General features: G+C 63.1%; 2 protein-coding genes across 6 annotated transcripts; one reads left to right on the top strand and one right to left on the bottom strand.

Moving 5' to 3' along the window:
* The first annotated feature begins 20,380 nt into the window (after positions 1-20,380).
* On the top strand, positions 20,381-48,558 carry NKD2 (NKD inhibitor of Wnt signaling pathway 2). The gene is made up of 9 exons (XM_087868012.1): positions 20,381-20,525; positions 20,844-20,923; positions 43,533-43,593; positions 44,665-44,792; positions 45,189-45,284; positions 45,742-45,889; positions 46,094-46,178; positions 46,808-46,935; positions 47,187-48,558. The coding sequence occupies exons 1-9, from the start codon at positions 20,381-20,383 to the stop codon at positions 47,750-47,752; spliced, it is 1,437 nt and encodes a 478-aa protein (XP_087724138.1). The 3' UTR covers positions 47,753-48,558.
* Positions 48,559-53,762: 5,204 nt separating this feature from the next.
* SLC12A7 (solute carrier family 12 member 7) lies at positions 53,763-125,448 on the bottom strand. Of its 5 annotated transcripts, none has more exons than XM_045808007.2 (24): positions 125,182-125,447; positions 78,953-79,047; positions 78,483-78,608; positions 76,411-76,557; positions 75,240-75,294; positions 74,008-74,138; positions 73,061-73,302; positions 72,085-72,296; positions 71,601-71,768; positions 70,974-71,072; positions 70,403-70,460; positions 69,821-69,995; positions 68,274-68,392; positions 67,975-68,073; positions 67,429-67,548; positions 66,808-66,912; positions 66,219-66,387; positions 63,702-63,897; positions 63,221-63,390; positions 63,008-63,139; positions 61,090-61,197; positions 59,840-60,018; positions 56,617-56,750; positions 53,763-55,531 (listed from the first exon to the last, which is right to left on the bottom strand). In XM_045808007.2, exons 1-24 carry the CDS (start codon positions 125,369-125,371, stop codon positions 55,440-55,442), a joined length of 3,321 nt encoding a protein of 1,106 aa, XP_045663963.2. In that variant the 5' UTR covers positions 125,372-125,447; the 3' UTR covers positions 53,763-55,439. The 5 variants fall into 5 exon arrangements, with proteins under 5 accessions (XP_045663963.2, XP_045663964.2, XP_045663965.2 ...); XM_045808008.2 differs by lacking the exon at positions 125,182-125,447 and adding an exon at positions 95,534-95,896; XM_045808009.2 differs by lacking the exon at positions 125,182-125,447 and adding an exon at positions 88,963-89,225.
* Between the last annotated feature and the right edge of the window lie 13,548 nt (positions 125,449-138,996).

The following is a 138,996-nucleotide window of genomic DNA, read 5'->3' as shown; positions in this document are numbered from 1 at the left end:
TTCCCTGGGTAGGGGTGGGGCTCAGACACCCACCCTCACCTGTGCTCCTGCCTGACACAGAGCCAGCGCCTGATGCACCCCCAAGAGATGCCACGTCCTGGTCCCTAGACCTGTGATCAGCCACATGAGAGCATGTGGCCCTGGAGTGGAGTCTCAGGGTGGCTGGCGTCACCAAAGGGGTCCTTGGAGGTGGGGGGGGGACAGTCAGAGTCATGCAGCACAGGCCGGCTCTGAGACAGGGCGGGCACACCCCCAGCGGCCAGGGGTCCTGAGAAGCTAGGAAAGGCACGGAATGTCCCTGGCAGCCCCCAGAAGGTCCAGTCCTGTGCACACCCAGGCTGAGCCCAGTCAGACACCGCGGACACGTGGCCTCCAGGGCTGGGAGGCACAGTAGCCATGGGAAGCTCACCCCCAGGATACAAAAGGCCCACAGTTCCTGAGGGTTCCTTCCACAGAGAGGGCCTGGAGAGGAAGGGGGCTGGAGTGTGACGGCTATTCTTCAATCAGGACCAGGTCCCTCTCCCCAGATGTGGCATTTTCCCTAGAAGGCTGGGGTCTTGGTCTGTAGAGACAGCCTAGCCCACCCCCCGAGGGGCCAGAAGCAAGTGGTTCTCACTAATGACCCACCGTGGTCAACCCTTTATACCTCTCCTTACGTGGCCCTGAATTTCACACATGTCCACTCGGCGGTATTTTGTTGTCACCATGGGCAAGGGGCTGTGCCAGCCACTGTGGGAAGCTGTCCCTCGGGCCTGCCCCACTCAGACCAGACACCCTATACCTCCCAGCTTGGCCTGCTCACCATGTGACTCTGCCAGCACGTGTGTGTGCATGTGTGGGTTAGTGTGTGCATGCGTGTGCACGTGTGTGCATGTGTGCTGTATGAGCATGTGTGCCTCTGTGCATGCACCGTGCTGTGCGTGCTGTGCGTGCACGTGTGTGCACGTGTGTGGGTGCATTGTGTGTATGCACATGTGAGGGCACGTGTGCATGTGTGAGAGTGTGTGCGCACACGTGTGGGCTTACGTGCTGAGCCCACCTGGAATCTGCTCCTGGCCACACTGTTTCTAGAACCCCCAGGTCTGCCTGCTCCTCCTGGTCTCCTGCAGCCTGCAGGAGGAGCTGGACAACAGACCGATGACATTTCCCATGAGAGGGGTGAGGAGCTGGAAAAGCAGGGTGGGCGCGTGCCCGGTGACTGTGGGCCCATGTTACATCGCGGGGAGGGAGCATCCGGTGCAAGGGGCCTTGGGGCAGCTGGTCCACAGACTGGGGACAGCACAGCTCAGTGGGGGTGCAGGGAGAGACCCAAGAAGCGGGCTGAGCTCTGTAAGCAGAAGACACAGAACCCAAGGGTTTGGGAGGCCTGGTGGGGGCGGGATGTGCTGACGGGAGCAGGGGAGAAGGGGTGGGGTGGGCTGCGAGGAGGCCGGGGTCCTGGGGGCGGCAGAGGGGCAAGGGAGCCTGAGCTCAAACGCACAGTCCTACTCCCCGGGGTCCCACTGATTGCAGTGACCCAGGAGGCCTGCAGGGAGCTGGCACCACAGGCTGGGTGTTCCTCCTCAATAGGGCCTCCCCGAGGTCACTCTGCTCTTCACAAGGGACAGCTCCCTCCGGGTGAAACGGAGCATCTGCAGGGTCAGCATGAGGGCATGCAACCCTCCCGGCATCAGCGCGAGCTCCGTCCCACTGAGTGGCCAAGCTCCTGTCTGCAGACACGCCAGCCCCCCGCAGGCACTCAGCTTCCCTTCTATCAAATGTGGGGTCCCTGCACTGTGCAGGGGCCATCCTGCTATGTGCCCCACAACGACTGTAGCCTCTTCTTTCTCGCTCTTTCGGGGTTTTCAGATCTTTGCCTACAGTTTCCGAATGACGCCCACCACCTGCCCTCCCCTCTGCAGACCCGGATCCTGGAAACCGCCAGCCAGCCCTGCCTGGGGCTTCCTCCTCCCCTCATGTCTGTCCCCTCTCATCCCAGACACGGGCTCCGCCACATAGCCCTGCTCTGCCTCCACTCCCGGCCACAGTGTGTCTGCAGGAGCAGCTCCCCGCAACTTCTGGGCGAGGTTGGACGTTGAAAGAGAAGCGCCCCTTCCATGATCGCCAAATTAGGGGGTCTTTTCTAGTCTGGGAGTAGGTATCCCTAAAGCACCCAGCAGTGCTTCCCACAGGAAGCAGGACCCAGAACAAAAAAGAGATGCCCTTCCAGGCACCCTCCTGGACAGATGGGGCCACCCACCTGGCCAGGGCTCCCTGGGTCCTCTAGGGCCAGCGGGAGCCATTTGCAGCTCCTCCAAAGCCAGAGCCTCCCCGGGGACAGGAATGATGTGTAGCAGGACTTCCTTCCTCCTGCCACTCTCCCGGAGAAACTGCCTTTTCCCTGGAGGCTGGTAGGACTTCTCACACGATCTGGACCCCTCGTCCCTGTCTTCAGTGCCCTTCCAAGCCAAGCAGGACCCTTCTGTGCAAGGGCCTTGTCCTCGGGGTCAAGCTCCTGGGGGGGGGGGGAAGCATGTCCTCGGGGTCGGGCTCCCAGTGTCCCCTCCCCATTTGCCTGCTGTCCTCAAGCTCACCAGGCCTGAGGGAGGGTGAGGATAAAAGGGAGAAAGGGGAAATACTTCTTTTCCCTCGGCTTCTCCGGAGCGTGAGCCCTCCTGCTCTCAGGAAACACGGGTTTTCCAGCACGGCTTTCCCGGAGAAGTGACAGGTCCTGCGGCTGATCTATGAAACGCCCTTCGACAGCGAGCGTGCTGCTGTCAGCGCTGCCCCGGCAGAGACTCCGTCCTGGACCGCTGCCCCCTGTGTGCACCCACCCCCACGTGCGCTGCCCGCGGTGTCGAGCTCACGGGCCTCTCCTGCCAGGACCTCGTGAGTCAGCGTTCGGCGTGGACTTTGGGTTCTTGTTCCTTTAAGGCAGAATGAACCCAAACCACAGAGACGGTTCCCAAGGACCAGCGTGAGGGACACGGGGCAGCTCCAGAGGCACGCGGCTCTCCCTCTCGGGTTTCCGGATTTCCTCCGCCTCCAGGGGAGACGCCTGCCTGGAGCCGGCGGGTACCTAGAGCCAAAGGGAGCTGCTTCAGGGCTGGAGGCCAGCTAACCGGTCCTCTGAGAGCACGGAGAAGGACCCTGGCCCCAAATCCACTCGGAGCGCGTCCCGCCACCAAGTGCGCACGCGCTCGGCCATCTGCCTCTCCTGAAACGTGCGCGTGCCCCGTCTTGACAACGAGCACGTGCTTCCCGTAAAAACTTAACGTTCAGACCTGAAACAGGAAGAGTCCGCCATCCTCCTTCTAAGAAAGTCACTGCTGTGAACAATTTACTGTGCCAGGCGTGTGCAGAGAGGACTGCAGCGGAGCGTGTGGCTCTGCCGCCCCTGGACAGTGGGTCTCGGGCGTCCTCCCGTGGGCGTCTGCGCGGACCTGGACTGTTTCCAAGCTGTCCATCAGGTGGGCTGACACGCACACGCTCCCTTGGTGACAGGCGACTTCCAGTGATTTCGTCTGTTTGCAAGCAGGGCCCACCCCCCCACACTCTCACACAGGCACACACGTGCGCATGCTTGAACGCACGAGGGTGCCCTGGGAAAGTTCCCGTGAGCGGCACCCTGGCCCAGAGGGTCTGCATCTGTCAGCACTGAGCTCCGCCTCGCAAGGTGCCGCGCTCGGGCTCAAGCGAACACGGGAACAGACCTGCCTCCCGAGGACGGGTCACCGGCCCGAGGCCCTCCCTTCCTCACTACTGTGTCCAGCGCCAGCCCACGACTCAAGCCATCACTACACATACCAGCTCACGCTAGCTCCCCCCAGCCACTGATGGTCGCCAGAGCTGGGCTGAGGATGTGGGGCTTCCGGAAGGCCATCCGCCTCCCCGTCTCAGCCCTCTGTGAATGTGACGTCACGATTCCAGCCACCAGACATCAACGTTGCAAACAGAATCAGACTCCGTCCAGCCTCGGTCCCGAGTGGCGGGCTCCCGTGTCACCCCCACCACCAGGCTGATGTCCCAAGAGCCCCCAGGGCAGACTTGGCGGGTCTTTCCCAGCTCTGGCTGCACAGCAGGATCGGGGGCCCGGCTGGGCTCGTGAGTAGCCGGACCTCGAGGACCTGCCAGCGGGGGCAGCAGCTTGAGCGGACTTTGCCCTGAGTGTCACCTTGGCTCCCTCTGCACTGCAGGAAGGAGAGGACGGGTGCCACCGCGCCATGGCGTCCCGGCCATGCGGTGTGGTCCACGGAGGACTCTCCCAGTGGAGCCAGCCCTGCGGTCAGCCTTCCTCTCTGCTCTTTCTTTGCAAATTCTTCTCGGGAGGCACTTGAGCAGCACTTCCCAGAAACTGGTCCCCAGGCCAGTGCGAGCCCATAATGAAGTTCTCCTCGGTCCGTGGTCAACACGAGAAAAGTCGTGCCAGAGGAGTTTCTCGGCCAGGCCACAGCGAGTTCACGGAAAGGCTGTCCTTTTTCTGAGAAGCTTCTTCCCACTTTCCCCACGAAGAAGGGTGAGGGGCGACAGGACCTCTCACCCCCGAGGGCTGCCCCTGACAGAGTCCCCACATGTCCGGACACTCGGACAGTCCCCTCCCTTGTCCAGGCCATTCTGATGGCCACAAAGAGCCGCAGGCAGCATGAGGGCCCTGCCCCAGCCTTCCTTCCGGGACCATGGCCCCGTCCGGGCCTCCTGGTGTCCGGACCAGGGGATGCAGTGCTTGGAGTCGCATGTCCCTGGGGACCCCGTCCATCGCCCCAGACAGGAGAGGTGAGCACAGGAGAATGAAGTGCTATTGACAGTCAGCAGAGCCCCTAACCACACCCTTAAGCTCCTGACACGGGACAGGTGCCTCACGGAGATAAATCTGACTCATCCACGTTTCCACCGTGACATGACATGGACGCCCATCCGTGAAGCAGTACAACATTATCTTCTAACCTGGGTGCGAAAGGTCTGGGGCGGGGGGTCCCCTGAGATCCAAGCATCTCCCAGGCATCCAAAGTGCTCGAGTCATAGCATTTCCCTGAACAGAGGTTACAGACTGAAGGTGCCCCAGGTTCATACACGGAGCGACATGGTGACCAGGGGTGCTCCTCCCTGCTATTCGCTGACCCCACGGAGGTCACCACCCAAACAGGCCGGCCCTTCAAAGCCAAGAGCCCCATCTGCAGTGCTGTCCTCTGCAGGTTCAGCCCGCACTCGGAAAGGATGGAGGCCGCGGCCCAGGTCTGGGGGCAGGTGTGGCCTGGGGCAGGTGTGGCCTGGGGCAGGTGTGGCCTGGCCCTGGCGGTGGTGCCCGGCTGGAGGACATGAGGCGTGGAGGTGGGGCCAGAGGAGGGAAAGGCATGCTGGCCCTCGGCAGTACCCGTGCACTCCTGGGGCTCGGGCGTCTTCCGGCAGGTGGCTGGGGGTCAGCAGCATCCACACGGGCGCAGGGGCTCCTCTTCCGGAGGCCTCCCGATGTGGCCCAAGGATGGGCGTGCCCAGTGGCCAGGAAGCCTCACCCCGGGGCTGCTTCAGAGGGGCCGTGCTCTGGACGTCTCTGCTCACGCTGTGAGCTCCGAGGCGAAGCGGGGACTCCCCTCACGGTGATGCCTGATGCCAGAGCCTGCCACACAGGCGGGACAAGGCCGGTCTGGGCCAAGCTTGTGCGGGCCCACGATGTGAGCGCTGCCCCTGTGGTCTCCTCGGCCCCGGCCACCTCTCGGGGTGCCTGCCCCCCCAGTGTGGGCAAGGCACAGGGATGGACGATTGCACCCATCCCAAGGGAGCTGGCAGCATCCCACATCTGAATGGGCCCCGAGCCAGGATCCCTCCAGTGCGGCGGTGGGCAGGGACCCCCCACAGACCCACAGACTCAGAGTTCCGGGAACCCCGTGGGCCTCCCCGGGCAGCCAAGGTTGGGAAGACCCCAGTGAAAGCGTGGGCAGTGGTGTTGGGGGTCCTGCCCCATCACAGGCTACCTTCCCCTGCCCAGACCTCCCCGAGGCACCTTGTGTCTGTCCCAGGAACCCCCCTGCAGGAGGATCCCGGATCCGGGGTCCGGGCCTGCTGTATGGATGAAGGAAGTGACTTCAGACCCGGAGGTGAGCTGAGCAGCTATTAGCCGTGGGACCTGCACAGGGTGAGGCCCCGGCAGGAATCCCCAAGGGATGAGCACTGAGCACGTGTGGGGACCAGGTCAGAGCTCACCCTCGGCCCTGGGGGTCAGCCCTGGGATCAGCCGGGACAATGACCCTGTGCCAGCAAGAAGCACCTGGGTAGAGGTGGTGGCAAGGTCTCAAACCCACGGTGCTCTTTGGGTTTGGCTGATTTAAGTACTGGAGGCCGTACCAGCCCCACATCTCTGCAGGCTCTCCTTTCGCCAAACGGGAGGGGTGAGAGGCTAGAGAGACAGGTGGGTGAGGTCAGTGGGGTCAACAGTGCAGGGACTGGAGCCAGGATCCTGTGTGCACTGCCCCCAACCTAAGATGGGATCCCAAATTCTGAAATGTGTCTGCAAATAGCACAATAATGCACCAGAAAGCTAGAAGCTATGGGTTGTTGTTGAGGGGAGGAGGGGAGAGGTGGGGAAGGGAGAGGAGAGAGAGGAGGGGAAGGCAGGGGGAAAGGGAAAAGGAGGGAGGCGGAGAGAGAGTAGGGCGAGGGGAGGGAGGGGCAGGGGAGAAGGAGGGGCAAGAGGGGAGAGAAAGGAGGGAGAAGGGAGGGAGGTAGGAGGGGCAAGGGAAGGAGGGGGAGGGGAGGAAGGAAGAGGGGAGGAGAGGGAGCGGTAGGGAGGGGAGGAGGAAGAGAAAGGGAGGAGAGTAGAGAGGGAAGGGGAGGAGAAGGGAGGGGAGGAGGGAAGGGAGAGAAAGGGAGCAGGGGGGGGAAGGGGAGGAAAGAAGGGGAGGGGAGGGGGCGGGGAGGGGGGAAGGGGAGAGGCGGAAAAGCCTCAGGCAAGAAAACCTGAAAACCTGTCTCTGCCCAGGACCAGCTCCAGGGCTTGTCTTCCTTTAGGAGGGACGGGCTGCTCTGTGGACAGTCCAGGAAGCAGGCTCGGCTACTGAACGGGGGCGGGGGGGGGGGGCACTCGGGAAGGGAGGGGCTGGCAGTGACCCTTGTTCACAAGTCCTTAAGAATTTCAGGGCAGTGACAGCAGAGCCCGAGCAAGCACGGGGCCCAGGACCAGTGCAGAGGGCCAAGGACCCCAGAGAACACCAAGGGTGTCTATTCGCACACGCACGTACATGTGTGCCCTGAACATGTGTGTGTGTGAACACACGTGTCCATATGTGCCTGTGGACGCATGTGTGAATGCACGTGTGCATATCTGCCTTGGACCGTGTACGTGAATGTACGTGTGCACGGACACGCGTGTGTGCACACATGTGCTTGTTTAGGTAAGTGTGTGCATACACGTGTGTGTGCATACATGTTTGGGGGCATGGATGGAGGAGGGCCCTCCTGTACCCTCCTCTCTGCCTGGGTGACCTCCAAACCCCCAGACCTTTGGGGGACACAGTAAGAGCTGCCTACATGGGGCCTTCGGGACCGGACCCCTCTCCAGCCACCCAGGAGAGCCCACCATGCCGTTTGTTGAACACATGCAGGGCCCTGGCCAGCTGGTGGGCCTGGGGCGGACCCCGAGGCCCAGGGCCAGTGGTCGTCCTGCAGAAGCACAGGAAGAGGCCGCAGGAGCAGCAGCTTCCAAAGCCTGGGATGTGGCCACTCCTTCCCCTTGGCCGCTGGTCTGGCCCAGGGCAGAAACGGCCTCCTGCCAGGAGCTCCAGGGGCACCAGTGCTGACAGGACCCCACCACAGCCTGTCCCAGAAGGGACCCTGCCCCGCTGAGCTGTGGCCACCAGCCCAGGGTGTGTCCCGCTGGGCGGCCTCCCCACAGCCCCCTGGAGAGAAGTCAGAACCCACTCCCACTCCACGCCACTGGCCTCGGGGACTTTCAGCCCTGGAATCACGGAGCAGCTGCAGGCGCCAAGGAGGTCTCAGGGTGACCTGGGCCCACCCCGGGACAGAGGGGCCTCAGGAAATGCACAGAACACCCTTCCCTCCACACCTTCCCTGGATGGGGCTTTCCTGGAGCAGAGGCTCGGGGCCGCCTCTGCCCACCCCAGTTTCTCCTCCCTGCCGGCACACCCTGGTCCCCTCCATGCCAGCTCTGCCGCCAGAGCAAAGGGCCCGGCATGGCCTCCAGGAGAAGGTCTTTCTCCAGCCCTGGGGCCCCTAGCACGCACTCACCCGCCCCTGCAGGCACACATCCTCTGGGGGCTACAGACTGCTTCCTAGCCTGAGGTCCAGGCCTCGACTCCTCCTGCTGAGGCCGTGTGTGCAGGGCAGCTCTGCTGGCCTTCCGGGTGCCCCAGCAGGGCCAGTGGGCTTGGGGACACGGTGGGGCTGTCCACACCCAAACTGTAAAGCAGCCCACTCCATCGGGCAGAGACATTGCAAGAACCAGCACTGTTTAATTAAAGACGAAATGTTGAAATTCTGTAAATCAGGAAAAGCTTAAACCAACCTAAGAGGAAATGGAAAAAACATCCTTCATATGCGAAAAGCTCTTACCCATCAACAAGAACGACACCTCCATAGAAACAGAAACGTAACTGCAGACACTCGGCAGCGATGTCAGCCTTGAGCAGAGCCGAAGAAATAAGTACCGAAACAAAACAGGATTTCATTTCTCAGTTCACCCTGGTTTTGGAATGGGAGGGGCTGGCTTACGTGCTGCTGCTGGAGATGAAATGGCAGGAATAAGGCTCCTCACTGCTGTCTTGTTGGCTCTTACGGACACCAGGCCCTCAGCTGGAGGCAGCTTCCGAAGCCAGGTGACAAGGCCGTTCTGGGCAGAGGGCCGCGCTGACCCTGGCCCAGCCCGACTTTCCTACATCGGTGTGCCGGGGCACCGGGGGACACCCCGGGGTCGGAAGGAGGAGGCCGTGGGCCACGTCACGCTGATGCTCCCACAGAGCAGAGCAAGGGCAGCCAGGCTGAGCTCCCACACCAGAGAGGGCTCTGCTCTCCACACGCTGCTGGCTGAACCCGTGGGTGCCCGCCGGCTCCGGAGGCAAGACTTCCTCACCGTGAAGCTGCCGGGGCCTCTGCCGTGGGAGCTCAGCGGCCCCACGTGGTGGCAGTGGCAGCGTCCTTAGCACTTGACCACAGAGACCCAAGTCCAACCCAACGTGGCAAGACACAGAGGAGATCTTCATTTTACCTAGAGGACCCCACACAGAGGCCCCGGCCCGGGAAGGCTCCCCTCCCTGGTTGAGAGCCGTGTGCAGCCTCCCGAGGGTCGGGGGCCCAGTGTGGGGCACACCTCCTGCCCCGGTAGGGCCCCCAGGGGACTGCGCATGTGCCTCCGCGGTGAGGGGGACGGGTCCAGGCCCGCGGGTCCCGGGCGGACGCTGAGAGGCCCGTGGAGCAGCACAGCTCCAGCCCGGCCCCTGGCCCAGCCAGCACACGTGAACTCCGACGGCGCCTCGTTGCTACTTCAGCCCCTGGCGGGTGGCGGGTGGCGGGTGGCATGCCGGGGCCTGACTGACAGCGCCTTTGAACCCCGGCAGGCACACTCCTCTCCTCGCGGCCTACTCCATTTTCTTCATAAACACCGCGTAGTGTTCACCTACGTGGTAATGGTCTGACTCTGCGACACGTCTGCCCTTGGGCAGTGGGGCGGAGCCGGGGGCACGTGCAAACTCACACTGAATGTGTCCTCGGGCCCGGGGTCACGGACACCAGGCAGGGGCTCTCACGCTCGGGGCCACCCCGGACCCCGGTAGCCTCGTGTCTGAGCTCCTCAGCAGCAGGTCATGAGAAGGCTGGGGCTGGGGGCACGGGGAGCACTGTGACCCACAACTCGGATGCATCTGGGAATAATTCACTGAAGTCTGGAGCCAGTGTCCCTTGCTGAGAGCCAGTGGTCATGTGTGAGCATGTTTGCTGTTTACATTTTATGCCTTTCAGAGACAAACTGTGCTTTTTAAAGCACTCAAGAGCGGAATTTGACACCAGTGACCCAGTGTGCAAGGCTTTCCTCTCCCGCTGGTCACAAACGTTTCCGAGTATCCCACATTCGTTTTTGTGGGATCTTCCAGCGGCTATGCCAGCAGCAACACAGACAGGCCCGCTGGCTCCAGGCCGAGGCAAATCCTGTCCCCACGGTGACACGGAGCTCAGTGCCAAAGGATTCTTCCTGTAAACACAGTGAGCACCTAAGGTGACACTGGAGAGACAAGCCATGTGGGGACACAGCATCAATGGGGCCATGCCACCTCCCTGCATCTGGACAGGCCTAGCAACACTGTTCCCCTTGATGGCATGTCCACTCAAGGTCTTGGCACCCAGTTGTTAGACCACAGATCCCCTGATAGACACACAGACTTGAGCTCCGTCCCAAGGAAGGAGGGAAGCTCTCTGAGGTGTGAGCCCTTCCTCCTGCATCCCAGCTCAGGCAGCAAGGGCTCCCCCAGCCCTGCCTTGGCTCTGCCTCTTGTTCCAGGAAGGCCCCGTTCCTCTGAATCCTGGAGTGTTGGAGTGTCACTGCAGCCTTTCCCCCTGTGGAAAACCTCGGGCTGCTGGCTGTGGGCCTGAGTTGCAGGTGTGCTGCACCTGGGCCTGGTTCCCGAGGTGGGAGAACAGCAGTGTTTACAGCAGGGCGGCCAGGAGTGGCTGGGAGGAGCAGGACTTAGTGCTCTGTGGACGGACGGCGACACACTGTTCACCTGATGCCTGCAGGATGACCACTCTTGTGGCACAAAGCAGTGTGGACCCACTGCTAAGGGTCCCAAGCCTCAGCTGGGACAGCATGTGTGCCCGCAAGTGCCCGGCCAGGGTATGCTGGGGGAGCGCCATGGGGGGCAGCCAGGGTCACCTTGGGGCAATCCACCTGCTCCAAAGGGCATTTCCTGCCGGCCACCTGGCTGGGCACAGGAGGGAGAAGGACCCTGTGCAGGGTCTCCCTGGACAGCCAAGAGGGGGAGCTGCTCCATGGGCATCACCAAACTCAGCACCAGGTCCCAGCTCACCCAAGCTGGACAAGGGACCTTGGGTGACAGTGCCCACCTTGACCAAATCAACTCCCAGAAACTGGACAACTTGACCTTGCAAGGTTCCTGCTGGGGACGGCAGCCCGCAGCGACTACTGACGGGGCAGGTGGGCCCAGTGCAAGGACGGGCTGACCCTCTGCTCCTCCCAGCCAGAGCAGCCCCCAAGAAACGGCGAGCAGGGACTTCTCCTCGGGGAGGTCGGAGGTTTCCAAGCGCCAGCTTGGAGCAGGGCCCGGGACTCCCCTCGGAGACCTGGGGCTGCACGGACTTTTCCGTCCACCAGGCTGGGTCACCGCTGAGGATACTAGAAGCCCAGGGCGCCTCTCCGCCCAGAAGCTCTGCCAGAGCAGGAGGGTTGCTTGACATGCCCGGCGCCACGCCCTCCCATGCCACGCCCCGACGCCACGCCCACCTCCGCGCCACGCCCACCTTCTGGTCATGCCACGCCTGTCACGCCCCTGGGTGCCATGCCTCTCCGCAGTCTCGCCCCTTCCCTGCCCATCTCCCTGTGTCATCCTCGGTCACCTGGCGCTGCTAGCAGCTAATTTCCTGGGGACTTGTTGGCCTGCTGTCCAGAGCACCGGGGCTCAGGCACTGACCTGGTCCGCGGAGTCAGGAAGGGAGTACAGAGTGGGCTTCCCTGTATCCCAGCTCCCGGGGTGCTGTCCCACTGGAATGTGGAAATTGCCCTAATTTCCTCCAGCTCATCAAGGTTTCCTGGAAAACCTACCAAATGCCTGGTCAACACTCCTTCTCCAGGGCTAGGCTGGGTGTTCCCAGCGACCCTGGGTATCACTCCACAAGTTAGCAATTTTCGTGAATAACAAAGTATTTCCGGGTGCCTCACACACTGTGGATGTCTAGCACTCAGAGATTAAGACACCCTTCTCCCCAGGGACACCCCAAGGACTGGGAGAAAATGCGGGGTGGTGCTGGTGCTCCAGAGCCCTGAAGGACAAAGGTGCCAGGATTCAGATTAAATGCCAGAGGCAAACGGGCTCCCCATCAGTGGGTCCCAGGTGTGTCAAGATAAACATTCTCCTCTCTCCCAGCTAATAATCCCTAAACAAACACCTGGTCTCATCCTGGCTCCTCCCACATCTGGGAGGCACACAAACCCCGCCAAAGGGTTGGGGTAAAGAGGGGAAGGGGAGAAGGGAAGGGGAGGGAAGAGGGGGAGAGAGAGGAGGGGAGGGGAAGGAATGAGACCCAAGGGAAGGGGAGGGTTCCTGCCAGCTTCCATTCCTCCAGCCCGACCTCTGAGGGGCAGCATTTTGCCTCTGGGCTCCTGCTGGGCGACAGCACAGGGGGTCTTGAAGCCAGCACCCCTCCCAGGCTGAGCCAGATGTAATTGCTCTGCTCCTTTGCAAGAACCCCTTGTGGGATCAAAGAGCTGGTGGCCACAGGTCCCTCCCGGAGGGCTGGGAGGGCTTCCGTCCCCTGCTCTCTGCCCCTTCCCAGACCACGGGTGAGGGTGAGGGTCTTCTGTCCTTGCTCTGGGGAGCAGGCAGTAAGTCCTGTCTCCTTGACTCAGGTTCCGGGGAAGTGGATTATAGTCTTGGTTCTGTTTCCACGTGTTTGGGGAAAGGTTCAGTGTTGGCACGGACTCTTAAAGCCCTCAGATCCCGGAGCCTTCTTAACTGGGGGTTGCCACTGAGGTCAGAGGCCACACGGATGCTTTCTGGAGGCCATGGGTGGGAGGTACAGGTTGGGGTGTTGGTGTTGGGGGCAGAGCCACAGGGGTGACAGTGGAGTGCCCTTGGGCCCCCCACCCCATAGGACCCCCTCTGGCAGGTGGAGAATCTGGGTAGGGGCTTGCAGGGGTGAGCACTAGAGGAAGGAGCCGTCTGCACAGAAGGGACGAGTGGACACAGTGCGGATGTGTCGCCCACAACCTTCCTTCAGGGCTGGGGCTCGGTCAGCCTCTCCGCACAGCCTGGCTGCAGGGGCATGGCCCGTCACCCTCAGGGCCCCCACACCCCTTTCAGGGCACCCGGCCCCCAGCTCCCATCCTCGTGGGCTGCACGCTGTGGCCTGAGCTCAAGCTGGTGGTCCCCACACCTCGGCATGAAGGGATATGACACACCATCTGTCACACCCCCTGAGGCTTTCCCTTCCGTGCAGCTGGAAGGACTCCAGGTCAAGCCCTGACACGCGCCATGGGGCTCAACCTGCTCACGGCATGGCCCACTGCCAGAGACCCTGCCACCACCTTACCACCTTCATCACCATCACCCATTCCGGGCATCACCTGTGCCTCGTTGGGACGTGTCCCCTCTGTCCCTCCAGCACCACCCGCCAGGCCCTCATGCTGCTCCCTCCTCTAGAAACTTCGATGCTTCCACGTTACCCACCGTCACAAACCCAGAGTCTCCAGGCTCACAACAGCCTCCCGTGCATTTGTCTCAACTCTGTGCAGGCCACAGCCCCCTGCCCACCCTCAGCCCGTCATGTCCTGGACGGGAGGTCTCTTCCCAGATTGGGACTCTACGGCTGCCCCCAGCCCAGGCCCAGCCCTCCCCCCACCCCGAGGTCTTCTCTCGGCACCAGCCCAACACCACTTTCCTCCCCCGAGCTCCCCTCCAGGACAAGTGTTTGTGGGGCCCCCACTACACAGGTTGGTGCTCAGCCCTCCATGGGTCACCTCACTTAGTGCTTTTCCAGATGTTCTGGGGAGTTGCCGCCCCACCCCACCCCCTCGCAGCATATCCTGGGAGCTCCTGTCCCTGGGAAGATCCTGGCTCTTCCCAGCTGACCCACCCAGTAAACGTGTGCTGTTGGCTTGCTGGAACCCGGCCCCGCCAAGGCCGTGCCCACGTCCTCCATGGGAACACTGGGACCCAGGGCTGTCTCTCTGCAGGACTCCTGGGAGCCTCTGCCAGTTTAGCTTGGGACCCACTATGGGGTGTGAGCCAACGGAGCTGTGGCCCCTTGGCCCCTTGGGTTTCCAGCTGCTGAGTCTCCGTGTTCCGGAGGCACCACAGTCATCTGTGAAGGGGCCTTGAAGGAAAAGGGGCTAGTGGGGGGTTCGGGGCCATCCTCAGGGTACGGCCCCCTTTGTGGCTGGCGGTGGAAAGGAGGGGTGGAGCACTTGTTCACTGTGCATACTGCCCCCTCCGCGTCTCTGGGCACATCCCCACTGACTCGCTGCACACCATGTGGGGCCCCCGCGATAGGCCAGCGGCCGTGAAAGCAGACACCCACCAGCAGCACAGCTTGTTAAATCCGCACGGCTGGGGACATGGGGCTGCGCGAGCGCCAGGCCACACCGTGTGGCCGGCCACCTGCTCAGAGGGGCGGAGGCTTGTCTGACAAGCTCCTGGGATTCTGAGCCAGGCAGAGCAGCTGTGTCTCAGGTCACCCTGGCAGCCAGTGACTCCATGAGGAGGAGGGCACACAGCAGCTCAGAGGTCCGTTCTCGCGGCTGACGGGGAAGCAGACACAGCGTACCTTCCGTGTGCACTCTGGCCTCAGGGCAGGGTGGGAGGGAAGAGCTCTCAGCCGTGGTGGGGGTCCTGCAGCAGGATGAAGGAAGGCTTCCACAGAGAGAACCATCACAGCAACAGACACTGGCAGACGTGGCCGTCCGTGGGCTGTCATCCAGTGGCAGAACATTCTAGAAGGACCAGCCATCGACCAGCCTTTCCAGATTTGAACCTGCATCCATGACCTGGAGCTGACTCTTCACCCCCTCATGACGACCTGATTAAGACCAGGTTGAGAAAAGGGCCCGGTGTGCACGGGCTCCCCCCGCAGTGCTGTGTGCAGGAGACGGGGAAGGGGCGTGCACACTGCGTGGGAGGCCGGCTGCTCTGAGTGCAGAGGAGACGGGGCTACATCTGTGCCCTGAGGTCTCTGGGGCTCAGCTGCGGGCTGACCCCTCGTACTGCCCCACACCCCATGAGGGCCAGCAGGGCACGGGGGTCCTGTGGGAGGAGGACCACACCCACACGCACGAGGCCGGAGTGCGCTAGGCTCTGCCCCACAGGCGGTAAGGAGGAGGATGCCCAAAGTCTGTCTTAGGCGCCCGGCCCCTCCTCCCCCCACGAAGGGAACATTGAAATTCCACTTCCTGACTGGGGGCGGGGGAGAATGGCTGATGTGTCCCCCCAGGCCTTCCCAGTGTTGCTGCAGCTTTGAGACTAGCATCTCCTATCACCTGGCTGAGTGGCCCCCCGCGTGGCCACACACAAGGACGGGGAGGCCCACCAGACACAGGCGCCTCGGGATCTGTCGGAGGGGCCTCGCCAAGCCCTGGTGTGTGGGAACCTCCCTCAGGGACGTACCTCCCTACCCAAGAGCAGATCTCTCCCCGGCCCACCCACGGACAACACCACGGATCCTTCCGGAAGCAGCGCCAGCCTGCACGGGAAACGCTGACAGATGTGGAAGAGAAGACACCAGGTTTCCCAGGGATGGTCCATGTTGCCGCGAGGAGCTGCCCTCAGCTGGAGGACAACGTGCCACCCAGGCTGTCAGGGAGCCGCACAGCCATGCTGGTCACGTGGACGGCCACAGTCCTGGTCTCCCTTCCACCACAAGCCCGGTCTGTGGGCCGTGGCATGGCCGCGGCTAACTTGAAAGCGGGAGCAGGTCTCAGCCCACTGGCCTCAGCAGCCACCTGAGCTGTCCACAGCAGCTCGGTCACCTTGGGGCCTGGGCGCCATGCGGCAAGCCACACTCACAGCTTGGGGAGGGATCTGATCCACCCTCGCAGCACACCGGGCGGGGGCGGCGTCCCTCCACATCAGAGCCCCTGGCAGTGCGAAGAATGATGGTTCCTCACCCCCAGATGGACACCAGGGAAACACGACCTGGTCCCCGGAGCACATCCACGGCGCCGCGGCGTCCACACCTCCGGGACGCCCACACGCCTCCTTCACCGCTGCGCAGTCGGGCCTCGCTCTCCGAATCAGGCACGCGGGCTCCAGGGAGGTGCTTCTCCAGGCCGTTGCCATCTGTCCTGCGTCAAAGAGCACCCCGGGCCAAGGGCTTACCACTGCCTGCGTGTGCACCTTCTGACCCCGGGGACCCCGGGGCTCGCTCACCACCTCCACCCGCTCACACCTAAGTCTATTCTGATGGTGATTAAAAGAAAACAAACAGGAAAGCCCATCAAGTAACATATACAATTAGGCTGAGAATATCTTTGTAAAAGCATTTGGTGCACTGGGTGTGTGTTTTGTTTGTTTGGGGGGGTGGACCCCAGCACATAAACCTGCACAAGCCCAGTGCACAGGAATTTCTCCGAAACCGAAAAGCGACACCTCCTTCCCACCCACAGAGCAGAGCCAGCCTGGGGCTCTTGGGGGCGATTTCCCTGGAGAGGCGCAGAGTTACTAAGCATGTACGACTCACCTCTGAGGCCGGTGGGGGCCTGGGGATGCCTCTCTCCTGGGTGCATTTGGTTTCTATGATGGTGGTGGCCATCGTCCCGGTCAGTCCAGATGGCTCTCTTCTGCTAGCACGAGGGTGGGCACTGACCAGGTCGGCCAGCCGTGCTGCCCTGTCTTCCTGCCCCTCACACAGGCCGCGAGGGCTGGTGGTCTCGCTTCTTCCCTGTTGCTGGGTGTGGGTGGGGCTGCCAGGAGCTGCCGTGGCCATGTCTACACCCGCAGATGCCATCCAAGGGCATCTGGCTGAAAAGGCCCCAAATGTCCTGGTGGGTGAGTGGCCCACCTGGCCGCCTGTGGTCAGCCCACCTCTGCCCACCCTCGGCTCCAGCCTGTTTGGACCCCAGCGAGTCAGAGTGAGGTTTCTCGCAGTGGAGAACCCTCGGCACTAATTACCTTGAGGGGCTTTCTGGAACGGCCGGCTGGGCTCTGCCTGCCACCTGCGGCCGCACGGGCAGAAAATCCAACATCGAGGCCCAGAGACTTCAGAGGTGGGCGATCTACCGCGGGAGAGGCCGAAGGTCAAGGAAGTGAGTTGGATGAAATTAAAATTAAAACTGTGCTTCAGCGGACACCATCAGAAACTGAAAAGACAAGCCACAGAATGGGGACAATGTCTGCACCCACAACATGTAAGAACTTGTACAACCCCACGAGTAGGGCGAAGGATCTGGACAGGCCTCGCTCCAAGGAAGGTGAGCAAAGGCATGCGTGACATCATCAGCCGCCGCAGAAATGCAGACGCACAGGGTGGGAGATGCCCCGCCGCCACGCCACGCCAGTCCAGCATGGATGGGACCAAAAAGACAGACAGGAACAAGTGTGGGCCGGGTGCGGAGGCCGTGGGAGCCCCTGGGTGGCTGGCGGCACTCTGACGTGGCGCGTCCTCTGTGGAAAACACTCGGGCCCACCGCCAGGTGGCTCCTCACGAGGTTAAGCAGAGGGCTGCCACGGGACCCCACAACTACTGCCGGGTGCTACCCAGGAGGACCGAAAACCGTCCCACACGAGGGCTGTGCGTGAATGCCCACAGCAGCCCACAAGCGCCAAGAGCCCGCTGTCCCTCAGCAGAAGGATGGGTGTGCGGGTCCCCACAACGGAACGTGATTCAGGCTTAAGGAGGAACGACGTGCTGACCCGCGACACCCTATGGGGATGTGGGACATATCGGGCTGAGTGAAAGAAGTGGACAGACAGCCACACAGCATGTGGTTCTGTTCACACGAAATGTCCGGAACGCGGAGATCTGCGGAGACAGGAAGCAGGTGGTGAGTGGGGGATGGGGGATGAGCGCTAAGGGCATGGAGTTTCTTTATGAGGTGACGAGAACCTTCTCGAATTGACTGGCGATGGTGACGCGCATCTATGAAGATCCTGGAAATCCGTGAATTGTACTCTTTAAGTGGGCGAGGTGCAGGGTACGTGAACGATGTCTCTGTAAAGCTGCTGGAGGTGAAATGCAAAGCCTTCGCCGCGTAATCCAGGTCGATGTGGACCATGTGTGAAACTTCTGCTTTATGATCCTGCTCTCTGTGTGTGACAAAGCAGAAGTGATGACAGACGCTGGCCAGAGCAGGGCCCGGCCTCAGGGGTGGCCCCGGCCGCCCAGGGCCACCTTGGTGAGGAGGAGGAGGAGGGCAGTGGAGCGCAGCAGAAGGTGGACTGGTTCCGGGGGCACCCTCATTCCACCTGTCTTCCCAGGACACACACGCACCCTCCCGGCCCTTGACAAAGACCAAAGCCTCAGCCAGAAGGAATGAGACTCTGCAGTCCCCACCAGCACACCTGGGCGGGCATCCCCGCCATCCTGCCCGGGTGGGAGGGCGGGGTGCCTGGCTTCCAGGCGCCTGCGGGAGCGAGCCGTGGCTGAGCACAAAGGCATCATCACACGGCTCCATGCACGAGCGTATCTGCACAGGGCTTGCACGTCTGTCCTTGAGCTGCTGTCTGGTGATGGATACGAACACGTGCGTTTGGAAGGCGCTCGATGTCTAAGCTGCTGTTCTGCATGATACTATTATCGTCACAAACACGGGAACAGGACACGTGGAGCACAGAAGGTGACAATTCGGCCCACTCCAAGTTGGGGGTTAAAAGCTGTATGGGTTGATGGGAGGCCTAGGGGGGCTGGGAGAGCCTGGGAGGGCTGCCCAGAGGTGGAGGTGCCTGGGCCAGGGGCCTTACGGAAGGCACTCGTCTGCGGGCCCAGTGCTGGGGATGTCTGCAGCCGGCCTTCAGCTGGGCCCCTTCGGCATGGATGGGGGGAGTGGCCGGCAGCCAGGGTTGCCCACGGCACAGCGCACGTGGCCTGTGTTTGTGCCCTGTGTGCAGCGTGGGTCCTGGCTGACGGTTGGTGCAAGGGTCTGCTGGGGTCAGGAGCAGGACTCTTGTTCCTTCGCAGTGTGTCGCTGACCAGCTGTGCCCTTCGGGCTGCTGTGAACAGGGACAGTGCCCGCCCCTCGACGGCTGAGAAGTAGACAGTGATGCTTGGCTGGATGTCAGCTCATCAGTGTGTGCTGCCCCAGGGTGGTGGGGTAGGGAGGGTCCAGGCAGCGGTGGGGGCTGCAGAGGCGAGCCGGGGAGGCCCAGCCGCATTGAGGAGGTGGGCCAGGCCTGGGCAGGTGAGTGACCTTGGGCACAGCAGCCCATCTTCAAGGCTCGGAGCTGGGACTGGCCCATGGTGAGGATATTCGCAGAGATCAGAAATGTGGGAATGACCACGGGGTGACAGGTACCTGCTGAGCTAAAACTGCTGTGGGAGACACAGGAGCTTGGTGGGCAGGGAGCACCGAGGCCAAGTGAGGGGGAGTTGTGTGGGAGCAGCAAGCTGGGGTCCAGGGCAGAGCTGAGGAAGGATGGTTTTTCTGAAGGCAAGTAGAGAACAGGGGGAGGGGAGGGGTCCTCCCAGGGCGAGGGCTGCAGGGAAGGGCACAGACGGGGTGCTGAGGGCTGGGTGCTGAGGGAGGGGACAGCAGAGCAGCTGGACGATCCCGGGAAGGAAGCAGAGCAGAGGAAAGGTGTGCAGGTGGCCTCGTCCTTCACGAGGTGGAGCTCAGTACAGCGACTAGGCCGGGGGCACCATAGGACCAGCTGACGCCCTCCGCCATTGCCCAGAAGTCCCGCCGAGGCCAAACGATAGGGAGGGCAGGGTGTGTCCAGCCTGCGGTCTGATGCTGGTCCTTCCTCGTCCTTGATTAATGGAGGCAGAGTCTGGGGCTGGACCTCTGGGGAAGAAGCCAGCAGGTTCACAGGAGCCAGGACAGGACTGTGAGCTCGTGCTGCCTGGAGACCCGTCCTTGGCTGCCCTCTCCAAGGTTCCTCCCGGCAGACCTCCCGTGGTCTGGAATGCTCTCACAGCTCCCCCCCACCCCAGCCACCTTGCAGGTTGTTTCTGAAGCCCTGGCGGTGCCCCGGGGTCCTCTCCTGTGAAGGGAGGTGTTCTGGGCTCCTCTAGAATGGGGGATCCCGACCAGAGATGGCCTGATGGGTGGTCGGGAGCTGCCCCCAAAAGAGTCCACAAGGAACCGCAGGGCCACTGCAGTCCCTGCCCACCCTCACGGCGGCTTGTCCCAGGGCCTCGTGCTGGCAGGTGCCGTTCCGCCACGTCCCCATTTGGCAGCCCCCACCCCGCATCCCCGAGGGCTCCCGGGCGGCCTCGGGCCCGGGGCTGGTGCGGCAGGCGGGCGGGTCCACGGGCCCGGTGCGCTGCGGGCGGCGGCCGCGGGGGGCGCTGCGGGGGCCGCGCTTAAAGCCCGGGAGCGGGCGCGCGCGCTCAGAGGGAGTCGGACCGCCGCTGCCGCCGCCGTGGCGGAGCTCACCCGCGTCCCTGCCGCTGCGCCGGCGCGCCCAGCCTCCCGGTTCCCCCGACATGCGACCCCCGCGGACGCCCGGCCCCGGCGCCGGAGCCCCGACCCGCCCCTGAGCGCGGCGCCGGGTGCGCGGGCGCCGGGGCCCCCGGCGGCATGGGGAAGTGTCAGTCCAAGCACGGTGAGACGCGGGCGCGGCGGGCGGCGGGCGGGCGCGGCCACTCACTGTCCCCTCCCTCCCCCGCGCGCCCCGGCCGCGCCGCAGCCGCCGCAGCCCCCCAGCGGAGAGAGAGCCCCGAAGGTGAGCGCGCCGGGCGGCGGCCGGGGCGCGGGACTGCCACCGGCCAGGACCCCGAGCCCGGAGCCTGGCGCGCGTCCCGCCCTCGAGCCCGCGGGGTGTGGGGACGATGTCGCGGGGTCTCCGGGAGCGTGCGCGTCCCCCCACCTGGACCCCAGCCCAGCCCCGGGCCTGAGCCCTGAGCCCTGAGCCCGGGGCGCGCGGAGCCGGGGTGGGCGCGTCGGGCGGGCGGGATGCGGCTCAGGCAGCGCCTGGGGCTGACGGCGCGTCTCCTTCTTCCTCCGTGCCTCGTTTCCCGCGCGTCTGCTCGCGGGGCCGCAGGGGACAGCTTCGTGGTGTCCGCGTTCGCGAGTGGCCGCAAAGGCACGGAGGAGGCAGAGCGAAGCATGGGCAGCAAGCAGGTAGGCCTGTGGGCCAGGGAGGCGGGCGTCAGGGTCGTGACCCCTGGCGGGGTGGGCGAGAGGGCACGCCAGGGTGATGGCAGCTGGGCCGCAGCCTGTTCCTCCCCAGCCTCTCTCTCTGCACCTGGGCTCTTGTGCAGCAAGCCTCAGGCTCCCAGACTGGAGGCGTTGGAGGGGAGGGCATTGGCCATCCATGTGTGAGGGTCACTGGCTTCCAGTGTAGAGATGGCTGGGCTTTGAGGCCACCACGCCTCCCATCTGCGGGCTGGGTGATCACTGGCTTGCAGGCGGGCTCCAGATGGGACAGCCGAGGGGCCCAGGCTGCAGGTGCTGCGGTGTCTGGCTGAGGACCCCGGTGACCCTGAGAGTGGGTTTGAAAGGTGATGGGTCTAGAAGCAGAGAACAGCCCGGCCTGGGGTACCAGGGGGTCCTTACCCAGTTATCGGCATCCGTGTGAACTGGATCTGTGTGGATGGCTGAGACCCCTGCTCAGTCCTGCCAGCACCCCCCCCCCCGAAGCCCACCGCAGGCAGTGTCCCAGCTCACCGGGATGTCCACTCCCTTTTTAGAAGGACGTTTGTTCTGGCCGGTTGCTAAAGAGAAAGGCTAAGTGTGTCTGCAGACACTTGTGCAGCACCCTGAGAAGGGGTCCGTTATGCCCCAAAATGAACACATGGTAGAGTTACGGGTCCCGCTTTCTGGGAGTGACGTTTCCGTGCACACCCGGGAAGGTAAGAAGTACTTTTTAAGGCATTTTCTGGGTACCCTGTAGTAATGTTGGCTGGACGTGTGCTCCCGTGTGCGGGGGACCGGGGCAGGACGGGCCAGGGAGCAGCTCAGGTCCCTCTCTCCCTCTTTTCTGTTTCCTTTGCCAGAGAGAGGGGGCGTGTCGATAAGGGGATGGGGTTAAGGGCTCAGTTTCGTGTGTGACCAGTCATCTGCGTGTGCATTCACACGGTGCTCAGGCCTGGGGCCTTCCTCTGGGCATGTGGGCACGGGCCTGGCACTGTGCTCTCAGTCCTTGGCGGTGTCTGGGCGAGGGCGCTCACTTGATGAGAGCCTGGCGGTGACATTCGAGGCAGTGCCAGCCCCATAGGCCTGCGTCTGCAGCTGGGGCCGGAACGGTGTTTCAGGCTGACGGATGCCAGTCTCGGGACATTTTTGAGAGTCGGGTGGGGTGTGGCTTGGGTTGTTCCCTTTCTGTTTTGTCCCCTGCAACGGTCTGAATGTTTATGTTCCTCCAAAATTCTTATGTTGCAATCTCACCCCTTAGGTGATGGTGTGGGGAGGTGGGGGCTTTGGGAGGTGATCCGGGCATGAGGGCGGGGCGCCGATGGCAGGGTCGGTGCCCTTACAAGAGGCCTAGAGAGGTGGGTCCCTGTTCCGTCTGCCATGGAGGATGCTCAGGAACACCCATCTAAGAATCGGAAGGGGCCTCACAGACACAGAATCTGCCCTCACCTTGGTCTCGGGCTTCCAGCCTCCAGACTGTGAGATAGATAGCTGTGTCCCTAAGCCCCCCAGCCTGTGCCATCTGAGTAGCCCAAGCTGACGTGGAAGCAAGGTGCTTTTCACACCAAGGTGCAGAGGGAGCCCAGTCTCAGAGCACAGGATGCCCCTTTTGTTAAACGCATTTTCGCTGGAAGACAGCAGCATGACTTTACTGTATCTCCCACATTCGGCTGCGGGGCTGCGAGCCTCTGGCCAGGCACCAGGCTGGCGTTGACCTCCCAGCCTGGGTTCACCGCACTCTGGCATGGAGGCACACGGGTCCTTGCCACCGCCACGGCACGGAGCAACTCTGGGGCGGTTCTTGCCCAGCTCGAGCTCTGCCCCAACACCCCTGCTCCGGTTCTGCCCCAGGAAATTGCTCAGTTGGGGACACTGGGGGTTGGGTCGTACGTCCCTCCTGCTTCTGGCCAGGCGTCCTGTAGCCTTCTCTGTGCATGGGGTCCCAAGCTGTGTCCTTGGAGGCGGTGTCCAGCCTGGAAGTTGAGGCACAGCGGGGAGGGACACGGTCTGCTGTGTCTTCGTGCAGACGCTGGTGCCCTGTGCTGCCCAATGACCTCATGGAAATTAAGTGTGTGTCCACCTGCTGTACCTGTCCTCCTCTTCCCCCCAAACAAAGGAAATGAGGTTGGTTTTGGCAGCGATGCTGGCTCCTGGTGCCTGCTTGGCGCACGTCGGAAACACTGATCGATATTAGCATTTCCTAGGCAGGTGGGCTGCCTGCTTCGACGTCCAGAATGCCGATTCTGGGAAATGCTGCCGTTTCATCTTGGCAGGACCTGCATCACTTCCTTGCCAAGTGCCCCCAGGAGGGCCAGGGCTGTGCCAGGGGTAGTGTGGGATGCTGGCAGGTGCAGCACAGAGGATCTCGGAAGGGGAGTAACTGAGGTCGTGCATGCATGACAGTTATGAGGAATGAGGGCAGCAGAGTCTGCTTACAGGTGGTTGTGGTTACAGGTGGGGACGGGCAGTGGTCAGCAGGTGGGGACAGTGAGTGGTCAGCAGGGTCGTGGTTACAGGTGGGGACAGTCAGCGGTCAGCAGGGTCGTGGTCGGAGGTGGGGATGGCCAGCGGTCAGCAGGGTCGTGGTTGCCGGGGGGACAGCTCCGTCCCGGAAACGTGCCCTTCTCTCTGCACAGTTGCTCACCGCCTCCCTGCAGTCTGTAGTTTCTGTAATGCTCCCGGAGGTTGGCAGGAAAAGTTCAGAGGGCAGGAATCACCACTAACAATTAAAATTCTTTTGCAAATGAACAAATTTCCATGAAGTGAGCGAAACGGGGACAGTTCCACCTGACTCTGGAGCTCCGGAGCCCTAGAGGCAGCATTTTAATCGAGACTCCGCTGGAGTCGTGGCCAAGGCTGCTGCGTGGGACCCTTGAGACGGCCTCGAGGGATGTGGCTGTCGAGCCCCTAGGACTCTGCCCATCTCGAGCAGACCTCAGCCCCAAGGACACACATGCCGGTTCCACACGCATGTGTCCGTCTCTCCCCACCCCAGGACAGGCCGTCTGGCTCACGGCACACTTCATCTTAACCACAGGCATGCGTTCGTCTGAAACCTGGGGGCTCAGCTCTGTCCCTGTGGCACGGTGTGATGTCTTCCTGGTGAGCGCTCCCCGGAACCAGTCGCCAGGGCCTGGGACCCGGCAGGTCCCTGCCACAGGCTTCACCCTTCTCCCGCCCAGCAGCCAGTGAGCCGCCACTCACCTGCTCACCTGCTCACCACGGGGCCAGAGGCCATGGCAGCAGTGGGACTTGCATGTCTCCGTTAGTGGAGTGACTGTGGCTTCTTCTAGAAATTCCTGGGAAATTCTTCCCACACAGAGAGCTCGGTGTGGGGAGTAAACCGCGCACTGGACACACTTGAGAGGGACAGCATGTGTCCCGAGACTAGCGTGTGGATGCCATTGGGCCATTGCATGGGCCGTGGGCCTCGTGGAAGGAGCGGGGTGGCCTGTATGACTTTCAGTGGGACAGGTGACAGGGCTCCACAGGCTTGGGTCTTCCGTGACCTATGCCCTGGCGATGCTGTGACCTCCTGGAGACCTGGCCTGTATGGGGTGTCTGACATCAAGGCCAGGAGCCCTCTGCTTTCCTTTGCGTGCTCACCGTGTGCCTGGGCCTTGGGTTCTAGCACCGTGGCTGGGTCTTCAGACGTGGCCCTGCCGTGTGGCACGGCGGCGCAGATGTGCAGAGGCCCAGGGGCACCAACGGTAGTCATCCTGGGACCCAGGCTTCGCTGAGCACCAGGGAACGCCTCCCCAAGGTCGGGTGACATCAGCCCGTCACCCCTACCTGTGCTTCTGAAGTTGCAAATCCCCCCCAGGGCCACATTCTCCCTAAGGATGAGCCAGTGATCCCAGCCAGTCCACGTCTGAGGAGCCACTAGGACCCTGTGCAGGAGCTGGCAGCTCTGAGTGGCCTCTAGCGGTTCAGTGGCTGAAGTTTGCCCCATGTCCCGGCTTGGAAGTGTGGATGGATACAGTCTGCAGGCAGGACTCTTAAGGACAGGGAGCTCCACCAGGCCCACATAACCATCCCCTGGGTGGTGGGGTGGTCTGTGGCATGCAGCCAGCAGCATCAGACACTCTGGAGGGGCTGAGGGACACATGGAAGGGCCAGACACCGTGAATGCAGTGTCCACTCCCGCCAGGCACCTGTGCAGGGCAGTGGGGCTGTTGTGGGCCACTTGGCCGCTGGGGGGCAGTGTGTGTGCCCACTTCTCGTGTGCTCGACTGCGGGCATCCTTGTGCTGTGTGGCGAGGACTCTGGGGTGGATCAGGCGAGGCTGCAACCAGCACGCCAGCCTCGGGGCTGGGGCAGAGGACCCACCTGTGTTGGCCATGGCGGGGCTGTGGCAGGGCCATAGTGGGGCCGTGGTGGGGCCATGGCGGGACCTAGTGGGGCCTGGTGGGGCCGTGATGAGGCCTGGCGGGGCTGTGGCGGGGCCGTGGCAGGGTCATGGTGGGGCAGTGGTGGGGCCTGGCGGGGCTGTAGTGGGATCGTGGCGGGGCAGTGGCGGGGCCTGGCGGGACCATGGCGGGGCCGTGGCGGGGCCTGGCGGGGCCGTGGCGGGGCCAGAGGCTGCTCACCGGAGCCTCCCCCTGTGCCAGGACAGTGGTCATGACTGAGATGCTGGTCTCTGAAGAAGCTCCCAGGAAGCTGTTGGAGGCAGCGTGTGCAGCCCTCCACCCTGGGGACACTCGGGCGTGTGAAGCCTGTGTTCTCACACGGCGGCGGCTTTCGGGAGCCTGGAGCCCCCACGTCCACGGGCACGCTCGGGGCAGCTTCAGAGAAGCGCTGACACGGTCGGGACAGGTGCGTAAAAGCACCAAGCATCCGCGCTCTGGGAACACCGTCCCGGAGTCTCTTGCACACAGAGCGAAGGACCCGCCACTGCAGAGGCCTCTGTGGCCGCTGCCCATACAGCCACCTTGCTGCTCGTGAACCCGCGGCTTCTGGAGGCAGAGCAGGCCTGACGTCACCAGCCCCGTCACGGGCGTGGTGAGCCGCTGTGCGCTCGCGGGTGGGCATCCAAGTAGCCCCATCGCCTGTCGCTCCTTCATTCTGCCGGAGGCCCGCGGCTGGAAGAGCTCCGGGGGGGTTGCTGGTTAGAACCTCACTCTTCACAAACCAGCACCCGCCAGACCTCGTTGACTTTCACGGGGGCATAAGCCCAACACCAGAGCCTGCGTAAACTCCGGGTGTCGGGTCGGTGGGGACCTGCTGCCCTGCTGTTGGATGCAGCCGTGCTGGGGAGGCCGTGGGGCTGGCTGGGCCAGCGTCCCTGAGCCGGTGTCAGCCGGGGACAGGGTCTTGTGGGGCAAGCTGGGCCCAGAGAGGGGTCTGCTGCTAGGACACGCGGTTTCTTCCCTTGTGCTGTGGGGCGCCGAGCAGCTGGGCTTCCCACTCACGTGTCCGGCTGGGTCTGGCTGCCCTGTTCTTCTCAGGGAAGACCCCCTCGGCTCCTCCTGCCCCTCCACTCCCTCTCCTGTTCTTTTCTTCCCAGTGTTTGTGAGAGGTTGGCCGGCTGACCCTGACCATCTTGGGGTGCAGTGTCCTCTGGGTCTGAGGGGCCAGCCACCATTGTAGCATCCCCGGGTCCCCGGATGAAGTTTGGGACAGATCCTTCCCTGTCCCCACCAGGAGGGTTTGGGTGATTCTCCCTGAAGGAAGCTGGACCCTTGTATGCACACCAGGCCCCCATACGTTTGGCGGTACATCTTTCTGGAGTTGATCAATAGCTAAATAGTGTAAGCACATGCTGGGAATGCCATGGAATTAGGTATTTGAGGATAACCACACAGAGAGCAGCCTCCGGCTACCTGTGTTGCATGCACCGCATGGCCTACAACCACAGACATTTATTCCATCAAGACTCTAGAGGCCACAAGCCTGAATCAAGGCGTCCGCAGGGCTGTGCTCTCCCTGATGGCTCTGGAGGAGGCTGCTTCCCTGTCTCTTCCAGCCCCTGGGCTTGTGGCCGCACCTGCCCGATCTCGGCCTGGGTCTACACGAGGCCTCTTCCCGTGTCCGTGTGTCCGTCTCCTCCTCTTCTTACAAGGACACCAGCCACTGGTTAGGGTCTGCCCGAAGCCAGCACCACCCATTCTAACCGATCACACGTGCAAAGACCCCACTTCCAAATAAGGCCTCGTTCAAGCTTCCGGGGAGGTGTGGGATGTGGGAGGCACGATTCAGCCCGGTCCGCCCCCGGGACTTGCAGAGGCTGAAAGCCCTGTGCTCTGCATCGTGTGGCCTCAAGGGACGAAAGCTGCAAAGCTCTCCGTGGAGAATGGGGCGGCCTGCCCACCGACACGTCAGCGGAGGGCCTCGCTCTGAGGCCGCCCCAAGCACGTCCCCACCAAGCGACAGCTGGAGTAGCTTGAGTCCAGCGTCTGCCGATCCCAGAACGCACCTGCACGTCCGCACGCTCCGCTAGGGGAAGCTCGGTGCTGCTAAGCTGTGCGTGCAAACAAGCGCCGGAGTCAGGATGAGTTCTCCGCTGCAGGGAGCACAACGGCCGTGCTCCCCAAATCCCCATTTGGCTCCCCATCGTGGTTGGCCCCCATCTGGTCAGCTTTAGTGTTCTTCCGTGGCCAACCCGGGAGGGAGGATGGCTGGCAGGGGCCCCTCCCGGGGAGCCTGTTGGGGGCAGGATCGTGACACAGCAGCCTTGCTCCTGGAACAGCTGTGATGAGCTCAGGACCGGTTTCAGGGTACTGAGTTATCCAGCTTGACGGGAGAAGCCTCAGGAGTCCCCCGCAGACCGGGGCCACCCCTGCGCTGGGCAGATTCTGAAGGGCGCTGCTCGGCAGCCGTGCATCAAGGTCCCCACATACTCAGGAGGCCTTCTGCCCAGACCACCTGCAAGATGCACGCGCATCCACTTCTCCACGTTAGCGTCAGGCCCTCTGTCCCTTGCCTGTCCCACCCACACCCCCTTCCTCCGGAACCCCTCAACTCCGGCTCTTGATGCTGGGGCCAGAATCGGCCATTTCCACCCCCTTCCGCTGTGACCCACTCCCCACCCCCTCCCCTCCCCTCCCGTCAGACCTCCTCCACCCTCCTCCCCTGCCTTGGAGCTGAGGGGGCCTTTGGGACACAGGGCTGATGCCAGCACCTCCTCAGTGAAGGTCTGGGAGGCTACCCCCCTCACCTGCGTCTCACCTCTGAACCTGCTCAGTGGCACCCACTCTGTGTCTGCCTCCATCCTGGTCCTGCCCCAGGGCCTTTGCATGTGCTGCCCTCTGCCTGGAAGCCTGTCCCCACAGCTCAGCTCACTGCCTCCCCTCCTTCAGGTGTCTACTCACATGTCACCTCTCTGGAGGCCTTTAAGATCCCTGCCTGGACCTTTGGGTCCTCCCACTCCTTTCCCTCCCAGGTGCTGGGCTGGTGCTCCCCAGAGAGACCGTGCACCTTTGCAGACTATGTTCTGCCTAATTTGTGCAACTTGACCCAGGTGCACTTGTGCAGTGCCTGGCGTGTGGGGTTGCTCTGAGCCCGCCTTGTCAAATTTCCCTCGAGGTGGGAGCCATCCTTCCTTGCTCTGGACGCTGCGCCGTGTGTGACCATGACATGTTCGAGCAGAGCAGTGGCTTTTGTCAGGACCCTCGCTGGGGCTGTGTCTCTGCAGAGAAGCCTGGGGGAGACGGGATGCAGGGCCTCACAGGGACCCCACCCACGTCCCAGCAGCCTCCGGGGCCCCACTGACTCCTCTCAGACTGAGTCCCTTCCATCCCCCTTGCTGTGCTAGCTGGAGTTTGCTCAGGGCAAGAGGCAGCCCGTGGCAGCCGGAACAGGAAGGATCTGTTTTCCTTTCGTTCTGCATTGTCTTCCAAGGAAGACTAGTTTTGAGCTCCAAAATCAGAGAAGGGAGAAAGCACGGTGTGTTTTAACACAGAACTGAACCTGGAGATGACGTTCGCACAGCTGTCCGGCGTCTCCGAGGATGTGAATTCAGAGCGCGGCCAGGACCTAGCGACCCTCCCTGCCCTCCGTGCTCGGGATGGTGAGGCTGCCAGCCTTTGTGTCCCCGCACCCCTGCCGCCGTGGCAGGACCTCCCCAGGCTTCGGCCTTCCTGTAACCATGGGTCTCAGGTCCCATGTCTCTGTCCTTCTGGGACTTGGCCTCTTACAGAAGCTCAGGAACAGGGGAGGCCCGGTGCAGCTCTCTTTACCTTCTCTCTACCTCAGCCTGACTCTCCAGAAGGACCCCCTGAAGCAGCACACAGTCCTTCCTTCCCTGTCCTCCAGGGCCCGGGCAGCCTGGCCCTCCTCCTGGCACCTCCCCACCGTCCAGCACCCCGCAGAAGCTCCTCTCCTCACACTCTGGTCTGCAGCCCGCTGCCTGCAGCCTCCCTTGAAGGTGCCCCACCTCCACCTGCTCCCCACCTCCACACCTGCTCCCAGCCCCCCACCTGCTCCCCGCCCCCACCTGCTCCCAGCCTCCCACCTTCTCCCTTGTCCCTGAACCTGCTCCCCTGCCCCTCACCTGCTCCCCCACACCTGCTCCCCACCCGCTGCCAGCTCCCCACCTACTCCCTTGTCTCTGCACCTGCTCCCCGCCCCCCACCTGCTCCCTTGTCTCTGCACCTGCTCCCAGCCCCTCTCCCGCTCCCCCCCACACCTGCTCCCCACCCCAACCTGCTCCCCCATCCCTCATCTGCTCCCAGCCCCTGCACCTGTTCCCCGCCTGCTCCCAGCCCCCACCTGCGCCCCATCGCACACCTGCTCCCCACCTGCTGTGCAGACAGCCTTGGTGCCTGCAGTGCCTGGGGTAGGCCAGCCCAGGTGTCAAGGGTGGGTTGCAGGTAACACTGACCTCTCTCCAGACACAAGATGTCGGCCATAGGCTAATACATGGCACATTCCAGCACATTCTTCGCCTCCTGCAGGTGAAGTCAGGGTTTCACGCTCAGTGTTGGGGAGCAGGATCATGCCCGTAGTTCCATCTTGGACACCTGGCCTGTCTGACCAGCACCCTATCCCCAGTCCCATCCACTCCTCAGGGAACTCCTCCTCCCTTGGTAGCTACACCAGGCATCGGTGTCGGCCTCACGTGACCCAGCACCTGTCCCTCGGCCCACTGGTCTTGTCCACCAGGGTCATGCCATGACTAAACTCCTGAGCCGTCTCCCCAGCCCTGGACCCACACGCTCGTCTGCCCAGGACAACGGTCTGGCCACCCCGGCCTCCCTGCCACCCCCATCACTCAGCAGCTCCGCCAGCCCCTTGGACCATCCAAGGTCGAGAACCTCTTGGACTTGGCCAAGCCGTGCCCATTCCCACAAGTGCAGGCTTCTCACTGGGCCTCTGCCCCTTTGCTGCCCACATGGCCAGGTGAGTGCATCTCTCCACTTGGAACTGCCCTGCTCCCCCAGGAGTCCAAGTGTAGCCATTGACCCCCCCCCCCACCTGGCCTCCTGCCTCCCTGCTGTCCCACTCTGTGGGTTTCATGTATGGCTTCCGGCCTAGCCATGCCTGTGGATGTCAGCTGTCAAGGGGGCCTCTGGCTGCTCCCTGAGACCATCTCCCCCTGTCTGTTTCAAACCCCTGCCCTCCCACCTGCCCATTTAATCCATCTTCCCAATACCCAACTGGTTGTCATCCCCCCCCCCCCCCCCCCCGCCGCCCAGCCGCAGCTGGGTTTCTGAGGTTCCATGGGCCCTGCGTACCTCCCGGGGTCCCTGCCACCTCCCAGCCCACTCTGCGCTCACCAGGGCCCCCTCCTGGTGGGACGGGATCCTCCACCACTCATCCTGGGCTGCTCGACCCACTCCCTCTCTGCACTTGGCCGCAAGCCTCCGTGGGCAGAACCTTCCAGGCCCCTCCCGCTCTGCAGAGCCTTGCCCAGTGGAGGCACACAGGCGTGGAGTGACCCTCTTTGCTCTGGGGGGGACTCCAGGACTGGCCTTCATTTGCCCAGGAATCCTGAAGCCTGGTTTTCCAGAATCGGAATAGGGTTTCCAGAAACATCTTAATACAGCTACGCTTGTTTTGATAAATTCCCAGAAACGGGGTAAACTGCTGGAAGCCAACCCCACGAGAGTGCCAGACGAAAGCTGCTCTGCGGGGTGATATGTGCCAGCCACAGGCTTCCTGTGCGAGGTCCGGGGCGGGGGGCGGGATGTTAACGGCCCCCCTCGCTCCTTGCATAGGAGCGGCTGAAAGCTGTCTGTCTGCAGGCTAGGGCCTTGACTGGCCCAGGTCGGGCCCCAGCCAGCCTGTGTCCGTCTTTACCGTGTGCACGCACGCGCCGTTCCCGTGGAACGGCGGGGACCTCCCCTGGATGGCAGTGCTCCAGACGGCTACCGGAGGTCCCAGATCTGTCTCGTCCTGCTGCGGCGTGGCGAGGGCTGGGAGCATCGTTCTGCTCGCTGTCATGTGGGGACCACGGCAGCGACGGAAACCACAGGTGCCCCTGGCGAGGGCACGCGTGTCCCTCGTTAGGTTTCTGGACACTTTGGCAGCTGTGCGTGCGTCGGCATCATTGGCTCTTTGGCAATCCCGTTTGCTTGTTTGCAGGTGAAAACCTCTTTCCCTGGTGGGGGCTGGGGGTGAGCCTCTGCCACGAGGCCACCTGCAAGGCATTCAGGCCACACCACACTGCTCTGCTAGCCGGGCACGCTGGCCACGCCTGCTGGCGTAGAGTGCCTGTGGACCGGCAGGGCCTGGGCGGGCAGAGCGTGGGGCCGCCCTGTGGACGCCCTTCCTACTCTCCGCGGCCGTGGACCAGCCCTCCCGTGGGCACCTGGGGTCTCTTGTCCAGCACCTTCTGGCCCCTGCCTTGCCCAGCTTGCACGGCCCGTACCACAGTTGACTCGAAAAATCCAAACACTACGGAGCCAGGATGTGAGCCGCAGCTCAGGAGGAGGGTGGGGCCAGGCGCCTGCCTCCCGGGCATCCAGGGAGGGTGCCGTGCAGGTCCGGACAGCTGCCCTGCTGAGGGCACTGAGGTCAGCGTCAGTGTGCCGCGGCCAATAGCAGGCGACTCCCAGCCACGTGGCAGGTCAGACGTCAGGGCCTCCGGATGTGGAAGCCTCCTGGGGCTCACCTTCAGTGTGGCCAAGAGCTGGGGGCGTGGGGGCCGCCTCGCCCCAGCCCAAGGGAGCTCATGTGGCCGTTGCAAGACACCGTCCCATGAGCTGGAGGCCGGATGGCTGGGTGGGCCAGAGTCCCGCTGGCTCTCCCCGTGGCCCTGGCAAGTCACTGCATGGCTTGAGGCCTCAGTTTCCCCATCTGTAGTTGGGGGCACGGGCCTGGATGCCCTCCAGTAGAATGGGGCATGGTGTGTGTCCCCACTGCCCGCAGGGTCACTGCCGGCCACATCTGTTCTTGAAACACGGCTGATGCAACAGAAACGGATTTCTAATGTGGTTCCATTTTAATAAATTTACATTTAAATAGCCACATGTGGCTGTGGCTGCCACGTGGACAGCACGGCTCCATCGGAAGTGTAGCAAACCCCCGTGTGTCCTTCCTCTGCAGCTGGAGTTGGAGAAGGTGGTTTTCCTGTGTTTTAAGGAAACGTCAGCCAAATCGGTGCAGAGAGTGCGTCGCAGGGGTGTACGCGCCCCTCCTTGCCTCTGAGTGTGCTGAGGGCTTTGCTTTTTAAGTTGTCGGGAATCCTTGCAGATGCAAGAGGCATATGAGATCGCTCGCACTGGCGTTTCTTGTCTCTTGGTGAGGCGCGCAGCACGTAGTCAGAACCGTCGGGAGGATGCGCACCTTGCCTCCTGGAAGGAACGTGAACGGGAGTCCGGATGCACGGCTGTCCTCTCTCCCCAGCCAGCACCACGCTTTTTCGTGTTCAGCAAAGGGGAGAAGGCGATTTCCACGGCCTCATCCCGAGAGAAATCCATCTCACACTGCAAGTTAAAGCCATGGGGACCCTGGGCCGTGGTCCACGGTGGATCCCATGTGCAGGAACACGGAGGGAATCTGGATCAGTCAACATTTTGGTGTCAGAGCTCTTTCCACGTCCTCACATAAAAACGTCCCTTGTAGAGTTAGAAGTGCCTGAGCTTGTGGACGAGGAGGGAAGGCTGTGCACGGGTCTGCTGACCGGAGACACCCAGGTCCCGATGCCACAGGCATCAGTGCGGACGGCCGTGCATGCCTGGGAACTGGGCTGGCCAGAGGGGCTAATCTGGCCAAGATGGAGGGACCAGGTCTGCCCCCCTCAACCGCCTCACACAGCACGAAGTCTGGACCATGTATGTGACACCACGATGTTCAGACGATGATCCCTCAGAGGTCGAAGGCGGCTTAAAGTTCCCAGGCCACAGTATGGAAGGAGGGACACCTCTCAGGGTCTCGGGAGCCGCTGGAGAAGAGCGGCTGCCTAGAGAGTGGGGGCCAGGGCAGGGGTCCCCGCAGGTCCATGGTGGGGCTGATCTGCACACAGATGAGAAGTTGGGAAGGAGCCCCTAGAAACGCATAGACACCCCAACTCCTGGGGTCTAGAGAGGGTGGGCACTCCACTCCCATCGGCCTGCACGACGAGGCAGGGTCCTCGGAGGGCTTCACCTCAGGGGTGGGGCCGACTGCCTGGGCCAGAGCTGCCCCAGCCCTGCCCTAAAGAAGCATAAAAGCAGCCCCAGTCCAAAAAACCGCACACCACCACGAAATACAATGCTCTATATGACAAAATCCAGCCCCAACCACGGAAGATTGAAATGTCCAGCATACAAGCAAAATTATTCAGACATGAAAACAATTGAGAAATCGTGACCCATGACCTGAAGAAAATCTATCAAAACAGACTGAACCATGATGGAGAGGGTGGGAGTAGCCCTCAAAAACGTTAAAACCATGATTAGAAACACGCCGCACGTGTTTGGGAAGGAAGGAGAAGTCACAGGGAGGCGGGAAGTGCGAGAAGATGGAAGAAAACATAAATGCAAGTTCTAGACGTGAAAACACAGCTTCGGAAGTAGCAGGACATGATGGGTCTGCAGGCAGGTGGGCGCAGTGGGCAGAGGTTAGTGACCCCGGAGCCACGGCCCTGCAGGTGGCCCGGGACGGAGCCCAGAGAGGACGGACCTGACAGCGCCATGTGCGTGGGGCGCCAGAGGCCGAGGGACAGCGCCAGCACCTGTCGGCCCCTGAGAGGGTAGAAGACAGGGAGCCAACACGTATTTGAGGAAATAAAGCCCAAGTTTTCAAATCTGATAAAAACTCCACACCACAGACCCAAGACACTGCATGCATTCCGAGCAGATAAAGAAAACCACGTCAGGATGTGTGGGTGACAATCACGTTGCCGAAAGCAGTAATAAGGAGAAAAATCATAGGAGCCAGAGGAAAGAGATTGTTACATCTTGTGGCAGGAGAGCGGGGGGCAGGGAGCTGAAGCCTGCCCTGCAGCCCCTGCCTCGTCCGCTGACGGGACCGCGGACTGTTTGCCACAGTGGGCAGTCAGGAGGACTCCTCACAACGCTCGTCTCCCCTTCCCTGCGGAGGAAACCAAGGCACAGTGGGGCCAGGCGATTTGCCCAGAGCCACACTGCGTGGAGCCGTGCCGCCGGGACCCAGCCAGGTGGGTAGACCCCCAGAGCCTGAGCTCCAGCCAGCAGGCCCACCTGCCCTACAGTGCACCAGCCCTGCCCATGGGCTGGGGGAGGCAGCGGGCAATCGCATGAGCGCCTACGGGGCCGAGGGGGCACCGGGAAGCCAGGCAGGGTCAGGGGGGCCGTCCGGGTCAAAGGGCAGGGTGACCAGGCCTCCCTGCAGGATCCATCTGTCTTCACCCTGGGAGTCACCGGGCTCTGTCATCTTCCAAACGACCGGAGAGGCTGCAGGCGTGTGCGTCCTGCACTCAGCGCTCGGCCTGGGCACCGACAGTTTCCTTTCTGAGTCGAGATCCTTGCTTAAGGAAGATGCGTGCAGGTTTCCTCCAAGCGTGGGAGGGGCGGGAGGGTGCAGGAGGGGCACGGTCTGGCGGGGCGCCCGCTCCCCAGTGAGCTCAGGAGCGTCCAGCAGCAACCGCAGAGCCGTGTGGGGGTCGCACACCGCTGGTCCCGCATGGTGCTAAGAAGGTGCTTTCAAAGTCACCTATCCCAGGGTAGCTCAGTCCTCGGGGTCCTGGGGCTGTAACCAGAGCCGAGCCTTTCAACCTCTCCAGCCTGAATATCTCCACTTAGCGCATGTGCTGTGTGGTAACAAACGGAGCCTTCTAAATTAAGACAAACACCCCAAAAAACGAACTTAAAATGCATGGGTTCTTTTCCAAACTTTGGAATTAGTCTCCCTCTGAAATGGAAACATGAGGCTTTAATACAAATGAAAAGAGAAGCCTGGGGGGTTCCCGTGGGAGATTCAGAGGGAGGGGAGCTGGATTTAGGGTCTGCACCTGACACCTCGTCGGCACAGGATGGGTGGGGGGAGGCAACGGCCTGGGCGTTTGGGGGACGGGGGTCCTGTTTGTGTTCTGTGGCCGCTGTGGCCTCTGTGGCCAGTAAGCTCAGAGGACAGCAGCAGGGTCTGGAAGGTCAGTCACCCTTGGTTTTCCTTCTTCCGTGGAATCATGAATCATTAACTCTGAAGATCAAAACAGTAGCAGGCATGTTTGGGAGAAGAAAACCAAGTCTGCCCATGAGCTGCAGAAGGGTTCTCTAACATTTCATGCTGAACAGAAAACAGCTCCAGTGTGCTGAGGCCCGAAGTCACCGAAGACGTTTCTGGCATATTTATGGTCCCTTTTCAATTACCTGGGGGTAGAAACGTGTGCTGTGTGCACCCGCGTCTGCACGTGTGCATGCACCCACACCTGCATGTGTGCATGTGCTGTGTGCACCATGTCAGCATGTGTGCATGTGTACCTGCATCTGCACGTGTGCATTTGCTGTGTGCACGGTGTCTGCATGTGTGCGTGTGTGTGTGTACCTGCGTCTGCACGTGTGCATGTGCCGTGTGCACCGTGTCTGCATGTGTGCGTGTGCGTGTACCTGCGTCTGCACGTGGGCATGTGCCGTGTGCACCATATCTGCATGTGTGTGTGTGCTGTGTGCACCCACGCCTGCATGTGTGCATGTGCCGTGTGCACCCATGTCTGCACGTGTGCTGTGTGTATGGTGTGTGCACATGCATACCTGTGCCATGTGTGTGTGCAGACGGGATACAATCACACGTGTGTACTCTCACATGCATGTATCGTCTGTGCTGAAAACGTCACCGCTGCCCCCAGCCGCCTGCCGTCCTCCTGAATGAGGTCGGGGACTGGGAGGGGCGTGGACGTGGGCAACACGCATACAGCCTGGGGCTGGCCGTCTTGCAGCTTCTCTTCGTGACGTCGCTCCCTGCAGCTCACATGCACCACAATACCTGTCTGGGGGGCGGGGGCGTCCTGACACCCAGGTGCCTGCACCCGGCTTCTCGCTGACTGCGGTGAGGACGTCTTCCCTAACGTCTTAGGGGGAGGTATTCCTCCGGCAGCCGGCCTGGGTCTCCCCCCGGGGAGACACGCGTCACTAGTTCACGTTGATGGGCTTGGGTGGGCTGCTGGCCTGTCTACCACGCGGGTCCCGCGTGGGCGCTCCCGACCCCCGTGGTGCGGGTTTTCTGCCATTCCTGCTGCACAGTGGGCAGCCGTCCCCCAGCAAGGTCCACATGTGGGGTCCTTGGGGACTGTCTCAGGGGTCAGGGTGTTCTGGGGGGGAGTGGGTGCTGTTAATCTCCAGAGACCAGGGTAAGTGGGTGTGTAATACACTCCATATCTTCTCTTAATAACACAAGCGGAAGTATGGCAAAGCGCGTTGGGGAGAAGACAAGCGGAGGCAGTCCTTTTGCTGCCTGACCTCACCGGGGACGTAAGTTCCAGCAGAGCGCTGGCGTGTGAAGACACAGACGTGTTTATTTCAGGAGATCCTTTGATCCCCAAATTACTGCGTTTCTAGACATAAACTCCAAATTTGGTGATTATAAAGTCTGATTAAACAGTCCTAACCAAGAAGCACTGACGGACAAAATCCGGAAGGGCCCCTTGCGGAGCTCGAAGCCTTGTAATTTTGGAAGCAAGCACCGGAAACCGTCTACACTCCTGCGGGAAGCCTGCCTGCCTGCCTCCCCGGGGCAGCTGTGGTCTCGGGGTCCTTGATCCCGGGCCGCCGCCTCCGGAGCCCGGCAGCCCTGGGGCGGCCGCGCGGGGCCTGAGGGGCCCAGCACACATGTGTCAGAGCCATCAAGCCCGTCACACCGCGTGGTCACATCTGCAAGTGTTTAGCCGTGGAAAGAGCGCTGCTCACTTCAAAGCTGGCATGGCGATTCCAGATTCCAGACAGACGCGCTGGCAGGTCACCTCCGAGTCAAACTCCATCTGACGGCGGCCTCCTCCTCCATCGCGGGTGTTTCTGGTCAAAACAGACCCTGCAAGGAGTCCTACCTCGATGTCCTTAGACACTTGGGGGCAGACGCGTCCCCAGACCTCCAATCCGGTGGCCTTTGGAAACCGTGTGGATTCCTGGCAGGCAGGAGCGGGGCTTCTTCTCTTTGGAAGAGCCTTGGAAGCACTGGCCCCTGTAGTCCCTCCCTACACCCACAGCCCCCGCCCGCCCCCTTCCTGCCTCCTGCCCCGGCCCTGCGCTCTTGCCCCTTGACCCTGCCGGCCCTGGTGCTTGTCCTTACTCCTCTGGGGGACCCCGGCCTTGCTCTTTGCCTTTCCCCACAAGGTCCAGTTCTGCATTCTGACCCCAAACTCCCCACCTCTCACCCCACATCAGTCCCACCCCATGTCCTGCCCCCCAACAACCCGAGCAGGAGCCCAGACACTCCCCAGACTGCCCCAGAGTGGCCTTGGCCACCTGCAGCACAAGCCTGCCGGGGACCATGTAGGGGACCCCCATGCTGGGCCTCTCCTCTGCAGCCCACGGCCTCCTTTCTAAGACCTACAGGCCCTCACCTGCCCCGTCACTCCACCGTCTCCTGCCCGCGGCTCCCTGTGCCGGCCTCTACCCAACACGGGGCGCCCGGCACCCTGCACCCGGCACCCAGGGCTGCCACCGCTGGCAGGACCGGCCCCGGCAGAGCTTGTCCTGGGGGCTCCCGATGCCGCGGGCTTTGCTTCTGGGAGTTTCGGCGCTGGTCAGTCAGTGTTGACTGCAGAAGCCGAGGGCCGGTGGTTGTCGTGGCTCCGTGCCACGCAGCCACGCCATGTGTCACGCAGAGCCACCTCCCGCACGTGTCATGACAGGGAGGGGAGGTTAGGCTGGTTCCTGAAGGTCAGAAACCCTGGCAGGCCCGTCGGAAGCCCGCGCGGTGAGGGCCGAGGTGGCGGGATGCTGGGCCGCAGGTGGTCGGGCCCTGGAAGGCACCCTGTGAACCCGGGAGCACCGTCCCCCAACTTCATGGGGACTTGGTGAAATGCAGCTTCTGGAGGCGTCTGTGTTAGAGGGCCGTCCTCCCCTGAGGGTCTGGGAGGCCCCAGGGGCTGCTGTGTCGAGAGCACTTGGTTCTGGAAAATGGCCAGCAACACCTGCCTGGGGTTTCTCCCCCTGCTCCCCCTCCTCCCCATCTCTCCCCCTCCCCCCACCCCTGCCTGGACTCCCTGCCCCACCTCCAGTCCACCTCCTCTCCCAGGCCTGCCCCTTACATTCAAGGAACAGGACCCTATTTCCAGGACCCTAGGGGTCCCAGGGGCTCCAGGTCACAAGGGAGCAGTGAACCCACTGAGTGGGTCTCTCTGCGTTTTAATGCAAAAGAAGGGGCAGTTCAGAGCAGGGCGGGCAGGGGTGGTTCCCTAGTGGTGGAGGGAGGGAGGCGCGTGCTCCACCGGGTGCCTGCAGCCCAGCGCTCTGCGGGGACACAACGGGATGTCCTTGGCTCCTTGCTCTTGCTCCCCTGGACTCAACACACAGAGCAGGTTTCTGGGCAGGAGTAAACATTTGCCCCCGGGGGAAACCGAATCCTCCAGCAAAAGCCTGGGGAGTCCTCTTGGGGTCGCTGGAAGCAGCAGGCATCTGCCCCTTCTGGCAGATCTGTCCCCCCATTTTCGAGGTAGCCTGGCTTTGAGGCCGGAGCTGTCTCCCCGTTGTGCTCAGGATGTTCTCATGGGGCCTTGCGCTTACGACGGCCGTTCCAGCGCGCAGTGTGACTCTGTGGGGAGCAGGCTTTGAACCAGACGCTTCAACAGGTTTGGAAGGAAGGCACATGCGACTCGACCACACAGGTTTCCTTGGGGTCTTCCCAGGAGTCGGGGAAATGGGTTTCCAAGGAAAACAGACGACTCTCAAAGCCCGGGAGTGTGTTTGCTAAAATCACAGGTGCACCAGGCCTGGAGCATAGAACATTGACATTTGAAAAGCAGACTCCTTCTGGGGGGATTGTTTGCATTACAAAATGCTTCTCCTTCCAGTAACCCCAACACCCCCACACCCACGTGGCCTTAAATAGGAGCCGGTCCCCTGCCCTCCACCGGGATGCGGGCTGCACGGCTAGCATCGCCACGGTTCTGCTGGCGTGGGAGTCTCCAAGGGGCCGGCCGTGGTGTGGGGGTCCACAGGAACATGCGCTGGACCTTCTGGCTTTTCAGGGCAGGCCAGGAGCTGAGATTTTTCTTCCAAACTCCCAGCACCTGTGCACCCATGGGCAGCTGTGGGGGCGTCTGACAGCCTCACCGGGGCAATCCGGGCTCCTCCAGGACCCATGCAGGCCAGGGGCTGCTTGTAGGGGGGACGAGGACCTCAGGTTTGTACTGAGCTCAGGGCAGAGTCTCAGTAGGAGATGTGGACGGTGGCTTCTGGGGGCAGCTGCCGAGGGCCCAGGTGGCCTCCTCTGAGAGTCCTGCAGGGTGAGAGGGACGGGGATGGCACTGTGGGGACTGGTGGCCGAGGCCACAGCCACTGAACTGTGACTTGTAAAGAACGAGATGCGCAAGTGAAGCGTCAGAGTGGGCTCTGCTCCCGTCCCCACGGCCAACAGTGCCCGGCTGATGCTGGAGGATGTGTGGTTGGCAGCCGGAGGCGGGAGCGGAGTCTGGGAGAGAGCGGCCCCGGGGGTCAGCAGGAGGCCCCTGCGGCAGGGACAGAGCCACTGCCAGTGTGGGGAGCAAGGAGGACAGTGCAGAGACCTCGTGCAGGGAGGCCGGGCGGGCCAGAGGAGTGAGGGGCGGGTGACGGTCCGCATGCTTATCTGCAGGAGGCTGGGGCTCCTCTGGGGGGAGCGAGGGGCCTGCGGGGGGGCTGCAGCTGCCAGCAGGGGAGGGGGCATCCGTGGGGGCTGGGGACGGTGCTGCTCCGGGAGGCCGGCCCTTGGGCCCCCGGGCAGGGTGGGCGGCGGCCAGCCAAGGGTGGTGGTAGGTTTGGTCCGTCCCAGTGAAAGCTCTCGGCCCTCGGTTTACCCAAAGCAGCAGGGACGGAAGGGGTTTTTGTGTGACCTTTGTGACCAGGATGAATTTGTCTGGAGTCTCCAGTCACAGGGACCAGAATCGTTACTTTTCTGCACAAATGAGCCCTCTTTCCCTGTTTGACCCTCTGTGCTTCCGGGCAGCTGCCATGTGCTCTAGTGTCGGGGCGGATGGAGCTCCGTCTGTCAGGGAAGGGTAGCTGCGCCAGATGGCCGCTGACGCCACACGCCCGTGCTGGTGCCGCCCCCCGGCGATGACCGCGTCCATCATACGACCACGTTCCCGCAGGAGACCCGCCAGGGGGCTGTGCTCCGGCCTCTGGGTCTCGTGCCCCGCCACCCACCCGGGAAGCGTGACTGGGCTCCGGCCGTGTCCTGGGTGACTGGAGCTCCTTCCTGCAGAGTGGCTGTGCACACCTGGTCCTCATCCTTACGTCCACGGGAAGTAGGTCCCACTGTTCTTTTTACTCTGGGATTGTAGCGGGGGGAGCAGAAACATCTAGAATCCTGCCAGATGTGAGCACTCTGACCCTTAGCCTGGTAGGGACGCTGGGGGATGCGTGGAGCAGGGTGGCCAGAGCCCTGGGGACCTTTCACTGGGGGGGCTCCTGTGCACACAACTGGGTCCCACAGAGGACGTCTGATGGGGTGACCCCAGGGGCTCCCCCGGCCTGGGCCTCAGCCGACCACCCTTTGTAACACGATTTCTGTTGTTCATGCTCTCGGGACATAACCCTCCAGTGCCCGGTCCTTCCCCAGAGGAGGCCAGCCGTGCGTGGGCCACGTCCCGGGACTCCGGGCGCCACCTGGCTCCCCACGGAGGCGCGGACCTCAGCCTCATGGCTTGCTCTGTTCTGCAGAAAAAGTTTAACCCAAGATCAGGTTTTTGGAAGTGCCTGGCCTCTATCTTAATGTCCACTGGGGAGAGAGCTCAGCCCTGTCCCACAGGTGAGAGCGGGTTGCGTACTCCCAGGGCCGTCTGCGGTGGCACGAGGACCCTGCGTGCCCCGTGCAGCTCCGTAGTGCCAGCAGCAAAAGCCGTGAGCAGCGCACGGCAGGGCATCCGTCTGCTGTTACACGGAGTGCGAGCGCACTTCCTCCCTGGCACCCTAAGAAGGGGCAACAGAGCGGCCTGGTCCTGCAGGCTGGTCGTGTGGGGACTGGGAAAGAAGGCGATGCCAGGAGGGGGCATCCGCGGGGGCTCTGGAGGCAGCCGGGCAGGGGTCTCCCCCCTCCCTCCCGCCCCAGAGCCCTTCCTGGGCCCAGGGACCCACGCTGGAAGCACATGCCTTGCAATGGCTCCCAGTGGTGCCCGCGGCCCTGTCCCTGCAGCGGCCCTGTCCCGTCAGAGCCCGGGGCAGCCTCCCTCCCGGCGGGCGTCTCCTCGGCTGCTGGGCCCCGCCTGTTGCAGACCCGACCCGTGAGCCAGCAGACCTTCCGAGAGCCAGGAGCGCTCTGTCCCTCTGGGTGGCCCCTCCCGGGAGACACCCTTCTCCACGCGGAGGGGCCGTCCGGGCTGGTCCTCACCAAGCCTGGGGGCAGCGTGCACCCAGAGCTGCGGGTGCCTGTACGGGCGGTTTCCCTGTGCCCAAGGATTTCAGGGCCTTTCATGTTTCTGCTCAATGCCTCCTGCAAAATTACCAGTTTGTACATTGGGGTGAACGTTCCAGTTTTTTTCATGATTTTTGTTTTGCGGGTTGTTGGGCCTTGCTCTCAGAAGGAGCACGCTAGGATGCCATGCTTTTGTAAACACGGTGTGTATTCTGGCTGTGAAGAAGGCCCATGTCCCTTCTCCTCCTGCTGGTGCACACAGGCCACCCTCGAGAGCATGGGCGAGGGGTTGCTGGAAGAGTCTGGCCGGCGGCACCCGGCCCCTCGCCGGGCGACCTGAGAGCACGCGGCAGGCGCCCTGTTTCCTGCGGAGCCTTGCACCTCCAGAAGGCCCCTGAGGGCTGGGCCAGTGCAAGGGTGCCGTCAGGCCGCCCCTGGGGTTCCGGATGGTTTGGGTGAACTGCAAGGGGCCGGGGACAAGGCTGTTCCACGGCGGATTGTGGCCTCGTCCTCCTGCCGCTGGGCAAGAGCTGCCCGTGGCCACCGACGTGCCCTGGACAGCAGCTTGTAGACTTGACCTCCCTGGGAGAATGCTTCTGGTTCCCAGTCTGTCTGGGAAGCAGGAGGAGAGCTGCAGGGGTAAGTGGCCCCCAGGGACGCCCACGGTGGCGTGGACTTCAGGCCCACTTGCAGACGGGAGCGGGGTCCAGTCCCCTCCCCCTGCCAGTAGCCTGGGGGTGGCAGCGGGTCCATCCGGAAACTTCCACCATCCCTTGCCAGGACCCTAACCAAGCACTGCTGTGGCACAGGGGCCCCCATTCCTCCCCCGCCTGCTGCCTGATGAGACAGGCATTTGGGGTGTTGGGTTCCCTCTGGGGATGAGCCCCTGGGCCCCATGCCAACTTGGACGCCAGGCCGGGGTCTGCAGCCCCGAGACAGGAGGGCCCCCAGGTGGCCCAGGAGGACTCCAGCCACAGAGCGAGGGGTCCCGGGTCCACACGCACACATAGCCTCCCCTTCCCGCCCTCCACTGGGCTCAGAGCCAGAGACGTGCGGGCAGCCCCGGATGCCCGGCTCCCGGAGAGCCGCCCCGGGAAGGGCTCTGCTTCTGGGATGGCCGGTTTCCAGGCCGTCCAGGGACCCTTTGATTCAGGGAGGCTTCCCTGATCATACTGTTGCTGTTGCTTTCTCCGTGTTGTCTACTTCTCCGAATTGTTTCCGAGACTGTGAACTTCCAGGCTGCAGCTTCCGTCCCTAAGCTGTCCTGCAGATGTGCTGGTCTTGAGATGGGCTGAGGAGGCCCAGGGGCTTCTGCCTGGCGGGCGCCCCCATGCCCTCGTCCCTGTTCTTGCAGGAAGCGGCAGGAGCGGCTGGGGAGCCCTCCGTGGGCAGCCTGGTGCCTGCCTTTGCCCGTCTCCTCTGCAGAGGCCGAGCCGCTCACCCAGGGCACACAGGGCTCACTTTGCTGCTGCTGCTGTGGTCACGGGCAGCCACGGCCTCTGGACACGGTGCCGATGGGGCTGGACAACACCGTGGGGGGGGGGTGCTTTCTAAACTCTGAGGCTCAGTGAGGCATGGAGGGCTTGGTGTTTCTGGGCTGAGAGCACCTGACAGCCCAGGAGGCTGGAGTCTAGGGCCGGTGCCCGGGGCTTGCGCCTGGGTCTCCACTGTTGAGCCTCCTGGCCTCACTGCCCTGTTCTCCCTGCAGGAGCCGCCCAGCAGGGACCTGAAGGAGGGGCCTTTCTGGGAGGACCAGTGTCCCCTCGAGGGTGAGTCCTTCTCCCCAAAGCTCATAAATTAGCCGTGCCCAGAGCACACGCCCGAAAGCTGCCGTCAGAAGAAGCGGAGCCCTGGCGACGGGGACCCCGCTCCCCAGAGTGTCCCACCAAGCCCAGACCAATGCAGGCGAGCCACGTTCTCCAGTCTTAAAGGCCATTGGGTCTTGAAATATACTTGGAAAGACATTTCTCTGGGACTCCTTACATGAATTAGGGGATTGGGATTTTGGATCCGGGGATCTGAGAAGCAACTGTCGGAGTCACAGGGGCCTCTTTGGACTTCCCATGAGCCTGTGCATGCAGGTGGGACGGCCGGGCTCCGCGTGAAAGCCATTTCGCGAATCCACGGGTCAGGTCTGGGTGCCCGAAACGGGCAGTGTGAACTGTTGACGGACTGGAGCCCCTGCCATGCCTGTGTGTCTGTGTGGAGCGTGACAGGTGATCAGACGTGCCTCACCTGGGTGGGGAGCTGTGTGGGGTGCAAGGAGGCTGAGCAGAAGGCCCCCTTCAAGGGCTCCGAGACCCTCCCCGCTGGGGACTCAGGCCCTAAACGGGTTCCCCACTCCCACCAGTATGAGCACTGGTCAGCAGCTGCTAAGCTGGGACGGGCCTGAGCTCCAACCCCAGAGAACAGATGAACGCTGGTTGTCCGTCTGTCCCCACCGGACGAGGCGCTGCCCAGCGGGCACGCAGCACACACACGTGTCCCCGGGTCCTGGCGTCCAGGGAAAACTGGACTGTGTGGATGGGGTGGGGAGCAGGACGAGGCAGTGGCCCTCCCAGAGGCCCCCGGGCAAGGACGTCCCACGGCCGGCCCGGGCACCTCCTCACCCCGTGCGCCTGCACAAGTGGGGGCCACATGCCTGCCCCTGCTAGCCCAGGGGAGGGCCGCCCTGCCCCTGCACAGGGCCCACACGCCTCCTTGCTCTGAAGGATGGGCTCTCGGGTCAGGCCCTGGTGGCGGGGGTCAGAGGCTGGTGAGGGCTCCGTGGCTCCCTGGCCGCACCTCCTGCGTCCCCGACGGGCCCGGAAAGGACCTTCCCAACCCTCTCCTCCCTCCAGTGGTTCTCCCCGCTGAGAAAGCCGTGGGCCGTGAGGGCACAGGACAGATCTTCAGCGTGGCCGATGGAGAGAGAGCAGCAAGCCGGGAGGGCCCACGAGGGCCGGGCAGGAAGCACCTCAACATCGATGTAGGTCTTTGCTCCTGCCGCCCCTGGGGAGGCCGGGGCAGGTGCCGTGGGCCCTGAATGGGCATCTGCAGACTCTGCAGTCTGGCAGGTGCGGCCGAGGTCGGGGGTGGGGGAGGCTGGAGCTGCTTTTAAAAGCGGGAGCCTGCTCCCAGTGGAGGTCAGCAGGCTCCAGCGAGGCGGGGGGGGGGGGGGGGTTTGCTGTGAATTCAGTCAAAGCCGCTCTGACACCAGATTATTTGAGGCATTTCCCGGGGGCGGCCTGCCAGCTGCCGGAAGGATACAGAAACCGGCCTGGGGCCGTGGGAGGCGCTGGTCTTCCGAGGATGGCAGGAAGGCCCCGAAGGCCCCGGGGCCCCAGGGTGACCCTGCCCGCCTGTGTCCCACGTGCCCCCACAGGCGCTGCAGTGTGACGTCTCCGTGGAGGAGAACAACCGTCAGGAGTGGACGTTCACGCTCTACGGCTTCGACCACAGCGGCAAGGCCACCAGGGAGGTGATGTGCCCGGCCGCCCACAGACAGACAGATGCCACCCCCAGCTCGGGAGGGGAGGAGAGGCCCCAGGAGGCAGGTGGGGAGGGGTTGGGGGAGCGGCCCAGGGACCCCAGAGCCGCTGTCTGCTGGATCCGACAGACCTCTCCAGGCCTCTGTGCTGGGTTCGACTCCCAGGCGGGGCGGTGGGGCCGGACACACGCCTGCACTCTCTGGCCTGTGTGCAGAATGTGGCGTCCAACTGCTAAGTCCTCTGAACACAGAGTGGGTTCAAATTTAAGCATCCGTGAGATGTGATCCCAGTAACAGCAGGGCTGCCCCCAGGCTGCCCGGGGCATGCACAGGGCTAGATTCGGGGGACAAAAAGACGGCCAAGACAGGCATGTGTGGGAGGCCGCCTGGAGGCAACGGAGGGCCCCCTGCCCAGGCCGCCTCTCGGTGACGCCATGGCCGTCCTCAGGACATGTCCAGCCTGATACACACAATCTACGAGGCCGTCGATGCCTCCGTCAGCCTCTCCTCTGGCGGCAGCAAGACCCTCCGTGTGAAGCTGACAGTTAGCCCTGAGTCCCCCCGCAGGAGGAAGGAGAGCCCCCCGACGGGCCAGGGTGAGGGGCTCCCCTGCTCAGACACCCCCACAGACCCTGCTTTAGACAGCAGCCCCTCCCGCACACCCTGCCCCACAGCGCTCACCGCTCACTCCCCGAGCCTCTGCCTACTGGTCAGCGCCCCGTCCCTTCCGCAGGCACAGTGTCTGTTTGGGAAGGGAGAGTGTGAGTGGACGAGCAGGGGAATGCCTGCCTCTCTTCCAGCCCGGGAGCCCGCTCGCTGCGGGATGGAAGCCGAGCTCACCGAGGACCCCAGGGGGGCCGACAAGAGGCCATCTGCACACACCAGGTGAGGGGCTGGGGTCCGGCTCCGTCCCTGGCTTGTCCTCAGTGGGAGCAGTCTGCCCACTGCTTGACACCTGCAGGCCTCAGGGCTGTCCCCTCGGAACGGAGCCACCACACCGGGCACCTGGGCACGGCAGGCGGGATGCTGGCCGAGGGGCCCAGGCACTGCCCGCTGTCAGGGTAGGGCACCATCTTGGGGCCTGCCTGGCGGCTGGCGCTCCGGCTGGAGCTGAGTGCTCTCGGTGTCTGAGAGGTGGGTGAGGTTTGAGGGGCAGTGGCGGGTTAGCCTCGAGACCCTCTACTGCCGTGCTCTGGAGCCCTGTGGGTGTCAGTGACTAGGCAGTCTGGAGGGCCCAGCACGGTGACCCGCTCTCTGCCGCGGCTCTAAGGCTCCAGCTCTCGTGCGTTCTGCAGGGCATCCCCGATGGTGGTGCTGGGATCTTGTTGGGGGCCCCAGGGCTGGCTGGGGGCCTTGCCATCCTCCATGGCCCTTCTCCTGTTCCCCTTTGAGGCAGTGGGTGCTGGTCAGGGCCCGCTGCCCAGGACCCCGAGACCACCCCCTGCAGGCGCCCCTTCCTCTCCGAGCGTCTGCTCAGTGCAGGCTGAGAGCTCTCATCCCCGTGGTGCGTGCAGGAGGCCCGGCGCCGACCCCCACGCCTGCTGCGCGCGGGGCCCATACCGCGTGGATGAGAACACCGAGCGGAGAAATCACTACCTGGACCTGGCTGGCATCGAGAACTACACATCTAAGTTTGGACCCGGTAGGTGCTGGAGACCGACCCTGGGTGTGAGGCCCTGCTACAGATACCTTGGGAACAGGAGCCCCGCCTGAGCGTCCTGGGGTCCCTGTAATGAACCACACGACAGTACTGCATCCAAAGGTGGGCACCCTGTTCAGGTGTGTGGGTTGTACTTGCTCCAAGGTGACCTGGGCCCCATTGCGGGTCTCCCTGGGCTCCCCGTCTCTGCAGGGGCCCCACCGCGGGTCTCACTGGGTGCCCCGTGTCCACAGGGGCCCCACCAGTGCAGGCCAAGCAGGAGCACCCAGGCAAGGCCATGCACCCCGAAAGCAGGTCCCGTTCCCAGGAGTCGGACACACACACGGCACACCACCGCAGGTCCCAGGTGCTGGCCGACCACCCGCTGCCGGCCACAGAGCCCACCGTCAGGACCCTGGACGTGCAGCCCCGGTTAAAAGGGCAGGAGAAGCCGCTTCTCAAGTCCCCCAAGGGCTCAGGGCGGCCACCTGGGGCGCCCAGCGGATGCAAGCCCGGGAGAGCCTTCGGCTACTACCTGCCGGCTGCCCCGCCCCAGGCCCCCCAGGACGGCCACCACCTCCCGCAGCCCCCGCCGCAGCCCTCTGGCCACAAGCGGTCCCGGCAGAAGAGCAGGGAAGGCCACTCGCCACTCAAGGCGGTGCTCAGCCAGCCCGCGGTGCTGGAGCACGAGGTGGTGCGGGACCTGCCGCCCGTGCTGGTGGGGGAGGGCTACGTGGTGCCCGTGGTCCAGCGCCACGAACACCACCACCACCACGAACACCACCACCACCACCACTACCACCACCACCACCCGTCCTAGAGCGTGCCGCACGCACCCGGCCGCGGGTGGGGGCTCCACAGAGGTGGGCGACGGCCGCTGCTGGGGAGGGCCTCCTTCCGCTGTGCTCCCCTCCTCTGTGCTCCCCACGGCCGCGGGGACCAGATGAACACCTGGGGTGCCACTGGCAGCTCAGTTATGAAGCTCATTTGTGTAACCCTTAAAACCTTACGTAAGTGTGGAAAAATACGCGGGTATCTGCTTTTGTTGGATTCCAAACGAGACGCCCCGCGTTTGCGGCACACGGGGTGGCAAGGGCTCCTTGTTAGGCGGCCCTTCCTGTAATTTATTCATTATGAAGTCATAAGGGGAGGGCTCAGGGCAGCTGTCGTCCGCGTGGCCCCCACGCACTGACGGCTGGAAGGAGGGCGGCCACGCGGGACGGGGCACTGTCAGGAAATGTGGCAGGAGCCAGTGGGGCAGGGCCGAGGGCCTGTGGGAGGCAACGTCTGGACGTGCGTGCCCCTGGCGTCTTCAGTGGACACAGATGTGGACGGCAGGCAGGCTTCTCATGCTCGGTGGACACAGACACGTACATCCAAACACTTGGGCACAGCCTCGGTGACGCTCCCCTTCGGGAAAGCGGGATTCCCTGCGGACGCCAGGAGAAGGGCTGCAGACCAGCAGGACGCCCGGGGGTGCGGGCGGCGGTCCCACTGAGGCAGGAAGCTACTTGTCCCGGAGCAGGGAGACTTGCCAGCGAGTTGAGAATCTGCCAGCGGTTTTGCAACAGCGGGAGCTCGCCCCCCCCACCCCAGGCTTAATAAAAACACGTGCATTTTGTACCACGTCATACCCTGTTGTGAGACAAGCTTTGCAGACACGTTCGGTCCACCTGCACCAGCAGCGCGGGGGCACAGGTGTGCAGAGCGGGCCACCCCGCCGGGGGCACGGGAGAGAGCGTGTGCATCTCTGCTTACGCACACGTGTGTGCACACTCCGTGCTTATGGATACACTTTCCCCCCATTTTCCTGCATAAGCAAACAAGAAACCCCAAAACCTAAGCCCCAAACTGGGTCATGATAACGGGACCCTGGGCACCACATCTGGGGCCGTGCAGACCAAGGCTGATGGGGAGACAGAGGCTCTGTCAACGAGCCTCCGTCTGCAGAGGCTCAAACAGCACCTGCCACCCTCTGCTTCTCCTGACATCCGGTGCCGGGCACCCTCAAACGTCCGTTGGGATTTCTGAGTACCTGGTACCCCCCCCAAGGGCCTCCATGCCACCCCTCATCCCCGGGAGACCCCCTGCCACCCCTCACCCCCCGGGAGACCCATGCCACCCTCTGCCCCTGGGAGACCATTCTCTGCTTTGTTCCCTCATTTCTGTCCCAAACCTACATGTTTCTCTGCACTTGGGGAGACCTGTGTGTCCCCACCAGCATGCTAGCCTCACCCATGCCTGCTGCCTGGAACCTTGTTCCCGTCTGCTCCTGGGCGCGAACGCATGAGCTCTGAGGCCACAAGCCACGTCCTTGGTACCAGGCCCATCAGCACACACAGCAGCTCAGTGGGCACTGGGGGGTAAAGGAAGGAGTGAACCAGGAGTCTCAGACCAGAGTCGTGCTTCCGAGAAGCCTCGCTCCAAACAGAGACCCCTCTGGCCTCACGGGGGCTAGGAGGGACGGTGGGCCTGGAGATCCAGGGAAAGCAGGAGGCTGCGGTGCTGCTTGGCTACGCGGGCGGGAGCCGGGTGCCTCGCCAGCCCTGGCCCGGTGGGATCAGGAGCGCTGGAGCTCCTGTTCCAGAGCCGGGAAGGTGGGCAGTGCCGGGGACAGCTGAGGGTTCCATGTTGGGGCTGTGGCAGGGGCAGGTGGAAGCTTGCCGGGAACCCTGGGAAGGGTGTGGGGTGCTGGATGGGGCTTCAGCCAGAGATTCTAGGGGAAGAGCCGTGGTTTAGGAAAAAGGGGTCTCGGAGCACAGGAGGGGCAGGGGCAGGTGTAGGCACCCGGGGAAGGCAGAGGGACGAGCCCTGATGACTAGAGGCAGGAGAGTTGCCCAGTCAGCCTGGAAGGATGGAGAGGCAGCTGGGAGGAGGACACTGGGCTTCCCACGGCTTTGTCAGATACTGGCGGTGCCCTGCTGGGGCTGAGAGTAGGACCTGGAGAGGGCGGCCGCTGCCCCAGGGAGGAGCAAACACGGACAAGCCTGTCTCCCCCAGCACACCTTCTCACCCCGAGTCCCGGGGTCTCAGCAAGTCTGCTGCTGACTCTGGGAGGGCTGCGATGGGGTGTGCCCAACAAACTCCTGGGCACTTTGATGCCACTGGCCCACACCCACGGCTCAGGGCCACCAAAGAGACTCAGCATACGGTGAGTGAGAGACCCACTGGACACCGAGACCGTCTCCACACCTCCGGCCTGGGAACACCAGAGTCTGAGCTGGTGTCTCTGCAGGTATTTCTGACTCAGCACCTCCCCACGTGCACGGGCATCCTCTGATCCATCCGGCCTGGAATGGAAAAAAGGCAGAGGAAGGGGCAATTGTCCCTCTCTCCTTGAGCTGGGGTGTCCATCTCCTGCTCCCGGGCATCCCGGAGCTCCGGGATCTCAGGATTCAGGCCTCGGACTCATTCAGCCCCATGGGGCCTCCCAGCCTCAGTCATCACGGGACCCGAGTTCTGTTCTCTCCTGGTTTCTCTGGAGAACCCTGACGAATGCAGAGACCACTTACAACAGCACAAAGATGCCAAACGCCTAGATGGACAAGCTCTCGACTCGGGCACTACGAACGTCCTGGGGAGTAGCTCGGAAAGATCTACACGGAGGGGCGTGCCGAGGGCACGGGTCGGGCAACGCAGGCAGCTCGAAGCCGCAGTCTGGTCCCAGTTGAGATCTCAGCCAGATTTCCGATGCTAAAATGCGTGGAAACGCCAAGGGGTGAGAACGTGCCCAGCGAAGTGAGGGCAGCGACTGTCAGGACACACCGTGGCCACAGGAATGAAGTCGGGGCGCCGAGGCCAGGCAAAGCGAGCCCCGGAGCGGGGCAGGAGACCCAGGCACAGCACCTACAAATACAGCCACTAGATTTGTGACAAGGGCTGCCCTATGGAGCACGGGCCACATCTTTCCCCAAATGGTGATGGGTCAAGTGGGTCCCCACGAGGAAATGGACACCTGACCAAAACCCTGATCCACTCCAGCTGAACATACCATGTGAGGGATGCTGTGCGGTGCCGGCGGGCGGGTGCGTGAACCTAGCAGCTCCCCTCCTGGGGGTGCACCCAGGGGCATGCACGCGCCCACAGGGGCCCACACGGAGACCCACACTGCCCACCGCGCCTGCCTGGGCCACTCGTGCGGGCAAACCACCTGCGGCGGGGGGGGGGGGAAGGGGGGCGGGCAAGGTGCCGGCTGCTGGAGCCACACCCACTTTGCTGCATCTGAGCTGGAGGCGAGCCTGCTTCCCATGCCCGAAACCAAGAGAGAAAAGCAGGAGGCTCCGCGAGATGTTTCCCCAGATGCTGTGAACGCAAGGAAGGACAGCTGGGGAGGCGATGGTCTGCAAGGCATCCCTCACATGACACGGGGATCGACGGGCCTGAAGCAGACGCCACAGCCACACGACCCCGCCCAGAGTCAGCGATGATGGGGGCAGATGTTGCGAGGAACCGTCTGGGACCTCTTGGTTCTCATGCCCCTCATCTTCACCCCTGCCTCTCCCTCAGGGCATCGGAGGCCACGGCAGAAAAGAAACAGAAAGAAAAGCCAGAGAAACGGTCTTGTCCTGAGCGCCCAGTGAGGTCCTGGTGAAAGCAAGGGCCCTGGGAGGAAGCTGGCGGGGCCTGCCTGGCACCTAGCTGCCCCGGGAGAGGCACCAGCAGGGCCGGCCCCCAGGGCCTGCGTGCAGGATCCAAGGGATGGGTGCAGCAAGGACCGCACGCAGGGTCTGGGCCCAGGGAGGAAGGGGCCCTGGAGGCTCCAGGCATGGGTGACGGCTCCAGGAGGGCGGTGCTGGCCAGCCCTGCAAGGAGGGGGAGCCTGTCCGCCTGGGGTCCCCATGCAGCAGCAGGGGGACCCCACACCGGCTGAGCACGAATCCTGAGTGAAGGTGGGCTGGTAACCTTGTGGTCTCCACCAAGGACAGGATGTCCATTATGGGAGTCACAGCCTTGCCACCTCCACCCCGGGGGCCATGCCTGTGGCCCAGTGACCACAGCCACGTTTCCAATGCCGGCGGCTGAGCCACGTCCACGGCACGCAGGACAGGGCTTCATTCAACTCCCAGGCCACCGTCCCCCAACCTACGCTATCCTCATGTCCTTCCCCTCCCGCCAGCTTGGAACCACAGGTTGCGGGTGCAGCCTGGAGTGACCGCCCAACCCATGGGGCCCTCGAGCTCCTCTGAGCTCCATGGATCTCCTGGGCCTCGCTCCCAGTGCCCAGAGGCCCCGTCACCCCGCTGCCAGAGTCTAGGCCTCCCTGGCCACAGGCAGCCCTCCAGCCCCTGCCTGCCCTGCTGTGCCCTGACCCCATCTCTAGTTCCAGCAGGGCCCCCATCTCCTGGCCCTACTTCCTGCTGCTGGCACCACAGCCTCCACCATCCACACCCCAGGCACCACCTCCTGCTGCTCCCAGAGGAGTCCCCTGCCGGGTCCTGACCCCACCTCGGAGCCCCTCCCACCCTCAGGCTGTCCCTGCCTCAGGGCCTTTGCACCTGCCGTTGCCTGTGCCTAGAAGAACTGACCCTCTCTCCCCTCTGCCATCTGGTCACAGCTTCCCCCACACTCGTGTTGGGTCCGGGCTGATGCTGGACAGAAGGCAGAGGGCTCACAGCTGTGCAAAAGGGTCTCGGTCACAACGTCAGGGCACGATCGCTGCTCAGGCCCATGGCGGGGCTGGGATCCCTCTTGGCAGTGACAGGACTCACTAAACTTCTCTGAGAGGGTGTGACACAGAGTCTGAGGCCCCATGGGGCCTCTCTGCTCTACTGCCCACACTGCCCAGGCTCACGCAGCTACAGACCCGCCCCGTGGCCACCTGGGGACCCGTGGTGGTCAGGACCCTTGGATTTGCTAGGTCCTCTCCCCTTGCATCTCTTCTGCACCCCCCACCCCGCCATCTCTGTGCCCATGACATCTGGGTCCCCTGTCCCGGGCCTGGCCAGCGCTCACAGCAGGACTGAAGGAGGGTCACTCCCAGCAGTGCTGCGGCCGCCACGTTACCAGGCCCCCAGGAGACACCGGGACGGGTTCCACGCCCCCCGGCTCCCCGCCACGGCCTCCACGCTGAGATTCTTGGCTGTTCAGACTTCACAATCCCCTTTAGTACTCCTGCATCACTCCAAAGCAGCCCTGTACCCACCATCACGGGCTCTCACCACGCCCCACCCCCACCGGGGGGGCCGTCACCGCCACACTTCCCGCTGGCTTTGTCCATTCTGGGTATTTCGCGTAAATGTTAGCATAGGACACGTGACCTGATTGGCTTCCGTGCGGCCCACGTCAAGGCTGCTCCTTCGTGGACACACAGACCGCGTGGTCTCCCACTCACCAGCGGCAGAGCCTGGGCGTCTGCGCATCCTGGGTGCTGTGAACACACAGGGCACACGGTCTCTTGGCTGCGGCCCTGGGAGCGGAGGGAGTCGAGCGGCTCAGATTGGTGGTGCCTCCACGCTCCCACCAGCCACGCGGGGCGGCGCTGGGGTCTCACGCTGTTCTCCAGTCTGTGGTACAGTCCCCCGTAGGGCACGGTAAGTGCTCGCGCCGGGAGCCTGGACGCCGGGACAAGGGGTCCCCTCTAACGGTTTTCCCTGAGGACCCCACCCTTCTGGGAATTAGGACTCCAGCACGCGGCGACACCGCGTTCTCATGCTGAACATCTACTCAGACCTTCCCTACTGACTCACGGGCTTCGTCCTTCACTCCCCTTGACCAACCAAGTGATGACGCCTGAGCCGCCTGCTTCGGGCCGGTCAGGGGAGGGAGGGACCGGGCACTTCCCAGCTGTCCCACCTTGACGCTCAGTGAGACACAGCACTCGTCCACATACGCAGGTTTTATACGATTTATTCTTCTACCAACAAAATCACACAAAGACAAGGAAGCTATAAAACAAAACGCGGAACCAACTTAGATCGGCGGACGCAGGTTCCACGAAGCTCAGTGTGGAGAGGGCGCGGACGCAGCTGAGCCCCCCCCCCCGCAGCTGCGCCAAGGTCTACGTCGTGTGAACAGGGGTCGCAGGGGAGGTCCTCTTTCGCACTGGCCCTTCTGCAGCCAGTGTGAACGCTGCTGTGCATCAAAGGGGCCCTGGGGACGTGCCCCCGCCCCGGACACACGAGGGGGACCCGGGGCCAGGGAGGAAGGTTTCGCCGCTTAACTCAGTGCAGAACAATGGCGGGAAGAGCAAGGACGCCCGGAGCCCGGTGGCGGCTGTTTGGCACACGCTCTGACCGGTGGTCACTTGGCGCGACGCGGACCCTCTGCTGCCCCCACCAGCGCCTCTGAAATGTCTGGGCGCACACGCTCAGCCTCTGCCCTAACCTGAAATCCATGGACCTGGCCGACGTCCCTGGGGTCCAAGGGAGCCAGAGAAAGCCAAGGACGCAGCCGTCTGGGGCTCGTTCACAGCAGCAGTCTCTTCACTGACCCCCGAATCATCACGGAAATCCCCAGGTGCTTAAATAAATAAATACGCCGCGGACAGCGAGGCACACGTCACCGCAACCTACGGCGGGGCGATCAGGACGTGGAGCACAACGTCCGCGGAACGCGTCCACGGACCACTGAACACGGCCCACCGCGCCCTGTGCGTGGCTGTCACCGTCCCCTCTGTGCTGGCAGGGGTGACAGGCACGTGGGCTTCGGCTCGCTCACTCGGGGCCACGGAGGCCCCAGGACCTCACCCAGCAGCAGCCCAGCTCCTCCGTGGCGCCCGGTGTGGGGAAACCGAGAGCCACGGGCGTGCACGCATTAGGCGGGGAAACGCGGGTGAATTCTCAGAAACCGGGCCCAGCTGCCTATGTAGGACGTGGCTGGTGTCCCAGCTGCAAACACAGGCTGGGCTTGGCAGGACCCTCGCCGGGGACTCTGTCCCTCGGGCAGCTTCCCGTAGCCAGAACCTCCCCAGAATGTGCCCACCCGTGGAGCCCGCCTGCACTCCCGAGGAACTGGGGTTCCCTTTCCAGACGTTCCTGCACCAGGCAGGCAATGCCGACCAAGGCCACTCAGCTGAGCCCAGGGCGCAGGCGTGAACGGCTCTCCTTGGCCTTAATTTACAGGAACACAAGTAGGGACATTACAGGGACAGGCGCTGAGGAGGCTGACCGAGGGACTGAGGCCCTCGGCCACCTTCCTGAACGGACCCCTGTGGCCCAAGGTGACCTTCAGTCGGAGCGGGGGTTTCTTATAAGCATTCTGGGTGGGGCAGAACTGAAACATAACCATGACAACCGGGTAGGTCCAGCCAAGGACACCACTTCTGGAATCCACAGCCTGAGTGCGTGGCTAGGGCTGCTGTCTTGTCCCAGGTCACTGCGAGCCTCCCCCAGGGGCACACAGCACGCTGCGGGCATCCGCGCCTCCGCTCCACACGAGGAAACCTCTGCAGCTCCGTGCTGGCTCTGGGCCTAGAGAGGAGAGCTGTGGGGCTATTCTGGAAACTTCTGTAGCGAGCCACATGTGGTACCATCCCCAGCCGGCCCGTGTGTTGCTGGGGTGGCTGAGTGTCAGGAGTAGATGGTGACCACCTCCCGGCCGCTGCCCCGGACCAGAAGGACCCGGTTGAGCCCCTCGGTCAGGACCTCGAGGAACTCCATATCTGGGGTGACCTGAGTTAAGGACACAGCTGGCTGCACTGACGGGAGACCCCGGCAGAGGGAGGTCGGTACGCGGGAGGAGGCGGCCCCGCCGCACCACCTGTGCGCCTACCCTGCCCAGCGCAGGCCTCAGCCAGGTGCCGGCAGACACATGCTCCTGCGGCCATCCTGGCCGCGACCCGAGGAGCCCCGTCCTCACCCCGGGCTCTGGGTGCAGACAGTCCACCGAGAACCCAAACAGGCCCACAAGTCCGTCTGGTCAACCAAGTGCAGAGTCCTCCAGCTCGTGGTGAGATCGAGGACTGAAGCCCACGAGCCACCTGCTAACCGTGCCCCCCCACCTTCCAGGGCCTGAGCAGAGGGCGGGGCCATACCCAAAGTCAGCCCCCGGCCTGCACACCCAAAGGGCACCGAAGTCACCATCACAGGACAGCGGCCTCGCCATTAAGGGCACGAGCCCAGCTCAGGGTACAGCTGACCTGTGACCTCGAGGTCAGGCCTGGCAGCCTCCACCCAACCAGGAGGGGCACAAGCTGAGAAGGGCTGGGGGGCAGGGACGGGGGACCCCCTGTGCAGTAGCTCGTCTGGGATGAAGGGGGGACAGTGCCCCCAGGTCCCAAGAAAGATGCCCAGCACAGGAGCCGGCCAGACAGCTCAGATCCAGCACCGAACCCCCCCGGGGCCAGGGGGCCTCGCCGTGGCAGGTGGGGTCTGGGTTGGGGTGTTTTGGGGCCTGGGCTCCACGTCTGTGTTACCTCCCCCATGGTCCCGATGCCCGCGTGTCCCAGTGTCTTCACTGAGGGCCTGAGCTGCCCAGGACACCCCACACGTGTACGGTTTCCTCAGTCGCTGATGCCCCAAACCAATCAGGAACCAATCACCCGGGCCCCCCAGACGCTGCTTTCTGGTACTCAGCCCTGGGGGTGGAGGCTCCAGCACTGGGGGCCACGCTTGGGGCCCCACTGCTCCCACCCCCAACCCAGGAATGCTCCGAGCAGAAGGGGCAACACAAGACCCGCCCTGACGTCCCCGGGGGCAGAGCTCCCGGCACTCCCGTGGTGGAGCAGGCCGCATGCACAAAGGATACAGTTCTCGTCCCCCTGCCGGTTTCTGGGGGGTCCCGGCATGTTCAGCAGGACCAGCTGCGCGCCCCGCGACCTGCTGAGGACGACGCCGTTGAGCTTCACGGCGGTGTGCATCCTCCTGACGTTGGACTGGTTCCTGCGGGGAGACGACCACTGGGCGCTCCGGCCCACAGCTCCGGGCACCAGGCCACCCGAGCCCCGTGTGCCCATCTCAGTCCCGGGGAGGAACGCCAGGATGCAGACGGCGTCTCCTCCAAAGACCCCACGGGCAGGAGACTCCGTGTGAGGCTGGTGAGCACCACCGGGACATTACCCGCCCACGAGAAGGCTTTGGTCTAAGCGTTCTAGGCTGGGCATCGCTAAAACCCCAGGCTTCTGTGTCTACGAGCGGTGTCCCTGCCGGAAACACGGCACTGCTGGGCGTGAGAGGCACACACGCACAGGCTCTGATCCCACCCCAACCCGAAGGCCCCGGCAACACGGCCCTGCCCTGCTTCATACGCGGCCCTGAGCTAAGCCATCTCTCTCATCCTGACACGGGCTGGGGTCCCAGGAGACCCCATGATGCTGTGCAGGGGAGAGGCCCAGGCTGGAGATTCTGGTCAAGAACGAGGCTACAAGGGTCCACCTGGGTCTTGGCCGCCTGGACAATGCTGCCCCTGGCTGACGGCGGATGGACAAGCGCTTCCGACGCTCAGCAACCCAGGCCCTGGCCCTCGTCCTCACCAACCACCCGGCTCTGCACAATCCAAGCAGGCCGAGGTCCGCTGCGCTCTGACGGGCCTCCAAGCATCCCAGTCAGACTCCCGCCCACCTGCCTGCACTCCCCTGTGGCCAAACACCCGCGGAGCCTCATCCTCGTTTACCCCGCGTGCGCCAGGCGGCCACGGGTCCCTGTGGTACTGAGCTGTGTCCCAGGAGACACTGCCTCCGAGACGTCCATCTCCCTCTGAGCTGGAAAACCTGGGCAACTGTGCCGATTCTCGGGCAACCTGAGCGATGGGGCATGCAGGCAGCCCGCTGTGTCGGCTGCAGCCCTGCTGCGACAGGTCACCGTGCCCCAGACTCCAGAGGGGCGGGCAGACAGGCCACCGCACAGGGTCGGGGGGAGGCCCGCAGAGGCTGCGTCCAGGCCATGCCCTGTCACCAGCTCAGCCCTCGAGCCAAACACGTCCGAGCACAACCACCAATTCCCAGCAGGAAAACAGGGAGCCGGGCCCCTCTTTCTGTCCAGTTTCGCCTGATGAAATTACAGACTGGGCACCTGTCCACGGCACAATCAGGGGTCTTCCATCACAAGAACCATGAGTTAGCTGCCTGCATAGACCACAATTACCAGTGTTTGGGGACAACAGCCACTCCAGAAATGAGCGTCTGTGTGATATCGAAAGATCCTTAAGGCCCAAAGTCTGAAAACACATATAATCTTAAAATCAGGGGTTTGGTTCTAGCTGGAAGGGCCCCTGGCTCCAGGGTGACGTGCCCTGTGGAGGTCACAGGGGCGCGGAGACAGCCAGCGTGGCCCTCACGTTTCCAGGAAGCCAAGAGAAACCTGCATTTGCTCCCAACGGCGGCCGTAAATGCACCAAGTAAAGGAACCAGTCATCCGCAGACTGACTCGGGCGTGGAACAGCTTTCGAAACAGCTGAGCTGGGAAGCAGAGTCCGGGGATTGGGGGCCGCCCGGGGCAGAGGAGGGGCAGGCCGCAATGTGCCCGCGGCCGGCATGGGGGCAGAGCGGGGGTTCCGGTCCCTCGGCTCCTGGGGGCCACATGGCAAGGACAACGGACCAAACCACAAGCAGACGAGCACCTGCATACGCACCAGAGAACCACCAGCCACCCCAGGCCGCCAGCCCTGTACCACCGACTGGCCGACCTCACTTCTCCTGAAGCTCCTCCCAGCCTGACCCTCAACCGGGAGCCCCCCTGTGCCCCCGGGGACGGGATCAGCAGGCCCATGGTTCACAGAGTTTTAGGGGAGAAACCCTATTCCTGTGTCTCCCTGCTTTTGTTGTTTTCATTCAGACTTTAGCGGGGAGCGCGTCTGAGTCTACAGGAGACTAGAGCAGACGGTGGAGGCCCTCTGTCCCCTGCCCATTCCTGCCAGGTCTGCACGCTCGACGCCCTCCACGCCCAGCGTCTGCTGTTTCCGTGGTGTGTGCTCAACAGGGGCCCCGGGGCTGCAGAAGGAAGGGCTGCCCCCCGTCTCAGCGCTCCGCTGGGAACACCGCCCGGTCACCCCTCCGTGGGGGACACACCTGCAGGTGCTGGGGGCAGGGGGCACAGCAACCTCAGGCGGGTCCCCTCCTGCCCGTCCAGCTGCCCCCCCGCGTCGGAGCATGCACAGGGTCCGTCCACACCCCTCTTCAGCCCAGGCCGGCAGCTTCCTGGGGGGAAGAGCACCCAGGGCCAGGGAGCAGGACGAGGCTGTCCCCACAGAGCAGAGACCGACCAACGGCTTGGCCTCCAGGGGTGCAGACGGAGCAGCTAAGAGCTACCAAAGCGCCCGCTCCTCTCTGCTCCAGGGCCGGCTCCGGACCCGCCCTCCCCAGCGCAGTCCCCGCTCCCCGGAGGATGCCGTCAGCTGTGTGCCCGGAGCCGTCTGGACAGAGGGGCGTTTGCGGCCAAACTCCGCCTGCGGCGGACACGCGCGCGTGCACACACACACACGCAGGGCTGAGCACGCGGGCACACATGCACACGGTTCACAAGGACAAGCATGCGAGCCAACAGGTCTAAGAAGCATCCTGAACAAGCGAGAGGACTTACAGATTTCCCCACTCTCTACACGGGAGAGAGAACAGACAGCGAGTTACTTCCAGGCTGAACGCGAGGGGCACCTGTGAACAGTCCCCGGCACGTCCCGGCAGCCCTCCCCCTCAAGGCCCCAGGCCCCGCCCTCGCTAAAGACCCCTGGGGAAGACGTCTCCAGGCCCAGCCACGCCGCGCCCCCCACAGGCACCCGTGCCAGCCCCGGCGACACTCAGCCCAATGCCACGGGCAGAACCCGGGCCCCGGCAGGCAGCCCGCATGGACGGCGGGGTCGCAGCTGGGAGCCCCCAGCCCCCCACGAGCCCTGACCTCTAGCTGCTGGGATCCAGCAAGAACACAGATGCCTGGATCCTGGTGAACGGTGGCCCTCGGGCTGCGCGCCCACAGGTATGTGCCTATGGCCGGTAGGAGACAGCGAAGCCTCCACCCTGGGCCCCGAAGCCAGTACTCACGGCTTCAGGCTGAAGAGGTCCTTGAACCCGGACACACCCGGTTCCTTGTTCTTGTACTTCTCCGCGATCAGCTTCTCCTTGGTCCAGGTCATCTGCACCTTATCTGGGGTGGACGGGGCCTGGGTTCTGGTGGCCACAACAGAATGGGACGCAGTGTTCCTGTCGTGAATTAGCTGAGCCTGGTGGGAGAGCAGGGCGTGGCAACAGGACCCATTCTGTGACTTCAGGTCTCCAAATTGTATGACCTCAGGTCTCCAAAACGCTCCGAGAAAAATCAGGCACAGATGAGACGCTGGACCCCGGGACCAGCCCTCCCTCGCAGGGGACCCGATGCCACCCCGCCCCCAGCCAGTCCCCCTCCTCCTGGGCATCCAGACCAAATTCGTCCCTCCGCCCCCACTTCTTCCTGCCCCGGCTCTGAAGGCCATTGAGAAGAGCCCAAGACTCCACGTTAACACGAGGGGATGTTTGCACCCAAAGTCTCTGTACTTGACACGGCTCCACCCACTCATCCGTCCGTCCCTCACTCTTTTATCCCCGTTTATCCATCCACCATCTGTCACCATCCCCTATCCCCTCACTCATCAGCAGTGCAGAAAGTCAGGGAGCCCATGTTCTTGGGGCGGGGCAGGAAGAGCCTGGAGTTTGGGGAGGGGGCAGGTGCGGGATGGGGAGGCTAATGTCACCCAAGACGCTGGACAAGCCGTGTGCAAAGACCATCATGACAACCGGTGCCCAGAGGGAGCTAGGCCTGAGGGGACGGGGCTCGGGGCAGAGCCTGGAGCTGCTGAGAAACTGCAGGGTGACATGAGGGGAGGGGTCAGCACGCTGGCTCCCGGGGACTCACCGTGACTCCTGGCCCAACGAGGGGTGGGGGGGAGGAGCGAGGCCATGTGGGGGCCGCTATGGTGGTTCGGACAGGAGCAAGGGTGGGATGGCCGGGGGACGCTGGCTCCGAGCAGATCCACGTGCGTGGGTGGGGGCCACATGGCTGTGACCACAGCCTGGGTGTGGACTGCTGGGGCCCATGAAGGCGCGTGTGGGGAGAGGAGGCGGGGGCAGAATCGTGCCACCCGGCCATTCAGAAAACCCAGCGTGGGGACAGATGGCTCCCATGACCGCCAAGACCTCGTCCTGCTGGTCAGGCCAGCGTGGTTGGCGTGGCAGGACAAGGACACCTGCTCAGAGGGGCTGCCCTGCTGTGCGCGCCCGTGGGGGTGCCCGACGCCCACCCGCTCCCGCACACGCACCTCTCTCTCCCGCTCCGTCTTGGACAGCTGCATCTGCTTTAGCATCTGGGACCTCTGCTCCATCATCAACGTCTTCTCGTACGTGAACGCCGAGATGTCGTTTTCAACCTAGAGAGCGCGTGACGTGCACCGGTGAAGGCGTGCTCGGCCGCACCGCTGTCCTCCCGCCCCCCCAGCCCCAGCCGCCCGAACGGTGAGTGTGGGTGACCGTGTGGGTGGGAACAGCCGCTGCAGCAGCATCCACGTCTCCTCCCGGACACGTGAGACGGCCCGAGGGAACCCCACACCGAGCACGCGCCTCGTCCTGCACGAGGGTGACGCCCACAACAGGCACCGTCTTCCGCGCCAGGACGGCCGACGGCTGCACAGGTGTGTGACCACAGGGCCAGGATCTTCTCCAGCCCCTGGCCTGACCCTTGGCAGGTGGCCCTGGGTCCTCCCACCCGTCTGTCCACGGCGGGGTTGGGGTCGGCATCGGGAGAGCACCACCTCCTCAGCCCTCCTGGGCCAGAGAGCAGGGAGCACCCCGCGACCCTCTGTGGGACTCTGGGCTCCTGTCCGGCGCCCCACTCACTGCTCCCACGAGCTGCGGATCCTCTCCCACCAATGTGGGGAGACGGGTTCTGATGCCTTGTTTCTGCACCAATCCGCCTTACTAAACTCTGAATATTTCCTTGGGCTTTCCAGGTATTTAAGTGATGTCGTCCACACAGACGTACCTCGGCCTCCAACACTTAGGAAAGGGAGACGGGCGTGGGCAGCCCGCTGACTGCTGACCTCCGGGGACATTCATGGGGGGCTGGTTGTCAGCCAGGTATACCTGACTCTGTTGGCCAAATATGCACCAACTCTTACTTCCCTGGCGCTCGTTATAAACTCTATAAAGTCTAATTTTAAAGACACGTCTTAACGGGAACCCCCAGGCCCTTCCTGCTCACACGTCCGGCTCACGCTCGGATTGGTTTTCCTCAGCCATGCTGACCAGGAGCACCCCCCTTGTTAGCAACCCTGACTTCAGGCTGTTAAATGTTGGCCTTTGACTCCGGCCTCCCCTTCTGCCGTGGGGCTCCCTGCCCACCTCCTGATGGAAGAACCTGGCTAAGCGGGTCCCAGCCATGGTCTGCTCGTGGCTCCCACAGGAGCACGCGGCCACGTGACACAGGAACAGTGGCCTGCTCTCACGAAAGAGACGCAATTATGTCCCTAACGTCACTGCCAACGAAACAGAACTTGCTATCGTGACTGAAATCAAGCACGGCCACAGATTTTAACAAGTCGTCAAACGTAACACACCAACTACCTACTTGGAATCTGAAATTAGCAGCTTTGAAATACAAATAGTTAACGCAAACCCACGAGAGTCTGTGCCTCACGGCGTGATCTCGCCATGCTGCACCCCACGACTGCTTCCACCTCGGTTCTGTTCAGCTTCAGGGACCTAGCGTCACGTAAGGTTCCTGAACGTGGACGGGAAGAGCTGGCGGGGAGTGAGAGCAAGGACGCGGACAGCACGGGACAGAGAGACACAGGAGCTGCCTCGAAAACGCCAGAGAGGCCACAGCAGATCAGCACGAGCGACAGAACCACCGCGTGGTCCAGCGTAAACCCCGACGTGGGGAGATCACGTGAGCCCACATGGATGTGGCTGGGGGGACACAAACAGTAGCCCTGGGGGAGAGCAACCAGCACAAGAACGCTCGCCCTGTGGACGCGTCTGCGGGCGGGAATGTAGGAGCCTGGACCGCAGGTTCACGGGCTGTGACGGGCCGGGTGCCAAGCGCGCCTGCAGGGTCCCCCTCCCGCAAATCGCGAACCCCGTAAGCCCCGTCGATCCCAGAGCCCGGCACAGCGAACCCGGGGGTAGGCCGCGGCATGTGGCACTTCCGTAAACCGCCAGAGCCCGGCGTGGTGCCCTCACCATCTCCACCACCTCCACCTCGGCGCTGATCCTCAGGTGGTACAAGAACACCTGCAGGTCCTTCTTCATCTGGATGCTGTTGTCGTCCACCTGCGCCACTGTGAAGATGCGCATCCGGCACTTCCTCCACACCTGGCAGGCGGGGCTGGCGTGAGCACGTGGCCGGCCGGGGGGGCCCCCGCCCTGCCCTGCCCCCCGCCCCGCGTGGCCCACCTTGTGCTGCCGCAGCAGGAAGGGCAGCAGCATGAGCAGGCCCCCGTCGTGCACGACCCACCACACGTCAATGTCCCCGTCGCCAAAACGCTCCTGGTTTTGTGGAAACAGGTCCACGTTTTTGGCCACCAGCAGGGCCTGCTGTGCTGCCGTGGTGTCTCGGACGGTTTCTGTGGAGAGGCAGTGGCAGGTCGCCCCGTGGACTCGCGGGCTCCGGCCAGCGTGCGAGGCAGGCGAGGCCACGGGGTCCCCGTGAAGCGCCACTCGGGGCGCTCGCTGAAGGCGGCCCTCCCGCGACCGGGAGCTGAGCCTCCGGCCGGAAGGCCATGGGCGACCGAGCGTGGGCCTCCCGGCAATCACCACACCGCAGGGCTGGCCGAAGAGGCAGCGAGGCTACCAAAGCGCGGGACGCTTTCCTACGGGACGCCAGGAGGCCGCGGGCTTGCGCGAGCCCTGCCCACGGCCGGAACACACTACCCACCGACAAAGTTCTTCCAGGAGAAAGTGTTGTCCTCCTGCTTCCAGGACTCGGGCCAGGCCATGAGAACCGTGTTGTGCTTCATGCCCCCCAGGCCGGCCGACTGGATCAAGTGCGACATGCCGTCCCGCAGGTTGGAGGACACCACCAGCTGGCAGAAGCCCTTGGTCTTCTCCACGCCCATCAGAGACCGGATGTTCTGGGGAGACAAGCTGGGTCGGTGCCTCCTCGGGGAAACCGTGGGGGCCAACTGCACCATGACCCCCGCCCCCCGGAAGACCACCTCGTGCGTGCTCCCAAGGAGACGCAGGGCCTCCCCTTCCTCACATCCTGGCCGGCCCGTGAGCCAACCCCGAGGAGGCCAGATCCCAGCGGGAACTGGCATGGCCCTTCCCCGGTTCAGACACTGAACAAAGGAGGGAAAGTGAGACAAGGTCAGGGTGCGCCGGCCGCTTCCACTTACGAAGCCGGGAGAATGCCCCACGCACCGCCGCCCTGCCGAGACGCGCCTGGCCAGCTCAGGAGTCTGGTCACGGAAGCAAGCCCGGGTTCAAGGGGTCCGTGGTGCCCCTGGGTCCTCACCCTCTGGGACACAGCTACTACTCCCCCAGCCCCACAGACGGCGGTGCCCTCTGCTCGCGGACACCATGGCTCTGAGCCCCCCACTGGGGCTGTACGTCTGGGGTGACTCCCAGCTGGGCCACCTACACACGTGCTCTCACGCCTCCCAGTGCAGTGATGGGGCTGAGCCAGGAGCACACGGCATCGTCCCCAAGAGATGGCAGAGCGGGGCCGGATGGGCCCCCTGCCCGCCCTGGTCACTCAGACACACTCGCGCAGATGGACAGGTGGACCACAAAACCGGAACCTGGCCCAGACCCTCGGAGTCCACGCGACCACTGACTCCACGGCATCCTACAAACAATCCCATGGGGAATGAGACGTGTCCACGGAACCGCTTACCACACAGAACTGCTCAAGACACAGAAACACCACAGACCCCCGAACACAAACACAGCAGCACCAAGGAAGAGAAACCTGAACACGCACATGACACGAGCGCGACGCCAATGCAGACACGCTCACTAAAACGGGAAACACGCTTTACGGTAATGTCACACGTGAAACACTTCCTGCAGAACTGGTTTTGTTAACAAATCAGAAAAGCCCAGGAACACGCGTGTCAGACGACAGCAGTCTCTGGCATCAGCAAGGGGGCAGGGACGGGGAACGCAGTCACGCCACAACCATCCTGGGCCGTGGCTGTGGACGCCCACTCCCGACACGGCTCCCCAGAGATGCCCCGTGCAGTGCAAGCTGCGGCTGGTGACCGCGTGGCACTCGTGCAACATCGGAAATAAACGCCAGGGCCTCTCCCGCCACGCGGCGGATCTGGGCCGGAGCTCGTCACCACACGCGAGACGCAGTCCACACAGCAAAGGCACCAGGTGAAAAGCCTACCCCGGCTGACAGGACAGTGTGCCCAGCATGAGGACAACACCGTCTAAATCCAGTTTGTGGCCAGCCCACAGGTTTACGATCCCACTGAAGAGAAGCCTGGGTGCCTCAGAGAAGAAGGAACGGTACCCGGCGTGCCGGCTGCCTTCCCTGAGCGAGCCGAACCCGCGAACCGCCAACGGCAAGGAGCTGAATGCCCAGCTCAGGGAGGCGGCGGGAGGGTCAGAGGCCACCTGCAACCCCTGCTTGGATACGCAGGCATATAGGGGCTGCTCCTGGACACATGACCACAGCGGCCCACCCAGACACGGGGCTGCTCCCCCACCTGCCAGACAGCGAGAAGGACCCACCCCGTGAGCAAGAGCCCGAGCCACGCCACCTGCACGGGGAGAAAGGGAAGACAGATGCGGGGCAAGCAGGGAGGGTGCCCGGGAACCAGCGCTGACGTGCCTCCCGCCACGGACACGGACTGTCAGAGACAAAAGCACAGGACCCAGAGGGTCTGTCTGGAAACACTTAGCCCCCGGGCACTCGCGGCACCAGGCCGTCTCCACGTGTCCCTGAAACCCCCCATCAGGAGCAGTCTGAAGGTGCGGAGACTGAAGAGCCCACAAGGGGTGAGGCTGCGCGGGCCAAGGTCAGCATCTCCTCCAGCCAGAGCCCCTGGACAGGCGGACCCGCCACACGGGCCTCATGCCACCGTGTGACTGCGAGCATGCAGGGACGATGGCAGGCCGAGCTGTGGAGGGTGCGGGGGAGCCGGCCGTCAGGAGGACATCTCCACGGCCAGAGGAACCAGCCTCCAACCCGCACACTCTCCCTGTGGTCTCGGCCTGCCCCACGCCAGGTCTCTTCAGTGACGTCTCAGTCCTGACCTGACCAAACCCAGAAACCACGGTCTTCTACAAACAAGGCAACAGTGCAACATGCAAAACCACGCTCTCGGGCGTCGGAGATGGAAAACGTGCTGGTCTGACCTTCCTGCGCAGGGCAGGCAACAAGTGGCGGGCCTGCCCCTCCCCTGCTTCACCCGCCACCCGGCCCCGCCCCGTCCCTGCCCACCTCCTCGGCCCGCTGGGCCTCCACGTGCTTGTCCAGGTAGGTGCCCTCCAGCACGGCGCCCACGATGGTCAGGCCCTTGCCGGCCTTGAGCTGGGTGGTGAGGGACAGCAGGCGGGGGTGTTTCACGCGCTGCTCCTCGTCCAGGTTCAGCATCACCAGCACCTGGGGCCTGCGGCAGAGAGAGCGGTCACCCCATGCCCCTCATCCCGCGCTCAACAGCAGGGGGGAAGCGAGCCTGCCCGGGGTTACACCTCCAGGCGTCTGAGGGACAGAGGCCATCCCTGTCCTCCCAGAAGCGGGAGACGCACAGCTGGCGGTCCACGCACTTACCTTCCTCCTCAGTGGGACCCCGGGGCGGTGCACTCGCCCCACACCCCACCCACCACGCTACCTGGGTCTGGCCTAGTGCCCAGACACACACTCATCACGCCACAGCCGACCACCGCGAACTGAGGGAAGGTGTTAGAAGCTTCAAGACAATCACTCCCCAAAAGAGCGAGCAACGGCTTCCGTCTCTGAAGTGTGATGTGGGAGACGGCACTCTGTGTCCCAAGGGCGTGAGGCCGGCTCTGGGGGCTGGGGCGCTCACCTCCAGTTCTTGGTGTGGGGGGGTCCGTGCTCCACACGCAGCAGGGCATAGCGGGCTGCGTTTAGCGACAGCCCCCTGATGCCATCACCCCACTCCTTCTCGGCCCTGCAAGGAAGGGGCAGAGGGTTGGGCCCTCGGAGCCGGGGACACCGATGAGCACAGCTGGCTCGGTGGGCCTGGCCTCACCAGAGTGGTCACACCCCAACGCTCCTTCTAAACTAGCCTGGAAAGAGCTGGGAGGGGACCTCCAAGCAGCGGCCGGACCCCTCAGGCCCACCCCCCCGAGGGAGCCAGGCCCCCAGGCGAGACGCCCCAGGAATGGACCAGCCACTCTGGACGCTGCATACTTTTTGGAACTTTGAAATCCATCACACATCAGGGCTTCAGTTGGTGGACTTCAACGTTCTCAAAAACCACGTCGTGAAAACGCGTCACAAGCGTGGAATCGATTCCAAGCAGCAAATGCGGCTCTCACCCGCGATGCCTAGGCGTGTGGCCACGGACAGTGGGGCCGCCCCACGCTGTGGCCCCCCACCTGCACCGGGCTACGCAGACCCCACGGGGACACCCCCGCAGGGAGCGCCGGCCGGCGTCCGCACGAACCCGCCCGCGGCAGCTCACCCGCGGTACTCGATGTACTTGTAGATGCAGCCGGCGATGAGCATGGCGACGAGGGCGTAGTACCAGGAGCAGACGAACATGAGCGCGAGGCACAGGCTCATGCCCAGGAAGGACAGCGCCCTGGCGGGACACACAGCTCACACGCCGGCCACGCCCAGGACCCGCACACGTTACTGCCCCTTAACAAGACCTCCCTCCGCCGCAGCAAAAGAGCAGCCGTGATGCCGGGGCCGGACCCCCGAGTCGAGGGTTGGCCCAGCCCCAGCTCTCAAGCGCCCCACGGGCCACAAAGCACAACGGGCATCACGCGTCCACCACACACCCGCAGCACACAGACCAAGCAGCCCACAGCCAGACATCCAGACATGCTGAGGCCGGGCCCCCGGTGGGGACCACGTGCCACGTGATGCCCGGTGGCCCGGGGGACACACGCAGGCACTGGGCCCTTCCTGGCTCAGCCGTGGCTGGCGCGGCCTGTGGCCCAGACGGCAGCGGCCGTACCCGCCCAGCCCACGCCGGGCCCGGGCCGTCCTGCGGGGGGCTCACCAGTGGTAGTATCTGAAGCGCGGACGCCAGTTGGGCGTGCGCAGAAGCGTCTGCACCGCACACGCCAGGTTCACGAACATGTAGCACATGAGGAAAAACCTGGGGCACGAGGAGAGGGCAGGGCAGCCGGTCAGGGCCCACGTGGTCTCCAGTCCACGGCACCGTTCCACGAGGACCACCCGGGCCCCGTGACCGTGCGTGTCTGTTGCCCCTGAGCAGGACCTCGCACTCGCCTCGTCGACAGTGGCAGCCCCATCTCCGTGGCCTGTCCCCACACACCGCCCACTGCAGACACTCACATGGACAGGATGGGGGCCACGCTGTCCAGGGAGGCGATCAGAATGCCGGTCTCGCAGATGAGGGCCGTGAGCAGCAGGGCCCACGTGGGCTCCCCGTTGGCCTTCCCGTGGCCAAACACCTGCAGGGAAAGGGCAGGGGGGCTGTGGGCGTGGAGCAGCAGCCCGCGTCCTTGTGAGAAGCCCAGCTTTTCAGGTGCAGCCCCAGAGGGGCTCAGGGACGGGACAGAGGCAAAGGCAGACTTTCACCCCGCGTCCTGGACCCTCTCCAGCTCTGGGAGGAAAACCCAATATCCAGAACCGAGAAGACAAACGGTGGCTGAGGAACCATCAGGCCTGGGGTCTCACAGTGACCAGTGAGGGGTGAAGGCAACCTGTCCATGTGCTGGACAGGAGCCTCCCAGGCATCCTAAGGCCAGCCTTGCGGGGGAAGAGGCAGGGTCCCTGCACACACGCGCACAGGAGAACTCTGAGGACCTCCCTGAAAGGTGCCTGGGCCCTTCGTCCACAGCCACACAGGGCAGAGCCACATGGAGGCCACAACTGCCTCCAGAGTCACCAGCGTCCAACGCTCTTCTAGCATAGTCCCTGCTGCCCAGGGGCTCTGGGAAGGGACATGCAGCGCAGGCTGCAGAGACACACGATGACACCAGAAAGACTCAGGGAGGGGCACCAGGGACACAACCGCCACCTTCCCTCCTGACAGCAACGCCCGATCCAGGAGGGTCTCGGGGCAGCCGGTGCGTGACCGTGTCTGCGCTGAGCCAACAGAGCTCTAAAGTCTGCTGGAACCTTCCAGGGAGTGAAGGTGAGGACCGTGCTCTGGAGCAGGGAGGGCCAGTCCCCACCCCAGGCGATGAACAGACGAAGCGGCCTCATGCGCCCCAGAACCGCCCAGTGAAACCCCGGCCCCAGCTCCTCAGGTGACTTGACTGTGTTTGCAGATGTGAGCTTTACAGGCGACCCAGCCCGACAGGGTGGCCCTAAACCCAGGTGACCGGTGCCCTCCCAAGAAAACATGAACACAGATGCACAGGGAAGCCACATGGCGACTCGGGGAAGGTGGTGCCCACACGCCAAGGACAAAATAGCCTTGCCCACGCCTGCGTCGGGGGCTTCCTGCCTCCAGCATGTGAGCAAATCAACGTGTTTTCGTCTGACCCCCAGCCTGTGGCGTCTGGGGTGCTGGCCCCAGAACACTGAGACATCGGCCCCTCAAGCTCATTCCGGAAAGCTCCATCCTCACAGGAGGACGCTGTGTCCCAGTGGGGAGGATGCCGGCCCTGCAGGAGATTCAGGCTTCCCAGGTTGTTCCTCTCAACTGTTCCCGTGGCCCAGGGCGGGGAGGGGCCATCCCCCCACCCCTGACATGCACCTGGTCCTCAGCCCTGCGACCACCTGGGGAAGGGCAGCCAGGCTGGTGGTGGGGACGTGGGTCCCACGGTCTGTAACCGTGAAGACTGCGCTCTGGGGGCAGACCCTCAGGGACCCTCGCAGACACACCCCTTCCCGCGGGGCCCCCGGCTCTGAGGGGTGGCCTCCCTGCTCACCTGCAGGAAGGGGATGATGCCGTCTCGGGCGATGGCCTGCAGCAGGCGTGGTGCCCCCGTGAGGCTCTGCAGGCCCGCACCGCAGGTCGAGAAGAAGGAGCCGATGACGATGACCCAGGGGGACGGCCAGGCCAGCATGCCGATGACCAGCTTCCCCTGCAGGGCCTCCCCGAACCTGTGCGGCAGGGGGGCAGGCTTTCGAACACAAGCTGAAGACGTAGCGTCTCCCCATGCTCTGAGCTGAAATGAGGCCGCTCCCCCCCACGTGACCTTCCTCAGGAGCAGGGAAGCCACTGTCACTCCTGAGAAGTGCCGTCCGCACGGCCTTGCTGTCGGGGACAGCACAGAACCCCTCGTGCTCTCTCGGGCGGTGGGGTGCTCGGTGGCTCCCCAGCTCCAGGCTGGAGCAGGACAGGACGCACACACCAGACCGAACAGAACCCCCCAGAGGGGCCGCGGGCTTCCTGCTTCCCGCTCGAAGTCTGAAATGCTGCGGGAGGTCCCACAGTCAACGTTACCATCATCTATGAGAAAACGGATACGGACCCGGAAGCTTCTAGAAGCCACAAAACCCCAACATACTTATCTCGTAAGATCACGCCTTCAATGCAAGCCCCGAAAAGCACGATGCAGGATAGGTCTTTGTCTCGTGTCAAGGAAGTGGCTGGCCAAACACCGACAGGGTCCCAGGCGCAGGCAGGCCTGCCCCACCCCGCGCGCTGCCGTGACCCCATGGCCCCCCAGGCGCCTTCCCTGCTGCCCCGTCCTGGCTCAGGTGAGTCAGGCTGCCCATGGCCGGAAGTGTGACCGCCATGGGCGCCCGGCAGGGGACGCTGGATCACTCGGCAGGGACAGACCCCAGCGACCCGCATGGCGACGCTGTGACTGTGGGCGTGGACACAAGCACCACACACCGTGCCCGCAGCTACGGGTTACCGCCACATGTCACGTGTGAGGATGTGGGTGCCACACGCCGTGTACAGACAACGGCTCCGGCCGCAGCCAGCCATGAGGTCAGCGTCCTGGCGTCTCTCATTCTCCCTCCACAGGCAGATGCCAGCCTGGTTCTCCCTTGGGGCAGCAGTGGTCAGGCCATCAGCGCCTCCCTCACCCAGCGCCTGCACCCCCCACACCTCGGCCCCTCCGAGGATACAGATAAAAGAGGTCGTCACGATGGCCAAAATGGTCCCTGTGGGGATCGACTTCTGGGCGTCCCTGAGATCCCCGGACCGGTTTGAGCCCGCCATGATACCTATGGAAACCACCGGGGGAGCCCAGTCACAGCAGACCTGGAAAGCACCGCCGGCCCAGCCCCAGGCCACCACACACGGGAAGGGCGTGAGACTAAAGACAAGCACCCAGCCTGCGAACCGTGGGGCTGCAGCTAGCGGAGGGGAAGCCCAAGAGGTGGCCAAGCGGCCCGGGCACGGGCCAGATGTGCCAGTGGCTGCAGGTGGCTCGGGCAGCCACGCCAGGCCAGGTGGGGGCTGGGGCTCCTGCTGCACACCGGGCCGCGGAGGGGTGTCCCGGCAAGGGAGGCGGCACTGGCGCGCACTGAAGGTCATCCCGGAAGGTCAGCTGAGGGTCTTGTAAGGACACCACTCGGGTCCACGCCAAGGCGCCACGGTCGGTGACTCCAAGTGGTGCCGGTCTGTCGGGTTGCTTGGGACAAAGCTTCTTCCTGCACCCCAATCAGCATGTGGGGAGCAGCGACCCGGCGGCTCGTTTCCTGGAGGACCAGGGCAGCCGTACACAGTGGAAGGACAGGGCAGGGCCTCACCGGTCACGGAGGGGAAGTAGATCCCGACCAGCATGGTGAAGTAGGTCATGATGTCAGTGAGGACGTAGGGCAGGCCACTGGCCCTGCTCTCCTCTGGCACGGGCACTGACGGTGTGCCCTTCCTCTCCACGAACGCCCCCTTATCTGTGTATGCGCTCCACAGGTTATCTGTGGGCAACAACAGGCCAGTAACAGGATTCCAGAACCTTCTGCCAGGGCTTCTGCCATCAGGGAGGCCCCAGCAGAGGCCACGGGGGGCAAAGGGCTCACCAGCTCCCATGGGCTGCAACTTCACAGGATGACGCACCACCTTTCCTCCCAGAAGAACCAAGGGACAAGCCCTGTTGCCCCCAACCACGACCCCCTGTGCACCCAGCAGCAAACCCCAAAAAAGGCAGGGTCTACTGACCGCGGCTCTGGCTCCTAGTCGGGCAGCCGTGGGAGAGGGGAGGTGTGGTCCCATGTGGAACCCCAGGGCGCTCACCGAGGAGGACGCCGCTGGCCACGCCGGGGATGCCCTGGATCTCCGTGACGTTGTTCTGGGCAAAGTACTCATCACAGGTGGCGCTGGGCATGGAGCTGTTGCAGAAAAGGCCCCAGAGCGCGGTGGGTGTCGTGCTGTTGTTGGCGGTGTGGAACTTGGCACAGATGTCAAAGCCGCGTCTCGACAAGGTACGGTTCCCCAGCAGACAGACCCTAGCGTGGAGAGTCAGGCGTGAGGCGACGTGCGGGCCCCTTCTGAAATGACTACTGCTTTTGTCTGGCAACTGGGTTGGGGGCTCTAAGTCGCTTCAGACACCCCACCTTGGGCAATGGGAATGCTGCGCGAGCTGCGAGGGGTCGGGGTTGACGCAGGACCCCAGCAACCCCTCGTGATCCTCCGTCAGAGGCTCAGCGCAGCGTGGTGCAGACACGGCCGTTCCAGGCGTCTGACACAGGTGCCTCCCTCCACACGGAGAAGCGGGGAGGGGCTCAGCGCCAGCGGCCACCCGGCCCACCAGCCCCTCCTGGATCAGCCCTGTGGGGGCTGGGCCCACCCGGCCAGCCTGACAGACCGCATGCCAGACATACCACGGCTCGCTCACCCACTCTGTGACCTTGGGCCACCTCCTTGGGACTTGGCATCCACATCCAGAAGAGGGAAAAGAAAGGAACCCACGGGGGGGCTCCTGTGAGGACCAGGGGAGCCGGGACACAGGGAGCACGGAGGACGGGCCACCCCAGGCGGAGTTCAGGGCCGCCTGCCTGTCCCTGGGGCCAGCAGCACCCTGTCCACCCGTGACCTTCGCCAGACCCATCCCACCCGCGCAGATGACGCGGTCGCACGAGAACCCTGATGGACCGGGCGGGAGCAGGGGCGTCTGCGCCCCACGGCACCGCCACCCCGGGCCCGGCCACGTGGTCATGGGCACGGACGAGGCTTGGAGGACCAGCTGGCCCTCCGCGGGCCTAGGACTCACGGGATGTCTGGCGGGTCGAAGGTGGTCTTGACGACGCCGGCGTAGATGGCGAGGATGGACAGCACCACGCAGGCCAGGAACACCAGGGCCAGCTTGTTGACGTACTTGACGCCCACGAAGACCACCATGGCCATGAGCACCAGCGTGCACGTCCCGTACACACGCATGTTGTGCAGCATGGCCGCGGCCTCGCCTTCCGCTGTCTCTGCCTGGATGATGGCTGCGCTGGGGGAGATGTAGGTCTGCAGGGGACAGAGGGTCAAGAAGGGCCGCCAACCAGCCTGCCTGGAAGCTGGCCCCACAGGAGAGGCCCCTTCCTTTGCAGGGCCTGATGCTGGGCTCCCTCCCCGCCGTGAGCCCCCACCCTCCCGAACACATTCACGGCCCTGGTGGGTGCCCCGAAATGGGAGCGGAGAGGGAAGCCTCGAGAGACGCTGCCCCTGGGGTCGGTGTCGTGGAAGCCAGGCCCGGGGCGGCAGCCCCAGCTCAGCCTGCAGGGCTGGGGCCACAGCGGCTGACGATCTAGGAGTGAGAACGTCTCTGGAGGAGGCCCTCCTGAGCTCGTGTAACATCAACAGTGGGGACAACAGGACAGAACAATTCCTGGCCGAGGAGCCGTCTCCCGGCCAGCCCTGCCTCCAACAGATGAGGCCCTGAAGGCCAGGGCCGCGCGGCTGATCCCGGGCTCAGGCCTGCAGCCTGTTGTGCACTCGGACGTCGACCTGGCAAGAACCCTGGCGGCCGATCTGAAGGGCAGCCGGGGACCCGGTCACTGCCGCACGGGCATGGTCACCAGCCACGGTGCAGCCCCTGAGCGAGGGATACAGCCAACCCCCCCAAGAGTCCAAGGAGGCAGGCGTCAGAGTGAGGGGCCGGTTGAGGGGGCCTGTGTGCCTCGGGAGGGATTCCTCGAGGTCTGGAAAACCAGCCCAAAACAAGGCACTTACCAAAAAAATCTCAATGGTCCCCAAAATATACATGGCCCCGGCGAAGGTCGTGCCCAAGTAGAAGCAGAGGCCAACGGCACCCCCGAACTCAGGCCCCAGAGAGCGCGATATCATGTAGTACGAGCCGCCAGCTGCCAACGGGACAGAGAAGCAGCGGGTCAGCGCCGCACCGTTTACTGTGATGCCAACGCCAACCTTGACGCTGTGCACTTTGCCCCAAAAAGGCCAAGGAAGCCTGTGGCTGCTGGAGCACACCATCCTGCCCCAGATGGTGGCTAATGCCCGGTGGACCCCAGACCCTGCGCGCAGGCGGCTCGGCCGGTGGGCGGGGACACGACCACTGCGGATCTACGCTGTCCACACCGCTGCCACCCGCTGGGCCACGGAGGCTCCGGGCACAGGGCAGCCCCCCAGGGCCTAGACACGCAGCACAGCGCCCCCTCCCTGTCCTTGCCTGCAGCTCCCCCCATCCACCCTGCAGACAGTCAGTAGCTGCAGCCGTGCCACCAGGGCTCCAAGGACAATGCAGCCCCCCCAGACAGAAGGCCGTCCCTGGAGCCCCGCAGCCCCTCTGCTCCCCAGGCCCCTGACACCGGCCACACGGCGCCCGAGGCAGGCACTGCCCACTGCCCACCGTGGTGCTTCAGTTTATTTCTAAATAGTGAGCATCTGGGAGAAATTAACTCCAGAATCAAAAGCAAAAAGCGGCTCCTGAAAGGCCACAGTCTCTGAACACAGCAAAGCCGAAATCTCATAAGAAAGTATCGGGAAGCGTTCATGTAGGTTCCTGATGGGAGCAGAAACCCAGCGTCACAGCAGCTCTGAGCGCGGGGTCAGGCGCTGGGCAACAGCGTGGGAGTCGGACCTTAGCCTTAGGACGGCCCACGGTGCCCTCTGGGGACACAGGACAACACCCAGGACACCAGGCACCAGCTCCCATGCACTGCTGAGAGCCGGGAGCCCATGAGCACCTCTGCCTGGAGGCAGGGTCCCTGCTGAGGGGGCTCCTGAGAGAGCCTGGCTGTGCAAAGGACGTCCCCAACTCCCCACCCCGCTGCCAGCCAGATGTGGGTGTCTCTGTCCTCTGGGCTGGCCGCCAGGCGGGTAAGGGCACGTGCACACACTGGGGCCCTTTGGGGAGAGCGCCGGCCGCCTGGGCTGAGGCCATCCTGAGTGGGGTCCCCAGCAGGGCTCAGCTCGGGACCCCACACAGCCTGCCCCGGCACCCTTACCTGGGACTACACCGTTGGTGGCGATGGCACTCATGGAGATGGCAGTCAGCATCGTCTGCAAAGACACAGGCTATCTTCTCAGAAGACAGGGCACCTTGGGGGCCACACCCAGCCCCATCACAGAGGGGCTGCCAAGCAGTCAGGCACATGGGCGCCAGGACACTCAGGGCTGCCCCGATCTCCCACTCAACCCCCCAAGCTGAGCTCCTGCAGGGCACCCAGAAATACCCAACTCAGGACCCTACCTGGAATGAAAGGGAGACCCTGTCTGGGTGCCCACCTGCCATGGCGTATGGGGAGGACCCCGTCTGGGTGCCTGCCCACCGTGGGGTACAAGGGAGACCCCGTCTGGGTGCCCGCCCTGGGGGCTGGATGCAGGACCTCCAGAGCTGTCCTGGGTGGCTCTGCCTCCAGCTCCCAGCACAGCTCAGAAGTGGCCACACCACAGGCTGGGGGCAGTTTGCCACCCAAGGACCAGAAGGAACAGCCTCAGGAAAGTTAGGGCCTCAGTGGCCACTGTGATTCCACCGGGCGCACCTTTGGCTAAAAATCCTATGGGATGTATGTGCTGCTTAAAGGAGCCCCTGGTCCTTATGCTAATTTTTATCTGGTTTTACGGCAATTACTCCAGGTGTGTCCACATTTCCCCAGTGAGAGAAATGTCACCAGACATGAAAGAGGTAATGCAGTTTAGATGGCCACGCCACGGCCCATGAAGCCACGGGGGGCACATTCTTTGGGCCAGAGCTCCAGGTGACAGACCCCTGGGGGGATGAGGGGAGCTGAGCTCCAGTCTCCACTGTGAGAGCCAGGCAGGAGAGCCTGAGGCTGCGGGAGCAGGCGCTTAGGACACGCGGAGGCCACAGCCGACCCGGGGCGCTGAGAAGGGGGCCTGGTACAGTGAGCGCGACAGGACGCAGGCTCCTGGGGCCACGCGGGGATGAGGAAACAGGGTCGGGGGCTGAACAAGTCACTGGCACGGGCAGCCCCTCCTTCAAACAGGGAGCCCAGGCGCTAACATAGGGCCCTGGCGCGCCCCAGACACCCCTGGCCACGTCCTCCCGCAGATGCAGGGACGGGAGTCCGGCCAGCCCGACGTCCCCCCGCCAGCGCCAGCACTCGTGAGGAGGCTGCCCTGGGGGCGGGGAGCCCCAGGCCCGCGGTCACTCACACAGGTACAGCACATGGACACGATGAGGAAGGACTCCAGCACGCCGGCCACGCCCACGATCCACGTCAGGCGCAGGAAGAGGATCACCCCGAGGATGTTCTGGAGGCAGGGCAGGTAGACACCGATGAAGGTGCCCATGCGCGGGCTCTGGAAGAGACACAGCGGTTCCTGCGGACCCCGGCCTGCCGCCCCCCCCCAGGCGCCCCGGGGACAGCAGACGCCCCATGGGCTGCACGCTCCAGGCCACGCCTAGAAGGGGGGCTTTGGGAGAAATCCTCGAGAGAGCGGGTTCTGGGAGGAACCGTGTTGCTTCCAGGGGGCAGGAAGGGGTGCCACGAGGGCAGCCACGGCAGCGTCGGGGAAGTTGAGCTCAGGACAAGCAGGCCCCGTCCAGCAGACAGCAGCTCAGGGTTCCAGAGGCCCAGGCGGGCCCTGACGCAGGAGGAAATGGGACAGCAGTGCCAGGAAGGTGTGAGTTCTGGTTCACGGTTCAATTAACGTCCGAAACAGCCGCTAGACGTGCCAGGCAGCCATCCCCCAGCTGCAGCAGGGTGTCCACTGATGTCCTGCACCCAGCGGCTGGGAGACCCTGAGTCCTCCTGGAAGGGCAGGGCGGGTCTCCTGTTCTCTCCTAGAGGCAGCTTTGCTGGATCAGCCCAGCCAGAGGGGAGCCCTGGAAATGGTGCCTTGCAGTGGGGGCTGGGTGTCTGGGCACAAGCTCCTGTGCCCGGGGGGACACAGGGGACAGTAAGGGCAGTGCCCCCACCCCGAGGACCGAGTCAGTCCTGAGTGGGGCGGCGGACTCATCCCAACCAGAACCCGTCCACCTGTCTACGGGACAGCTGTGCTGGATCGCTCCTGTGACCACAGCACCTGCCCCTGTGCCCCAAGGGGACAGAGGCCAGACAACACCCCTGCCTCAAGGACAGGACCTCCCGGTCCTGCTCTGGCCACAGGTCCAGGCCACGTGCCGTGCAGACGCACCAGGCTGGAGGCTGAGACCACATCTCGACAGACACACCCAGAGCCTGGGGCGCACTTCGGAGCTCGGGGAAGGGCATGCTGGGCTGTGCCGGGCTGTGCCTGGCAGCAGGGGCCAGCGGGGCGAGATGGCAGGGGGGCAGTGAGGGGGGACGGTGGGGACCACGGTAGGTTCCAAGAGGCAAGCAGACCCGGGCCAACCACAGGAAAGGACCTATTCCTGAAGGCAGTGGTCGGTGCCCTGGGACACAAGCTCTAGCAGACAGAGGGACAGACGTGGCCGGCGGCATGGAAAAGGCCTGAACGTTGGAGCCCGAGCAGAGTCCAAGTAAAGCCACAGGCAGTGCCCGGGACACGTGTGAAACCCCAGAAACACACCGGTGAGCGACTCAGCCGTAAGCACGGCACCCAATTCCACAGCGTCCACGGCTGTCACCTCCCCACATGGTGTCACCTGGGACCGGTGTCCCCCCTGCCCTCTGCCCCAGGAAGGTGGCCGGGGTGAGGCTGGGCTGGGAAGTCCTCACGCCCCGTGTCTGTCTGGACACAGGCGATCAGGGAGGCGGGCCCCTGTGCACACAGGGGGCCCAGCACCTCGGCCATGTGGCTAGTGCCACGGGCAGGGTGGACACGGAGGAGGGACAGGCAGGCAGGGAGGCAGCCATCAGGAAACCCCACCCTTTCACCAGCTTCCATGCTCCACACCTAGCTGGTGGGAACCCCGCAGGAACACCGAGCCCTCAAGGCCAGGCACTTAGACCTCGGGGTCCTCATGCTGCCTTTGTCTTGTTCGCTGTAGAGAAGGCCCGTTTCCACCCTCAACTGAGCCACGTGCAGAAGAGAGGAGGAAAGGAGTCATGTTTCACTAGGACTTGGGGAATGCCCCAGGGAGGGGGATGGAGGGAGGGTTACGGGGACAGGGGGGACAGGGGAGCAGATGTGGGGGAGAAGCAGGGGATGGGGACCAGGGAGGCAGGAGAGAAGACGGAGAGAAGATGGAGATGGGGAGCAGATGGGGACAGAGAAGGAAGAGGGCGTGGGGGCTGGGGGACAGGGGGCGGGAACAAGGACCAGGCGGGGTGGGGGCGCACCTTGACCTCGCGCCTCTTGCTGTCCTCCTCGTGCTCCTCGTGCTCCACCACGCCCTGGCTCAGGTTGGTGTAGTTGGCCAGCTTGTTGAGCAGTGAGGACACCATGGGGTTGCTGTCCATTTCCTCCTGTTCGGGGCCACGACTGGATTAGTCACCTGGACCCTCAAACCCACGGGAGAGTGCCCAGCGGGGCTCCCGGCCGTTTCCAGCTCCGGATCAGGTCCCCAGGGCCCAGATGGGCCCACGCCACCCCAGACACATGCACGCCAGGGCCCACGTCAGGGATCCCGGGTTCCCCAGGTGGCCCCACCGAGAAGGCCCCCCCACAACCCCCCACCCCCGTGCACGGCGTCCAGTCAGACGGACAGCCCTCTGCCCCACCCCCAGCTCCTCAGGAGACCGACTGCGAAGTCTCAGCCCTCTAACAAGTCACGGCCCTCACGTGTCTCGTCGGGGGACGTGTAAGTCACCTCAAAAAGCGCCATGTTCTTTCCTTCAAAGAAGTTCTCCTGCTCCACCTCCGTGTGGTTGATGAACGGGCTGTTTTCTCGCGGGTTTCCATCTCCTGGAAGGGAAACCGCTCAGGTCAGTCTTAGAAGTGGCTGGAACAGGACAGGCACCCCTGCAGGCCCCGCGTCCACAAAGGCCTGGGGGAGACCCTGTGCAACACCAGGGCCCTCGGCTCCACCCAGCCAGCCATGGGGCAGCGGGAGAGGCTGTTGGGTTCCGAGAACACAGACATGCGTGTCACCGGCAGATGTCACTCTGTGCCTGGGACCCCCACCAGCAATGCTCCTCAGGGTCATGGCCCTGACTGCTGGGACAGCTGTTTGTACCCAAGCAGCCCAGCCCTCCCCGCCTCAGTTTCCCCACCTATGACACAAGACTCAGGGAGCAGGGAGTGGGAAGGGGTGGGTGGAGTGGGGGAGGGGGACAGGCTGCCGTGCAAGAGGAGGCCAGGTGCTGATGTGAGCCCAGCCCACCCTGGATGCCTGGAGCGGGAGTGGCCAGGACCCCATTCCCGCCGACCTGGGGCCCAGGCGGGGACAGGCCATGCCAGCAAGGCAGACCCTAGTGTCCCCCCATATCACACCCCCACATGGTTCAGTTACGCTGTCCTGCGAGCCAGGCCCGTTCAGGCCCCTGCAGTACCACCCCCATCCCCAGCAGGCAGGACCCCACCCCACCCCCAAACCGTGCTTCCCCATCCACCAAGTCGAGCACAGCCCCCACTAACTCTCAGTGGGACCGAAGCTGGATGCCAGGGTTGGGGGGTTGGTTAACTCAAGACCCAGAACCCCCAGCAGGACAGCTCCCTGGCACCCGGACAGCGGCCTGACCGCAGGCAGACAGTCCACCTGCAGGAGCTGCGCCCTGTGGCCTTGGGGCCAACACAAAGGCCCAGGGCTGGGCCAAGGCGCCTCAGATCCAACCGCAAGCCTGGAGGAGGTCAGCAGCCCACACGGGCGGCGGGGGGGGGGGGGGTACGTGCTCATGGAGACAAGCGCCCACGGGGTCTGCAGAAGGAGCCCTGTGCCCAGGGGCTGGTGACCTCTGACCTTTGCTCCTGAAGCCAGGGTCCTGGTCCCACCTCCTGGTGCCCCGCCCACAGGCACGGCACCCCCTGGATCCTGCATGGCTTCGACCCTCCGCCAAGAGCCTGCACGTGGCACAGCCACCACCCTATGCCACTGACCGCCAGGGAGGAAGGAGGAAGGTGACCTCAGTGTGGGCAGGGGTGACGCCCAGGCCCCTGGCCAGTAAGTGAGGGATGGCCACCGCTTCTCCCTATTTCTCTGACAGGCCTTAAGAAGCACGCACATCCCCAACACACACGAAACACGCGAACCTCACGAGTTGTGTTCAGAGCGACACAACTTCATTCCTTCCTGGGCAAGAGGACAGGGGGCAGGGGCAGGCGGGGCAGGCGCTCCGGTCCTGGACGTGCGGCTCACAGAGGTGGTCCCAGGCCAGAATGGGCTTTCAGCTGCCACAGCCACATCTGCAGACCCCCTACAGTTAACCAGATGCCTCCAGACCAAGACACGCAGCCCTTGTTAGAACAGAAAAACCCCTCCGCCACCGTGTGGCCCATTAGCGGGCATCTGGCTTTAGACACGGCTCGGCATACGATAAAGCTCCGTGCGTACTTCAGATACCGGGCTACCGTGGACACGACGATGCTCCGGGATGTTAGGAGAAGAGCAGGGAACAGAGCACATCGTATCGTGGGGTTCCTCCTCGAGAAGCATGTGGCACCCCCCACCCCCGCCCCGCAGCACTATCCACAGGGGATCAGGTGAGAGGGCCCCAGGGGTCGCCACCCAAACGGGAACTTCAAGTCCTGAACTGTCCCCCTCGGGTCCCACGGCGCTTCCCCGGGAATCCGGGGGACACACATCTGGACAGACCCCACCGCAGCCTGGCCACACCCCCTGGGTGACGGAAGCCCCACCCGGCCCCATTTCATCAGGGACGGCAATGTCGTCCCACGTATAAAAGCTGCAGAGAGGGACAGGTGGGGTGTGCAGCCCGGGGCCGCACCCCCTTGCTGGCACCCACTCGCGTCCCCCCAACACCGTCCCCGCCTGGGAGTCAACACCCCCAAGGGGGGGCTCCGGCCTGGACGTCCAGAGTCAGAGGAGGCTGCGCAGGGAAGGCGGGGCCCGCCACACGGGGTACGGACATGGACACTCACACACAGGATGACCTCCTCCCAGGTCCGTTCCTGAGCGAGGCAGGAGACCTGCGCCCACCCAGCCTGAGCTCAGGCCACCTGCTGCTCTGACCTATGACCCCCGCCACAGCGGCAGGCTCCCCAGCAAGGAGGGAAAAGTCTCTGAAACCAGCTTTCTCAGACCCCAGGACCCCCCGCGCTGGGACAGAACTCACGGCAAGTCCTATTGGTCCCACTTCCTGACAGACTCCCCAAAATCACCTTGTGAGCGGGGAGGCCTGCGTCAGGACTTCCTGTCAGGAATAACCGAGGGGATGGCGGGTCCAAGACGGTCACCTGTGGACACTGTGCCTGCCTCCGGGCTCCATGGTCCCGAGCTGAAGGGTCACTAGTAAGACCTGTCATCCGCTGCGATTTGGTCACCATCCTCCCCGGACACTCGGGGGTGGGGGCGGGGAAGTCCCCAGTCCATCCCCATGGCAGCTCAAGGTGACAAGGGGGAGCGATCGTGGGCTGGCATGCTGGGCACAGTAGGCAACGCCATCCTCACCAGTCAGCCGAGTGGTGTCCGAAATCCAGACACACCCGGCTCCTGAGTGGCACACCCAGCTGCCCAAGGCCCCCCAGACCCGCAGGGTCCCAGCCTGTGGCACCCGGCCCCCTGCACCGCCACAACCGTCGCTCACCGCCCGGTCTGCACCACATGGCTTCTTTCGGACCTCAGCCCCCCACGCTTGTCAGGGGAGCGCCTCCCTGCACGGCTTCCAAACCTGTGCCCGTGTTTCCCACGCTCAGAAAAAACAAGGAGGATGGACAAAACACCAAACAGAATACAAATGGCCATATTTCAACCGGACACCATAAACACCGCAAGAGAGGATCAAGGAAACGGCCCACGTACCGAGTGCAGACTAAATCCTGCACTAAAGACCCCGGGAAACTGGGGACCCCGGGAGGGGGTGCCCTTTCCAGAGACTCGGGTGAGCGTTCCTAAAACCAGCATGGTGTCAGCGAGCACACACTGGCCACCCCAGCCATCGCATGACCGCACCCTCACTGCTGGGGCGGGCGGTCAGGGGCCAGCTCTTCACCTCTACCCACACACCCGCGGGTCCACTGTCGGCCGAGGATGCCCCGCAGACCCGTCAGAAGGACAGAGCGCTAGCGATGGGGCTCCCACTGGCCACCCTCCTGAAGAATCTGAGCGTCAGAGTCAAGGTCACAGCACAGACCCCAAATTCACACACTCGTGAACAACGGGGGAAGGACAGGCACACCCATCAAGGACAGAAGGATGGCCGCGGTAGACGCGTGCGCCAGACCCGCAAACAGACACAGGCCCCGCCCGCGGCACCTGCTGCACATCACAAGCCAAGTACGCCCCAGGGGAGAAGCCGGGCCACTGACCTGACCAAGGTCAAGGTTAACACCAGGGTCACAAGCCAGCCTGAGAAAACTCGTGATAGCCATGACTTCAGGAAGCTTGAGACAACTGTGGACACGGACCCACAGAGAAGCTGCACCTCAGGTACACGGTATCGCAGAGGACAGAGACGGGGGCGGAAGGTTCTGGAAGCAGGGAAACCACAGAGACCGGACAGGGCACAGCAGCACGTGGCCCGGTTCCTCTGATAAAGGACACTGCTGGGCCGGCTGGTGAAGCCGGAGGAAGAGCTGTCTCACCATCCAGGCGTCCTGTCGGCCACCCACTCAGCAGCTGACCCGGCGGCTCAGGGAGACCCTGAAGGGCGGCGGGGGGCGGGGGGCGGGGGCACAGCAAGTGCTGCAGCACGTCATCTGGTGACTTGGGCCAACGGGTCTGCGGGGGTCCTCCAAGTGCTCACAACTCCTCCCAACTCACAGTTAAGGCAAAATCAGGCTTAAAAATATAAACGATTCCCATAGAAAGGAAATCGCTTCTGGAAGGGCTCCCTGAAGGGAAAGCCCAGGCACACCGTGCGGGCCCCGACGGCGACTCGAGCAGCCCGCGCCCCCCACCTGAACCCTGCCAACTGCGCGGGGCGCACCAGCCCCACCAGCCAGTCCGTGGGTGCGACCTGAGAAAGCCATGTTTTCCCCTGGCGTCAGGCGCTCCGAAGACCCCTGCCTTCCCGATGAGTCTGAAGAGTCCCCTCGCTCGATGACGGGGCCCCAAAACAAGCCTGGGCAGAGGAAACCCAGGGGCAGACGGCAGCCCGACTCCACCAGGCCCCGCCGCGTCCTGCTGGGCAGGCCCCTGGAGGTGGCCTCTGCCAGGACCAGGCGGAGGGACAGCCACACATACAACCCACCGTGGCCAGCTGGGGGCCCATCGGTGCTGCGGCACGAGGTCACAGGACTCGTCCCCACACTGTCCGCGGCAAACTCCTCTCCCACTTCCTGCCACAGGAAACCCGCGTCTGGCTTGCCCGCGCATCTAAGCACTGAAAACACTTGCCTCCCATTTACAGAAATCATTCCAAAACCTGTTTGTTGCAACTGCCCATTTGGCACAACAAAGTCACGACTCACTGAGCCCCGAGATCCTTTCAGAGCGAGACACAGCGAGCCCGAGCGCGTTGAAGTGAGCACAGAGTGCAGTCAGCAGCACCCCAAGGAGCGCGAGTCTCGGGGCGGGAGGGAGCCCGTCCCAGGACTGTCCCCGGAAGCCCGCGACTGCCGCGGCCGCTCCTCTGTTCGCCAGAGACAGACTAGGTTTACGGATCCTTCAGCCAGCACCACCTGTGGGGGACAGATGCCCTGGCCCCACGTCCGCTGCACCCCACAAGCCTGAACACAAACCGGGATGGGGCACAGGGCGGGCGCGGCGGAGCCGTGGGAACGCCACACAGGAAAGGAGGAGCCGAAGGTGCCCGAGGGTGTGCACAGAACAGAGTGAGCTCCCTTTAACTCGAAGAGAAGTGGGGGGCCACCCACGGAACTGCGCCAGGGAAGCATGCGCCCGAGGCGGGCGGCACCGCGAGGGGCGGGGCTCATGTGCTGGACTTCCAGAAACCAGCAGCGCCCAGTCATGGTGGTGGTGCAGGTGCGGGGGCCCCGCCGCATGGTTGGCCGTGGACTCGGAGGTGCTCCCACGCCAGACGTGCTTCTCCGTGACCTGGCAGCCCCTTCCCAGAACAGCACACTGAAGGGTCCCACAGCAGCACACGGCCCACGTTGCCCCACCGCCCCACGGCTGCCGGCCCTCCGAGCACTCGGGTCCTGAACCCACCGCCTCATTACAGAACAAAGCAGGGGAACTGCCGCGGGCCAGGAAGCAGGATGCCCTGTGGCCTCCTGGGGCGGAAGAGACACAGGGAAGGACGAGGGCTGCAGGCCACATGGGGCCGGGGGTCGTGGCCACGGGCCAGGGCACGTGGGAGCTCCGCAAGTCCACAACTGTTGCAAACATAAAGCTTACTCAGTCAATGAAGAGGTAATTTTTATCTCAAAGAAACCACAAGGAGAAAACTTAAGAATTGAGGCCTGGAAGGCACAGACGGGCAGGCGCCATTCATGAATGCAGGTACACAAGCCTCCGAATACCACGCGTAGCTCCCACGTGAAGTGATTCAGGCAAAATTCCCCAAGATCCTGAAGCCGCTGGGTGAGAGGCAGAGGGGACGGGTCCCCATCTCGTCAGAACAAAGGGGAGGTGTCCAGTACCAGGGTCACCTGGGCAGTAAGACAGGGACAGGACACCCCATGGCATTCCTGCCTCAAAGCATTTCTCCTGAAAACCACCCCAGGAAAACGGCCATGTATAAATTCTGCGGCATTCTACAAGACTCCTGACCCACATCCTTCAAACATGCTGGTATCAGAACAGACAGCATGTGCAGGAAGGTTCTAGACACACGTCCAGCAAGCTTCATCTGTAAAAGGCCACAGTGCCATTGGAGCACCAAAGACAACGTAAGAACAAGCCCAACAGCAGGGCCATGTGCCAATAAAACTTTATTGACAACCACAGGCAGCCAGGCCTTGGCTCGCAGAGTCTAGCAGCAGGTTCTCAACACACAGGGCAAGTGGCCATCTTTCCTCCACCGTCCTTCCTCCACCCACCCTGCCGTGTTCCCAGCCTCAGTAGCCTTCTGGGCCTCTGCCTCACCTCACAGCAGGTAGGATCAGCCTGTTTAAAGCCCCTCAGCCCAGAGACATCTGTGGAAACCAGATGCCGCGCAAAGGACCACTCCTCTCTGCACCCCGAAGGAACCGTAGCGACCGCACATAGCTGCTGGTCCCCACAGGTTCTAAGGGAAGGCCCAGCAGCACACCTTCTGCACCTGTTACACAGGGCACAGAACTGGTGAGCAGGGCCCCGTCCAAACCCGGGACCCAGAGGCCATGGACAGGCTCTCCCAGGAACAGACCAGACGCATAGTGTCTGCTGGGCCGGAACCAAGGTTCCAGGAAGGAACAGGAGCCTGGAAAGGGCGCAGGTGGGCATGGGGTGTGAGGTCCTGGCCATCACTGTCGTCCTCGTCCCCACGAGGGCTGCTTCGGCTAAAGAACAGTGGCTTCTCCTTCCCGTCTCATTACAAAATGTTCAACACATGTTCTGTGAAAGCCACGGCCCCCCCACCCCAGCACTGGACACACACCCAAGCAGGGACTCTGCGGACGTCTCTCCGAGCTCACAGCAGCTCCCAATGCCCTGTGTCCCTGAATTCACCTCGGGAAGCCCCCCATCAGTTCTCACCCCACTGAACACAACCCCGAGCTCCGTGAATGTGAGATGTGAGCAGGGGCGAGGTCGTTCTGGCAGACCGCACCCCCCTCCCCCAAGCCTGAATCTGATTCCACCCCAGACTCCAGGCTTGCTCGCGGCACAGCCCGCATCCTCGTCGTTCCCAAGCAAACACGGCAGAGTCTAACGCGGTGGGCGGCAACACCCCAGGGCAGAGAGGCCGGGGCTCGCAGAGGCAGGGAGGTTGACCGCGACCTGGTGGTCTGCTACTGACGCCTGCGCAGAGCCCACGTTCCTGCAGAGGGCCGCGGCCCCGTGCTGCTCCCTTCTCAGGTTACAGCGTCCATCGGCCCATCTCCCCATCTCACCGCCTCCTGAGTGCGCCAGACATCACGCCCCGGCTCCTTCCGGTCTGCGTGTGTAACTGGGATGATACCAACATCTCTCCCAGAACGGCTCTCAAGGCGGGGGCAGAGACAGACCTCGGCAGGTCAGCAGCCAGCCCCCTTCCTGCCCCCCCATAGGACGGAGTCCCCTGGGGTGACCGCCTGGTGCACCCGACAGCCAGACCCCAGAGCAGCCTCAGAAAGCCAGATCTCTTTGAAGTGGTTACGGCTGGAATGAAGTGTTTCTAGGTTCCACAACCCTAACAGTGTACTCGTGACCCCAGCCCGTGCCAGCCCCATGCTTCACATCCAGGACCACCGCTAGAACCTGAAATCCGGGCCCACGGGACCCCCCTTGCAGCCAAGGAGGAGTCCTGCACTCAGGCCAGGAAACCACCGCCCAGCTCGAGGTCAGAGTCCCCATGATTTTCACGGCAAATCTCTGGCTCAAGCAGAAACGCTGTGTCGAAATCAGAGGAAGTATCATGAGGACAAGAACCCTCAGGGCCCCCACGCCAGAGACGGCCGCTGACACCTCGTGGCACCCTCTTCAGGGAGGACGGACTAGCCTTTCCCGGGCTGGGTCTCAGGAAAGCGGAAGGAAGGACGTCTCAGGAGCGTGCCCTGCCCTGCAAGGAAGAGAGAGGGCCTCAGGCGGACGGGAAAGTGGACGCCCTTCCTGCCCATGCGGCACTGGCAGGTCCCAGGCCTCCTCGGTGCCACTGAGGCCGCCTGCCCAGGCATGCAGGGCCATCACCGGAGTCACAGGGAAGGGACGGACGCCAGAGTCGCTCTTTCCTGAATTCCACACTGACCGTCTCACGTCAGCACATTAAACCTGGTTTCCTTTGCCCCCACACCCAGCATGCTCACCAAACAAAAGGCCCTTTACGTAAGGCCATGTCACACTTCTGCCCTGCTCTGGCGTCCCGGATGCAGGATGGAGGCATGACGTGCCCTAACACCGGGATCCGTCCACGCATGAGTGACGTCCACGTGAGCATGGCATCTCACGGAGCCCAGCACCCCAGAGGGGGCGCGTCCAGCCCACAGGGCAGCTGGGCCTGCTTACCGCTCCAAGAGGCCTCCCCTCAAGGACAGAGCCTCACTTGCAAAGCATCAAAAGCATCCTGACCCAGCACTCCTATGACACCAGGTGTGACCCCACTCCAGCCGACCCCCACAAGCAGCCTCGTGGCCGGAGGGCAGCATGGCCTTGGGTTCCAAGCCCCACCCACCAGGCTCCCCACCATCTCCCACTCGCCCCATGCTTCCAGCAAGGAGGTTCCCTCAAGAAACACCTTGGGGACCTCTGGGAGAAGGGGTCGGGAAGGTTCTGGACACTGGAGGAACACAGCCACCTTCCAACAAACCAAGGCCACCACGGCAACTCACTACTACCACTCGGAGGGCCCCTGGTCCCCGAGACCAGGCAGAGGCCCCACGTGCGGCATGTTCTCTTTAAATCTGACTCGGTCCAGAACACAGGGGACGTCTCAGCGGACTCAGCTACCGAGAGGCAGCAATGCAGAAACACAGCACCTGGAGAGCCCGGCTGGCTAGACATGTGTGTGCATTCACACAGCACACATGCACACGTGTGTGCACGCAGATACACGCGTACACATTTCCTCGCACACGTGCACGCAGGGCATCTCTGCGGACCTGCGCTCTGAAGGCCTCACCAGACTGTCCCCCAACGGATGTGCCCCCAGCACGGGAAACGGGGGACCCCTAATCCCCATCAGTCCCTCCTGTGCTGATTCTGGTCTGACCTCTCCCACAACCTCTCCTGTGACTTCTCCCACGTCAGGACCCGCAGTTGGCGAGCTGGGCCCCAAGGAGGAGGTGGCGAGTCCGCCAGGGGCACTGAGCCCTCCCCTGCCTCCTGGGGCGGCTCCTGTTACCCACACAGGCTCCCGTCTGGCGGCGACCGAGACCCTGCGGCAGAGGGAGGACGAAACCCAAGACTGACCTGCAGCTCCTCCTCTGATTTCGGCCCCACTCGATCCCTCCCCAGTGGCTGCCCAGCCTCCCTGGGAACCAGCTGACCTGCAGGCGCCGCAGCCAGATGGAGCGGGGAGGTCATGGCCACCTCTGGGGCAGGCCAGCTCCTGGACGGGGAAACTGAGGCACAAGCAGCCCCCCCCCCCCCGCGGCACCCTGGGAGCACAGGCTGGTGCAGATGAGGAGCGGGACGGCTGCTGCCCACAGGAGAAGTCCCCACTCACGCCAGCGCACGGCCGCCCCCACCTCGTGGGCGGCGCCAGGCCACGGCCACTCAACGGACACAGGCTCGGCTTCCAGCTGCGCACACAGCCCAGAGAAGCTCCCGCTTCACAGAATCGAAAGCAACTCTAAGTGGCAAACAGGCCGAGGCACCATGTGCTCTCCCCCCCCACGGAGACGCGGGCCACGGGCCGCGTAGGGACCACACCCCAGGACGCCCCCCTCGGCGACCCAGCCCAGACCACACAGGACTCAGGACAGCACCTCCACCTCCTCCCCCATTGTTCCTCAGAAAGAAACCACCCAAGAACAGAAAGGAAACAAGCCCACGGCTCGCCAGGGCTCCGGAGCCTGCCAGAGACCCAGGCCAAGGCTGTGCACTAACCCCTACTCCTCCCACCAGGGACGCAGGCCTGCAGACCACCACCGTCCCACCCAGGACACAGGGGCCGCGTGGCTGGGCCACCCACCCTGTCCACGCCCCAGGACACCGGGGCCACCTGGTTGGGGCCTGCTCACCGGGACTCCTGGCAGGAGGTTCAAGGACCCACATGATGGCAGCAGCCTCAGACACAAGAGCTGGGGTGCAAACAGGGACAGCTGGCGGGGGGACCTCACTTCGCTGGCCCCGGTCTTGGTCCTGCTGAAGCTGCCAGGCTTATCTGCACAGACCAGACCTCTACTCTCAAGATGGAACTTCCCACCTTCTCATGAGGGAAGGATATTAACCCTCTGTGCTCTGCTGGCCCGCCGACAACACCTCCCTAGGGTCCGCCAGATGGGAGCCCCGTCCCCCGTGGCGCCCACAGCTCACCGCCTGACAGCCTGGACGGCCCAAACTCCCGCGGCCTAGAGACCAGCCCCACCGGGTTCTCCTCAAAGGCTCCCCCACCCCACAGCAGAGGGGTCCTCTTCTTGCCGCCCCCGCGGGCTTGCACTCCCAGAGCCACGTAGAGACGCCTGCCCTGCCCAGCACAGCTGTGGCCCCAGCGCCAACGGACGCGACCCAAGGAGCGCGGGCTAGCGAAGCCAGCTGGGGTGGAAAGCGCCTGGCCCCATGAGCACAGTTAATACCTAACGTCGAACTTTGCCCTCTGGGCGCACATCCGCAGCAGCTGACAGAGAACTCATGTCCCAACGTGGGGGACAGCAGGAGGCCCCGACACGGCCGCAGCACACATGCAACAGAATGCGGGCCGAACGTCCCATGTCCTCCACGCCCTCCAGGCCCGCCCCTGCTGCTGCGCCCCACAGATGCCCTGGTGAGGAGCGGCCCCCGAGGACGGCAGCCCTGGGAAGGTATCCCTGGCCCAAGGTCACCTGTCCCGATGCAGGAGCCTGGGCCAACCTGGGAGCCACCCAGCCAGTGACCCTGACAGAGGGGGCTCCAGTGGGCTGGGAGGGGAGGACGGTCACCAGCACGGTCCCACCTGGCACCACAACCCTGGACCCAGTCCGGCCACCCCGTGGACACTGAGCTGCAGCGAAGACGACCCGTGAACCAGCCACCTCCCCAGCTCCCTTGCGGCCCCAGCCCTGACCAGCTCTGTGCTCACACCAGGCACCGCACCCCTCTCTACACCCCGAACTCCGTCCACACCCTCCAGAGACACACAGTAAGCCTGCCACACACCTCTAAGTAGGACACATTTCGGGCCATTTACGTGAAAGAAACACTCTGAAATTCACGTGAGCCTCAACCACAGAGGGGAAGGCGTGGGCCATGTCCCGTGGCTCCTAGACCCTCGGCAAGGGTGAGGAGGGTGCTCCCACCTGACGACAGCATCCAGAACACCCACAATGCACCAGCCCCACTGAGGCACTGGCAACGACACACGGTTCCACAGGCCCACCAGGCCCCACAGATCTGCCCAGCACAGAGAGGTGGGTGAGGGCGTCCAAGGACACACAGCACAGCAGCCCTAGGGCCCACTCCTCCCTGCTAACAGGCATGAAAGCCCAGCTGAGCACATGGCCCCAGGGGCCCGGGGAACTGCACACCCCACACAGCCGCGCTCCTCCAGCCACCACCCCCCAACACTGGGCAGTGAGGCCCCACCCCCACCGGCCCTTCCACAGAATTCCCCTGGGCCATCTCACTGTCCCGTGGCTGCAAACCCTGACTCATCACGCCTCTCTGTCTGGGGCCAGGCTCACCCCACAGACTGCCGCTCTTCACATTCACCCAGGGGGCTGCATTCCGGGGGGCAGGCTGCTGGTCCCCATCACCCTCAGGCAGTCTGACGGCTGCTGGTCCAGCACACCACGTGAGGACAGCCACAGACCCACGTGCCCATGTCACTGAAGAGCGCTGAGAGCGCAAAGGGTCAGTCTGGGGGGTCGGCTGCTCCCCACTCTCGGCCACAGCCCACCTTATGAACAGTAACTGGTGGGTGGTGGCTTCACCAGGATGGGGCAGTTCCAGCCTCCAGGACCCCCATCCCCATGGGCAGGCTACAGCTCAGAGATGCCCCCCAAGTCTGGACAGCCACACAGCCAGGGACCTCAAAACCAGAAGAGGCCCAGAAGCCCGTGGTCTCTGCATGGAGGGGCCTAGCCCTGCCTCCTGGCCACTCTCACTGCTGGCACCACCATCCCCAGCACCTAAGCGTCCCCTCCTGTGAGGCCATGCTGACACCCAGCACCTCATGGCGCTCCATTTTCCCCAGTGCACCATAAATCACATGCCTGTCCCTACAGCCTCTGTGCCCCCAGAAGGAGAGCACAGACTGTTCCGCTCACTGATGCACCCAAGGCTGTAACGGACCAGCCTTGGTGCACCCTCCAGTCTCACAGAACAAACGGCAGCTGCCGTAACCAGCGCCCAGTGGACCCCAGAGGTGGGCAGCCCTTTGGGTAGCTGCCACGGGAGCCAACCCTCACAGGTGTCCCTCGTGCCCAGACTCATGGTGGACACTCGCCCTCCCCCAAGCGCTGACCGCCACCACTGGCGTCCACAGCTCAGATACCCATTCCAGCACAACACAGACCTTCAAACTCAGAAGGTCTGGGGAACTTTCCAGAACACCACAGACCTGGATCTATGTAGCAAGGCTCCTCGCACTGGTTATGGGAACAGATCTCAGATCAGAGGCACAAATGTGTCTCACCACTGCTTCCATGGCCCGGCTGGCACCCCCGCAGGTGCACCTCCACCCACTTCACGGGACAGGGTCCACTGGGGGCTGAGGGAAAGAACAACACCCCAACACCATGTGACCACCAAGCCCCTGTACCCACCTCCATGTGCATGCACACACACAGGCCCACACACGTGCACATACACAAACACACACACCTACACGCACACACGTGTACAAGCATGCACGAGTCCCATACACAGACCCACGTGTGCATAAATGCAACATGCAGACCCACGCATGTGCCTACGCAAACACGCCCACATCCGTAGACCCACGTGTGCACATACGCAAACACGCACACACGTGCACACGCACAAACACATGCACTCGGCGGGGGTACTTATTCAAGAGGGCCTGCCCCCTGAGACCGTCCGGGAACCCAGCAGGTGCACGGAGGAAGTGTGAGCAAGCATGCGGCCACGCGGTCAACGCGGTGAGCTTCCCTCTGTGCTCCTCTGCCACTGAACACGGAGTCTGGTACACAGAACACACGTGTGGGGACCGCGGGCATGACGGGCGCCCTGTGTCAGCGTGACGCCTCCCTCCCTTCCTGAAACCCCGCATCCTTGCCCAGCAGAACAAACCTGGAAGCCATGCTGTCCTCGCTCCCTGACCGCACTGTTCGCAGTACCCCTGCCCAACCCGTCAGCAGCCACACACCAAAAGAAACGTAGCTTGAGGTCTGGGGTCACAGCCTCGGAGCGCAGCCCGCTGCCCGACGGCCAGCCTGCCACACGCCTGGCAGAGCACGGGCAACGCTCCCCAAGGCCATCCGGGTCAGTGCCTCTGGGAAGCACAGGGTGGGGAAGAAACCCCTGGGTGCCCAACAGGAGCTGAGCCACAGAGCGGAAGCCACCAATGGGACAAGGAGGCTGGAGAGTCTCAGCCACGGACGGGAACACAGGGCAACCGATCCGGTCAACCTTCCAAGGGCTGAGCCCCCGAACCTCCGTGGGGGCCCACGGCCTGTGGCCGTGCCTCATACGCACACCCGCCTGCTCTAGGACCTCAGTCCCCTCTCAAGGCCCAGGAGGGGCTCCACCCAGGCCCAGCAGTCACATGGGTTCCCTGAAGTTGGTAAAAACCCCACACTTGAAACTTAGAAAAGCATCCCACTCCTCGCCACCTCCCCTCTGAGATATTTTCACCAAGAAACACAACACAGGCGGACACAGAATCTATCCTTCCCACTTGCAATCTCTAATCACAGGAAAATGCAGGACAAATGTCCTCAACAAGGCACAGGACCCCAGGCAAGACAAACCTGTCATTCCAGAACACACCCCCACGTCAGGAGCAGAGGGTGGGGAGGGTCCAAGGCGGAAGCTGATGCTAATGCTGGCCTCCACTTCCTGTGCTGACCTCCCTCTGCCCCAGCCTCTACAAAGCACCCCCCGGGAGAAGGGCCTGGTCCCCCGGCTCTAAAGCACCAGCCACAGGCCTGTCGGAGGGGCAGAGCCGGGGGGCATCGCAGCAGGGCAGCTAGGGTCAGTGCTTGGCTTCCTCCAGCCTCCGCACTGACAGCTTGAAGCTGTGGGGACCTCCCACGGCCAGAAGACAGGACCTGGCTTCAGAGTGCACTTGACGACCCCGTGTCTGCCCGGGGTGTGTGGAGCAGCAGCCCGGGGGGCGTTCAGGCTCCTTCCAGCTCTGGGTCACAGTTCACTAGCCCTCACCAAGGCAGGGCAGACCCTGCCAGGCCAGGTGGGCCTGCTGAGGACAGGGCCGCTCCTCCCGGCCTGCAGTCACTCTCCACACACCCTGGGCCCTCAACCTATAGGCCTTCTCTCCCCAGACAGCCCAGGACTTCCAGAAACACCTCAGGAGGATCTCCCCAGCCTTGCTTCCCCACCACCAGGAGGCCCACCCAGAAAGCCAGGAATTTCCCTGGGGCATTGGCCAGAGTGCCAGCAAGCCTGGGACAGGGCCAGATGTGGCCACTGCTGGGACCTTGGGGTGCGCACCCCGCACCTGACCTGCACAGTGGGCCTTCGGGAGGGGCTCAGGCCTGGCCTTCCAGGCTCACAAAGGACCCTCCCTGACAAGCAGAGTGCAGCTGCCTCCCCAGCCCCCTTTTCACACCAGTGACGCAGTGCCAGTCAGACGGCACCTCTGAGCACCAACGGCACTGTGGGACCTTATGTGAAACATGGAAGCCTGCCATAGCAGAGTCCCCGAAAGATAAGCGCAGGGACACGCACAGGACGCTACCCTCTTTCCCAGGGAAAAGGAAGAGTGTAGAGCACAAAACGTCAAAGACCCAGTGACTTCTGTGCGGGCTCAGCTCGGGATCACAAGCGCAGCTCCGAGGCAGGCTTTGCGAGAAGGTGAGCGCGAAGCCCACGACCGCATCTGCCCGCACTCCGGAGTCAGAGATCCCGCGAGGCAACGAGATTCCAGGCGAGCCCTTGGCAGGAAGGGAAGGAGATGAAAGCTGAGAGAGTGGGCAGCAGTCAGTGAGGGCGGGCGGGGGCTCAGGACCCCGGCCCCCCACCAGCCCAGATGGGCACTACGCCCAGCCCTCCTGGCAGCCGCAGGGCCTGGCTCTGAGCCCATGGGCCCAACAGCACCACGCAGAGCTTCTAAACGGAGGGACAAGGAAACGAGCAGGAAGAAAATTACCCCACCTTCAAAACAAGACACACTCCAACTCTGGAAGGAAAGGACCGCAGTCCGCCCAAGAAGGGGCCAGCGGATGGGCTGCAGGACACGCAGGCAGGGCTGCAGAGAATCCTCTGGAAACGTGAGGCACTGCTGGTGGCCGCTGGGACACGGCTCTACCCAGGAGGACGATGCCAGAGCTCAAAACCAGGGAGAGGCTGCGCACAGGCTGCCTTCACCTGCCACCTGCTCGCGAGCCCTCAAGCCAGGCAGCGGCCACCACCTGTCCCAGGCCCTAGGACACACACAGGAAAGCTGGACAGGGGCCTCACCCCACGGGGGGAAGGGACACCTAAGGAGGGGGTGCACCTGACGGTGGCTGCTGCTAGAAGGTGCCTGGCCTTACCACGGGGTCTGGGCCACCGGGAGCACGGAGCCTCTGCCCAAAGACAGTGGACTGTTCTCAGAGGACCCCAATTCTAGAGCAGAGCTACTGGGGGTGACCCACTCATCACCCCGGGGGGAACCTGGGGTATGGAGCCTGGAGAACAGAGGGAGCAGGCCTGGGAGATGCCCCGGAGAGAAAGTGAAAGCACTAGACACCTCCTGAGCCCAGAAACAAAGAGGGTCCAGAGGACCCCTCCGCCACACCACAGCTCTGCTGAGATGGGGCGGCCCCTCCCCCAGCCCCGCCGGGCCGGCCTACCTTCCTGCGGATGACCCCACAAAAGCGCGGGTTTGTGGGCAGTCAGGAGGCCCACAGTGCTGGGCTCTCGGCCGGGCTTATCGGACCGGAGGCCCTTTGCCCCAGCGCGCAAGAGCAGAGCAAAGGCAACAGGAAGGAAGCAGGAAGGCGCTCCGGCGGCCCTAACGGGTCTCGCCCGGGACCTGGGGGGCCTGGACGTTCTCACGGAGGGGGGAGGCCCCTCCCCGTTTCCATAACTACCCCGGGCGTCCCACCCCGAGTGCGAGAAAGAAGGTGCTTCTAGTGTCCCGGGAGGGTGGGCCAGGCATGGAACAGCAAAGCTCAGCCCCCACCCCTGGGAGCCCTGCGCCCCCGCGATAAGCCCGGTGAGGGGGCTCTGCAGGCAGGAGGGGTGCCGGGGGCTAAGAGGGGGGTCGTGGGAGGTAGACGTGGTGGGGAGGGAGAGGGACCGTTGGGGGGACCCCCGAGGGAAGCGGTGGGGGAGAGGGGGTGGAAAGCAGCCTTCCTCGGGGTAACGTCCCTGCGTCCTCCTCCTCCAGACCCCTCCCGGGTTCCGGGGCCGCCCCTCCTCCCGGCCGTCCCCGGGCCCCGCGCAGCCCGGCTCCGCCTTTGTCCGGCGGGCAGGTGCGGCCGCGCTCACCCGGGCTCTGACAGTCGGGCTCGCCCTCGGGGGGGCCCGGCGCCTCGGTCCCCTCGGTCCCCTCGGCCGCCTCGGCCGCCTCGTCCTGGCCGCCGTCCGCCCTAGCCTCCACCGGCACCACAGTGAAGTTGGTGGGCATGGCGCTCCGCTCTCGGCTCCGGCCGGCACTCCGACCCGCGCTCCGCCGACTCGCCGCGGGACTTGGGCGCAGGGGCGGGGTCCGCGCGCTCCGCCCCCGGCTCGGCTCGCCCCGCCCCCTGGCCACGTGACCTCACCTGCTGTCCCCTTGGCCTCCGGAAAAGTTTGCGCGCGGCGGGGCGGGGCGCCTTCCGCAGAGGTCCCCTCCCCGACCGCCCGCGCTTCCAGGGTGCCCCCTCCCTCTGCATCACCCCGCCCAGAGCAGGCCCTTGCCCGCCCTATCCTCCCCGCCACTGTGCCCCCAGCTGGCCTCCGCCCGCAGGGTCCCCGCACAAGCAGTGTGGAGCCCTCGAGGACAGAGCAATACCCCCCCCCCAATCCACCAGACCAAGCGGGGATCTGGTCTCCCCTCTCCATCCCTGCCTGGCTCAGGCGCCCCCAGCGCAGGTGTTTCCAACCAGACGGAGCCATGCTCAGCAGGGGCTGGGCGTGGGGAGTGGAGACCACTGTGGGGGAGGCTGTCGGGGCTGCTGGGGGGCTCTGTCCTCAAGGGACATAACCCAGACAAGTTACCAAGGGTCTGAGACAGGTCCTGGCCTACAGAGGACCCCAGGCCTTTCCCCTCCGCTCAAGGGAGTGCTTCCAGTCTCTGTGCCAAGGAGCCCTCCCTTTCCTTCGTCTGGGCCCGGCTGGGGCAGCCAGGGAAGGGAAGGGAGGCCAGGTGAGGGGGGGCTCCGGACTCCAGTCAGGTACCCCCCAGGACGCCACTGGCCTGCATCTTCCAGGACCTGGAGCTCTCCTGAACAAAGGACACGTGAAAAGGAGGCAACAACAAAATGCCCATCAAAGTGAAAATAAGTTCTGGCATCCAAGTCCTGATGGCGTCCAGGTGCACTGAGCCCAAGGGAGGTCCTGTTTCACGGCCGGAGAGCAGAATCACAGGAGGGCGAGCAAGCGCACCACGCACTCAGGATCACCAGGAGGGGCCGAGCACCCCTGAAACATGTGGTTCTCTCTGGTCTTGGCATTACGAAGGTATGCATTTTCTCTGCACTTTTTCATATTAACAACAAACAATATAAAACCAAACTCAGAAAGTCCATTCCCAATTAAAGACAAAAGAAGTCGGTCAGGTGGCCCGGGTTCCAACCCTCTGCCCCAGGCTCCCGGCCCCACCCAGCACCAGCACCAGCTTCCCCAGGTGGCCTGGGCCAGCCAGGGCCAGCTGGCTGCCCGGGACTGCTCTCGTGTACACTCACGCCCCAGCTTCCACAGAGAGATACGGAGTCCCGTGGCAGGGGTCAGGAGTGTCAGATGGCGGAGCTGCCTTCCTGGGGCAGCAACAAGAAAGGTGGGGAGAAGGCCACCCCCCCCCCCCCAAGTAGAGAAGAGTTTCCAGATGTCCTTCTCAGGGAAGGGCCGCCTTTGTGGAAAGAGTCTGGGCATCGCTCAGCAAAACTGCAGAGTGTGTGTGGTGCGGAGGGTAGGAGTGTGGAAACGGAGGCTTGCACGGCCCTGACCAAGCCCCTGCACTCAGCACTGGTCACCAAAGCTGTGGCCCCTGGGGTGCGGGGAGCTCTGGAGCAAGAGGGCTGCCAGCCTCCCTCCAGACCAAGTGGTGTCTGACCACAAGTGATCCCAGGAGCTCACCAGTTGGGCCCACACCTTCACTCTACAGATGAGGAACTGAGGTCCAGAGGTAAAGGGCCATTCACAGGGGCTGGGGGGTGACTCTCTTCTCGCTTCGTTTTCAGAGGCTATGGCTGACCCTCCAACTTTCCCGGCCCGAGAGTTCAGCTTGTCTTTCCAGGCTGGCAGCGTGCTGTCCAGGATCCACCAGGGAGGATGCGTGGGGGACGGGGTGCCAACCGCCCCGGGTCCAGGGCAGAGACCAGCCCTGGCAAACCAAGACCAGCTCTCCCAGGAAGTTGGCACCTTTAGGCTGGAAGAGCCTGGCACCCACATGGGTGCCCACCCCTGTGGACCCGGGGCCAGTCCTGAGGAAAAGGCCAGCTCCTGCCACAAAGGGAGAAGACCCTCCACAACGCTACTGGACTGAGAGCCAAGCCCACCCGGAGGGCAGGAGTGCAGGGAGAAGGGAGAGGGGGGATGTGGGGGGCGAAGAAGGTAGGAGGGGAGGAGGAGGAGGAAGCAGGAGGAAAGAGGGGCGACAGAAGGAACCTGAGCAGCTCAAGAGGGAGGCGGAGGGGAGGGAGGCCCCTTTACTTAAAGCCGAAGTTCCTTCTGCAGAGCAAACAGTGTGGTGAGCCGTCCCTGCCAGGGGGCAGTGTGAGGACAGCAGGGGACAGAAGTCTGAGAGGGGAGAGGTCACTTCAGGAGCCTTTCCAGGCTCTGTGGCAACTGGACTCTGCTGGCTGGCAGGGCGGGGAGAACGTTCTCTGAGGGGTCCACCCAAGGCCCAAGTCTGCCCCTCCCCTCCTGCCGGGGCTCAGGAAGGGGGCTGCCGCAGTGGTCCCCCGCAGGGCACAGTGGGGCGGCAGGCCAGACCGGGCACCCCCCCCTCGCCCCGCCCCCGGCTCTCTGCTGGAGCCCTCGGCCCCAGGCGCACACCCTGTGACCACTGGCGTCTGGGTGGCTTCCCGGCTCATAAGCCCTGCAGCCTGCCCTGGGGACACAAGTCCGGCTCTGAGCAGGGCGGGGCGGGCTCTCTGCCCTGAGCACTGAACCGGTTCTGGGGTTCTGCAAACAATGGCCTGACTCTCATTGTCACCTGAGGACACAGAAGCAAGAACGGCTGTAAAGAACACTATGGGACCATGGGATCGTCGTAGGGGTTGTGTGACTGCTCTCATGCTAGTCTTGCACTTTCTGTGCGTCGGAAATCTTTCAAAATAAGGTAATTTTATAGCTCTCGTAAAACCTCCTGGTTTTGAAGGGACATGGCCATCTCTTAAAAACACCGTCCTCTGCATGACCTCCAGTGCCCCCTGGCAGCTGTCCGCAGCTCAGGACGTCCTGTGGGGGACTGTGGGGCACATCCGCGGAGGCAGTGCTGAAGGAGGGCCTGGAGCCTGGAATCGGAAGCTGGGAAGGTGGGATCCCATCTCCAGAGCTCCTGGGAGACCTTGCTGGGCTTTGTTTTCTGAGATAAGCAAGTAACGTTAAGAGACCGGAAGTTAGAAAGCATACAGGACTTGAGTGCTAAATAGGGTTTATAATGCTCTAGCGCGGACGGAGTCCACTTCAGCCAAACCCCCCAGGGACCCCACGGTGGCTGGTGGCTGGCAGGGGACTTTCATACCATGCCCACAGTTCTCTTCTCCCACCAGGGAGCTGGTGGGAATCCTGTGCCCCTGCTCCCACCTGTCAGGACACTGATTACAGAAGAAACGCTTCCTTTCGCCGTTCTTTGGCGCTTGAGACGCCGGAATACCGCTTTGCCCTCACACCCTGTTCTGGGTCCACAGGTCACTTCTTTTCAAATAAATCTTGGTGGAAATTCGAGAAGCCCATTGCCACGCAGGTGGGGTCTGAAAGCATGTCTGCAACCGAACCGAGATGCTGGCTCCTGATGGTGGCTGCCACCTTCTCCCCAAGCCCCTCCCGGGGCCTGGACACAGGGCACTCTCGCCCCTAGGCCAGGACCATGCACCGGCAGGGACCCTTCTGCCCCCCACACCCACATGGCACTGCCCAGACCCCTGAGGGCCATCTGCTTGGTGCGGCAGGTATCTCAAACCCCTTCAGAAATGTCTGAAGCCACGGAGCCTCAGCGTGACCTCTGCATCCATTCCTGCCCATCTCACCACGATGAGTGTCCTGGGGCCCACGCGGGCCAGTGCCCCGGCTTCAGCCCCTCCCACAGGAGCTGGGGTCACGGGTGGTGGTGAGGAGCCCCAGAAACTGTCAGGCAACAGGGCTTCTCGCCAGGACATCCCTTGTCCACCCAGGCCCTGTTCCCTGGGCTCCTCCACCCACACTCCTGGCCCGGGCCCCGGCCCCGTGGCTCCTGCGTAGGCAGGGCAGGCCCCACCCTTCTCCAGAGGCTGTCAAGGAGCCAGGCGCAAGCCAGGGGGGCCCGTTCCCCTGGACTTCCCGCGAATGGGAAGGTAGGGACAGGAGCATCCAGCTTTGGGCCTTGGTGCCCCTGACCTCCCTTCAGGCCCAAATGCCTCATTGTCCTCCCACCCCCAGGGTCTAGCAGGCCGTTCCCAGACACCGTCCCTCCGAAGGCCTCACATGTGACTCCCAGGTTCCAGTGCATATGACTGACGTCCACTCAGGATCTTTCTGCAGACAGGGCTGGCCAGGCTTCACCCCTCAGCCTGCCATGGAGCCCCTGGCAGGCTTGCAGGACACGCCATGGGGCCCCCACACTGGGCTGGGCCTGCGTGTGAGGGGACACCGTCAGGGAGGCCCCGAGCTTGCGGGAGCACAGCCTAATGTCAAGCTCCTTGAGACAGATTCACACTAAAAATGGTGGCTGTGGCGTCCCCTCGTGGCCTCGAAGGCACTCTTCCTGAAAGAGAAAGTGTCTAAGTGGACTCCGGTCCTCACATAGCTCCATCCAGAATGGAGAAGTCGCCCCAGGGCACCAAGACAGCTGTCATCCACGCGGCCGGCCAGGCATGTCCGGATTCTACAAGGAGCCCGCAGATCAGTAAGGAGAAGACAGCAGCAGGACAGAGGACTGCCACGGCCACGTGTAAGGACGCCAGCCCACGGCCACAGACCAGGCCGAGCACAGGCGTGGATAGCGTGCAGCCACGTTGGGAGACCCACACTCGTCTTGGCCAGGAGCCCCAATCCCCCTCCCCGCAGGGAGTTACAGGGACCAAGGACCCACATTGGGCCGCTCCGAGCAGTGCATTCGTGTTGGCCACACTGGAGACGGCCCACAAGCCCATGGACACAACGGGCAGAGGGACGGGGGTGTCCATGAGGTGCCAACCACGGACACGGCTGGCCAGTCCCTCACCGTGTGGGTGAGAGGAGGCCGTGTGACCCTGGCTGCCTGCAGCTCGGGGCGGACAGGGCCAGTCCAGCCCAGACGTCAGGACGGGGAGCACAGAACTCACCAGTGTAGCCCATGATCGCACCTCACTGCGGGCCACGCCTCGTGGGAGAGAGAAAGCGTAGCACCCGCCCAATGCCCGGGGATGCAGCTCGGCTGCAGGAGAGAAGGGGACACAAGCACAGGAGCCCCAGGCCCCCGACACACCTTCTCCCTGCCCGAACCCCTCGTTTCCCAGGCAGGGGGCCACCTGGGCCGCCCTCTCCCAAGCTCTGCCTACCAGGCCACCTAACTCTTTGTTAAATCACAAGGACACCTCGGAAGAACTCCACCTGGCCCAACGCGGTCCCGAGGCTCGGAGATCCCAGGTGGCCTTCCCGCTGGTGGGTGGGTGATGGGCTGTCGGCCCCGTGGTATTTGGCCCTGACGGAGGCCTGCACCCGGGCCAACGCGAGAGACCGAGCGCCTGCATCTGCTCCCTCAAGGCCCTTCGAGCCTCGTGGGGCAAGGGAGGCCAACGTCCAGGCCCCTTTGCTCATTTCCCTCATCCTCACCCCAAGCCCCAGGTGGGGACTATCCCAGCACTCACCATATATCAGGCACTACTCGGGGTCTTTTTCTGTGTGGCCCCAACTAGTCATGAAGAAAGAAAAAAACAACCACCTGTAGGCACAATAGTGACTCCATCCTGTGGGTCCCGGGGAAGGCACGTGGCGTGCGGGACCTCACCCAGCACAGGCAGGGCTGGGACGGGAGGCGCGGCAAAAGCCAGGTGTGTCCACGGTCCTGCAGGGGTGAGTGCAGGCCCAGATGGAGCTCTGCCTTCCCTGGGACCGAGCCCACCGCCCACCCACACGAGCCTAGGCCCCGAGGTGGGGAGCCCCAGATGCCTGGACACAGGCCACCCTCAGGAGTCGGGCGGGCTCTCCCAGGAAAGGGCAGCTGGCCTCGTCCTGTGGCCGTCAGGAGGCGGTGTCCCGACGGGCGGGGCGATGGTAGGGGTCATGTGACCCCCAGGGCAGGTCAGTGCCTCACTGACCAGTTCTCCCACAGGCTCAGCTCCATCCCCGAGGATCACTGTGCCAGGCACTGTGGCCATCCTTGGACACACAGAGTGGGGCAAAGTGGGTCCCACATCCCAGGCTTTGTCTGGCGCAGAAGGCCAGGTCCTCAGGCCTGAGGAGGGAGGTGGACTATGGATAGTGCTTCGAGGGGTGGGCCCTTGGGAGAAGGAGGCCCTGGCCATGGCCCTGCAGGGCTGCCAGCTTGGGGGCCAGGCCCGAGCAGAGCCGACGTCAGGTGTCACCCCCCGACCAGACTGTGGCATAGGAGCTGGACAGGAGGCCACCAGGAATGCAGGGAAGTGGGTGGATGGGGCACGCCAGGTCCTAGAGGACAGCTGCCTTCCTCTGGGGCCAGCATCTGCTCCAGGCGTCTTGGCTGGGCACTCAGGGGTCTGTTGCCTGGACCCTCCTCCCAGGGAGGCCAAGTATGGCCCTGGAAGCCACTGCACAGCCACCCCAAGAGGACTGGCTATTGGAGCCGGCCTGGGCCAGCCGCAGCGGGAACCCGGCCGCCCCCACCGCCAGCCCATTTGTCTTTGGGCTCGCTGTTCTGGGGGAGTGCCAAACTGCCCCGGGGTCTCCAGGCCCCAAAGCAAGACTGCTTTGCCACACCAGCTTCGCCCTCAGGCCCACAGTGATGGCACCCCTTCCTGCGAGCTTGTCCCTCCCGCGGCTCCCGAGGGGTTTTGGGGAAGGCCAAGGGTGGGGCACTGCGGCCTCGGGCCTGGGCGTGTCTGCGCCGTCCTTCGGCTGTTGTCTGTGGGAGACCGTGGTGACCCCCGTGGTCCCCAAGTCCTGTGGGGGATGGTCACTGGGTCATCCTAGAGTCCCTGAGACCACACCAGCGTCCCCTCTGAGGACGGGACCCCACTCACAGGGCTGTGGTGATGACGGGGTGCGGTATTCTTGGGAGGGGGGCAGCTTTGAAACCCGACAAGCATTGGGATCTCAGACAATGTAGTCAGTGGGGGTGAAAGCCATCGGCCACCGCGCTGTGACCGTGTGTGGGACGCGCAGGCCTGCCCTCGCGGCTGCTCTGAGTCCTGGCACACGGGGCTGCTGGGCCTCCTGCACCCAACCCCAGGTATTCGACAAAAATGTCGACTCGTTTTGATTTTTCTTTCCCTTGCCAAAAAATCAATTTTGTTTAATTGTGGTAAAACACACAGAATATTAAACAGACTGTTTCAACCATATCGAACTGAGTAGCTCAGTGGCATTAAGGATGCTCACGAGTGTTGGCACACCTGAGGCGGCGGCTGGATGGCGTGGCTCTGATGCCCCAAAGAGGAAATGGGACCTGCGAACAGCCGGGCGGCCTTCCCGAACGAGCCAGCCGCTCACACTATGGCCGATGAGATCATCTCCTGGCTTCGTCGCCTCTGAAACCCGTCTCTCGCTCCTGGGGAGGTTCCTAACCGCGTCTGCCCAATCAAGGTCTGCTCAGATGAACCCTTGAAAAAATAACTGTAATGTGCCTCGGTTTACCTTTTAACACATTATTGTGCAAACCATCACCACCGGCTGTCCCCAGAACGCTGTCCATCTTGCAAGACGGAAGCTCTGTCCCCAGGGAACACCCGCCCCGGCCCCCAGGCCCTGGAAACCACGTCCTCCTTTCTGCCTCTGAACGCGGTGACTGCAGTGTTTGTCCCATTGACCGCCAGTCTTGCTGAGGTCCGTCCACGCTGGAGCAGGTGTCCGTTTCCTTCCTTCTGAAGGCTGAACAACACTCCAGCGTGCGGACAGACGTTTTGTTTGTCCACTCGTCCGTCGATGGGCACTGGGGTTGTCTGCACCTTTCGGCTACCGTGAGTAACACCTGCTTCAATCAATGATCCCCCACCCCCCGCGTGGGGTGAGGTGGAGGAATTTCCAGGGACTGTACGCAAGGAAGAGACAAAAGCGTCGGAAGTCTGTCGTGGTGGCTGTAAGGCACCAGGCACCCACAGGGCCTCTGGGAGGAGACAGGACGGAAGGAGACTCTCCCTGTACCTTCTGGTTGGGTGGTGAGAGCCAGCGTTGCCGAGACAAAAATACTTCACCATCATTTCAATTAAACAGCTGCTGTCCAGAGATAAGCAGGTCACACTCAGGCGCCCGGGGCAGTGATTTCTATCCTATTATTATCCACAGCACAGATAAGGTGACCAACGGCTTCTCTCAAGGTCACACTTACCAGCCCAGGAAGGTGGGGACCTGCCCAGGGCTTCTGGATTCCGTCTGGGTCAGGGTTGGGGGCCTGCTCAGACGCCAGCCCCTAGGAGGGGGGAGGGCTCCCGCCGCGTCCTGTACCTCTGGGTGGGCCCCTGGCACCCTCGGGACGACATCGGCTGCCGCTCGCCTGGCAGCTGACTCTGGAATCGAGGCAGAAGGACCCTCCATGTTAATGAATAAAGCCTCCCCGTCAGCATGCCCCATGCCCCCAGCACGGCAAGGCCACAAGGCAAAGACCGAGGCCTGAGCAGAGGCCGCCCCCACCATGGCCTGAGAGAGCCGAGGGCCCTTGGAGCCCCAGCAGTCAGTTGTGCTGGACGGTTTCCAGCTGGGGGGGCCCCAAGCTGACATGGCCAACTCCACTCGGCAGCCTGAACCAAAACCCTTCTTCTACTCCACCAGGAGGAGAGGGAAAGGGCGGTGTGTGAGCCATATCTGAGTTAGATAACCATCTCCGGGCTCAAGTACCTCGGCCAAACATTAAATATTTGGCTCGGTTGCAGGAGAGCTGACCGAGGAAAGCGCTAGCGAGCCGGCTGCGGTCTATAGAGAACGACTTTTTGTGTAAATACCGCAAGTCATTAATTTCTATTTTCTCGGGGCAATGAGTTAAAAATACATTTTAAAAATAAGCTTGATTGCTGCCGAAGTACTCCAAGGTCACTTGGGCCTTGCAGCTCCAACCTGGGAGTCTGTCTGCCCTGACGGCAGCCAGGCCCTCCCAGAGGCAGCCGTCACAGGCCAAACACATGTCCAAGTGTGATGAGCACGGAGAAAAGTGGTAAAACGCACGTTGGCTAAGAGCGTCTGGTCGCCACTCTCTGCTTCCAGGGAGAAAGGACACGCACATGAAAAGAGCAGAACCAGGAAAATCTGCCACTCGGGTAAACCGCGCGAGGAAAACGGCTGCCCACCCAGATGTCCACGCCCGCAAACACAGTCCCTAAACACCGGCGACATCATGGCATTTCCAGGACACAAAACCTCTCCCCAAGCTGAAGGCCAACGGCTCCGGGCAGAAGCCCGGGGACGCAGAATCAGCAGGAGGGTGAGGAAGTTGGCGTGGAGTCAGGACGCGCACAGCAGCGGCCACGTGGTGTGGCGCTCTCATGCACAAACGCGAAATCCAGGTATTGAACGCAGCGCGCGGGCAACGCGGGCCCGAGAGGCTTCCTGGCTGCCACGCTCACTCACACAGACCCCAGCGAGCCAACACACCGCGGCAAGAAACAGGGAGCCCGTGCAGGGAGAACACAGAGCACTGAGAATACAGGCTCCATACCAAAGAAGGCACGGGGGCAGGAGCCCGCTCTGACTCACCGGGCGAGCACGCCCCAGACGAGACCTTCTAAGGGCATGTGCTCCGCGCCATCGCCCGGGACGGCAGAGGCGGACAGAACGTCCACGCTAATGGGCTTCAGACTCGCCTCTCAGGAACTGATAGAACAAGTGGACGAGGAGAAAAAAACCAGTGGAGATAAAGGAGCTGAGCACCCCACGTGTAAGGAGGTTGACCTAACGACCGGCGCTGGAGGCGCTCGGCCGCCAAGCACACACCGTGGCCGCGCTCCGCACTAAGCCAACCACGGTCCACTTCCAAGCTGGGGACGTGGCCTTACTCAGACCCTGGTCTTTGCAGAAGTGAGCGAGTTAAGGCAAGGTCACACTGGGTATGCGGGCACCGAGCCAGGACAGCTGGCCGTGTTGAAAGGAGAGAGGGACGGTTGACGACGCAGAGGGGACACAGAGGCGGGCTCTCGGCCGCCCAGCCAGGAGCCACCGGAAGCTGGAGGGATCCGGGCGAGACCCCCGGGAGCTCCTAGAGGGAGCGCCCGCCCCTCGACCCAGGCCCTGTCGCTTCTGGAAGGTCAGAGAGACCTGCTGTTGTCAGAAGCCACGGCCCCAGGTCATAGCTGCTGATGGTCGGGAGATGTTAGCAATCACTTCCCCGGAAGCATTTTGAAATTGTCCATGACAGAGACCAGTTCTTCGGGAAACAACCTACCCAGATTTTCACAGGGAGAACTAGCTGCTCTGAGCAGAGCCGCCTCTGCCGAGCCCAGTCAGACCCACCCACGCTCCGTCCCGACGGCGGCGCTGGCCCGATCCTCCAAACCCTTGGGAAACACCGCCGCTTGTAGTGAACTCCTCCAGACAGTTAAGAAAAAAGAGGGAATATTGCCTAACTCATTTTATCAAATCAACGTTCGTCATCAAGGAGCTGAAAGATGAAACCACAATGCGACGTACTACACCCCGTGAAAATACCTACAATGCTGTTAACCGCTGGGGCCAAAGGTTCTATTTTTATCCTGGGGGAGGTTTCTCAAGAGATCACCTTTTGCTCATTCAAGAAGAAGTACAAGTAGGATTTGCATATTTCTGACAACCCGTGTTACCTGTCCGCACAAGTTTACTTAGAAACGGATGTGTCCAGGGCTGCCGGAGTGGCTCAGTCAGTTAAGCTTCCGACTCTTGGTTTCGGCTCAGGGTATGATCTCAGGGTCGTGGGTTCGAGCCCCGTGTCGGGCTCTGTGCTCAGCGGGCAGTCTGCTTGCCCCTCTCCCTCTGCTTCCCCCACTCACGTGCGCTCGTGCTCTCTCTCTCAAATAAATAAATAAAATCTTAAAAAGAAATGGATGCATCTCCTGGGAAGGCCCCGGGGACAGGCGGGGACCGTGGTGGCAGGGCTGCCGGTCTGGCTCACGGCTGCAGGTGCCGTCACACCAGAGCCGAGCGTGGTTGAAAACCTGTCCCAGTGCCAACCGGTCGTCCCGGGGCAGGAAGTCAGCAATACCCGCAGTCCGGTGAATCAAGGTCAGCTGCTCCCAGTTGCCTAGATAAAGCCTTTGTTGTCCCGCGGCACAAGAAACACGACCTGCAGGACGACGCAGCTCTTACGCAGACCCTCTCGCTCCGAGAGGGGCTGTGGAGACCCGACACCATCTCTCCCAGCAATCAGCAGCAAACAAGCACCCGACCGACCGCCAGCCAATCAGGGAGGCTGCCTCGGGCTGGCCCCAGCCGCGGGTCTCCTGATGCCCTGAGGCATGCCCACGTGCAGATGCCCGACAGTAGTTTCTTTCCTCCTCACCCTGTTGATGGAAGGTTCTAGAATTAATCTTCTCAATGCAGGGAATGTGTCTTGGCCTCCATCACCCAACGCAGCCCCCGACGGTGCTCAACGATTATTTGCTAACCACCAAGCTTGGCCATCCAAGACTGGTCCTGCCAGAGGTGGGAGTGGGAGGAAGCCCACCTGGTTCTCATCAATCCCCACGGGCGCATGCAGGGGCGTGTGCACACATGAGTATGTGTGAGCACATGTGAGTGTGTCCACCCAGGGCTTGGCCCTTCCTGGCGTACAGCCACATCTTCGCAGTCCAAGGGGCCTCCTCCAGCCACCACGAAGCCCTCCTGCTGCCCCCCTGTGCATTCCTGGGGCACGTGGCACCGGCTGGACGGGGTATCCACCTGGCCACCTCACTGCTCCAGGAAAAGCCTTGCCTCTTGCTTCCGAGAGGCGGAGACCCTGTACCCAGCTCGGACACACCCAGGTGGCACCAGGTGGGGCTGGAAGCATTTGGAAAGTAAACAGCTTTGTCTGCGCAAATACGGCCACGGCTGGGCTCTGCGGCCATGTGCCACACCAGCTGCTGGGCAGGGAAGCTGGACCCCGGGTCCCAGGAGCAGCCTCGGCCTTCGGGTGGGGGAGGGACATCCAGGGGACAGTGCGGTGGGAGGGGCCACGGGCATGCGGACGCCGAGTGTGAGTGTGTGCTGTATATTGTGCCACAGTTAAAAGCTAAATGTCAGAAGTCTGTGTAGCTCCACCGAAGGAGCTCGGCCCTGCGGTGAGAGCCGCCACCGCTCCTCCCCGAGGGGCAGGGTCCCACGGAGCTTCTGCACCGGCCCCAGGCCACCAGGAGAGTCACCTGGGGACCTGCAGGGTCAGCCCGAGACCCCAGGGATTTCCCGGGGCTTCCCGTTCTGCCCTCCAGCCCCCCTGGGGTACACAGGCCCCACCAGAGCAGGAGAAACTGCAGCGCCCCCAGGGTCCCAGGGGCCTCACCCAGGGTCCAGGCCGGAGCCTCCAAGCCCCACACGAGTGAACCCGGGGGCCCCCAGGAGCCAGCTACAGGGACGCTGCCCCGGGGCAGAGCCCCAGCCTGGACCCTGGTGGGTGTTCCACGGGAACAGAACAGAAGGATCTGGGGGGGGGGGGCGTTGGTGATCACAGACCCCGCGGAGCCCTGCCCAGACCTGGGGCTTCAAGAGGAAAAGTCGCTGGATCAGAGGGGGAGGTCCTGTGCTGCCTGCAGGCCCGGGTTTGGGTGTCCAGGGAGGGGCGTCCACACAGGGACAGGCCTGCACACACCCCAACTCTGTCCTGAAGAGGGAAGTTAGCAAACCCACCTCCGTAACTTTATTTCTGGATATGGTCGAGAAAGCAGGCAGAAAATCACCTAAAACTGCATCGTGTGGTGTACACGAGGCTGCAGGGGTGACCGTCCTGCTGGCCCCTCGAGGCAGCCATGTGGGCAGCTCCAGGACCCTCCAGAACCTTCCAGAGGCCACAGCACCTGCTCCGGCCAGGGACGGGGTCCCCGGGTGAGTGTCATGGGCCAGGAGCACCTCTGCGGCCTCAGGGGCAGCTTTACGAACCCTGGCAGGACCCTGACCGGGGAGGGTGGTCTGCGGGCTACACAGGCCCAGGGCACTGGGGTGCGGGTCAGGAGACGCCCAAGCAGAGCTGGGGGAGGGGTGGGAGTCGGTGCTGCGAGGCTGGCCTGGAACTTTCCGACCCCTGGCCTCCTGGCAGGATCTGAGACAGACAAGGGCACAAGCAGGGTCCGGCAGCGTGCAGACAAGGTCTCAGAGGTGACCCGAGGACAAGGCGGCCTCAGGGGAGAAGAGGTGACCCACACAGGTCTGACTTTGACCCCACGTCCCACGGTCTTCCGCTGCCCCCTACTGGCAGCCCTGGTAGTGGCCTGACGGGCCTTGGGCACTGCCGTCCAGCTTCAGAAACGGCCTGTTTCCACGGGCACCCGCACTAGAGAGCCAAGTGTCCGAACCGCACGCGGAAGGTTCCGGAAAGTCAGCATCTCGCCAGCCTGGGATACACACAGCCCCACATGGCCCCTTGTGGACCATCTCCACAGGCCCCGAGGGCAGCAGAGGGGACCAGGCCCACGGTCTCCTCTCCGCACAGCCCAGGTCTCCGGGGAGATGGGACCACAGGAGCCGACCCCCAACAGTGACAATGGACGCAGGGCCCACTGACCCCCTGCATCCACGTACCAGCTCCTGTCCCTATCCTGCCCTTCTGTGGTGACCCCCTGAGTGAGGAGCCCTCTCTGGGCTGAGGCTGTTCCAACACCCGCCCACGTCCCCTCCGCTCGTCCAGGGCACTTCCACCGCATGGGCTCCCAGCCTCCTCCCCTTCAGGACCCAGGGGCGTCAGCAGCCCTAAAGCCAGCCCCACAAGAACCTCGTGGTTGGAGGGCTCCCGACGGGCTCCCAACACAGGCACGCGGGCAAATCGGAATTTCAGATAAATACTGAATTTTGCTTTGGTGAGGTAGGTCCCACGTCTTGCGTATGCCAAGGATTACTTGTGCCTGGAAGGTCAGGGCGTCTGTCCCACGCTGCCGGCGGCTCGGTCTGGCTGCCCCGAGCTCGGGGCATGAGGAGAGTGTGCGTGGGCAGGCGTGGCTTTCTGAGGGGCCGTGGCCCCAGGGTCCCGCCAGCCCGCCTCTCCCAGGGAGTGGAAGATTTTCAAGGGCTCCCTGGACACTCTGCCCTGCAGGACCCCCGGGGAGGGAATTAGGCAAGAGCCCGGAGCCGCCTGGACTAGCAATTACGCACATGTTTTCCCCACGTTTTAGAGTCAACAGGAGCTCCTGCAAGACAGGCAAGGGCGCCCCCAGCAAATAGCTTCGCGGGCAGGCTCCGGGTGCGAAGGACAGGCCCAGCTGTGGCCACTGAGCTGACTGGCCAGTCACCTCGCCATGACTCAGCGTCCAAGGGACCCTTCCTCAGCACAGAATCCCCTCCCAGCACAGAAGGCCAATGAGCTGAAAGAGAGAGAGAGAGAGGACCTCGGGGCACAGAGAGGGAAAGAAACCAGCAGGCCCTTGTCTGTGTGTGTGTTTTCTTGTCCAGCCAGCGCATGGGGTGGGGAGGAAGAAATCCCCAAACCTCGAGAGCCAGCCCCCTGCACTTCCCTCCGGTTTCTCCTGCCGAGCGCTGAGGCCTCCATTCTCAGGAGTCTGAGCCTCCCCTGCAAACCATGCCCCACACTGGCAGCCACAGGACCTTTGCTCTTGGAGAAAGTACTTCTCTGGGACTGTCACGGATGTGCCCCATGGTGCACGGCCAGCCACTTTCCACGGCTCACCTCGAGGCCACTATGTCCCCTCCACTGCAGGGGCTGTCCACCCCCCGTCAGAAATCTGAAAACAAACAAGTGAACAGAAGTCTGAGTCCAGGAAGGACCCAGAGCCTGCTCCCCTCAGACAACAGGACCTTGCCCCCAACCCTGGCAGTGACCCGTCCAGATGGTCGAGACTTGGTCAGTGACCACCCCACTTCCAGCTCAGGACTGACCACAGGAGGCCAACTCGATCCCCGAACCAACCACACAGGAGGCTGGCTCCTCGTCCCCGCCTCCGCCGAACTCCCCTGCACCCCGACCAGACCCAGACCCCCTCTCCGCCGTGCCGCTCTCCCACTCCCCGGCCTGCCTGGGCCTGTGTGCCGGACCCGTGATGGACCCACCCCCTCCCCACAGCATGCTCTGCCACTGCCCACCCCAGGTCTTCTTCACATCTCAGGTCCCATCCTGACATCGGCACTGCCCCAGGGCCTTTGCACTGCTGGCCTTGGGCTGGACATCGGGGCTGCTTAGGGCACCTCTTCCCGGAAGTGGCCTTTGCACTCAAGGCCCTTCCTGCTTGCTCCAGCACGTCATCTGAACTCACAGCAGCGTGAGAGGGGTGGGTCCTCACACCCAGGTCTAAGCCAGGTCTGCCCCCGACCCTCATTAGGGGACGCACGTGTTTCTGAGACCACGGAGCGGATTCTGCTGGGTCAATGGCCGCGAAGCCACACACCCTTCACTTGGGTTGGGTGACAATCACCGCGTTGGGGCTGAGAAAACCTGTGCAGGATGCCCCTCGCGGGGGTCCTACCCCTCCCAAGACGACCGCCCACACTCACAACTGGGATGTGTCCCCGGAACCGGGCGAGTTCACCCGTGGACGGGGTTGCCCCCAGCGCTTTGCTGACAGTCGGGGCTGTCCCACCAGCCGCCCCCTGAGCCCGGCAAGAAGGGAAAAGCACCGAGCCACCGCACGGCAGCTCGCGGCGGTTAAAACGTACGCCGGCGCACCGAACCCACAGATACCCTCCTTCTCCGAACAAAGTGAGAGAGGTACCACGCGCGCCGTGGCCCTGCTGCCTCAGACCACCACGCCTGCTCTGCGAAACGGTCTCATTTGGCAGCCGCACACGGACTGTGCTGTGTGCACAGGAAGGTACTAAAGGACGGGGAGCCCGCGGCACGGCCCTCCTGGCGTGCGGGCATCCCTAATCCCTCGTCCCGCTCTGGTTCTGCCTCGGGCTCTGCGCAGACGTCACAGCCAGAAACCCTCCGGGTGCTCGAAGCCGCAGTCACAGCCCGGCTTCCAAGCAAAGCAAGTCACCCGAGGTGAGCAGAGTTCAAATGACTCTTGGTGATAAAACGCAGGCGGGCCGCCCTGGGGGGAGCGCGAGGAGCGCAGGGAGAGGAGGGGACGCCGCTTCTACAAAGACAGTCACTGGTTTACAAGCATGCCTGGCTTCCCTGGGGCGCTGGCCGAGGCCCGTGGAGGCCTGTGTTCTGGGGTGCGTCTGAGCAGGCAGGGCGGCCACGCTGGTTCTGCAGGGGACCTGACCGTGGGGTCCTGGGGGTCTGCATGGGGAGGGGGCTTTGGTCGAGCGGAGCTGGGGGGGGTCTCCGCGGCCGGCTGCTGGCCTGACCAGGCACCTGCCCTAGGGCTTCCCAGGAGGCTGAAGAGTGGCCTGCGCTTTGGGGTCGGGTCCCAGCCTCTGCAGGCCGCTCCCTTCGCCGGCCACATGCTCCAGGACACAGCTATCACCTCCCTGCTGAGGTCCAGCCTCCCCCTGCAGGGACTGCTGGCCAAGGCCCCGTGAAGCCTGCGAGAAGGTGCCTCCATGGGGCTCGGTGCTCGGGAGGACTGGCCGGCTCCTGGGCTGAGGGTGCTCCAGCACGGGCGGGGGCCGCTCGCCCTCGGCTCCCCCTCCATCCCTGCAGATGCAGACAGTGGGCCTGAGCCCAGCACCCAGAGAAGCACCACATGTGGGAGCCCCTGCACCAGCCACGAAGATGCCACCTGACTGGGGCACGCTGAGGGTCTACGCAGAGAGGGGCAGGACTTCCTTGTGCTCTCCTTCTGCACCCGCATCCCCAGGGCCCAGGGAGCATTCCAGAAACAGCTCCCAGGTGAACCCAGCCAGCCCCTCTGGCACCACTGAGAACCTGGACCAGTACCCTGGGCGGCTGTAACCCAGAGCCACAGACCGCGAGACCTGGTCCCAGGGTCTCCGGGCCACAAGGCTGACAGCCAGGTGTCGCGGGCCGCACTCCCTCTGGAGGCCGCAGGGGACGGTCCCTCCTGCCTCCCCCTGGTGGCCCGGCACTCCCACCTCCGTGTCCTCATGTGGTCTGTCCCCTGTGCGTCCTGTCTTCCTCTGTGTCTCTTACAAGGACACTGGACTCAGGAACACTGGATAAGCCAGGATGACCTCTTCACCTCCATGTCCCTAAGCTAAGCACGTTTGCAAGGACACTTTCTCCAAATCAGGTCCCGTTTACAGAAGCCAGGAGTTAGGATGCGGACCCATCTTTTCGAGGCCACCATTCAGCCCCCGCTAGCCTCAAAACTAACACAGGATAAGGCCCAAACCTGGAAGTACTTGGTTCTCAGGGAGGGGTCTCGAGGAGGGTCACACCCCAAAGCTCCTGCAGTCATGCCCACACAGTGGGACCGTCTCGGACAGTGGGACAGGCTGGCAAGACTCCCAGTTGCTGTCCGCTTGCTTTTAACTTGCCCGGAAAGCAGGATTTTCTGCCACATCCTCACAGTACCTGATTTTAAAACACGTGTCCTCAAGGCAGCAGCTCCCAGGCAGGAGATCCCATGTATCCTGTCCCTACTGGGCCCCTACCCACCAACTGGCTTTCTGAAGGGGGACAGCTGAGGTCCCCAGTTTGGAAGGACTGCTGGGGTGGAGTGGCTTGGGCCACAGCAGGTGCATTCTGGGACCCCTGATGGTCCCACAAGCCAGGTTCCACCCTCTCCCTCATGGGCCAGTCCTGTCTCACACACTCACAGTCCACAGGCAGGAGAAGGGGAAGGAGTGCCTTCCTGGGCCTGGGCAGGAGCCTGGCAAGGCTTCCCAAGGAGGGGAGCCAGGCCCGTGGCAGCCCTGTCCCCAGGGATGGTGACCCATGGGCCTGCACAAAGCAGGGACTGAAAGCAGCACAGGGGGGGTAGCAGGGGGCAGGGCAGGAAGGCAACCTCATTCTCAGGAGGTCCCAGCCCCCCCGCCGAGAGCGGGGACAGTGAGGCCTGGCCCACGCTGGAGAGTGGCTTGCTCTGAGAGAGGTGGTCCGCGGAAGGTGGGCCCAGAGGAAAGGGGGTCTCAGCAAACCCCAACACTCCTCGGCAGGCATCCGCTCAGCCCTCTTCCCATGGCAGACAACATAGCCTTGCTTGGCCCCTCAGGCAGCCGTTTCTGCAACCCTGCACCCTCCCACCAGCAGGCCTGCTTGCCTTTGCTGCAGGGGTGGGGAGGGTGGGAGGGACCCCTGTGCGCTCCCTCCGCTCTGTCCCAGGGCACCTCTCATTCCCACCCTCTGGAACACCTGGGTGGGCTCTGAAGCCTCCAGAGCCATTTCCCCACATCCCTAAAGCAGTTGTTGATGTGTATGACTCAGGCCGCCGGTCCCAGGCAGGGCTCCGCTGAGAAGACCTCCGTCCACAGGCGGCAGGCATGCCAGGACATGCCCACCTACACCCGCGCCTCCCAGGATGTCCCCGAGTCTCAGCGCATCCGCGGGGCAGGCGTCACGCCAGCTCTGGGGTGGGTGAGCCAAGGAGCTCTCTGCTTCTCCGCATCAGTCAGCACCCCCGAAGAGCCGTCCTCGGCAGACCCTCGGAAAGCACGGTGCCCAGCCAAGGCCTGGCCGGGTGGGCTTGAGGCCCACACCTGCAGTGACCAGATGAGCCCTCGGGGGTCACTCTGCCCAGGTGGATTCATAGGGGGCTCAGAACCCCGCCGAGAGGTGCGTGCGTGGGAGCAGCTCCATGCTTCCTGCGGGCCAGCGGCCGGGGCCTCATCCATGGAAGGCTGGGAGGGGACCCTCTGATGGCTACAGGGGGACACCCAGACCCCCGGGACCCTAGAGCCCCACCTAGAGTAGGGAGCCACAGCCTGTGTGAGTTCTGGCAGGCTGCTCTCCAGACGAGGCAGCCCCTGATCTTGGCCAGTTTTCCCAGGTGGGGGCACAGGGTGAGGCCCTGGGAATCTCCGAGGGGTGACCCTGACCACTGACCTGCACCCCCAGACATCTCTGTGTCTAGTCACCCTTCAGGTCATTAACACCCCCAGGCCTGGTGTGCACAGGCACATGGGATGGAGGGGGGCTGCTGGCATCACCTGCTCCCCTCAAACCCCTCTCCGCAGCCCCCCAGGGAGGCCTCATTTGTGAGCAGGGGAGGGGCTGACCAGTGCGCCTCACACCCCCTCCCCCACCCCCACCCCCACCCCCGTAGCTGGCCCACCCCCCTCTGCGCTCTGGAGTCTAGGGGGATGCGAACACTCAGGTCTCCAGGCAACAAGAGGCAGCGAGCAGGAGCCGGGCCCTGGGGAGGGCTCAGGTGGCCCGCGGGGGGGGGGGGGGGGCAGGGAAGCCCGATGCAGGTGGCTGCAGGGGAGGGAGCCTTGGTACAGGTGAGGCAGCTGACGAGCCCCTGGCTGGGGACAGCACAGGGTCCCCGCGCTGGCTCGGATGGGCTCAGTGACCTCACTGTGGACTACAACGGGGAGGCTGCTCATGGCAGCACTGTCAGGGAGGAGGCCAAGCTGACAAGGCCCCTGGGGGTGCGGGGGGCATGCACAGCTACAAGAGCGAACCCCTAATCTTAGCTGTGGTGGAACAGGCAGTACCGGCTGGGGGCACAGACAGCACTGCGTGGTCTCATGTCCTGGAGGCTGTTTCTCCCGAGGCCTCTGTCCATGGCCTGTGTCCTCACACGGTCGCCCCTCCGTGGCTCTGTTCATCACATCTTTAAAGACCATCTCCAAGTGCAGTCACATTCCGAGTTGCTGGGGTCAGGACCCCCAGAGCCATCAGCGGTCTGGGCTGCCCCACCTCCCTTCACCCCTGCTCACAGGCAAGCTCCTGGAGCTACGGGCTTGGGTGGGCTTGGGCGTGTGTTCCCCTCCGCCCTCCTCGCGGGGCCCAGGCCAGCGGTTCAGCAGCCACTGAGCACGTGCGGTTGGTTGAGCTTAAATTCAAATTAGTTAAAAATTCAAAAAATTTAAATCCAGCTCTTAGCTGCAAGAGCCACATTCCCCGTGCTCCACAGCCACCCGCGGCCGGCAGGGCCCTGAGGACAGGGCGCAACAGAGACGGAAGGAGTGAGCAAGGGAAGGAAGGGAGGAAGGGAGGAAGGAAGGGAGGGAGGGAGAGGGGGAGGGAGGAAGGGAGGAAGGGAGGAAGGAAGGGAGGGAGGGAGAGGGGGAGGGAGGAAGGGAGGAAGGGAGGAAGGGAGGAACGGAGGAAGGGAGGGAGGGAGAAAGGGAGGAAGGAAGGAAGGGAGAAAGGGAGAAAGGGAGGGAGGAAGGGAGGGGGCTCTGGTCCCACACAGCGGGAGAGAAAGGAGCTAGGAGCTTTGTTCCGTCTGAGTCACGGTTACCTCCGGTGCAGTGGGGAGACCACGCGGGTCCTGCTGGAGCACGCAGCAGTCGCGGACTGCGTCCCCCCCCCCCCCGAGAGACCGCCATTCCCCACGCCCTCGGGAGGCGCTGCCCAGCCCGCGCAAGTGTGCCCGCCGGGTCCCTCCCAAGCCGCACGGGGTCCGGCCGGCCTGCCAGCCCGTGGGCCCTGCTGGCCACCCAAGGACAGGCCAGTCCACGCCACCGGCCTGAGTGGCCTCCACAGGCTCCACTGGCAGGGGCGACCCCACGGGGGACGGAAGTCACCGCTGCCTCCTCCTCCTCTCCGTCTCTGTCTCCCCGGCACTGAGCTCATGGCCCACGACACTGTCCGCCCACCGCAGACCACCGACCTGGAGGGGCTGCCACGGTCCCCCCCACACCCCCACCTCTTCCGGCGGCTCCTGCTCGTTGGGCCACATACAAGCACACAGACAACCGAAGCCTACAACGGGCTTCACCAGGCCCATTGGCCCGTTCTCCGCCTCGGCGATGCGCGGGGTCCCGTGTGCAAGCTTGGCAAGGCCAGGGCGGGGCACAGGAGGGCACGGTCCCGCGCCTGATGCGGGTGGGGGCTGCAGCCGGGTGACAGCCGCACGTGGGACACACGCACCCCCAGAAGCGACTTTGGGAAGGTAGAGTCTTCCGCAGCCCAGGAAGGTGGGCCTTGGGAGCTCCAAAAATTCTGTGGCATTCCTCTCAAATGGAAACAGGAGACACTTCGAGTAGCCTGTGTGAAGTCCATCGATTTTCTCTGAGGTTCTCCCTAACACCCAGGCCTGCTTTTCCACAGAGGGTGCCCTGACCCTGCTCCCTGAGCTCAGGCAGTGTGGCCAGCCTCCACTGAGGGCAGTGGAGGGGTGCAGGTGGTGGGCAAGGGAGATGCCTGGTCCCACGGGCTCCACGTCCGCTTGGCCCCCACGCCGGCCCTGGACGTGTCTTCAGCCACCAGGCCCCCGTGACCCACTACGTCAACCGTTTCAGCCCGATTTTAAATGGCCCCCCAGCCAGGCCCTCCCCAGCCCGGCCCGCCTGGGTCTGAGCGTCGGTGTCCCGGGACTGAACCCGAGGGAGAGGAGTCCGGCCCCGACCGTGCAGGGGTGGAGAGCAGGCCGACTGCCTGTGTCGTCCAGGAAGCGGATGCCACAGCCCCGCACCGTTGGTTTAGCGCAAACGCTCACCGTCCAGTGTGCGCACAGGTCACAGGGTGGGGGTGGGGGTGGGGCAAGCAGCTCACAACGAAGACACGCGGCAAGTTGCGGCAACGGTATTTCAGAAGTGACCGTCTGAGTAAACAGGAAAAACAGGCCCTGGGTCCCAACCTCGCTGCCACCCCCAGGCCGCGTCTCCTCTCTGAGCCGCTGCAGGTAACAGACTTTCCAAAGCTCGTGGTCATGTGTAATACTCAAGTATTTGTTCAGCCGCTGGAGACAGACTCCATGCGACGAGCGTCAGCCACAAGCATGACAGGTCAGGGCCACCCGGCCCCATGGCAGAGGGAGCATGCCACAACCACCGGGGCACACCTGCTACGGCCATGGGCGGGTGGTCCCACGCAGCCCACTCTGCTGCCTCCTTGGCGGCCATGGTCTGAGCCTGCAGCCGGAGACACGTGGGAACACCGCTCCGCACGGTTCACGGTCTGGGAAGCTGGTCCCTCCCGCCCCGTGGCCGGTGAGATGCAGACCCAGGTTTCTCGTTCTCCACGGGAAACACCCAGAAGGACTGGGAAATAAATGGCCAGCTTTGCAGTGGGCTCAGCGAAAGTGAGAAGTCTTACTGCCCCAAGCTGTGTGTTCTGTTGGCTTTCTAATGCCTTCCTGGAAAAGCCAGAGCCAAAGAATGAGAAGAATAAAGGCAATTTTATTCAGAAAAACATTTTCAATACATAAAGAGATAAGGTTGGAAAGAGCGCGTACGCTGTGGGGATGCAGCCACACGTGTATACGTGCGTGTGCACAGGGACAGGCAGAGACAGCCTGGAAGAGGCTTTTTCACAGGGACTATCTCTGAGCACTTTTTCTCTCCATTATTGTGACGGTTCATCGTACGTGTCAGCTCGCCTGCGCTGCGGTGCCCAGCGTGAGGTCAAACACTATTCCGGGGGTTTCCGTGAAGATGCTTTTTGGAGGAGATTAACACTGAAAGTGATGAGTTCTGAGTCCTCCCTGACATGGGTGGGCCTTGTCCAATCAGTTGAAGGCCTGACTAGAACAGGGGCTGACCTCCCCAGGCAGGAAAGAATCCTGCCAGCAGGCAGCCTGTGGCCACTACAGCCTTCCCCGGTGTCCTGCCTGCCGGCCCACCCTGCAGACTTTGGACTCCCTGAAGCCACAGCTGCACGAACAAACCCAGTCCCTGAAGTCTCTCTTGCTCTCCACGCACACATCCTGTTGGCTCTGCCCCTCTGGGCCCCCAAACACTTGCCACGGTTTCTCAGGTGAGCATCATGGCGCCATCACGGCTTCCAGGGAACTTTTTTAGAGCACCCAATGCCCCGAGGCACGCCCTCAGCCCACTGGGGGTGGCACCAGGCCTGGGCGGTGGCGGAAGGGAGGGCTCAGATCCCTGCGCCCAGCGAGGACTGGGGACCACGTCTGCCTGAGAGAGGGAGAGGGAGAGGGAGGGCGAGCAGGGGCAGGGGGCTCGAGAGGGGGAAAGAGGACCCCAAGCAGGCTTCACACCAGCACGGAGCCCGACATGGGCTCGATCTCGCAACCCTGAGCCAAAATCAAGAGTCGGACGCGTGACTGACTGAGCCACCCGGGCGATCCTGCCTGACTCTTGATGACATTCGGAAGCAGTGTCCACCAGGGACAAACGCGGTCCCCTGGCCCTGCAGGCGGGAGAGGCTCACCTGCACCCACACGCTCCTGCCCGCGGCTGAGACACGGCAGGACAAGCCAGGGAGCCGTCCGGGGCCGCAGGTGTTCTCGCCCCCTGTGCGGGGCTCAGTTCCCTCCAGGGGCAGGAAGCTGGGTCCCCAATCTCCCCCAAGGCCAACTCGGGCAAAAAGCCACTCTGAGCTGCCGCATCGGGAAGGAGGAAGTACAGCCAGCAGCCCATCCCCATTTCTAGGGACCGGCCAGCACGCTGAGCAAAGGGCAGACCCCGCAGCCCCTACTGAAGGAGGACCCGTCGGCTGGAGGGGCCACCCCAGTGCCCCGCGCCTGCCCTTCCTTCAGACTGGAGAACTCGGGCTCCTGCTCAGGGGTCTTCAGGAGACTGCAGCAAGGGACGAGGGTGAGGGGGGCCACAGGCCTCGCAGCCAGGACAGGCTGTCCCCGGGGTGTCCAGGGAGAAGGGGCCTTCCCAGCCAGTGGCTGAGGCCCAGGGCTCCTTCTTGGTCCCTGGAGGAGCAGACTCAGGAGGGCAGTGTGAGGAGGGGCCTCCCAGGCCCGCACCCCCGCCAGAGCCCCTCCCCAATCCCAGCGCAGCAAGCACGCCCGAGTCCTCTCTCCTGCTCCAGGACCAGCCCGGAAGGGCCACACCGGGTGCTGTTTGAAACAGGAAGGTCCCTGGACAAAAATATCTCCTGTGAAAGGCCTGAACTTGCACCTTGCCGAGAGTAATTTAGATGAAAAGGACCCCTGCGAGAGCCCCGCGTGGCGAGAATGGATTTAATCAAAGTGGCCTCCTCGTCCTCCGGAAAACCAGACACCAGCTCGCCTGCCTGCGGAAGGAGCACGTCAGGGAGGGGGCGGATTTGGTTTCCTCTCACCCTCCTCTCCTGTTAGCGTTTTTGATTGTGGTAAAATATACGTAACATAAAACTTTCAGCCATTCTGTATACAGTGGCGCTCAGCACATGCACAGTGCTGTGCAGCCATCCCCTCCCCAGAACTTCCATCTTTATGAAACACTCTCTCCCAGCCCGTCTGCAGTCCCAGGCGCCCACGTGCTCCCACGTGCTCCCCTGTGTCTCTATGGACGGGACTCCTCCGGGGACCACCTTTGTCCACCAAGACGTCCCTCTGCCACTGCTCACAGCATCCTCAAGGCCACCTCTGCTGTACCAGGTGTCCATCCGTCTTTGGAAGGCCGGACAACAGCCCAGCGCATGGAGAGACCACGTCTTCTGTCCACCTTTCTGCACACCCCCCACATATTTGTACGGTAGTCAACATCTGTGGACACACGTCTGGAGCCCCCAGGCCGAGCCCACGTTTGCTCGGTGCAGCCCTGGCTCACGGGGACAGACGCCCGGGTGGGAGGAGGCGAAGGTAGGGCAGCTGGGGGCCCCGGGCAGGCACCGTGCACAGGGTGGTCCTGGGCAGTATGGCCGCTCCCGCGGGGGTCCTGGGCCTGCCCGCAAGCCCCCCGTGGGTTAAGGACGGTAGTGTGGCCAGTTGAACAGACTTACCATATAATTTTGATGTTTAATGGGAGTCGGTGCTTCCAAAACCGCGACACCACCCCTTGGGAAAGAAGCCAAACAGAGCAGAAGTAGCGAGGAGGGAAGTGAGGGACGCGCCCTCAAGCGTTTTCGCCAGCGGACCTGGAAACCACCGAGGAGAGAGTTCCCTGGCTGAGTGACAGAGCCTGGGAGTGGGCTCCGGACAGAGCTGCTCCGTGAGAACCTACACGAGGGCTGCGCTCCATGAAATATTTAAGTAAAACGAAAACAGAGTCTGCCCAGCGGGGCGGCGTGTTCTCTGACACCAGAAATGGGCAGCCCGCGACCAGGACTCCGGCTCAGTCTGCCTTCCTGGGCAGCCAGGAGCGATGCTCGGCCTCCTTCCTGACGAGAAAGCACCACAGTCGGCGAGGGAAATGGGACTTGCCCCCGACGCACACCTGGAGCAGAGACCCGCGACCCCCGACGCACACCTGGAGCAGAGACCCGCGACCCCCGACGCACACCTGGAGCAGAGACCCACGACCCCCGACGCACACCTGGAGCAGAGACCCGCGACCCCTGACGTGCACGTGGAGCTGAGACCTGCGACCCCCGACCCCTGACGCGCACCTGGAGCAGAGACCCGTGACCCCTGATGCGACCCTGGAGCAGAGACCCCCGAGCCCCGACATGCACCTGGAGAAGAGACCCTCGACCCCTGACCCACACCTGGAGCAGAGACCTGCGACCCCCGACACCCAACGCGCACCTGGAGCAGAGACCCGCAACCCCCGACCCCCAATGAGCACCTGGAGCTGAGACCCGCGACCCCCGATGCACACCTGGAGCAGAGACCCGAGATCCGCTTTCGAAGTCGCACGAAGGGCAGACGCCCCCTCTGGAAGGGGAGGCGGGCTCTCCGGGGGCTTACAGACTGGGCAGAGGGCCCAGCCCAGAGGGTGAGCCGGGGAGCCCGTTCCCCGGGGACAGCAGTGTCAGGGCCAGCGCCTGGCAGAGGCTGGGCCAGCAGCATCCCTGACGATGGCTCCCAGCCTCGTCCCGTTCCCGGCTTCCCAGGGCCCAGCTCGCGAGGGAGCATCCCCCTTCAAGCACACGATCCCCCTCCGGACGGAGCAAGTTCTAAGGCTGAGTGGTCAACCCCCACCTCCTTCCTGAGCAGCAAAGAGCCAAGCACGCAGTCACACACAGACACGGACACGAGACACATACAGGCACACGTATGTGGACACTGACACACAAAGACGCACGTACACACACACTTGAGTGTTCTGAACAACAGGCCTACAAGAGCAGCCCTTCAGGTGTCATCTGAGGGTCTGTGGGACCCTGATGCCCCCACCACTTGGGCTTCAGAGAAACAGAAATTCAACCCCGCAACAGGGGGCTGGTCGGAAACCAGGATCCCGGTGAGGGTCCACCTGAGTCAGCCCTGGGCTGCCCCAGCCTCCCTGGGAGCATGGGCTCAGAGAGCCCAGGGAGACAGTGGTGGCGTGGGAGGACCTGTCTCAGTGTCAGGCCTCTGTCTGATGCCCCCGGACCTGCAGACCCGCCCAGACCGGAGACAGGGAGGCGGCTGAGGGGAGTCTGGCCTCTGGCGAGCAGAGCTGAGCTCCGAGGAGTCTGGCCCTGCGTTGGAGGGGCAGATGGGTGGCTGTGGCCTCCCTGACTGTCACTGTCCTCAGGGCAGCCTCCTTTCAGGCCAAGGCTCCCTCTGTCCCTGCCCTTCCTGAAGGGGAGTGGGGGGCACAGATCCTCCAGGGTCTTGATTCCGGATCTGGGGCCCCTCTGTGATCCCACAAAGGAACAGCACCAGGAGCAGGGACCAGCGCTTTCCTGGGAAGTGGGGGACAGCCACGGTTCAGCCGCCCCCCCTTCTGGAACCTCCCCAAGTGGTGGTGGTACGGCAGCCCCATCCCTGCCCAGCTGCATTCTCCTGAGCTGTCTCCCCTCCTGCCTGCGCAGGCAGACCAGCGGTGCAGCCAGGAGGGGCAGGCAGGTGGCCTGGGGACAGCACCCCTGCCTCCTGGGGGTGAGGAAGCCTCCCCCTCCCGGCCCAGCACAAACCTGGCCACCCTCAACAAAGCAAGCGTGCTGCAGACCAGTGTGCACCAGGGAAACGCCGGCTGAGCCAGGGACACAGGGACGGGGCGCCAGAAGCTGGGATTGCGTCCGGTCCGGTCCCTCGGCAGAGAGAAGGGACACCCCACCCGAAGGGGAAGGGGGCTCGTTAGGCACAAACGCAGAGCAAGCAAACTCACTGGCGGGGAGCTGGCCTAAGGGCAAAGTCGGTGCTTAGCCTGGCTGATTCCCGCAGCTCCAGGAGGCAGGCGGGATCCTGACTCCCTGTGAGGAGCCTCTGTGCCAAGAGGCTGCCCGTGCGCCACCCCCCCCCCCGGGTTGGAAAGCCCCCTCCTTTCACACAGAAGCGGGAGGGCAATGCAGGACCGGTGCCCCACCTCGCAAAGGCGCACCAGAAAACCCAAGTTCCTTTTAAACTTAGTGCACGTTGTCTTATCAGCAGCGTCTCGTCAAATAATCTGTCTTTGTTCTCCTGCCGTGGGCACACAATCATTTGATTGATCGCTGGCTGGAAACGTGCCCTGCACCAGCCGCCCCACTGGAGCCCAATTGTGTATCGGCAACCGTGTCAGCCAGGGGCAAGAGCACAGCGACGCCCTGGCTCCCAACAGGCCCACACCTGAGGGCTGGGGCGGCAGCCGGATAGGGGAGGGGGGAGGGAGGGAGGTCTGAACCCCCTGGACCACCGGCCCATGAGAAGAGATGACGGTGGGAGTGGGGGAACTGTAGGGTCAGGCAGGTCTCCCTGGCCCCAAACAGCCCTCCCCCCGCCCCGGTCTCCCATCGCCCACCCCTCGAGGACTCTGGGTCAATGCCCTTCTCCCTCGACAGCATGAGGATGAACATATCAGTGCCTTTGAGGCCAGAGGACAAGCGAAGACCTGACCGTGCCTGTGTCTCCTGGCACCAGACCCTTTCCCTGGGGCAGAGGCCAGCATGCTGGGGGCCCAGGACAAGTGGGGCAGAAGGGGTCAGAAGGGGGGACGAGGAGGGCCTGCACACTGCTGGACAGAACAGCTCCATGCCAGGACAGGGCCCACGGAGAGCCCACAGCCACGGCCTCCACAGCCCCAGCTCCTGGGGGGCCGGCAAACCCAGGCCGGGGCCTCGGGGTCCTCGAGGCCGAGAGTGGAGAGGCCCTCTCTCTCACTGCAGCCAGCCACACGTCAGGAGGACCACCTGCCCCACCAGGGGCTCTTTTCTCACCCACAATCTCCTGAAAGTCTCTATTGACCCCTTTTGTGAAAGCGATTTCCCTCAGAACAGAGGGGCCGGCAGTCCCAGAAATAATTAGTTGTTCTGATTCATACTGGGTCACCACTGCTCATAGAGCAGAAGAAGAGGAGGGCGCCCCTGGGTAAGCAGGGGCGTGGGCAGGAGGGTGCCTCTCTCTCTGCTTCCCCACGGCCACACACACCCCTCCCAGAGCCCAAACAATGGCTCCCAAGGTTAAGAGGGCGATGGGGAGGGAGCAGGACCTGAAAACCAGCTGCCCCCAGAGTGACAGGGGTCGTGGCCACACCTGACCACACCTGACCTAGGCTCAGAGCAGAGCTGGTGGGGGGACACACACCCCAGTGCGCACCACGTGTCTGGGCCAACGCAGTCCTTGAGAGAGGGCGTGTGCAATGTGTGTGCGTTTGCTCGTGCGCGCGCGCGCGCGCGCGCACACACACACACACACACACACACCCAGCACCAGAGAAGGGCTCATGAGGGAAGCACGGCTCGGAGTTCATCCCAGGGTTAAAGAATCTCCCAAGTAAACCAACAAAGGCCTTGTTGGAAAGAATCTAAACTCCGAGCACTGTCAGCTCTCCGTTTAGAGCAGGTCCTCACCGCAGGCACTGCCTCCCACCCCCCACAGAGGCCAGACAGAGGCCCTTCTGCCCAGAGACCCGCCTCCCCTCGCTGACCTGCAGGAACCTGGGCTCCTGAGCAGCTGAAGGTTGTCCAGACATCAGCCCAGAGGGGGAGGCTCTGGCCCCCAGAGGCGCCTGCTGTCTATGGACTGTCCGCCCCCCCGGGAGTGGCCTGAGGCTGGAGGGCAAGGGCCTCTCAGAATCCAGTCAACCCAGAGCTGCTGGAAACCCGCCTTTGCCTGCCCTCCCATCGCACCCTCCCCCACCCAGGGCTGTGGGTCGCTGACCGGTGTGAGGGGCCACAGGGGCCACAGTGCGTACACCCGCCCCCAGCACACCGGGTCAGGGCAGGGATCACCGAGGTGCTCGCCTACACTTCCTAGGGCCTTCACATCACAATCCTCAAAACCAAAGGAAAGTGGCTGGTAGAAGTTTGATGATTAAAGGCGAGGGGGTGGGGAGTCCACTGGGGGCACAAATCAAGTGACTGACCAGAGGGCGGTCCAGGTCCGACCTGCCTCGCTGATCCCCGGGCATCTTCACCCCGCCGGGGCCCCAGCGTTTCCGCGGAGGTCTCTAAGCACCCACCTCTCCCCCTGCACACACAACGTGACTTGCACTGGACTCCCGGCGCTCCAGGGACAATGTGGTCAGAGGCCCAGGGAGTCGCATCCCCCTCTGGGGCACAGGACAGGACAGAAAGACGGGGCGTCCGGCCGAGGCCACGGTCCCCAGAAGAGTCCGCAGGGCACGCGCCACACCAGCTCGACCCGGCGCTGACGACGCAGCCACCGCGGCCGTCCCCAAGGCCCGCGCCCCGGCAGCGCTCCGTCGGGCGGCCCCCGGCCTCGGCTGCGACCCTCCCTGCGCGCGCCCGCCCGCTCCGCCGCACAGACGGGGTGGCCGCGCGCCCTCGACGGGCGTCCCCGGGGGCCCGCACCTACCGTAGCGGCTCGGCTCGCGGCAGTAGCGCAGAATGGGCAGCGCGTCCACCCTCGGCGTCTCTGGGGCGGCGGCGGGGTCGGGATTCGGGGCCCGGCCGGAGCTGGGGAACTGGCTGCCGCCGCCCTCGGACCTGGGCCCCGCGTGCCCCGCCCCGCTCGCCGCGGGGGTCACCACGAAGCGCTGGGACATGGTGGCCGGAGCGCCAGACCCAGCCTCCTGGTTCCCCGGCGCCGGCAAATCTGCGGAGCTCGAGCCTGGCCGGTGGGGCCGCGGGCGGGGCCCAGGTCTGCGCGGAGAGGGCGGGGGCGGGGCAGCGGTGGGGGCGGGGTTGGCGCTGGGGAAGAGCCCGCCTCAGGGACCCAGCGCTGTCAAGGACACAGAAGGGGCAATGGCGTGGCGTGGGAGAAGGGGACCCGGCGGGGAGCGGGGAGGGGGGACCAGTACAACTAGGAGCGAGGCTGGAGGCGCAGTCACTGGGGAAAGGGGCGCATTCCCTGCGTGAGATGCAGAAGCCTCGATCTCCAAGCTAGAGTGTCCCTTCAGATCAGCAGAGTCTTGGGGATCTTGCTACAAGACCTTGAAGGGGTCAGCGCCAGGGCCTGGGGCACTCATACCAGTGGATGCTGGAGACCTCTCTGGCCTGGGACAGCGACCACCCCCAGCGGCAGAATGGCAGCCAGGGACCAGTCACAAGAAGGCTGGTGCCAGAGTTTCCTGGAGTGAGTGATGGTGGAGGCCTCCTGGACCATGGGGTCTGGGGGAGGGGCACCCTGGCCTGGCATGCTCCCATCCCCCAACTCTGGCTTCTTGACCATTAGGTGTTTGGCAATTGGCCCAGGAGGTCAGGCAGCTGGCCTCAGCCTCAGACTTCTACCTGGATGGAGGAGAGGTCGGGAAGAAGGGGTTGAGACCAGGAGATCCTGGAACAATGGACAGGACAGGAAATGGGGGCAAGAACTAGCCGACTGTGTTTATGGACACTGGCAACACACGTACCAGCCACAGGTTAATTTTGTGTTAATACTGCTACCACTTCATGTTTTTGGTAAAGCAATTTACAATATTCAACATCCTGCACATTCATTTGTTCAACAAATTTTTACTAGTGCCAACTATGCAAGGCCCTGCAGATAACAGAGGAGACAGAAACCCCTGCCTCTTTGAAGCATGCATTCTAGAAGGGAGGCAGAGGCAAGAGCTGTGGTGAAGAAGCAAACAAAGAAGGGGTCTAACAAAGTGAAACTTCAGTGGGGTGTCCAGGATGTCCCAGGAGAAGGTGATCTTTGAGCAATGACTTAAAGAAGGTCGGTGATCAGCTGTGTGTAATTTCTACTCATTGACCTCATGGTCCATGATAGCTGCTCCTGGTCCAGCCATCGCAGTTGTATTCCAGCAGTGGAGAGAGGAGACCAGAGAAGGGCAATTAGCCCCCACTCCCAAGCGCACAACCCAGAAGCCACACACAATACCTTCACTTGACCCATTAGCCAGAACTTAGTCACATGGCCACACCTGCCCCTGAAGAAGGCTGGGAAATGTGCCTGCTGAGTTTGGGGGCTCTGTTAATGAGGAGGAATGAGAGGTATTAGGGCACAGCGAGCACAGGAGGAAAGAAAGATCCAGGGTGTAGGGTGTTGAGGACTCCTTTCCGCACCACCCTCCCCTTGCTTACCCCACCTCCACTCCCATAGTGCAGAGGGAACAGCAGGGACTAAGTTCCCACACCTGCAGGCTCACCTGGCCACACCTGGCCGCACCCATCTCATTCCTGGACAGCCTTCTCGAGTTCTTCTGGGTGCTCTGGAGGCCGTCCAGGCAGGGTGTGCGCTCCAGGACAGACGGGATGCAGCCCTGCCCCTCCCCCATCCATTCCCATTCAGTATTTTCTGGGCCCCTTCTGCCCATTGCATGTTTGCTCAAGATGAACATGTGAATTATTTGGGGAAGTTTCCTCCCAATACATTTACGCTTTTGTTGAAAAGGCACCAGATCTATAAATAATTTTGCTGAGAATTGGCACCTTTATGGAGTCCAATCTTTTATCCAGGCTCCAGAGGCATTTTTCATGAAGTTTGTATGTGTCCACATTTCTTGTGACTGTTGTACGAGATCTTGCAACTACATCGATATGTAAAAACCAAACCAAAACACACTGACTGGGGCAGGTGCGTTTGCTCCGGAGCCTGCCGCCTGGCGGAACTCTACATTCTGTCGTACAGCCGGGGCTCCAGTTCAGCCCCTCAGTTCCACAGGGAACTTCCCTGCCTGTAAATCACCACAGCGTTGTCCTTCCTTCCTGCCCCTCCTCTGCTTTCTCTCCACCTTTTGGTCTTGTCTTGGAATTTTCTAGACATTCGCAGACTACATGAAATACCCCATTGGCTGGAGCTCCTTGTCTGGTCTGAGCAGAGATGGGAACAGTCCGGGGCCTCCCAGCGAAGCAAGGTGCAGGCCAACAATGTGGGACGGGGTCTCCTGCTCTGATCCTCCGGGGCAGGGCTGGGACCAACAGCACTGGTGGCCCTGGGTCATCAGAGGCCCCAAGGGTTCGCAGAGCAGGGGAAGAACCTCAAAGCTCACTCTGTCCACACAAGACCCTGAGGCAGCTGTGGACGGGCTTGCCGACAGGCCTGGAACAGAACTGCAGCCCAGGCTCCCGCCCCTGGGTTCTCTGCCCCTGAAATGTCTTCCCCCGCATGTGGCCACCAGGTGAGAGTCCCTCCCAGACAGCTGTGGCCTCGCCTCTTGGGCCAGGCTCTTCTGGGCACCTTCTCAGCATCCTCATTTTCTACCTTGTCTGCAATTTTATTTTATTTTATTTTATTTTTTAAAGATTTTATTTATTTATTCGACAGAGATAGAGACAGCCAGCGAGAGAAGGAACACAGCAGGGGGAGTGGGAGAGGAAGAAGCAGGCTCACAGCGGAGGAGCCTAATGTGGGGCTCGATCCCACAACGCCGGGATCACGCCCTAAGCCGAAGGCAGACGCTTAACCGCTGTGCCACGCAGGCGCCCCTCGTCTGCAATTTTAATCTCTTCAGCTGGTAAAATGTTTCAGTCTCGAAGTTTCAAATTTGTGTACGTGTGTATGCGTGCATATGTGTGTGTGCGTGCATGTATGTGTGTCTTTGTGTGTGCGTGTCTGCATGAGCATGCATGTGCATGTCTGTCTCCATACGTGCACTTACATATGTGTGTATATACGTATGTGTGTCTGTGTGTCTGTGTGTGTGTGCACGGATGTGCGTGCGGGTATGTAGTGTGTATGCATGCATTTACTGGTTGGTCGACTGTTAATTGAGGTCTCAGGTGCAAACCCTCAGACTCACCATTTCTGGGCAGAGTTCCACGGTCCTGACCACCGTGAATTGAATAGCAGGACAGAGCACCATCCCGCCCCCAGGGGCCCTGCCCCTGGCAGCACTGGTCACTCCCAATCCCTACATCATTTTCTAGAATGTCCCATAAACGGCATCCATCATGCAGCATGCAGCCTTTCGGTCATGGCCTGGACAATTTTGAAGCGCGTCTCGATTGCACACCGTGGCTGTAAATGTGTCTTGGGAAGCACTTGTATGCAGCCCGACTTTCAGGAGACTCGCACTGCCAGGCCTCCAGGCTGCAGTGATGGCAAAGTGTGGGCTCTGCACATGGACCCTGAAAGTCACCACCTCTGAGTCATTCGGTTGACAGAAGATGGCCGGCAGAAGACGTGTGTGTGTGTGTGTGCCTGCGTGCATGCTGGGGTCGGGGTGGGGGGCCTGGGCACTCAGATGGGAACAAGCAGGCAGCAGTGCACAGTCCTCTGACATTTGACCCGGTGTGTGTCCCTGATGCCGACCTGGCCTCCCAGATGAGAGAGGCCGTCCCAGCTTGCCCGCTGGACGTGCTGGGCCATCCACAGGGTCCAGGCCAAGAAGGGCCCCTGTGAGCAGCTGTTCACGCCCCCTAGGGGACCCGCCGGCTGCCGAGCGCCACCCCGTCCTCAGTATGCACCAGCCCAGAGGCCTGTGCCGCAAGGCAGTTGGTGGACTCTGGGACAGGTTTTAATCAGAACACACGGCTGGCTGATGCGTCGACAGTCTGAGTGGTGGGGAGAAGGCCCTCTTGCTGTGCCTTGGGAGTGGGGGCACCAAGGACCCCCAAACCTCGACCCTTCGCTTTGGAGTTCTCTTTGATGACTCCAGGAGCAGGATGACTCCCTCCGGCCCCCCACCCAAGGCTGAGCCTGAATCTGGGCTCCTCCCACCTCACTCAGCAAGCCTGTGCCCTGGGGGCTCTGCATGGGCACACCAAAACCCTTGAGGGCGCGCCCACCAGCAGCTCCCTGTGAGAGGAGAAAGGAGGTGTCTCGGGGGGACGGACGGCTCCTGCCAGGAGTGGGCTCCCAGGGAGAGCCGAGGAGCGGTCCCGGGGGTGAAGGCCACGGCAAGGAAGACACGAGGCGGAGACAGAGGTGGGGGAGAAGCAGATAGAGAGACGGAGACAGGGAGGAGGCAGGGCCCAGAGGCCTGCCTGCCGGTCCCCAGAGCCAGGAGCCTTAGTGACTTCCTGCAGATGGGACTCGCCCTCTATTGTCACCACGAGGAGAACATGCCTGGCTGGCCTGCTGGCTTCAGAGGACGAGGAGCCACGGAGAGCTCCAGAACCAGCCTGCAGAGTGGGGACGGACCCCCAGCCGGCCTGGCGAGGCACGAGTGAGGAGAAGAGGCATCACTTTGGGGAGATTGGTCACACGGCCTTACACAGCAACTGCTAACTGACACACCCGGGCTGCGCACCAGGCGAAGTCTCTCAAAGGCTCAGTGTCCTCCCGTTTGAAACGAGAGCAACAGTGATGCCTTCTCCCTAGGACTGCCACAAGGGTTAAGTGACCCAGGTCATGGCAACTAATCGCAAAACACCAGTGAGCGCCGCTCTTGTCACTAACGCTACAGGTGGCCAGGACCAGACTAGGCCCCGGGAACTGGGTGTGTCCTGACTGTGAAGAGTGTGGTGTGAGGCCCTGGCTCAGAGCCTGTGTTTGCGTGGCTCACAGCTCTCATGTGTGCTGCGCCGTGGGGAGGTCCTGCCCGTGGCTGCAGCCCTCTGTCACTGGCCATCAGCAGCTTGAGGGACAGATGCAATGAGAGGGCATTGAGGGCAAAGCTGGGGCCAGAGGCGTGATGGAAGGTGCTGGACATGTGCTGGGCTCCTGGACAGCAGCAGGAAGTGATTCGCACTCAAGACCTCACAAGGGGGTGGCAGGGAAGTTCTCTCCTCCTCCCCACTGCCTCTGAAAGGTGTTTCCTGGGTGAAGGGTCCTCACTGTGCCAACAAAGGAGCGTGTCAGCCATTCTGGAGAGACAGAGCTGGGCCCCATACACATAGAAGGTGACTCGCGGGGTCCCCATGACAACCCAAGGGGGAGTTAGATTTCTTTTGGTACACTTCCCCCTTTTGACATGTCCTCTGGCTCTGAACCAGGGCCCTAGAGGTCTCTTGTGTGCTTGTTGGACGGCTCCTACCCGCCCAGCACTCCATCTTGGACAAAAGGAGCCGCCCGTGGAACTTGGTTCTCCCAGGGGACCCTTATGTACCATTTCCTGCTTTACTTCAGCACCCAGGATGGTGCACAGTGCCTCTAATGTTCAGAAATTAGTATGTAATGATGATGGATAAATGGGTGGAGGATGGATGGGTGATGAAGGGATGCATGGAGGGATGGTAGGTGGATAGAAGAATGGATGGATGGATGGATGGATGGATGGATGGATGGATGGATGGTTGGATGGATGGATGGTGCATGGATGATGGAGAGATGATGGATCGATGGAAGGAGGGATGATGGATGGATAGAGGAAGGATGATGGAGATGGATGGATGATGGGTGAATGGATGGAGGGAGGGAATGATGGATGATGGATGGAGGGATGGCAGGATGATGGAGGGAAGGTGGGAGGGTTGGTGGAGAGATGGGTGGATGGCAGGTGAGTGGGTGATGGTTGGATGGAGGGAGGGAGGGATGGTGGATGGAAGGATGGAGGGAAGATAGATGGATGGAAGGAGGGACGGTGAATGAATGGTGGATGGATGGATGATGGAAGCATGGACAAATGTCTAGAACACTCCTTCTGGAAGGGTCGGCACTCCGTGAATCTTGATTCTCATTATTATTTTCTTCTGGAAAGTGTCGGAATGGCTATTGGGTCATGGCTATTTGGCTTAACTTGTGCATCTCTCCCTTGAATTGTGTGCTGGGGTAGATTAAACCCTCAAGGAGTTTGGTCTAGACAAGGAGAGGGAGAAAGAGAAAGGTAAGGAAGCAAGCACATGGGAGGGCACACGCGGGGGGGGCTGCTGGGGAGGATGCAGGGATTGGCTTTAGAGATAGCAGGCTGACCCTGAAGGTTGGCTGGGACCATCTAGTGGGGCTGGATAGAAGCCAGAGCAAGGGGCTGGGGGAAGACCGCATAGGAGGGGCAGGCTGAGCAGCAGGGAGTGTCCCCATTGCCCTCCATGCCTATGGCCATCCCCTCTTGCCCTTCTACCCTGCTGGGGAAGCCCAGCTTTGTCCAGATGCCCGCCTTTCTGGAAGGACTCCCGCAGGTACCCACAATCTGGGCCCGACTCTGTAGCCCCACCCTCCTGCTGGGTTTTGGTGTGGATAGGTGAAAAGTGGCTAGCCAATGAGCTGTGGGGATAGGTGTGAGGGGCAGGGGTGGGGGAAAGAGGACATTTCTGGGAATGATTTCCGTGGGGCCAGGGGACAATGTTCCGACTGGAATGGCAGTCTCCTCCTCAGGCCCGTGGCTGTGCCTGGGTATGTGGTCCACCTGCTTGTACCCTATGGCTGGCACAGTGGGAGGTAGTCCTGTTCTTATTTGGGCTCATTTGGCAGTGGTGCCTGGTGCTGTGGGGGTCAAGTCAGACAGGTCAGCCCAGATTCTGAACTCAGTCTCGGGGGTCCCAGGGTCAGGGTGCTCAGACATCCCCATGATGGACACCTTGTGTCTCTCCTGCCTGGAAGCCCCAGTCCCAACCTGGCCATGTTGCTCCCAAGTCACTGGGTCAGCCTTTTGCCATGGGCCCCTCCCTGTGCCGAGACCTGCCCCACTTTGGACGTGTAAACACGGAAACTTGGGCCACCCGACCTGCTGCCTTCCTCAGTATAGTGACCTGATCCTTTGGGCTCCTTTGGCCCCTCAGTCCCCTGGGAGGTCAGGTTTCCTGGTCTGGGCATCTCAATCTACTCAAACGAGGGGTGCCCGGGGTAATCCTGGCCCTGAGCCTCCCCCTACCTGCCTCCCAAGGCTTGGGGGCACATAGTGTATCAGACCCTGTGGCCCTCAAGCCTCAAGAGGCTGCAGACTCCAGTTGGCTCTGCTTCCCATTTCGGGTGGCCTGGGTGCAGTCCATGGGTAGGCAGTCTGAATCTCAGAGACTTCTCACATCACAGCCAGGCTGCTCTTTGAGAACGGCTAAGACAGAACACATTCAGTACATGCAATCTACTTCCCATCACCCACTGACCCATCCATTCACCATCCATCTATCCACCACCCTTCCATTCCTCCATCCATCCATCCATTATCTATCTACTCCTCCCTCCCTCCATCCACCATCCATCCATCCATCCACCATCCATCCATTATCTATCTACCCCTCCCTCCCTTCCTCCCTCCCTCCCTCCATCATCCATCCCTCCACCATCCATCCATCCATCCATCCATCCATCCACCATCCTTCCACTCCTCCATCCATCTGTGATATAGGGAATGCAGAGGATCAGTTGCTGTACAGGGCTGGAGACACAAATAGGAGCCCTGTGGTGGCTATCCTGAGGTGCTGCCATCATGTCCTGAGGCTCCTGCCATCAGGAGGAAAGCAAGGGGAGCCAAGGGTATGTGTGAGGAGCCCAGAGAAGGGCACAGTCGTGGTGGACAGTACAGTATAGGCAGCATGGGGCCCATCCTGCCCATCAGGACAAAGATGGGGGTTCGGAGCAGTTAGGAAGAGACAGAAGATGTCTGTGCGGAGTCCCCAGGCTGCAGGCAGCTTGGAGCACAGGAAAGATGAGAGACCGGTCCTGCTTCCAGCTTCCTGGCCGTATTCTGTCTGACACTCTCAAGCTCTTTCTCCTGTTATTGAGAAATTTTCAATTTGTGCGTCTGTCACTTAAGGTCCAGAGAGTGATAATGAAAACGAGTGAAATAACCTTCTCCATCCAGTGCTTCCTCTCTCCTCCACTCAGGCTGCCATCCACATGGAACCTTCAGTGACTCCCTATTTCCAAGTCTAACCCCTGTGTGGCTGTCTAGGCTCCTTGTGGCTCTTCCCCCCTCTTCCCACCACCCCCCATCTCACCCTCCCGTCTGTGAATGCCCGGGACTGCCAGCCTTGCCCCGAGGGCCCCTGCTCGCCCTCCCGCTTTGCGCCCCAGGGATGTTTCCTCCTCTAGGGTTGGCTCATTCCTGGCTTCCCCTCGCTCCTCCCCACCATCTCCAGTTGCTCCAGCAACTCCGCCTTGTCCCTGCGTTCTGTCGGATGTGTCCATCCGCGGCTCAGACGAGCCGGGGTCCTTCCTGCACAGACCCCGCTCGGAGCAGCACAAACGTTGCAGCCGCGGACGGACACGTCTGGACACACAGGCGCTCCGAGGAAGTGCCTGGCACCGCCACGGTATAGATGGAGGCAACAGCAGGGCTTTCTGTCCGAAATGCTTGCCTCCCCGTGGCCCTGGCGACACAGGGGTGCGTGCGCCGGGCAGGCGGGCTCGGAGGCCCCGGCTCTTCTCCAGGTGTGGTTTGCAGGAGAAGATGCGCACAGACCTCACACCGTTGCGGGCGGAGCTGGGAGGAGCACGTGCCTGCGCAGCTGCGGCCGGCGCAACACGGAGATGCGCCCGGAAAGTTCTCTCGACCCCCAGGTTACCACGCCCGATTCTGAAGTCCGGGTGAACGGATGGCGCAGTGTGTCGCGGGACGCACCTCCTTCCTTCCCGCCGCCCAGAGAGAGGCTCCCGGGGACGCCCCACAGGGTATACCCGCGTCTGCTGCGGACGGAGGCCGGGTTCCTGCCGGTGGCGCTGCTGGGGGTAGGGTCGCTAGGGGCCTGCGTGCGCCCGCGTCGGTGTGGACACTTCCCGGTGTCTGTCTCTCCTGGGTGGATACCTCGGGGTGGAAGGCCAGCCGCCAACTAGTTGTTTAATGTTCTGACAGTGCCAAACGTTTTTCTGGAGCGGTTGTCTCATTTTACACCCTTGGGGTCCCTCCCCTAGTCCCATGAGGCAGATTGCGGTCCACACCCACGCTTGGCCTCGCTCCCGTGTGGGCGGTCCACACAGTAGAATAAAAGCCACACTCAGCACTGTCCGGGCCAGGGACCAGACCGGCCCTTCATGCCCATTATGCCATCTTTACAGAACATTTTAAGTGACAGAGGGGAAACCTGAGGCGTGGACCGGGAGTAACTTGCCTGGTTCCCGGCTGGTCGGCACCCAGCGGGTTTGCCCCGAGTGTCTGACCTCAGAGCCCAACCTTGACATGGTCATCCCCCACCATCGCTGGAATCCGGCCTTCGTTCTCCTGGCCTTCGTCTCGTCTGCTACGGTTTGAAATTCCCTCTCCGCGGGTCCTTGTGGTCACTCTGATTTGCTTTTCAGGATTCATCTTCCTTAGGAAAAATACCTCATGTGACCTTGGGCTGGACTTGGTGGCTGCTGTTTGGGTGAGGAGCGGATCTGGGGTCCATGAGCCCCCAGCCGGGGGCATGTCTCCCTCCCGTCTGTGAGGAGGGGTCCCCTCCGCAGAAACACACTGGAATAATTTACAAACGAGAGCGTGGGCAACAGGAGTTGGGTGAGGTTTTCTGTCCTCTCACTTTGGTCCGAGGACCCCAAATTGCCCTGCGAGCCAGTGGCCCAGCGCCCTGGAGAAGGGTGCGGGAGGGGCCTGGAGTCGCCCAAACCAGGAGAGATGGCGGGGATGGTGGGCAGGAGACCCTGCCCAGATAGGGTCTCGCTGGAGCTGTCAGCCCCCTCCCATGGGACCAACAGGGGCTCCGGCAGCCCCTGGAGCCCTGGGCGTGCGTGCCGAGCCCGTGGGATGCTGTGTGGCTCATGCCTGCTGGTGAGGAGCTGGGGGGACAGTCACCCTCAGCTGCAAATCCCCTCGCTGCGGTCTGCCCCCAGGAGCTGACCAGCCCCCGGACGGGGCCCGCCTGCAACAGGCAGTGTGGGGACCAGCTTCCAAGAAGCCACGTACGTGGCGCCGCCCCTGGAGAAAGGTGGCCTCAGACCACGTGGCACGAGGGGCCTCCACACTCACCCCTCCTTCATTCAGCCCTAACCCTGACTGGGGGCACAGAGAACTCAGCACTGGTCTCCCCACCAGAGGCCCCAGCCAGGGCAGCTCTCACAGACCCACCGCAGGACCCCCCCCCCCAGGCCTCAGCCTCCCCAAAATCCCCACCATCCACCCCCCAGCCATGATCCCAGAGCCCCTACCAGGGGCTGTGACCCCGGAGCCCCCCGCCCAGCCCTGGGCCGAGCACCCAGGCCCAGCGGAGGTGCTGGTATCCCCCGGGGGGCCGGGGGGGGCGGACACAGCAAACACTTGCCCTCCCTGTCCCCTCCCTCTGCCGGGTCCGAGAGGCCCTGCCCGGCCCCCTGAGGCCACGTGTGGCGTGAATTCACCGTAGATGAAGTTCATGGGACATGGTGAGCAGATAGATGACATTTTGAGGACGTGGCTTCTTGTTTGTGGAGTTTCTCAACTTGAAAGAAGTAACTCACATTTTGAGACAGAGATGCAGGGCCAAGATTGCACTTCTGTTCGGAATAACTGGCTTCCTCTCCCCTTCTTCCTTGATTGTTACACTCCACCCCGTGCGCATCCGTTTGTCACCTGGAGTCCATTTGGGAACAGAGGGGTATCTAAAAGCCACTCGAGCATCTCCCAGTGTCCTCGGTCGCCCCTGGCCCCTGGCAGACCCAGCGTGACGGTGGTCGCCGCTCACACTCGGCGTGGACTAAGCCTGCTGCCTGGCTGCCAGAGGCGTCTCTGCGAACTCGGGGGCCCCGTCAGGTAAGTCTCCAGAAGCCACTTGGGCAGAAGAGCCCTGCTGGAAATCCTTCTGAACCGTGCAGGGTACCAACAAGAGACGCACAGTAAGTGGATAACAAAGGCGGACATTTTCATTTCTTACTGGAGAGCAGGGGCTAAAAGAAGCCTTCGGGGAGGGGGGTTTATGGGGATGGGCCCCACGAGCCTGGCCGTGTGTTAAGCCACACGGGCGGGAGCGTCCTGTGGGGCTCACCGGTCACTGCAGGCGACAGGACAGGACCCTTGAGAGATGGGTGGGGCAGCCTGATGGGGAGGATGTGCCTGCATTTCCACCTGCCTCAGCCCAGGCTGGGCCGCCCAGTGGAGCACAGGAGCCCAGAGTGCTCGACCCCATGCTGCAGCCAGCCCAGCAGCACTGACCTGCGGCTGGCGTGGCTCCCTCGGTCAGTGCGACAGGGGTCCCTGTCCCAGGACGGGTGCAGGCTTGGCAGGCAGCTTCCGGTCACTTGTCAGAACTCACGCCCCCAGGAGGAGATGCAGGGCTCGGCCCGAGGCATGAGCGGCCCCCCTGGGGCCTTGGAAGGACACCCAGGAGACCGGAACGTGTGCACGGACCCAAGTGCACCCAACAAAGAGCTCCCACGCCGGTCCTACAGCCATGGGAACAGTCATGCTCCGGGTGCTACAGGCTCGCCACGTGGGGGAAACCAGCAGGGTCCGAGGACCCACGTGCTCAAGACATTTCAGCCCCAAGCAGAGGGTCTTGCCAGCGGGTGGGATCCAGAGCCCGGGGCATCCCTTCAGCGGCTCTGAGCAGGTCTCGGGAGCAGCGGGGCAGGGGTGTGGTCACTGCCCTCACCTGGGGGACGCATCAGGCTCTGTGTGTTTGGGTGCCCCCGCGGGACTACAGGTCCGTGAACGGAGTAAGTCAGAGTTGCAAATTCTCCGGCGATGAGAAACCTATTTCACGGTTGTTACCGCAGAACAGTGTTCTCCCTGACGCATGTGCTGTTTGGAGATGGCTCTTTAAAGAGGTGAGTAGGGTACGATGGCGTCTTCGGGTGGGCTTGCTCCAACATGGAAGAGGCCACGGGGACAAGACCAGCCCCGGGACACGTGCAGGAAGAGTGGGTGGGGGGGGACGTGGAGAGATGGGGGCTCAGGGCCCCTCCTGTGCCCAGCCTGCTCTGCAAGCATCTGCGGAGGACCGAGTCACCCACAGAGCAGGCCAGGCAGGCACCCGTCAGACTCTGTCGCCAGGGGCCGTCTCGAGAGTCGCTGCACTTGTGAGGTCCCAACCTCCTGGGGGCAGGCAGCCCATCATCATTGCGGGGGGTCCTTCATGCCAGCCAGGCCCAGGGGGGGTTTCAGTCCCTTGAAGGGCGGGGACCTGTCAGCACGCTCAACAGCAGGCCACCCCGGGGGCCCTTCCCTTCCCCCGGCCTCACCCCTTCTCTGCATTCTGCATGTGCTGCACTGGGGCTTGACGGCCAGTCTCCCTGCAGCCGCGCCATGTGTGTGCCGATGGCCCGTGTTTATCCCCCCAACTCCGGCCGTGAGGTACACGTGCACGTCCACTTGGAGCTGCGACGCCTCCCCATTGCCAGCTCCCCCTTACGTGCGGCCCGCTCTCCTCCAACCCCCAGGGGCTCTGGGAGCCGCACCTGTGCCTCCGCCAGCCCCGCCAGACAAGTCACACAAGTCACACGGAAGCCCAGGATGATAGGCAGACCAGCGGGAGCCCCGTACGCGCTCCACCCCTTTGCCCTGCAGGTGGCAGCCGGGGCTCCGCTTTGGCGCCCGGAAGCTTCAGTGAGGCGCTGGTCCCGCATCACGCTGCCAGCGAGGACAGGAGACCGAGAACGTCAGATGTGTATTTAAAAAAACAGCTTTACAAATTGAGCTGTAGCAGCGCTCCCAGCGGCCTGCGTGTCGCTCTTGCTTCGACAGACATGGGGACGCCCCTTGCACCGGCTTCCCGCCCCCCCCCCCCGACCTTTTCTCCACTCGCAAGCTTCGGGGCCATCTTCCCGCCCCTCAGCCTCGGGGACCAGACAGACCCTACTGTGAGCTCAGCCCCGTATTACTGAACACCCACGAGCTCCCAGATGCGTCCAAGCTTGTCCCTGGGGTGGAGGCCGCCTCAAGCACCAGCTCCACGTGCGTCTGCGGGCCTCCCACACCTGCCTCTCTCTGGGCTTCTAGTTCGACTGTGACCACGTGGCTCTGCAGGGCCTGGGTGTCTCTCAAAGACGCAGAACCAGTGCAGGGCTTCACCCTCTTCCAGGACGGGGAGAAGCCCTCCCAGGATGAGCGGGGTCCAACCCACACCCCTGGTCCTGCCTGAGTGGCCTGTTTCTGTGACTTCGTGAATGGCGAGGCCCTTTCAGGTCTGCACCCTCGGTCCTGCCTGGGTGGGCCCGTCTCTGTGACTTTCTGGATGGCAAGGCGAACACAGGCTCCCTTTGGAGCCCCCATGCCATCCGCCCCCACCTGCTATCCCCACAATGGCTGCTCAAGGCCCCTCTCCCTGCCCCATTTCAGGGAGCCTGTGACACATCCCTTCCCGTGGCCCACCGGCCCCGTCCTGCCTCCAGCACCCGCCGCGGTCCCAGGACACGGAGGGAATGGTGGAGGCTGCCCTCAGAGCCCCCACGTGGACAAAGAAAGACCCCCCTGTGCAGAAAGTAGGGCCCATCTGAGACAACCCAGGGTGAGGGGCTCCCCACGAGCCTCCCCAGGAGCCAGGCCCGTTCCCTGGTGGAACT

This window comes from Ursus americanus, chromosome 15, assembly GCF_024610735.1.
Source record: "Ursus americanus isolate L20-20 chromosome 15, mUrsAme1.1.p, whole genome shotgun sequence".
Classification (NCBI taxonomy): domain Eukaryota; kingdom Metazoa; phylum Chordata; class Mammalia; order Carnivora; family Ursidae; genus Ursus; species Ursus americanus.
The sequence above is the reverse complement of the archived record's forward strand: the minus strand, read 5'-3'. Positions and strand labels throughout refer to the sequence as shown.

Bases quoted from the DNA above. Each gene is read 5' to 3' on its own strand.
- SLC12A7 (XM_045808007.2), bottom strand. From the start codon at position 125,371: ATGTCCCAGCGCTTCGTGGTGACCCCCGCGGCGAGCGGGGCGGGGCAC. The intron at 73,303-74,007 runs GTAAGTGCCTTG...TGTCCCCTGCAG, and splicing joins GGACCATTGAGATTTTTTTG to ACCTACATCTCCCCCAGCGC. The intron at 68,393-69,820 runs GTGAGCAGGGAG...CTTTCCCTGCAG, and splicing joins GCATCATCCCCTTCCTGCAG to GTGTTTGGCCACGGGAAGGC.
- NKD2 (XM_087868012.1), top strand. From the start codon at position 20,381: ATGGGGAAGTGTCAGTCCAAGCACGGTGAGACGCGGGCGCGGCGGGCG. The intron at 20,526-20,843 runs GTGAGCGCGCCG...GCGGGGCCGCAG, and splicing joins GCGGAGAGAGAGCCCCGAAG to GGGACAGCTTCGTGGTGTCC. The intron at 46,179-46,807 runs GTGAGGGGCTGG...TGGTGCGTGCAG, and splicing joins AGGCCATCTGCACACACCAG to GAGGCCCGGCGCCGACCCCC.